General features: G+C 42.6%; 3 protein-coding genes across 6 annotated transcripts; 1 reads left to right on the top strand and 2 right to left on the bottom strand.

Annotated features, from left to right (window-relative positions):
- Window positions 1–6555: 6555 nt before the first annotated feature.
- On the bottom strand, window positions 6556–43413 carry PRELID2 (PRELI domain containing 2). The gene is made up of 7 exons (XM_028717914.2): window positions 43219–43413; window positions 31549–31606; window positions 28547–28620; window positions 27275–27435; window positions 16474–16579; window positions 10184–10249; window positions 6556–9983 (listed from the first exon to the last, which is right to left on the bottom strand). Exons 1-6 carry the CDS (start codon window positions 43291–43293, stop codon window positions 10193–10195), a joined length of 531 nt encoding a protein of 176 aa, XP_028573747.1. The 5' UTR covers window positions 43294–43413; the 3' UTR covers window positions 6556–9983; window positions 10184–10192.
- Window positions 43414–50388: 6975 nt separating this feature from the next.
- Window positions 50389–58034, bottom strand: GRXCR2 (glutaredoxin and cysteine rich domain containing 2). Its single transcript, XM_077924486.1, has 3 exons — window positions 57039–58034; window positions 53701–53972; window positions 50389–52556 (listed from the first exon to the last, which is right to left on the bottom strand). The coding sequence occupies exons 1-3, from the start codon at window positions 57378–57380 to the stop codon at window positions 52361–52363; spliced, it is 810 nt and encodes a 269-aa protein (XP_077780612.1). The 5' UTR covers window positions 57381–58034; the 3' UTR covers window positions 50389–52360.
- A 7670-nt stretch (window positions 58035–65704) lies between these two features.
- SH3RF2 (SH3 domain containing ring finger 2) lies at window positions 65705–143524 on the top strand. 4 transcript variants are annotated; one of them, XM_077924484.1, is made up of 11 exons: window positions 65712–65835; window positions 66228–66381; window positions 67004–67519; window positions 99535–99804; window positions 104225–104320; window positions 107361–107678; window positions 128162–128256; window positions 129639–129809; window positions 137071–137306; window positions 139873–140228; window positions 141221–143524. In XM_077924484.1, exons 3-11 carry the CDS (start codon window positions 67139–67141, stop codon window positions 141497–141499), a joined length of 2202 nt encoding a protein of 733 aa, XP_077780610.1. In that variant the 5' UTR covers window positions 65712–65835; window positions 66228–66381; window positions 67004–67138; the 3' UTR covers window positions 141500–143524. The 4 variants fall into 4 exon arrangements, with proteins under 4 accessions (XP_028573745.2, XP_077780610.1, XP_077780609.1 ...); XM_028717912.2 differs by lacking the exon at window positions 66228–66381 and having other exon boundaries at window positions 65705–65835; XM_077924483.1 differs by lacking the exon at window positions 65712–65835 and having other exon boundaries at window positions 65870–66381.
- The last annotated feature ends 655 nt before the right edge of the window (window positions 143525–144179 follow it).

The following is a 144179-nucleotide window of genomic DNA, read 5'->3' as shown; positions in this document are numbered from 1 at the left end:
ACTGTAAAGCACCTGGGAGTTTTAATCCATTTGTATGGTTCAGACTGCCAGTGTAAAAACAATTGCTGGATTTGGGAAGGGCAAATCTGTGTTCCATTATGTAAACAGGAAAAATGGCAATTAAATTAAATGCACTGGATAAATAGAAACAACTCCTGTGACATTTGGAGTCTGGATATATGTTATGAAATCAATTGTGCATGAAGTAAGTATTTAAAGTTGAAATCCAGGCTGGAGGGTGGCGGCACTGGATTTGGTGCTGACATCACTCTGCTCAGCCCTTCTGGCCTCCAGCGACACCAGCATTGCTCCTCCAACACAGAGCTCCCCATTCTGTTTGCTGAACAGATAGGCAGAACTTCTGCCAGCAGGGCAGGCCATGGAAAGCCCTGAAACTTGGGTGTTCCAAGGGCAGGAAGTGACATGCATTGCAGGGGGTTGGACTAAACGACCCTTGGGATCCCTTCCAACTCTATGATTTTACGACAGTGTGGAGGCCAATTCATGCTTGATTATTGCTGTATGCCTGCCATCCACCACAGCTGGTCTGTTTAACCCTATCATTCCTCAGCCGGGGTTTAGGTCACAGCCCTTATGCATTATTTTCTCTTTCTACCATTCCTAAATCTCTGCTACTGCAACTTTGTATATCTTTGGTTTGTGCTTTCTGGTTATATTTAATTTTGCCATTTCTTCTCAGAGAATTTGATGCAAGCTTTCATCATTTCAAACTGTTCTAATTGTGTTAAACTTTCATTTGAATTAGTCATATCTTACGGCACACATAACATGTCCATCTGTGGAGGCAGAGAATAGGACGTAGCTGAGAAAATGGGACAGCGAGGGCTCTGTGATGGGAAAGAAGTTACGGTAAATAGGAAGTTGGATCCTACAGGAGAAACTAGTAAAGACAAACACATTTTACCTTCATATTTTTTTCCACCCTTGTCCCAGTGTTAAATACTTACCTGTGTTTATACCACCATTTCCCTCAAGGAACATGGCTCTGTTCCTCCTTGCTTAATCCCCACAACAATTCTGTGAGGTAGGTTAGGCTGAGTGGCAGCGACTGGCACAAGACCAGCGAGTTTCATGGCTGAGGGGGGATTTGAACCCTGGTCTCCCAGGTCCTAGTCTGACACTTTAACCATTACACCAAACTGGCTGTGTGGTAAAGCCATGACAAGAGTGCTACACACGGTAATAATGTGGAGTCTATATTAATTAATTTAAGTGGTACCAAACTATCCAACCAAGGAATGTTGCTCCGGTTTCAACAGCTTCAGAAACTTAGGTTGCCATAATATACTAACAGTGCAATCATATCTACTCAAAAGTCCTGTTGAGTTCTGTGGGGCTTATTCCCAAGTTATGTAGTACAGGGCTGCAGTCTAAATAAAGAGGTGAACAGGTAGTACACTACTGGTTTGATTCACCTCCAGCTGTTCTTTTTGTTTAGCCCTACCCAGTCAATTGTTTAAACTCCAAAAATAAATAGTAACAAAAAAAATGTGCCTACAGAGAATTTTAATTCAGACAGCATGCTCAAGAATATTTCCTAATGACTGACCATGTGCTAGGAATTCTGGCAAGCCATCTTCTGGTTCTGACAAGCTTGTTCATCATCAAAAGCTTCATGGAAAGAAAAAATATGAAGATTTACTATGGCCTTGAGGATAGGCTTCGGGTGGAAGTTGAATTCTTTACAACTTGACAACTGAATGAGATCACTTTTAGCTCAGCGTCTGGAATACAGAAACTTGGTTTCATTCTTAAAAGTATACTAGTGGTGCGATCCTATGAATGTTTATTCAGAAGTAGAGTCTACCACGTTCATGTGAGTTTACTCCCAGATGTGTGCATAGTCTTGCAGTCCAAGGCACCAACCCACATATCAACCCACATTTGCTTCCAGCAAGAGGATGGGTCACTAAGCCAGTTAGAAAAATGAAGGTGTACAGCTCAATCATATGCACACATATTCTGTTGCAACCCAGGGATTTAAACAGAAGCACAATGATCACACAATGTAAACACATATTGCAATCAAATATCAGTAGGTGTAGAAAGCAAATATCAAATGTTCATGAACATTCAGTAGATATTCAAGGCTTTTTACATTATGCCTGTGCCAATGCCAGAAGTCCGCCTGGCACCATGGTGGCAGCCACAACCAAAGCTTCCCCCCCAGCAGCTGGTATGCAGTCCTTATTGTTTCTGCACTTCTAAAGCAGCTAAAGCACATTCCCAAAATGTTTACTTTACAGTGGTACCTCTGGTTAAGAACTTAATTTGTTCCGGAGGTCCGTTCCTAACCTGAAACCATTCCTAACCTGAGGTACCACTTTAGCTAATGGGGCCTCCCACTGCCACCACGCCGCCACTGCCACCCGATTTCTGTTCTCATCCTGAGGTAAAGTTCTTAACCCGAGGTACTACTTCCGGGTTAGCGGAGTCTGTAACCCAAAGTGTTTGTAACTCGAGGTACCACTGTACAGTATAGCATTTGAGGTTTGCTCTCAGTTTAGTGTGTCCCAAGAAACCCTCCCCATTACTCACCACACTTTTAACTGTGAAAAGAATACAGGCGGATGGCTTTAAAAGCAACCACTCTAAAGTTTAGAGTCTAAACAATATTGTGACAAATTTAACTTTCTCTTTCCACCAACCTCCTATCTCCTTTGTAACTTACTTCCCCTCAGGAATTCATCTGTCAGATCTCCTGTTTTCTGTTAAACTCACTTTGCAGCATCCTCAGGGACTCCTTCTGCCCTTGTTGACTAGAATTTCTTTGATTTCCATGCCATTTGCTCAAATGCAAAAAGGTACAGTTAAAACAGGAAAGCAATTTAGGTTGCTCACTGAAGGACAAAGCAATCATGCCGTTTGCCGTTGCAGGCAATTGATTTGGACCAATAAATGAAAGGCGCTTGCAGTCATATGGATCCTAAAACCTAATTTACCTCAATTTTTTGCTTGTTAAAAGTTCGGCCATGCAAAGTGTATAAGACAGACTACACTGAATCAAAGACATTTACTGAGACTGGATCCCCCCCCCCCAACTTATATTCTAGTGTTGTGCCTTTATATTTTCTCAGGATTTCTCCTTTCTACACTTTTTCATGTTGGCTGGTGCCATTTCCCTCCTCCAAGAGATCTGCAAATGAGGCCCTTCTTGTGGACCCCTTAGGAAAGGCTCATGGTGCAATGCCCCAAGATGGACACTGTTTATAGCAGCTCTCATAGAAATATAGAGATACAGAATGTTTTTCTAATCTGCAGGCTGTAATTTAAAGGCGAACATATGGAAAGGGCTCGTTGCAAACTTATTGTTCATGTTCCGTCTTCCAGTTTTACCAGTGTGGTTCAATTTGCTTGTCATATTGTTCTCCCTAAATTTTCCGCATTTTCACTCTCCTCTTGAGATGCCCATTTCAATTCCCAAATAATATACTCCTTGTCCTCTGTGAGACAGACATTTCTGACAACACACGCCACCTTTCTTTAATTCTGAAAAACCTGGCAAATCCTGTCTTCAGAATTCTTTTACATGCACCTCTTTTCTTGTTTGTCCATAAAGTGCTCAGTTACTATTTTCAATGATGGGCAGGATCCACTCATTTTCTCATTTGGCTCCATCACATGACAGGTTGTCATTTCCTTCTGTAACATTGCACACTAATTTAACTGTGTGCTACCGCCTTAACCTCTACAGCTAAAACGGATTGTACATCAAGGTCCCTGCCAAAAAGATCTGTATACTGCCTTTGAGAAACCGGCTGCATAAGAACATAGAGAGAGAAAGAATTGACTACAATCTAATGCACGTTTTCCTGGTGGTAAGCCCCACTGAACATGCTTACTTCTGAGTATACATGCTTAGGTGTGCATTTTACACCCTTGACTTGTTTTCTGCTCCAAGTGGGGGGGGGGGTGATCTGGAAATGAGTGTCTCTGAGATCCTGTTGTCATGGTCAGACCACTTGCTGGTGATATTTGGATTCATGGCAGCTATCACCTCCACAGAGATGGGGGACTGACTAAAATGGTGAACTCAAGGAAACTTACAGAAGGATCCCTTAATGCTCCATGGGGCTTCCCAATAGATAGAGGGGATATTGTCAAGAATCTCTCCTCTTGTTGTGGAATGGCAAGATGAGAAGGTATGCCGATATGATCGCTCCTTCATGCCCTTTCCAACATTGCAGTGCCCACAAAGCTCCCTGACCTGCTAAGGAGCTGCAGACAATGAAACAGACCAGACAATGGCTACAGCGCCTGCAATGCTGATGGACTGCTTTCCCTTTTCCTTTTGGTGGAGCATAGGTTGTACGGGCGATGTGTGGTTACCCAACACTATCAAACCTATAGTTAAGTAAATCCAACTAACAAATATACCCACAATGTAACTGGCTGTTTAACTATATGAATTCTTTATACATCATATAAACATAACTCTTTTCACATTATCTAATTGAGTAGAAGCAATTAAAGACCAACATATAAAACAGGAAATACAAATAGATCAGTTTTTATATACGTAATATCCAAATAGAAGCCTTTTGTGTTCCACGTATGCCTTTGCGAATACAGGTGTCAAACACAACTTTAAGGAGCAGTACTTGCAAAAGATGAACTTTTCTTTGTAATGTTCCACGTCTGCCTTTGCAAAGTATAGTTGTTGTGTGCAACTGCTGTATGCAGGTATCAGACGAAGGATACGAAAGATCTTAACATATGCCTTTTCAAAATATAGTTGCTGTATGCAGGTATCAGACAAAAGAACTTAAAACAAGGATTCCCGGAATAATACCTTGTTTCGCCCTGCCTGGGTTCATCAGCTGTGCATACTCATATTTTGTGTATCAGAGACATGTGTGGTTACCAGCATATTTCTACTATGTGCATGGAAGGAATGGGGGCAGGAAAAAGAGGGCTGGAATGAATGCTTATGAGGGTTGCAGAGAACCATCAGATTAAATTATTGCAAAAAGGTACATGGTCTAACTGTGTGATAAACAGAAGGCTTTATATTTGCTACTTCACTTAGAAAACAAAACAAGTGACAGTTTCAGAACAGGTCATTCTGCATTTCTATTCACCATTTCTAGGAAATATATGACTGTGAAAGGTACTTTATTTCAGTGGAGCAGACCATCGCTAGTTCTGACATACTGCATTGAAATGTGTTAGACATCAGTCAAATTTATGTATCTGAATAAAGAGCAACGGAATCTGGCACAAAATGTCGCTAGGTATTCTCGTCCTCAAACAGGAGTGCTCCTTTTCAAGGTGCCAAACCGCCATCCCCTCCTCCAGGGATACCATAAGCTGCAATGGTCAATCAAGCAGATCAATTCATTCTTCCTTCTGTTTTTCACACTCAACATTCTGTGGCTACTAAGCATGCCCAGACCTCACTGGGCCATTACTGGGGAAGGACTTCTTTTTAAAGATTTTTGTGTGTGTGTGTGTACTTCTGCATACAGCAGCCTGGCCAAGCATGCTGAAACATCCCTCTTGTTTGTCAGAGGCCCTATTTTGGCTCCACATCTGTTGGCACTCACCACTTGAATTCATTATTAGCAACAGTGATGTTTGTCATGCTCAACTGCAATTACTGAAGTTCTTATAAGGCAGAACCACATATACAATGCAGTGAAGCCCCACAAGAATGGCAAGCAATAAATGCTAGATGGAGTTACAGCCTCAAGTTAAAGTCCTAGAATGTGGCTAGATTCCATGTGGCCTAACTTGTTCATAGTCCCTCCCTCTACAGTCCCTTGAATTTCTACATACATGCCACAGGTAGAAAGGGGTGTCTGCCTGTCTCTAAAAGTTAAAACATGCTGCATTTCCTGGAACAATAGTCCAGAGTACTACAGTGCTAGACACCTTAACACAGAAGTAAACCCCAGTAGTTGAATGGGGCTTACTCCCAGGTATATATGCATAACTGTGTTTACTATGAAATTCACCAAGACCTGTCTTGGGGTTATATGTGTAGAATCAATCTGTTTATTACATAGCTAATCATTTCACAATGTCAAATCAGATGCTCAGATTTTGAAATCCTAACTTATCAGGGTGTCTAAGCATCAGTTGTCCTCAAAATGGTTGATTTTGGGAGATGTTTCACCAGGAAATCTTTTTTTAAAAAAGAGAAAGCTAATCCATTTTATTACTTTACCAAACCCTTGAGAACGACAGCCCCAGATGTCAGCTCGTGACTTTTCTGCTGCATATTTATCAAAGCAATTTTGTGTGCAGTATTAAGACATTGAATGAAAAACGGCGAAATTTTTGAGGAAGGCATTCTTTCCTCATTAATATATTCAACTCACAATCCTGACAAGTTAGAATAACCTTGTGGCCATTTTGCTATTCTCCACCCTTCCTGCTTTTTGCACAGGAGTCATCCTTTATGCTGTTTTGCCTATAATTTCTAAGGAACTCATTTTGAAACCTGGTTTGGTGTGTGTGTTTTCGTTATACGTTTTAGGAGAGAAACAGAGTGTATGGAATATCAATAAGAATATCTGAAGGGCAAGCATCGTGAATGATCAGAACACCTTTTTTAATGAGTTGTACAATTATTACAGAAATGGATGTGAAAAACATCATTTATAATTTCATTAACCCATTCCCTTAACAATTGATTCGCAACACATACACCGCAAAGCAAGTTCTGGGATAATGAAAGATAGCTGCTAATGTAAAAATATTGCAAATGATTATGGGCTAAGAATTAAGTTCTTAAAACATTTTTAATGTTTAACATCTGGAGGTGGGGACGAGTCTATTTCTTTCTAGATCACATTATCAAGGCACAGACGTCAAAGGCACTTCATGAAGTTGGTTGCTTTTAGACATCTAGTGTTCAGGCATTCTTACATTTCAATGCTGTTTTGTAGTTTACAAAGCTGAGGGCTATATCCAAGCATTCAGCAGCCAGTAGCAGGCCCTGTAATCTGCAAGCAAACATGCAGTTGACAAGGCACCCAACAACCTTGCCTGTGGTTAACTGAAACAATCTGTGATATTGCGTTGGCCTTGCTATTAGAGAACATACATGCCAAAAGGTTTTGTGGTGCATGCAGTGTGACTTGAGGTAGACCTATCTATACATTTACAGTCTCCACAGAGACACACAGTGGCTTGCCATGCAAGTCACACCTATTGCAAGAAGAATTCCCATGCCTTCACATTGCTGTGCCTCCATCACATCCTCCTGCAACTGTCAATAGGATGTCAGGAGTCCGTATGGTATGCTGCTCCACACTACAGCCACACAGAGGGCACTTTAAGATTATTGTACTGTTTAGACAGGGCCTTAGAAAAGCTGCTTTCTGATACATCGCCATATTTGCACCACCTGACATACAAATGTATTTGCGCCATCCGTCAACAGTACAAGATGCTCCCTTTTTAAACACTGAGATTAATCTCCACATGGGAAAAGGAGAGGCTCTGTGAACTGCTTGGAAAAAAGCAGATGAGCTCCTCCAAACTCTGTAAGACCTGATATTATATAAAAATGAAAATTTCTAGCTTCCTGGAATGCAATGAGTACATGTAAAGCAGGTGTTAGCTACAACTTAGCAAGTCAGAGACATAATGTGAGGAAGAATCTAATGAGCCTGACATACAATAGTGTTCAAGGAGGACTATTAAAAAAAATGTCAAGAAAGTAATTAACTCTCTTGCCTTATTTTTTAAAGAAAAAAAATACAAGAAGGCTGACCTTAATATAGTTGCAGAGACTACATATACACTCCCTGAAACAAGATTGCAACAGCATTATTTGGATCTCAAACCTCTCCAGCTGGAAGACTGTTACTCATTAAACCAGGGGTGGTCAACCTTTTTATACCTACCGCCCACTAATGCATCTTTCTTGATGGTAAAATGTCCTTACCGCCCACCAGTGCTCGATGGAAGGAGGATTCAGCTTGTGCCATAGAACCCCCTACCGCCCACCCAGAATCCTGAAACGCCCACTAGTGGGCTGTGGGGACCAAACTGAAAACCCTTGAATTAAATAGTGCAAGATTTCTACTGCACAAGATCCTGTCCTCTTCCAAATGGCCCGAGAGTAGTAGGGTGCTGAACAAGGGGCTCATCTGGAGCCAAGGCAATTGCACCAGTCAGCAGGTATTAGGTTAACAGGTAGTATGTTCTAGGTAGCTGGTGCAGATGAATTCTGGGGGGACTCCCAGACAAAACAGATGCTATTTCACAAGAGTGCTATGGACTCATCTGAGCACTTAAAGGGCAAACGCAGATTTGCTTAGTACCCAAGTGCTGCGCCTGCAGTACTTTATGAGGTACTGTCACTGGCAATGTTCATACCATAACCCTGCTTCCAGTTCTGTTCAAATGCACACCCAGCTTCCCTGTTTGTTGCATTCCTATTTTAACACTTAAATCACAGATCCTTAGATCCTTCCTTCTTAAGGGCTCAGTTGCTTCTCAGCACTGAGAAGGCTTGGAAACACGTGTCTGTTTTTCCTCTTCTTGCTTTCAACGTGCTTAGCGAGAGGGAGCAAGAAAGGGAGGCAGCCAGCAGGGCAGTTGGCACACTTTTCAGTCCCATTAGCCAGCTGTCAAATAGCTGTTCAAATGACTGGTTAGGCTGGCTCATTGCTAAAGGAAATGAATTAAAAATGACCTGACATAACTGCTGTGCCGGGTAAATCTAAATTTAATCCAGACTGCTCCAGCAATCTCAGCCATAAAACTGCAGGTGACAAGGTTGAAAAGGACATGGTTTTATGTCAAAACAACATAATCCTCCCTACTGCTCCAGAACATATTTTATTTAACCAAGACTTAAATATTTCTAACACTGTATGTGTACCTAAGCATCACCCAGCAGACCATATCATGTTTACAATGTCTATCCGGTGCAGAGGAGTTACCAGATTGCGGTTATTAATTGTCCTCCCAGCACTTCACCTAATGTATAACGCTGACAACATTTTGTACAAATAAAAAGGAAATTTTTTATATATGCAGACATTTAAGCACTTCTTATTAGCATTGTGGCACACATTATGCATTATTAGTAATTTGCAAATCTAGTGTTAGTTCTCCTTTATTTCAGAAAAGGGCATTCAAGTAACATTTCATATCTGAAGATAGAATGGTGTATACACACATTTTTTAAAAAAACAACATCACCAAAAATGTTCAAGAAAGAAATGAAAACCTGAGCCCTTATGTCAACTTACCACTTAATTAGATGTCAATCACCTAGTTACAAGCACTGAAAGACTAAACAAGTTTTCCATCTTTTTAAAGAGGGCTACCACTGGAATTCAGCATTAAGTTAATAAAGATTCTGAGAAGCTTTTGTAGGTTTGAAAAACTAGCAAGGTTTGGCAACAGTTCACATTTTAGAGGGATACATTGGCAAACCGGAGGTGCATTAACAGCATTTTGGAGGTTTTAAAGAATGGTATTTGCATAACACAAGAATTTTGAAACTAAAATAATCTTGCAGTTCATGTAAAGTCTTCATGAGATATAGATTCACAGTACCTGTTAATAAAATGCCTCCATTTCAGTTGCACTGCTGTGGAATAGATTCTCTGCCCTGAACAATGGACCATGTATTAAAACAAGAGTAAAATCTTGTTTCATTTGTCTGATAGTCTTTCCGTAGTGCCAATGTGTGTGGGTTTTTTTGAGGGGGTGGGTGGGAATCTTTTTGATGATTAGTCTATGGGAGATTAAAGAGCAACTACACAGTGATGCATTTTTCCAAACCATACTTTCGTTCGTCATGATCACACTGGTTCACAGATTTTAAGTTGTGCCATTCCACATATGCTGCTTAGTTTGTAGGCAATTGTCTTCCTTCAACTCAGTCTTTCCTTATTCGTTAATCTAACCCATAAAGTTAACTTCAGCAAGAAGCAGGCCTGGTAATGAGGACATATTGCTGTGGTTCTACTTTAGACACATGGAGATTTCTCCTCCTGTAAGGTACAAAAAAGTGTGTCTTAGAAGAACATTTATAACAAACCAATCAATAGCCATTTGCTCTCGTTTCTAGAACTACTTGAAGAATACATACATTGTCCTCCATGAAAAATATATGGGGGGGGGATTACTTTTATGAAAACTACTGAATTTGATTATCACATTCTTATAAAAGAAACAGTATAAACACACTCACATTTCCTCGTTACAAAAAGGGGCTCCCAAACTGTTCTTGTAGAAGTTTCTCCATTATCGTAACGCCCTGTAAAAAGAACACAGAGAGTAATTTTGAACCGTCTGAACATTTTACCAGCACACAAGAGCTTTACAAATTGAATCTCTCTTTAGAGATCATCTAAGCAGATCAAGACCAATATCACTAAGGAAATATATCAGTCTTTACTGCGATGCCAAGATTGGTGCCCACCACTCTGGGTCCATACGAAAGATTGGGGTGGGGCAACATATCCCATCCTGGAGCTTCTTCTAGGGGAAGCCTCTCAATAAGACTTTTGATTTCTGCTTCAGTGACAGGGGACCAAACAGATAACCTCTCCAGGGATAGCTTGTCCTCCATTTCATTCCCTACTGTTTCATCCTCCTTAACTCAAAGATACTGGCAACCTGATGACAGAGCAGTGTGATGGATCACTGAAGCTCACATCAATGGATCTGAAGGAAGGAAGGAGAATGCATCACATGGTTGAGGACAGCAATAGCTCAGCAGGGGAGTTCATGCCCTGCATATAGAAATGGGGATTCTAGGTTCTGGTGATCATCGGGTCACACTTTTGGACACTCCAGATTTGTGTGCCTACTCACAACTCATACATGTTATTTTAAGTACAGTGAAACTAGAGCTGGAGCATCATTTTGCCTTGTCATTTGTGGGTTGTATAGATGGGGAATCTCCTCTTTACCTGCATATCTACATAGTGCAGAATATTATTTCAGCCCTGGACTAAGTCTGCTACAACTATGAGATGTATGCTGGCAATATGCAAACCACAACTTGGCAGATTGGTTGTGGTAATTAACTACATGCTACTTGTTTTGCAGCTGTCATCACAGACCTGGGCAAGCATTGAACCATGAGTGAAAGCTCTGCAACCACAGAATGTCTCTGTTCCCTTTTAGCAAAAGGGAAGTTTCTACCCACATAGTGAAGAATGCCCCCCTCAAAAAAAGACACAGCAGGTTTCCTGTCCCATAGTGCAATATCATGACAAATGTGAATCACTTCCAAACAGCAATAACCTGAAGAGACCAACATTCAGTTTGTTTTATCATCAAGTAATGCGAAGGTTTTCAAAGTGATGCTTTCCAAATTCAAGCCAAACATTACTTTAAAAAAAAAATCAGGGAAAATGCTTTCTCTTTCTCTTTCATTTCCAGAGGACGTGAGAATGGGCTAGCACAGCCCATCTGTCCAAATTAAGTTTACCACCATTTACTAAGTAGTTAATTGACATAAGTGAAAACCCCGAGGTTTGCCTTGAGAATTTAAAAATGTTATTTATTGAATCAATTATGTTCACACTGTGACAGTTGCTTTTTCATTTCTCCTCTTAGCACAGCAGTTTTAAGGGAAATTGTTTGACTGAGGGGCTTAAGGAAGCAGAGAAGGGAGATTTATGAAATGAAGACGAAACATTAAATGACAGCTATTAGTAAGCACCACTGTTCTTTGCGATTAGACGAGGCTCAATCAAAGTCTGATCAATATATTCCTTTAAACTAAAGCTCTTGTGCTTAAATCTTGACACATGAGATCAAGCTTCAGAATGTTAACCTTACAACATGATGCACTTGAAATGTAAAGGAACCTATTCCTACCTAATAAAATGATATAAATTCTGTTCAATATTTTCTTTAAACCATCTTTTAAAATGTGGCTTAAAAGCCCTTTTCTTTACTTTTTAAACTTTTTCTTCTTTTAATTCAAAAACTCATCATATTACTAACTTCACAGCATAGTTTTGTGTTCTATTCAGACACAGTTAGTTACATAAGGTTCCCACTTATTTCAGTGCAACTGAATATCTGCTAAAGGGCAGGGCAATCCTAATGCTGCTCCAAGGTTGCTTGGAGAGGTAGAGCCAAGCACTGTATCCAAATCTCTGCTATCTCTTGCTGGTCAGGGCAGAAAACAGTGGGTAGATGGGTGTTTCTTAATTTTGCTGCACCAGCTCCAGGCAAGCACTCCACCATGGCTTTCTGCAGCAAATGGACAAGCTTAGGATCAAATATATTGTTGCCTTGCTATGCTTTGCCTCTGAAATGGCTTGTTTCAAGGACTTACACATCCTACCTCTGGGGGGAAAACAACAGGCAGTACCTCCACAGCAGTCTGCACTTTCAGTAGGTGCAGTTTGGACTTCCGTGGCAGCGGAACCCCACTACCCTCTGCCTCCTGGACATAGCCACTGAATTCATTACATATTGAATTACACACAATACATATTAAAACAGTATTTGACATAAAATGATTGGTTATCATCACAAAATCTAACAAGGGGGTCCATGTGTGGTCTTTTTTTTTTTACACTCCTTTCTCAGATATTTTTTGCACAGATATTCTTTGGTTCCCTGTTAGCTGGTACATGAAGGCCTAGCAACAACATGACTCTAAGTTAGCTTGCTTAAAAGTGGATCTCACTGAGTTAAATGGGACTCGCTGCCTAGCAAATTGGTACTGGTTGTAATCCTATGACAAATGACACATGGGAGCAGGTCCCATTAAAGAAAGTGGGATTCTTCATAAACATGCATAGGGTTACTCTCAACATGTCTCCAAAAAGTATACTCTCTTTAGCGTATGTTAAAAGACATAACAGGTCAAGTAGTTAGGCTGATCTTAAAATTCTCACTATTACATAGATGTAATGTACAATCTAGACAACATTTTAAAACGTTTCTCTAGTATACGTGTTCAAGTAAAAATTATAATAATTTATCTGAAAATATTCCCTAATTATCTAAGGATTTTTTCCTGAAATAGCTCAAGGTATTCTGTCATATAATCTTGACTTGTTGAAACTCATCGAGTCATATTTGAAAAAAAAACCTTGTAGTTTTTCAAATATAGTTCCCCCCCCCCCAAAAAAAAAACTTATTATACTTATCAGTTTGATCTTAAAGAGTAAAGCAGATCACCCTGTCATGGTCATTTAAATTCTAATATTTATATATCCCTTCTCCTAACAATCTCAAATTTTCCTTGCTGTAGATTCAATTATAGGTCATCTATTACAAAAGCCATTAGTGACATTGTAAGTCCAACTGTACTCCATTTCCATCTTACGTTTTTGACCAATTTGATAATAAAAAAACCTAATCTTTTTATACTTCTCTTGGATTTGAGCTGTTATTTATTCATGTCACTTACAAGCATAAAAGCTTTTCTGATTGACAAGTCACAGAACAAACACACACACAAGATCCACTCCCCTCAAATAGTTCCTGGCTCAGATGCCAAAGCAGAGGTGGGCAACCTGCAGCCCGAAACTTATATTACATGTGTCCCCCTCCCTGCCACCACCTCCAAGATGCCTCCTGGAGCTGTCCAATCCCCTCCTTCCACCAGAGCTCTTTCTATTGCTGTTTCTCAGCATCTCGTATTCAGTGGCACACCGCCGCTGAATGCAAAGGTCTTCTATAGCTCTCATGACTAATAACCACCGGCACACCAATCTACCATGCGTTCGACTAATCCTCTTTTAAACCCAGCTTAGTTCGTGGCCATCACATCTCGTTGCAGCACATCCCATAAATTATTTATTCATTGGTCTGTCCTAAATCTACTCCAAATCAATTTCAACTTGGGCGATCTCAAGTTCTAGCTATTATGAAATGGAGATGAGCTTCTCTCTATTACCCATGCCACACATAAATTTTATGAGCCTCTATTATGCCCCTCACTCCACAGTCTAAACAAAAAAGAGAGGCCCAAACGCTTTAGCTTTGCCTTGTGGGGAAGGTGCTCTGACCCCTCAATCATTTCAGTTGACCTTTTCAGGACTTTCTCCAGCTCTACTATATTCTTTCTGGGAATGCCCAGAATTGTACACACACTATTCCAAATGTACCAGATCCATAGATCTGGATAAGAGAACTACAACTCTGGCAGCTTTATTTTCAATGCCTTTCCTAATAATCCCTAGCAAGTATGGTCGTACTTGCCAGGGAAGGCCAAAGTAGTCAGGGGATCCTCTAAATGAGTCACATGGTAATGAATCCTAACTACGTGTTTTAGAAACAGTGGGTTTTTAGAAACAGTGGCTAAACCAGGGTTTGTTTTAACCATGGATTGTTTCAGAAAACGTGAGTTGCCTCACAGAGAAAGAAATAAGCTACAGCTTGTTTCTCCAAGGCTTGGCTTGTTTTCTAACTGCCCTTGTTTCATGCTTCTGTAGTTTGGGCAAACATCTGAGGTCAGGTAGCCAAATAAACCATGGTTAAGCAAGGCTACTGGGTTCAGACTTAGCTCCAAATCAGCTGAAACAAACTGTGGCTCATAAACCAACAAGTCATGGCTTCACAAGGTGGTTTGCCAGGAACAAAACCAAGGTTACTGGGCTGGTTTGGATTTTCAAACCGTTCACACTTTGGCAAAATAAGCCAGAGTGCTATGTGCAAATCTGGCAAATGGGTCTAAATTATGTGGCAACCCATGACAAATAAATATATACTTATAGCACCGTTTAAATGTTACAATACATGTTTTCCAACCTCTATAACAATACAGGTAATTCTCCCTATTGAGGTACATCAGGTGACTGTTTCAAAATCTAAAGCATGTCCCTCGTAAGTACAGTGCATCCATCTATTTCTTCCTAAACTGTGGGTTGCTCATGAATTCCTTGCCTTGCTTGTGCTGTGTATAGACATAATGGAAAGGTCAAAAGCAAAGCTTTCTCCCAAAGAACAGCAACAGAAAATACTTACAGCTGTAAGAAGATTTGAGCCACCTATAACTACAACAAAAACGTCAAGCATCCATTCAGACAAAATGAGTTTCCAGGTTTATCTGGCAGAATAAACAGCAGAAGTCTGAATGCCTGCAGACTAGAGGGGTTTAAAAAAATCAATGATTCTCTTTATTTAGAAAAGATATAGAAAGAAGAGCTCATGTGGCATCCATCACTTCCTCTCATGAGGTGATGCAGTTCTATCTGCACAATCTTAAAAAGTTCTGACATTTATCCGGAGAACGCCAAAAAGGTGCCAGAAATCAATTGTTTGCTTTTCTCAGAATAATTGTGCCAAGATTTTTAAATTATTCATATAACTATCTTATCAGCTACCACATGGCTGAATGAAATCTACAAGATTATGGAGAAGTAAGGTTGGGGAATACACAGAGAAAGAAAGAGGTTTTTGTTGTTTTTTCACTTTAACATATTTGCATAGTTCAGTCCCCTGCCCTGAGGACCCTCCTCTGCCCAAATGCTCCTGAATTCCATGCCCATGTAATGACACTCTAGGAATAAGAAACAGCTATAGTGCCCTTCATTCATGTCAGCTAGATTTGGGAACTATTTTCCCCAATAACATTGTTAAACTACCGGTATTTAAAACGTTCACACCACGTGGCTGATGCAGATTGCAGGTTGGATAAAGTCATGGAGATACAGCACTTATAAACCTTACTACCCTGGAGTAGACATTCTAGTACAGGGGTCAGCAAACTTTTTCAGCAGGGGGCCAGTCCACTGTCCCTTAGACCTTGTGGGGGGCCGGACTATATTTTGGGGGGGAAATGAACGAATTCCTATGCCCCACAAATGACCCAGAGATGCCTTTTAAATAAAAGCACACATTTTACTCATGTAAAACACCAGGCAGGCCCCACAAATAACCCAGAGATGCATTTTAAATAAAAGGACACATTCTATGCATGTAAAAACACATAAATCCCGGACCACCCGTGGGCCGGATTTAGAAGGCAATTGGGCCAGATCCGGCCCCCAGGCCTTAGTTTGCCTACCCATGTTCTAGTAGTATTTAGCAACACATGCAGCTGGATTTGGATGTGATTTTTCATGTCTTTGAGTAGCAGAGACTAGGGAAACTGTAAAATTTACAGCTGTGGTTGGCCCCAAAATTAGAAGCACGGCTCCATGTTGAAGTACTCTTGTGGCCCACTTGGCATGAAAAGCTGGACCATCCTCGTTTAGCTCATAAACATTCTCACTTAGTTCAGCACCTGTGTTTCACACATTTGCCACATCCCCATCTGAATGACATTACAAAGAAATGGAACACAGACAGGAGCCCAGAAGTAGATGTAGGCTATGAATCTAAATTAATACATAATGGGAGTTATTTTGCACAGGAAGCTGCCAAACACTATCAACTGAAATTACTGAGCAAGGAGTTGGGGAAAAAGTCATAATGCACATTCACTAAGGGTGACGCATAATGTATCAATAACATAGAAAAAAACTTTTTTTCCCAAAATTTAAATTAAATTAAAGAGCTTACCCTTTTCACTCCTTGATTTAAAAAGGTTCGTGCAAAAACTTCCAGGAAACAGTTCAGGAGACCTGACCCTCTTATTGATACTTTGCCATTCTGAATGAACTCTGTCCTACAAAACAGAAATGCAATTAAACATTTTCTTTCCCTCCCAGTAGGTACTGTGCTTCTTTAATAAAATTTCACCCTGTAAAAGGAATAAAGACCATATTTGAACACACACACACACTGGGTGCTTGTTTCAAAATCTCAGGGCCAGAACAGAACAAGTCTTCTTACATGTCACCACTGATTTTCCAGTATGCATGCAATTGCAGTAAATTGCTGCTACTAAATCTGATTGTGGAAAGACAAACTCGCAGCCGCCGGAGCTCATAAAGTACTGATGTTATGTTTCCTGTAACCAAACACTGGTAATCAAACTGTCTCCATCCTTGTGAAGTTTCTGAATCATTCCAGGCCAAGCTCATCTAGAGTGCAGTACAGAAGTATATAAATGAAAAGTTATCAGCACATGCAACACATTGGCCCCATTCCCCCTTGTTCCAAAAAGGGGAGTAGTTGGACTATTTTAAAGGCAGGAAGACATCCTATGGCCTATTTCATAGGAAAGAGATGCTGCACATCATGAAATAAGAATCACAGCGTTGGAAGGGACCCTGGAAGTAACCTAACCCAACCATCTGCTGAGTGCAGGGGGTGGAATCCAGCACAGCACTAAGACTCTTGTCCCATCAGCACAAGGATTTCCCCCTGCGAAATGGAACATTCTCCCCCTCTTCTCAGTTTGTGTGCCCCCTAAATCTGTTCTAAAGGTTCTCCCCAATTTGGGGAGGGAATGGGGCAAGTCAGGGAGGGGAGGAGTCCTGTTGTGCAAGCAGAAATACTTGAGCTCACAGGTGAGTTGAGTATCACCCCAATCTGCAATAGTGGAGGCAACTACAACATCCCAATAGCTTGACCCTTATTCCCTTCTGCCATCTGAAGTGGTTCAAAGACCCAGCATCCCTATAAGTGGAAGCAATAAAGATCCAAACTCACATACAGTGGTGCCTCGCAAGACGAAAATAATCCGTTCCGCGAGTCTCTTCGTCTAGCGGTTTTTTCATCTTGCGAAGCAACCCTATTAGCGGCTTAGCGGATTAGCGCTATTAGCGATTTAGCGGCTATTAAAGGCTTAGCGGCTTAGCGGCTAAAAGGCTATTAGCGGCTTAGTGGCTTAGAAAAAGGGGGGGAGCGAAAAAAAAATGCAAGACTCGCAAGACGAAAACGTTTTCGTCTTGCGAAGCAAGCCCATAGGGAAAATCGTCTTGCAAAGCAACCCAAAAACGGAAAACCCTTTCGTCTAGCGGGTTTTTCGTCTTGCGAGGCATTCGTCTTGCGGGGCACCACTGTAGTTGCATTAGAAGAAAGCTCTTTGCATACGCAATGTGCTGTAGAAATAACCAATAATATCCCATCAGTGCAAGCAACTAGTGGGTGAGGTTTTTCCTAAGAGAGGCGGCAACAAAAGGCGAATGGCATTTGGGGGGTTATTACATCTGATAAAGTAATTGTGAGAAGAAGCCCAATGTTGCTATTTCTTTTTCTTTTTTTCCACAGCCTCTGAAAGACACGAAAAGCTCACAGAAAATATTGATCTCAGATTGATCCTTGCAACGCAGAGCTGGGTGATGCGCCATCATTACAACAACACAGTGGCAGAGAGAAGTCTATTAGCGAGATCCAACTACTGAATTATTGACTAGTTAAAAGTATAGCAAATTTGGCTTAATTGTTTTTGTGATTGGAGTTTTATCCTAAAGATCCTTTAATTAAAGTCTTGATGTTTCAGTTCAGATAAGATTTCTTACCATGGACGCCTTTAAAGGAAAAGGAAAAGTTTTGAAACTTTATCAATTGAGAAGTTCTGGATAAAATATTCAGTGGGGATTCTGAACAAACCCCCCTCTCGTCTGTCACTAGCAGTCCATCTTCTTTTCATGTCATGAAACTGCTCTGTTAACTGAAGCATCTCACTGGCTTCATCTGCAGAATTGGAGTGGGGGTCAGTGGGGGGGGGGAAGGCATCTGCTCAAGCAAGTTTCCACTTTCTTTTTTTTTTTTTTTTTTTTTTTAATATTTTATTAAGGATTTTCTTGTTTTACAGAAGTGTAGTGCCTCATATATATTTTTCCCCATGTAACATTTTTACAAATCCGTTTCATTTGTTGAGGCATTAGGGGGAGAAGAAAATAAAAATAAAAATAAAAAAAGGAGAGAAAAGAGAAAGGGGGGTGGAGAGAGGGAAGATGGATAAGGGTGGGATTGGGTGGCGGTGTTTCTATTATGTTTAATGTATGTAGAGTTTGGTGTCAGCGTGCTTGTGTTGTTCACTTGTGTTCCTTTGGTGGTGAGAGAGGTTGGGGTTGGCCTAGGGTGTGATTGTTTGCTTGTGATTGGCTGTGGTGATCTTTGTTTTCGTGTGTGAGTGAGGTGGGTGGGTGTTTTGGATCAAAGTTTCCACTTTCTGTCCCACAGATTGTTTCCCCCATATTGCACTGTTCATGTGAGCACACTGTTTGACATACTGATACTCCTTCAGAGCAAGATAATTTCATAAGAAGAATCAACCCAGGAGTATGAGAACTCTAAAGAAAAAGAGATGGACAAGACTGGCATTTGGGGAAATGCTCAGCCATTAGAATCTTACAGATCTTTTCTTGCATATTATAATTTTTATGGTGGCAAATGGCATTTCAAGGTGTGCAGTGCAGGAGACTTGAAGGAAAGGTTCAGTCAGACGAACAGGATGAATAGTGGTTCCCTTCATGAAAATGTGATGAAGTAAACAGTGCAATTTTATGCACAGTCACCGGAGAAATAGGTTTCTCATCCAGCAAAGCACATCTACAGACAGAATCATGCTCACTGTATACTTGTGCTAAAAAAGAAGATGAATCCAAATTCTGCACCTGCATAAATTATGAAAGTCTGCATTGTTTCTCCTGCAAAATGTGTCCTTCAGCACACACACCCTATTTTCTATCATTTACAGTGGTACCTCGGTTTAAGAACAGCTCTGTTTATGAACTATTTGGTTTACAAACTCCGCAAAACTGGAAGTAGTGTCCCGGTTTGCGAACTTTACCTCGGTCTAAGAACGGAAGCCGAACGGTGGAAGGGCACCAGCGGTGGGAGGCCTCATTAGGGAAAGTGTGCCTTGGTTTAAGAATGGTTTCAGTTTAAGAATGGACTTCTGGAACAGATTAAGTTCACAAACCGAGGTACCACTGTATTTTGCTTCTTTTAATGATGCGAATAGGCAAGGCACTGAACCTCAGCTCCCTGGAAATCTTAGCAACTCCTACAGCAGGTGTTGCAAACCTGTAACCCTCCAGATGCTGTTAGACTCTAACTTCCATCAGCCACAGCGAACACAGGAATGATGGGAATTGGAGACCAAAACACCTGGAAGGCCACACATTCCCCACCACATTCCCCTATAGCTTTGGGGGTTTTGCCAAGAACTGCCCACAAACTAAAGCATATGTTCACAATCATAATGACTAGCAATTTTCTTTAAAAAAAGGGGGGGGCTATTAATCTTAGGACTTAGGAAGCTGGATTCTGCTTCCAATATATCACAATTTGTACATCTGTAGAACTGTAGTGCATAGTGCTGGCTATAACTGAGCATTTAACATCTGCTGAGATGGCATGCTTCACAAATTACAAAATCTGGAGATAAATCAGACTTGTCTAAATACCAGTGTCCAATACCCAGTGGCAGTGAACCAAAGTTTGGTTCTCAATAATAATAATAATAAACAACTCATTGTTATATCAGCCTAACAAATATGCCAATCTTCTATAGTCATGGATCTTCAACATTCAAATTGTTTCTCAAGTTGGCCTTTTAAAGCCAGGTTTCCCACCTGAGGTTTCTAGAAGGTCTAGAAACTCTTCTTGCCAACAAGAATCAAAGACCAAATTGTCTGATCTTCCTACCAAGCATATTTCCAGTTCCATAAACAGGTATATGGAGAGCTTTAGTAGCAGAGAGCACACCAAGTTTGACTTTCCACATTCTGTTTTTCTATGACTACTGAGAAAAACACATTCCTTTGTGCAATGCAGATTAGGGGCAAGGTTCAGTCAAATTTAATGATATAGAACAAAGCTTCAGCAAGCTGTAATTTCAAAGGGAACAAGTGCTGCTGCTGTAATTTCAAGGACTGCCTTTCATATATTCTGGCATCACTTTTGACAGAGTATTTTTTAAAAAACAGGATGAGTGAGAAGAATAGAGGGGGAGCAAAATTCACACTGTAAAAAACTCCCCCCCCCCCAATGTATAAGACATAGTGCAACATTGATTGATATACAATAAACAAAATAACCTTAGACACCAGGCAAACATGCATTAAAACAACATAACAGGAGCTGGAAATTGTCATAAATTTATTCTTTCTAAATGCATGGGTGTTTCCACCCCAGAACCCATCATCAAATCCATCACCACCAAGTAACCTAGCTGCCAGAACTGTTGATAAGATCTAAGTTTCTAAAAAGCTGTTTTTCAATTCAGTAGTAAGTATTAAGGCTACCAATATATATTATAGGCTTGTAACTTTTGCTGTACCATTGTTATTTTCTCATGTTTGTGCAAGGATACAGATAGCAGCCTCGTACCCAGCATTGCTTAGGAATTCTAAGAAATAATAAATCGGTGCAGTTTTGGAATCACTGGTTAAAATCAATGAAAGGTTCAGACTGCTATCTTGATTGAAAAAGGAGCTCAATTTTATCCCAATACAGACAAAAAACTGCTCCTTGAGCTTAGGAAAAACTATGCAATATTTGGTTACAATATTTTAAGATGCATAGCAACCAAATAAGCAACTTTCCAAAAAGATACAGTAGATTTGGTTATATCCTATCATAGATTACCTTATATTTGTAATAGTTTTTAAGGCCAAATACTGAGCCTTATTAGAGAGGTAAGTACCAAGGACAGAAGCACTTCTGTAAGGAGACGAGAATACACTGCAACATTTTCCTGCTCTGCCCCATTGATAATAATATTGCCCATTGAATATCATCAGTGAATTCATGTGCTTCACTTGTGTTTCATAGGAACACCAGATTTTGGAAGAAACTAGAAGAGCATTTGTTGTCTCCCTCCACTCACACCACATTTCAATAACGACATATACCAGATGTTTCAGGAAAGGCTGAAAAGAGAAATATACACCTGGCCATTTGTGTTCTGCAGTAACATTGAAGAGGTTTCCTCTTCAGCCCAGCTGGCCACTAGCTTACACAACCTGAAGTACCTTAATTAATAACCCTTTGATGTTTACACTGAATATATACTGTCAGTGTAGCATATGCTGAGAAATAGTGATATATTGCTGCACCTGGGCCTGGGTGCCTTATACTTTTTACAAATTAAAGGGTAAATTTGTCAGTGGTGCTTTTATTTCCACATTGCAATACAACTCGGTGGTTCATGGAATCACTTAGTGTTAGAGATGTAAAATTTTCGGAAATTTTGAAGTTATGGGGGGGGAATGTTCTCCCCCCCCCCCCCCCGTTTTTTTCCGGAAAAAATGGAAATTTTGGAAAAATTGAAAAAAAAGTTCAGTGTGGAGTAGTTTTACAAATTGTGTGAAACACAGTGTATGTATTATGCTTGCAATAAAACAGGTAACCACGCCCCTTTCCCTCAAAAACAACAAAAAAGCAAGAAACCATCAACATAAATAATAATCAGATTTGCCCCTTAGCACCAACAGCAAATAAAGTTAAGGTCCACCTCAATATTTAAGCTCCACAGAAGATCTACCCTTTGAGTAGTGCTTTTAAAAAAAAAACAAAAACAGAAGACACAACATATACATGCAGTTTATTCTAACTCATTTTCTGAACTACTGCTATCATTTTCCATTTATTCTTCCTCTTCCTGTTTGTCATTTTTCTCATGGACTTCTAAAAAACGGCTTTGGGGGGGAAATGGGGGGGGGACTGTTCTCCCCCCCCCCTCCAATTTTTTCAGTTTTTTCCCAGGCCTTCCCATCTCTACTTGAGGACAGCCAGGGCAAAGCATAAGGAAATTTTCTGCATGCCAGGCCCAGAAGGAACCAACAACCAGTTACTGAATAGTATGTTGCGCTAAGGCTCAAACTCTGTTTGAAAGGAAAAGGAGTGTGTGTTTTTTTAAAATTGAATTTGTTATTATATATTATAAACAGCATGATGGTAAGAGAGCTTCTAAACAGTTTACAAAAATATACAACAGAACATTAAAATGATTGATAAAACACAGTTAAAAGCAGGTATTTAAGAGTATTCAAAAGATGATTAAAGTCAGCAGTGGTTAAAAGGAAGTAAATCGCATGCAGCTTCAACGTGTTCAGATGGGCTGGCCCTAACGGAAATGTTTTGAGCAGTTGCCAGAAAGCGTACAGTGAAAGCACCTTCCTGGTGTCAGCCGGCAGGGTGCTGGAAAGCCTGGGGGGTGGAAAAATGGGAGGGGGGTAATACAAGTCGTCGTCCCCCCCTGTTTTTTCCCAAAGTCAATTTTTTTCAGAAAAAAATGGGGGGGGGGGAGTGTGCGGAATATTCAAACTATATCAAACTATTTTTTTCATTTTTTCTGGAAAAAAAGGCTTCAGGGCAAAACCTGGTCTCTCCCCCCCCCCCATTTTTCTGGTTTTTTTCCAGGCCTTCCCATCTCTTCTTAGGGTCCCCCCCCCCTCCAGTTATATTTTTATTACTTATTTTAATAATTTGTATGCCACTTACAGCCACCTGTAAGTTGCGTGCACGAACCCCAATACGCTAAGACTAAAAATGAATTAAAACTATAAAAACATATATAAAGTACAGTAACAGATAATCCAACATGCTCACCAAATGCTGTGTGTTAAAATCACATGGGCTGATGCAAAGTTATCAACAAGAAGGAAGTGAGCTAGATGAAAAGCACTATGAGACTCCCTATAAAGAGAAAATCTACAAGGGATTTTGAATAAAAGGAGCATGTTTTGCTTCTTCCGGTCTCCAGGGATGAGAGAGCAAAGCTTTAAGTCATGTATACCAGAGCAGTTACTGTTTGATACCAGAGTTGTTTTGTTCCAATGTGTACAAGCATTATGTTAACACTAGACTTCAGTCTGCTATATTTGTTGCCCATTGTCCCAGTGTCGCAAGATCCTTTGGATCTGTCCAGTCCATCAGATTCCATCTTCCGGATCAGATCCTAGGAGTATGCTTAGATATTCCATTTGATTGATGAGGCACAAATTCTGTTTATAAAACTCACAAAGACCACTTTCCTGACAGTACTCAGAACTTACGTCATTCTTCCTAAAAGTGAAATAAAAATTTCAGAACCATTCCTGGTACCATTTTGAAGGACTAATATTACACTACCTTATTCCTTTTCTTTTTTGCATAAAATCTGAGCTCATAAAGCGGTTACATATTTGTTGGCAGGTTAAAAAAGGAATTCTGCACTCTTTCATAACCAGATAGCTTATTGTTTATATACTTTATTAAGGAGTTGGTATAAATTTCCAGGCAAAAATAGTAGGATGTCAATGGGAAAGGGTAGCTCAGAATTCAAAACAAGTTCACCTGGGGCAAAACTCATATACTCTTCCCTGCAAGACTTACACCACTATCTAGTGAGAAGCTGCCCTAAAGGTCTCTCTAACGGCCGGAAATGGCCTTCAACAGTTCATCTCATGAGCATTGTGGGAAATGCCTTCCTGTCATATTCCAAGCACACAGGTGAAGCCAACTGCATGTCTTCCAAGCCAAATGTCACCCCAAGCAATTGGCCCCAACCCACTGGTTAGAACAGGGATGGGGAACCTCAGGCCAAGTGGTCAACTGGAGCCCCCCAGACATCTCTACCTGGCCCATGGGACTCTCCTCAGGCCACATCTCCTCTCCCCAGAACTACACCCCCTAGGTGGCCCCGCTATGCACACTCCCTGAGGGTTTTTGCATCTTTGAATCCAGATGATGCTTCCTGCTTGCATGGATGGAAGAAAGAGCATATGTGAGAGTGTTTGTGTAGAAGCTGGCCTGGAGTAGAAGGGTGAAGTTCACTTTTTGAGGGTGTGCATTGATGAAAGGGGCCCTAGTTATATGTAAACAGGAAGAAATGAGCAGAAGTGACTAAGACTTGCTTTAGATTTAAATAAGCTGTTGAAGAGATTCCTAAAATAAAACTCAGTACACATAAGAACAGCTATCCAAAATACGTCCCATATGTCTTCACACTTCCAATTGCAATATTTTTTTATTGATCCTTTTTATTAACTTGGGGAGATTGTTTAGTTTTATTTTTACTTCCCGGGTTGTTGTTGTTGTTTTATTTTTGAGGCATTATTGCAGTGAGCCAGTAGAAGAATTTGCAGTGGATTGTGTCATTCAGTATCATTTTACGCTCCATCACATATTTCTTCTTATTACAGCCCAATTATTCACAGGTGCCATTTCTACTCTTACTGAGGGTTCATTACATTTGTTGCTTTTTACCAGAACAAATTCAATAAATACAGTTCAGTTGCCCTAAAACAACCAGCCAGCATTGGCAGAACAGATCTCTACCTGAAAATTAGAGTGTGTGTGTGTGTGTGTGGGGTGTTTCCCAAAAACCAAGACACAGAAGAAAACAATGGCATGGCCCTCCTTCCTTATATCAAGGGCACTACAGATAAAATTAGCAAAATCCTCCATAAACACAATATCAAAACAGCCTTTTGCGCCAACCAAAAAATAGCCAATATCCTCAGAAACCCCAAGGATAAAATCCAGTTGGAAAACCAAGGGGTCTATGAAATACCCTGCAAAGTCTGCCCAGCCACGTACATTGGACAAACAAACAGACGAATAAATGCACGTATCGCAGAACACAAGAATGCCGTCAAAAAAGAAGAAAAAACTTCCTCTCTCTTCCAACACATGAAAGAAACAGGACACGAAATTAATTTTGCAGATTCCAAATTGCTCTCTAACATGGAACATCACCACAAGAGAATAATCATGGAAGCCATCGAGATAGAGAAACACCCTCACAACATGAACAAGCGTGACGACACATCCCGCTTGCCAGACATCTGGAAATTAGCCCTCCCCACAAAAACTGACACCAGATCCAGAGGCACACAGAACGCCATCACCAATCAACCACACCAGACCCAAACCCAGACCCTCTCCACAGATAAATTACAGACACCATCCAGTAGCCAAACCATGGTGGCACCTCCGGATGCTGCACCCCCCTGCAATCCCTACACAGATCTGGCTGGCACAGGCCACAAAACCACAGCTCGCCCCTATACACGAAGCCAAGCCAGAGCACAACTAAATGTAGTACACCCATCTTCTCAGAAAAACTCTTCACAAAGTTCAAGAGGTCAAGACACAAAGGCTTTAGCAACTAATCCACACCTAATGACCCACCTAAGTGGTACTCAGGATATCACTCAAGAAATCACTCAAGATATCCCTCAAGCAATTAAGGAACAAAAGAAGAAAAGGCACACTAGCCTGGGAACTTCCTCTCTGCCCAGAACATTGGAGGCCACACCTCCTCAACAGTATTTATAGGAACTCAAACACTGAGATCCTGCTCTGTTCCAGTAACAAGAAGCCGAAAGCACCAGCCTGAAGATGACGAGTGAGACCTCGTCGAAACGTCGCCTAGACACCCCAACTTTTACACGGGAAGATACCCGAGGACACCAAAACCTGCATATATATATATATATATATATTGAAAACTGGCACCATGAGAAAAAGCAGAGGGAAGCAAACCTGCCAGACCAATCCCTCCTCCTTAACTTCACCACTGTCATTAAGTACTTTTCATTCATTGTCTCAGCTGCCTTCACTAAACAGCCCTTTAACTTTCTGGACTTTAATTGGTCCAACCTACTCCCAATATGGGTAGAGTGATCTAGCAGGCAGGCACAGGGTGAATATAAAGGTGCAAAGGCCTGGGGGGGGGGGTGACTGGAAAAATGGGGGGGCAGTCCCCCGATTTTTCTGGGGTTTTCCTGAGCTTTCACATCTCATTGTGTAAAGTAAGGCCTCAGACCTATTTTTTTCCAAAACAAACTATGCTTTTATAGTTGGAGTTGTTACTCACAACAGAGCTAAATGCATCCAACCATGGAGAATACACTTGCTGTCCCTCAATAAGGTAAATATAATGTGCAAATTTCTGTAAGTTATACTGGAGACAGACTCACAACTACCTTGGCACAGAATATCTTTTTTTTAATAGTGAAAGTATGCACAACCAAGTTTGCAACCCTTCTGTTTCCTACCACATCAGAACTGCAGTAGGAAAGATGTAAAGACTTGACTCTAGTGACAATGGCAACCATGTACCTAACGCTTACTCATACTTTTATATTTCCCCCTATGTTTGGCCTATGCAAGTTTTGCCTGTACAACTTCTGACATAGCACAGGAGCCATGTATTTTCATGGCTCAGCTAACACACAGAAAGAGCCTGTTTTGGAAGTCTAAGGCAGGCCACCGGAAGAAGTTCAGTAAGCCTTCGGTGATGCATGCCCAGCCGCCAGCCTGCATTTGGCTTGATGGGTCACAAGTTGTGCAGACCTAATTTCGGTATCAGCTGTGAAAGTCTGGCTTGAAGGCTACTTGCTACAATGTGGCTGCCTACATTATCTAAACCGCAACCATCAGATCCTCCTGGTGTTGCCTGGTAAACAGAATAAATAGAAATTAACTAGAAGGCCATATACAACAATGTGCATATAACTAAGTTACACCTTACCAGTTTGGATTCTCTGGACTTTCCCTGAAGACTGACTCTTCCTTTAGAGTAGCATACTGTGTCCATGTGAGGCACCGAGTCTTCATAGACATAATTCTATCCTGCTTATTAAGCCAAGATTCTTCTTCTAGGTAGACCTCGGGCACTTTCAGGACACTGATCTGTTAGACATAATGATTACATGTTTAAATAATGTCAAGGTGCTTGAAGAATGAGGAATTATATTTAGCATTTGTTTCCATCCTCACACAATAAAACGATTAAGGACTGAAGCCACCCATAACATTTATCTCTTGACGCTAATACAGAAATTAAAAACTTTTAGCTGTTAGTGATGAAACCATGCAAACATTTAGGGACTTGTTCTCACGGCCCGGTGCCTAGTTAGATTTTGCCAACTGCTGCATCTTAAGCATCAGCTTAATTCATGTGACATTTTAGTTGCCTACATGTCCTGCTTAAAGTAATGGATTCTAACAGAAGACATTTGTCGACTGTTGCACTCACGACATAAACAGCCAAAACATTTGGTTCATTTTACATTCTGTTTGGTACCTGGAATTTTTATGTTTCCCCATCTGGACGAGGCATGGAAGAAAAAGGCAAACAGAAATGTGACAGAGAGAAATCATTTGAGTTTTGACAGACAGAATAAAGATTCCAAGTAAACAGTTCACAAAATGGAAGGTGATACATAGCAGAATGTAAATCCAAAGAGTTGCCAAGCTACAACTTTAGGACACAGAAAGTTTAAACGGAAGAAATCACTATCCTGTTATGTTTTTTTTCAGAGTCCTAGATTATAAGGACATTGTTTTGATTTCCTTTTCAAGCTCCCAAAATGGCAGATAAGAGTTGTTTTTGGAAAATGCTCTTTTAGGAACTAAGGGAAGGATACAGGATTTCAAACACAGTCCCATCCTCAGTAATGGCTCCTCTGGGCAGCATTGCTGTGCTTGTAAGTACAAGGATGAGGCAAATTGGTAGTAGCAAGGTCAATGGGGCTCTGAGGATTGGTGGCAGAAGCCCCACAGAAGCCTCTCTGACTTCCACCCCATCCCCATCCGAGCATAGTGCTTCTACCACTTCCCCCACACCACTCCTCGCCCCGCCCACATGAGCTACTGCTGCCTATCCTCACGTGGTCCACCCAGGATACTTAGAACCTTCCTAGTTCAAGTGAACAGTTCATTCTTTGTGGCTACAAACCTGCACCGTTTCCCCTATATCCTTAAAAACCAGCATGCATCAACCTTGACTGACATTAATTACCTGTCTTAAGAAGTGTGGAATTACATTCTGGCATGTTGCAATCCTCCTCCGGTATATGATTCCTGTAGACAAATCTGAGCATAAAAGAACAAACCAACTTACAAAAGTGCTATTTTGGAAAATAGAGATCTAGAAAACAAAACCAAAGGCTTGCACTACAGATTCAAGGAGGAAGGCGAGGAAGCCTGAATGTGGTAGAGGGATTCAATGTCCCTTCTTCTCAGCAGCCAAAGGATTGCAGCCCAGTTGCCAGATGGACCATGATGAAAACGTTTAAAGGGTTATATGCTTAGTCCAAAAACTATAGTATGTTTGCCCACCTCAACTCATACAAAAAACCCTACTGGGCAGGGGACAGATGGTGTGGTTCAAACATTTTATTGGCATCTATGCTGGCAATGACAAAGCATCACACAATTCCAAATCCGAGCTTCACAGATTTGGCTAGAACTGCAATGGAATTGCTCTACAATTCGGCTGGTAGCAGTTGGGGAGTTAATTTTCGAGGCTCTCGTGTTGCTAGCTACAAGCTTCAAATATCTTCCTGGGTCAGCACTTCAGATCAAAAATGGCTTGTTCTGCTCACTCTGCATTCTGAAATACATCCTAAGAGTACAAAATACCTCTCCACCCACCATTGTCAATGTTTGAGGCCTAAAGCAATTCTCTCAGACAATTAGAATTTATTTTTATAATGAGTTGGGCCAGTGACAAGAACAAAGCTCCCTACCGAAAAAAGAAAGAAAAGCCCCACTGCCTCTAAAACCCTTCACAAATTATAGTTATTGAGCTACAATAAGAACGTGACTGGCTTCCAAACTCACTTTGCATGTTAATATTTAATGATCCCAATCAAGTCCAGAAGCCTCAGGATGATGTTAATTGATGATCTGACTAGGCACACAGCCCGGTGGAAAAGGAGTTCTCAGGAAGAGACAAATCTCTCCCGCACAAAGTTTATCTGTGTTTTTTTCTTCCCCTGGTTTTGTTCCTGGGAGGCAGCATTTTGCAGTAGGCTTTAAATAACCACGCTGGCAGTATATTTGTCTTTCCCAATGTGACACATTTACAAGGGGTCATAAACTGGTATTTCCCAAGAGAAAGGGATGGCTAAAACTATTATTATATATAATATGCAATGGAAAATCCAGAATTTGAGCCTCTCTTTTTTTCCAGTGGTGGGGGAGAATAACTAAACTCAAAAGACTGAAGTGAATGGTGTGAAAAATGGGAAAGGGGAGATTTATGCTGAGAGCCCTGCCTGCCTCAGCTTCAGCTTCTTGCAGCAGAGATCACCTTTTATGTAGTCCTTCTGCAGCATCTGCATTGGGGAGGGGCAACAACACTAATTCCTTTCCTCCACCCAGGCTGCTCCTACTTTCTGTTCTTCTGCCATCTCAGTATGAGAGACTTGGCTGAGAAGAGGGTTCTTCTGGGAGAACACAAAAAGCAGTCTGGCTGCAATAAACTTGGTCTGCAACCGCTTCCTAATGGTGGGCAACTGGGCAATTTGTCTTCAAGAGCCAGTTGAGGCATGAGGGCAATGCACAGAAAGAACAAGAGCCAGGGAGATAGTTCGCAAATTGCTGTCTCCAAAGTGCTCTGAGCCACAGAGGCTGAATCTCAGAAACAGGGATGAATATTTATGGATTCCGACTGCAAATTTAGTAATGGGTAAGGGTTGGGTGCGGGGAAGAATTCAGGAGGTTCAATGCGAGATCACCTGATCCACAGCTCCCAAATTAAGATGCAAGCAATTCAGTAACTACTGCCAAATTGGAGTGAAGTGGTCCAAGGGCAGCTTAAAAATTAGCTCTCAGTAATCACCCACCTCTATATATCAGTGGGACGCGGGTGGCGCTGTGGGACGCGGGTGGCGCTGTGGGTAAAAGCCTCAGCACCTAGGGCTTGCCGATCGAAAGGTCGGCGGTTCGAATCCCCGTGGCGGGGTGCGCTCCCGCTGCTCGGTCCCAGCGCCTGCCAACCTAGCAGTTCGAAAGCACCCCCGGGTGCAAGTAGATAAATAGGGACCGCTTACTAGCGGGAAGGTAAATGGCGTTTCCGTGTGCTGCGTTGGCTCGCCAGATGCAGCTTGTCACGCTGGCCACGTGACCCGGAAGTGTCTGCAGACAGCGCTGGCTCCCGGCCTATAGAGTGAGATGAGCGCACAACCCTAGAGTCTGGCAAGACTGGCCCGTACGGGCAGGGGTACCTTTACCTTTACCTATATATCAGTGGATCAGCTCAACCCATGAGTGGCACAAAACCACTTCAATCTCTGGAAGTGGCATTTTTACAGCTGCCCCATAACATTTAATCTGAACTTGTTAGGAATTGGTGTTTTAGTGTGGCAGCTTTTACACTCAAACTCCCTCACCATTAGGCAGGCCTTTTCACTGTATTCTTGCTAAAATCTTTTCTATTTAGGCAAAATTACCCAGACATGTACTCCAGGCAGGCAAAGAAGATGAAGGTACTCTGGAGTAGGCAAGGGAGACCTTTCCTCCTATCTCCCTTTACCTCACAACCTTAGCAGCACAAGCATAGAGGACTAGAAGGCTGAAAGAGAACCCTACTGGTTCAGTATCACCTGCCTAAACCAGAGGCCCTGTAAGTCAAGGCATGATTTGTGCCAGCTGCCTCAAGCAATGTGTGAGGTGAGATTCTAGACAAGGAATAATTTCCATTACATTCAGAAAAGATAAAGCATCACCTCCAAGCTGCATACCTGATCCTTCGTCGAGAGTGCAACCACACAGAATAAGCTTGTGCGCCTATCCGCCAGCTGGAAGAACTCCTAGCCAAAACCACCCCTTCTAGCTAGATTTAATTTCAGTGTGCTTTCCCCCTCCATTTAGCTCCAAGGTAGAGCCAAGGGTCACAACATACTGATGACATTTCACCCCAAACCTCTGAGTGACCTTAGTTGCTGCTCTCACGTACCTGTAAATTACTGAAAACTTTCTGGAGCCTTGTAAGCAACAGTGAAGTGTCCAACTTACCTGTTTTCTCTTCTACTGTTTTTACAGCCGTGACATGCTTCTCCATGGGACTTGGATACTAAAGGAAAAGGCAAGAGAGTACACATCACAATTTATTATGTGTTAAACACTTTGGGAAATGTTTTTCCTGAAAAGTGATGTATATGTTAATTACATCAGTAAGTAGGTACACAAAAGGAAATTTCCTACTCATTGATAAAATCCTATTAGAATTTGCATGGTATTTCTCAACAGAGCTGAGTGTGGTGGCTGATTTATGCTAGGAGTTTGCTGTGATTGTTTAAACCAATTAAGAAATTTCCCCTCAGGAAAACAACAAACTTCTTTAAATGGTCAGTTAACTCTCTTCACTATTGCCACACAAAACACATCAAGCACATACAGTAGTGCCTCGCAAGATGAAATTAATTCGTTCCGCGAGTTTTTTCGTCTTGCGATTTTTTCGTCTTGCGAAGCACGGTTTCGGAAAAGTTTTGGAAAAGCTTCAAAAATCACCAAAGTCTTCAAAAACCTCAAAAAAGGCTACCACACCGCGTTCTATGAGTTGTTCCTCGAAGTCAAGTCGCAACTGTATTAACGGTTTTAAGAAAAAGGAAACAAACTTGCAAGACCTTTTCGTCTTGCGAAGCAAGCCCATAGGGAAAATCGTCTTGCGAAGCAACTCAAAAAACCAAAAACCCTTTCGTCTTGCGAGTTTTTCGTCTTGCGAGGCATTCGTCTTGCGAGGTACCACTGTATTTTAAAATTGAGAACTAGGTTACAAGGTGCCTTCAAAAGAGTAAAATGAATGAGATGGTAATTTTAAACCTGTGTGATATCATCCAAACTCCACCCACTACCCACATCAAATGAACCCAGGCTTTTCAGATGAAGGCTATGCACATCTGTGAGCCGTGATGAAAAAATGGAAACACACCAGGGTGGATTTAAGGACTTAAAACCCTTTGTGGTGTGAGGAAAACAACTGGATGAATCTACCCTAAGAGTTGCATGGGGGAATTTGAAATGCATACTCTTGCATGCTCAATCCATTTTAACAGCCTTAAAGCTCATCTTAAAAGAAGCCAACATCATTCTCTTCCCTACACAACCAAAAATCAATTTTGAAATAGAAAACCCGGCCTTTGAATTTCTGTATCAAAACTCAGAATCCACCTCTTTCCATTTTAGGATACAATTTGAATAGTAATTATACTTCAACTCCCCCCTCTGCCACCACCCTGGGCATTTCATTTTATGTGGGACGTTGGAGTAGTAGTGTGTCTATTTGACAGGGTAAAGTGTCAATATGATCACAGGGTGTGTCTTGAATCTCTCAATCTTAACACATTGGCCAGGTTAAAGTACAGCTAGAAACCATGGTTTCTTTTCACATACACAAGCTGCAGCAAACCTCGGGCTAATGCACAGAAGGGACTTGTTGCATGCCAAAAGAGGTGCCCACTTTCAATATAAACCAACAGAGTTTTCCCATGACACATGAAGCTGGGGCACAGTGATTTGTTTCCAACTGTATTCTGAGACCGCAAACTGAAACCATGATATGGCATTTAAAAAAGAAAGAAAGAAAACCCACAGCTCCCCAAATGTGTTCAAAATTGAACAATATTCCAATCTCCTTCTCTGAAAATTGAACCAGGAAGTGGGGGACAGGAAGACAGCACAAAACTGATATTAGATAAAAGATAGTAGTAGTAAATGGGTTGTACAGTGATGATAAAAGCCAGGTATCCAAGTAAATATAAATCCCAAATGAGAAAACATGGCAAAACTCAAGAAGAAGATACTAACTGAACTATGCATTTCTATGTTCACTGTAAGAAGTTTCATTAAGTGAAGTATATGGCAGTTAAATCTGATGCTTCCATGCAGCTTGCTGCTTTCAAATGGTAAGTAACAGTCTAATTACATTATCAATGAAACTTACAGTCTATAAGACCCATTCGTGTGAAACAAAAAAGCCATTTGCATAACTCTCCCACTAAATAGCAGACTCTATTACCCAAGTATTTAACTAGGAATAGACTCAATTTTGTGCACAGCTTAATATAAGGGAGATGAGTTAAAAGCTTATGAGTATGTGGACGGTTTAACTATTTAGCAGCACCACAGCTTCCCCCATGTCCATAATGCCTTGTTTATAAACAGAATGCAGAAAACCCAAGAGGAAGAAATGCATTGATTGAGCAAGCTGAATAAACTCTCTGTTGGATATATAGGTTATGTGCTCATGCTGGGATAGCTCAATCAGTAAAGCAAGAGACTCTTAATCTCAGGGTAGAGGGCAAAAAGTGGCAACCCCACATTGGGCAAAAAGATCCCCCCTGCCTTACAGTGTCTACAATTCTATGATTCTACCATTATATCAGCTACTTTCATGGATGCCAGTATCTTAAGTTGCATTCTAAATTGGTGAGTTCTGTGTGTATGACCTGTTGTGCCTCCATCACCTGACCAAGCAAAGGGAAAGCAAGAAAGAGCTCACATTTCCATTCCATACGGTTGTACCATGTAACAGTTGGAGATGATGATTACCATATAAACCCTACATGTGAAAACAATTTAGCTACATATAGCTATCAGTTACATGTAAAAAGAGAGAGAGGAGGAGGAGGAGGAGGAGATCCCAGAGATATGTAGAATGGTAGCATTCTTCACTGCTTGGTGGGCATTTGCTTTGCACAGGTGAAATATATGGATGAGTGAGCTTAGCTGAAAGTTCTGTTTTACTGGTGAGCACTGTTAACATTTCTTTCCAAAAACAAAAAAACTTCTTCAACTAGACCACAGCCTTCAAAAATGATATGATGCCATCTCGTGGTCAACTGTTCAAGTGCATCAAATATGCAAGTAGGAGACAGCAACCAGCAAGGGGTGTGTGTAATGGGAAAAACATGCACTGTGGCTGTTTATTCCTGGAATCCCTACAGATTAACTGATGCTCATCCAGTCTTCCAAAGCTTCAAAACTGACTGCTTAGCAGATTTCACAGTTGAATGAGAAAGTGGTGTCTTTATGAGGTGTCTTGTAAACCTGCTATGAATTAGGTACCAATCACAAGCATCCCAGGTTGGACCCATATTGAATACTAGTGTGTTATTATCACCAAGCTGGAAACTTTGTTTTAAAGTTAGACAGCACAACCGTCTTCCATCAGAGACCAAAGATACAAAAGGTTTTACAGTGACCCAGGAAAAGGTTAGGATCACATGTTTATCACAGAGGCATAGGAGCTACTTCTCTGTGGTATAATATCTCTTATGTCAGAACCACACAGAACCTGTCTGCAGAATAGTATATAATATATAATGAGCATACATTAGATATATTCTTCATTTTTAAGATCACCCAGAGGTCACAGCAATCTCTATGATTTATTGCAATTATGTGATTCACTTTGCTGGGTGCTCCAATATATTAATTAGGCATATTAAAAAGATTCAATTTTCCTGAAAATTTAACAGATGCCATGCTACATTAAGAAGAGGCCAACAATTCAGGAAGCTTTGCATGTGAAGAAGACTTTGGGATTACTTACTGGGACTGTAATTCTTTCTCTCCCCTTCTACCATCCTCTACAAAGCACCAGGTCACAACTGCTTTTGAAACTCCACTCCAATGACACTATAAAGAAGTTTGCTTATGATACAGCGAGAGGCTATTTTGAGAGGGAGATGAAAGCACTTCTTGGTGTGAAGATCAAGTAGTGCTCATCACTGAATTCTGACATATGATGAGCTATAATGGTGATTTTCCTGCTCTGTTGAAAAAGATGGATTACTTTGAAACACTGTGTTTGCATACTATGCAATTATTGATTAATATTGTTTTTGCTTTATGTACTGCTTTTTCTGAAAAACATTTGTTTTCCATACAAACCTTCCACAACGACAAAATAAAGTAAGTATCACAAAAGTCAGCATGAATTCACTTTTCAAATGGGGCTTCCAACAAGGTAAAGAGAAGACGCAATCCTTAGAATATAATACAAACCAAAATACAATGCAAGCCCGCTATATAACATTCACAAACACATAAATGGCTTAAATTAAATCATAGCAAGAGAACCATCTAGTCTTCTAGTTGACTGCACAGAGAATTCAGCATGGTTTAATATAATTTGTAATGATAACCAAAATCCTTCAACGCAAGAACTGAGTTGATATTTAAGTACACATGCTCAAATGCAACTAAAAAAATGGAAGCATCACAGGACTGCAAAATATATTTGAAGGATTCTCTTTTAAATCCCAGTGGGAAAGAAATCAGTTCCTACGATTTCAGGCTTCCAGGATATCACAGCAAATAAATGTATCATAAAGTAAACTCTAGTAAATGTGTGGCACAGCTAGTAAGAGAACACATATCAAACACAGTAAGGGGCTGACAAGACCAAAAAAACAAACAAACCAGTAGAAGTTAGAAACCAAGTTGCCATTTTCAAAATCTATCTAAAGTGGCTGGTATTTTATTTTACTCAAGGTGAAGCATCCACCTGCTTCAGATCTCATTCCTTCTACATTAGTAGTTATGGCACAGAGCAAAGATGAGATTCCACGGGGTCCTTGTGCATGCTTTTGAGCAATTGAAGCAGCTCCCTTTGTGTTGCTGTCCTTACAGTAGCCAAAGGAGTGAAGATATAGAATCATAGAATTATGCAACGGCTTGTCATGGGAAGAAAGACTGCTCACCCTTTTAAAAAAACAAAAAACCTTTGACAGTTGAAGAAAGGCATGTTGGGAAAGAAAGGTGCAGAACAAATGTCAACACTCAGGAGCAACTCATACATACACACACACAAACACACACACACACCTAAAGTAGGTACAAAAATTGTAGGAGCATCATTGGTGTGGGTGGTTTCCTCAATTAGTAATCTTCTTCTTCGGTGATCACTCGTAGCAGAGAAAGATTGTCTTCCATAAACACGGGTGGAGGCCAATTGTGGATCCACATGTCCTTCCACAGTGGGGACATTGGCTGCCAATGGCTGCCACACAACATGTTTACGTGGATGTGATGGACAGTGAAGAAATGTCCCCCCCCCCCACACACACACTAGCAACCAGAATTTATGGCTCAAATGCTGGGGGGGGGATGCAGTTTACTCACAAGGATTAAGTTAGCATTCCTCAGAAGATTACAATTTCCCCCCAAATTAGTTGTCTCAACCCTTCAAAAGCATTTCTCACATTCCCATGACCAAGCACAGGCACGTTTCACCTTTTCTTGGGCAGCAAAACTAAAATGCTTTCTGTTTTCAATATTATTAGTTACTTTTAAGGGACGCGGGTGGCGCTGTGGGTTAAACCACAGAGCCTAGGACTTGCCAGTCAGAAGGTTGGCGGTTTGAATCCCTGCGACGGGGTGAGCTCCCGTTGCTCAGTCCCTGCTCCTGCCAACCTAGCAGTTCAAAAGCACATCAAAGTGCAAGTAGATAAATAGGTACCACTCTGGTGGAAAGGTAAACAGCGTTTCCGTGCGCTGCTCTGGTTCACCAGAAGCAGCTTAGTCATGCTGGCCACATGACCTGGAAGCTGTACACCGGCTCCCTCGGCCAATAAAGCGAGATGAGCGCCGCAACCCCAGAGTCGTCCACGACTGGACCTAATGGTCAGGGGTCCCTTTACCTTACCTTTACCTAGTTACCTTTAAGTTTAAAACTACAGGTCTGTCTCAGCACAATCTGGTGTTCAAGATCAAGTCAAAATGTTCAGTTATGGAGTGACAGCCTTCCCACACAATCATACCTCTCAGGCTATTTACAGATACATATTGCACACAGAAGTTCAGTTTTTACTGCTGTGGAGTAAATGCTAATTTCCCTTGCATCTACTCCTCAAACACACACATACAGCCTCTGAATCAAATGCCAAGTGAACCTTCCTTTTTTGCCACCTGAAGCATGCTTCAGGTGAACCATTGTCCTTTCTCTATCATACATCTTGGATAACAGCTTAACACATTTTCTGTTTGGTCCTAATAAAGGTATTATCCAACTATGGGATTCTGGATTTTTATTTTCTTATGGATCACATGGCTACCCTTGGGGTTTTTTATGTGCTAAGATGATGCCTGTCTAGATTCATCTTCAGAGTTTGTGGTTTTTTAGAAAACGAATAATCCAAACTAATATTTTGCTGCTGTCAGAGACAGAAAATGCAAAACTATAGAATGGTCACACCACAGCTGCATCCTAGTGAAAATGAGAAGGAATTCTACTAAGTATTTAGGCAGTCAAAAAGGAAAAAGATTTGTCAGTATACTGGACTGGAGTAGTAGAGCCAACACCATCTCAGGGTTGCAAGCAACAACCCAAATGAACCAAGGAAATTGGCCATCACTAGAGAAAGAACAATTAAATGTATGCCCAACAACAACAACAGATCATGCAGAAATAAATGACCTATCTGGTGTAGATAACAGCAGCATACTGCATGAAATCAGCTGACATACATAGCATTTATAAATCCTGGACAATTCTGAATCAAGGGTGAAATCAGTCTTTTTTTAAAAAACCCAAAAACAATAACCACCTCATTTATTTTAATTGAGCAGGTTTGCAGCTTACAGTGGAAAGGCATGACCCAAACTAATAGGAATTGTTTGGCTCAATACCTCACACAAAGATTTAGATTAAATTAAAAAGCAAAATACACACATGAAGAATTGCACTGGGCAAAAATTGCACTGTTACTAGATGCAATGATGATCTGTAAAGATGGGGGTCACATTAATTACAAGAGAAATGCACATGCTGAGAAGCAAAACTAGATAAAAATGAAACTGGTAACAGAAGAGTTTGCAATAAAGCTTACATTGCTAGATATAAGGTGGAAGAACACCTCAATGGCAGTGCCTCTCCAATCTCTTACATTCAGCATCGACAGAAAGTAGGAAGAGAAAGCATGGTGCAAAAACTACAAGACTGCCAGCGAAGTCATTCCACTGAATGAAAAGTACTGGGTTGCTCAAAAAGTTGTCCTTTTGTACCCCTTGAGCAGAGGAGAGATAGTATTGAGCAGGGTCATCTGACCTTAGTATGCCGATTAAAAAACTGGCAAAGAAATAGCAATTACTTTTAAACTTCAGTTTCATTTCTCAAAAGCCACAGCTAGAGGGCAATAAAGTCGCCATATTATGAACATCTATAATTAAACAGTTTCTATACTTCTATTCAGATTAACAATAAAAGAATAGGAAAATACACATAGGAATTGAACACCAAAGCCAGACATCAAACACAGATGCATGTAACCTCTCTCTTTTTTTTCTTAAATGAAAATAGCCCTTTCTAACCAGCTGCTATCAGGTAAGACCAGCATGTAAGGGGGAGCGCTCAAAAGGAAGATGGCAACTCCCTAAGGCTCCTTTTTCATTTTAAAAGATTGGCAGGGGAGAATTAGGCATCTGTGTGTAACATCAAGCTTGCCCCCAAGAGTCAATCTAGGGTTCTTCTGTGTGCGCTTGAAGCTTCAAGAAGAGGCTGGGATCTCTACCACTTGCAACGGGGTTAAGAAGAAGTAAAAAAGACACAGAGAAAACTCCTGGTGTGTTTTACCTTCCCCAAACCTCAAGGCCAAATGAGATAGTAAGACCCAGCCTGTGATGCACTTTAGAGAAGAAACAGCAAGAGCTTCTCCTCCCTGGAGGAATTTATGTAAAGGATGTGGAGTCATCTGTCTGGGACACTGCTGTCCCACCATGCATTGAGCAGGCCACTGATCAAGCTCTCTTGCAGCTCTGTAATTCTATTATTTATTTAAAAGAAGCAAGAGATATACTTGCTACTCCCTTGAGTCCCAATGTAGAGGCAGTGCCTTATCTCTTATCTAGGAGGTTTGGGAAAGGTAAAAAATAATAGAGGTCTCTCCCTCTAGTTTTTGTCATCTAAAAACCACACACACCATAAAGACTTTGCTTCCCCCTAAAGCTCCACAACAAGCACCAAAGGCTTGGGAAAGACAAGCTTATATTACTTGCACTCAAGATAATTCCCCCAGTATGCTGATGACAGCCATTTTTCATTTATGTTACATCAGTAATGACTTGTGAACTGATGGAGCTCTAGTGAGGAGTGCATGCATGCCCTAAATTATTTGAATGCATAGCACACATACTATTTTGGCATACCTGAAACATTTTTTTGGTTAGTTTGAACATAGGCATTTTGGCGGCAGTGTTTGAAACTCTCATTGTTCTGGGTGCATTTTGCGACAGAGAATTTCATTGGCGCGAGCAGTTTCTGAGCTCTGGGTACAGTACTGCGCCTAAGGTTTCAGATTAAAACTGCAGAGGGGAAGGAAAGGAGGACCTTTCTCTGCCTCCCCACTTCCAGCCACTCTCTGAAGACTGGAGAAGAGACCCTCTCAAGAATATTAGGAGGGTGGGCAGGGGAAAGACTAGACCATGTGAAAAATGAACATAGGTGCAGTTCATTCATTTTCAGCTTTCTATTCTTGTTATAAAAAAGTGAAACTTGTTTGATATCACTTAAAATCATTTAAGGTTTAGAATTTCTTTATTTCCTTCTGAGGAAACTGATTAGTTCAGTGAAACGAGTTTTGTAGCCGGCAAGTCTCGTTAAGTCTTTGTTTAATTTTAGGTTAATTTTTCCTTAATTTTTTTAATTTTTGTTATTTAATTCAATTCTATAGTCGATTACTTCTCGATTCAGGGATTTTCACAGCAATTCTTTTGTTTTGTGTAATTTCTTGGTTCCGTGACTGTCCTTTTTTTCATAGCTTTAGCTTTTGGCTTTCATATCTCAGTTTCTAACACTGTTTGGCGGGCAATCCTGTCCTGTAATGCAGCCAGTCAGGAGTGGACATTAACCCCCAGCTGCCCCTGCACTTTCTGGCTGCCTGGGCATGGCGGCAGCACGAGGGGCTGCAACCACCACCCACCAGCCAGGACGGGGGTTTGCAGCCACTCTACCCTCAGGACTGGTTGCAGTTAAATAGGGGAATACAGATGTTTCTCGCACATCCTGCAGTCTGTTTCAGTCTTAAGATGACAGTGCAAAGAACTGTGCCTTCATAGTTACATCTTATCAATATGGTTACACAATGTATCAATAAACAGTAACATAACAGTACAATATTCATTTTATTATTTATTTATTGAATTTCTACACCACCTTAATTGCCAAGGCATCCAAGGCTGTTTACAGTTCAAAACATTAACACACAAGTGATACAAAATATTCTCAGGCCAACTTCAGAAGCGGATGGCACTAGCTCCCTGCCTCCGATTCCTCTCTTCTGCTTTTCCTTGGGGCACCTAAGTCTTAAGCATCCCCAGGAATGGTTGAGGTGAGGCTGCCCCAACTGTTCACGCAGGGCCACTTAAGGTTTCCTCTGGGAGCTGAAGGCAATGTGTTCATGGGCCTGGACTCCTTTGTACTAATGGTAGCACGTTATTAAATGGTAGCAAAACAGTTTGACAAAAGCAGCAAATTAATATGTGATCCTGTGCATTCCTTCTTAAAAATAAACTCATTAATTTCAATAGGGCTTGCTTGCTTCCAGATGTGAGCTCCAATAATCTCACTTTGGAAATACAAAAAATAAGTCATTTTCAGATCCCACCTCTGGCATTCTTGTTTTTAAGTAACCCAATATAAGGGTTTCATTTGAGCCAAGGTTTCAAACCAGAACCAGATGTGCCATGGCTAACTATGTTATCCTAACCACATCAGTATTAATTAGTAGTAGTATTGATCGCACATATTCATCACTTGCAACAACAAAAAGTCTCAAAGTGACTTACATCTGTAAAAGCATACATGAAACAAAATATAAAATACATCAAAAAGATAGAAGAATGTTAATTGACTACAATAACATAAAAGGGATAAAACCTACCCCCAATATATGAACAAGAATACAGGCTTGGGTATCATTATGCCCTATTACACAACAGCTTCTTCTGCAACCATGTTTGGCCACCTGTGGCAGGTAGATGAAGCTGGACAGGGTCTACACTCCACACAAGATGCATGGATATTATTTGCTCCCCTTTGTGAATAATTTTTTTACAGGCTAGCATTCTCTTGGACCATGGCCTGCTGCCAGATTATAGCCCAAGGCACAAGTGCATTTTATCAGCTCCATATTTTCATTGCTTTATTTATTTAGATATTTGTGGCATTTATATACCGCCTAATTAACCATGTCCCCTGGGCAGTTTGCAAATTAAAAACAATAAAACACAGATGCAATTAACAACTAAATACAATCAATATGAAAGTAGCACCAGTACAAAAGTCTGCGTAAAACCAGCATAAAACCATACAAGTTGCAGTACAGTACTAAGATTTGGACCATCATCCATGCTTTTGTAACTCCCACATTTGATTGCTGTTGATACATCACATGTGTGGCTTCCCTTTAAGGGTATTTGGATGAGCATAAAATCACACAGTTGTAGAGCTGGAAGGAACCCCAAGGGCAATCTAGTCCACCCCCCTGCAATGCAAGAATCTCAGCTAAAGCATCAGTGGCAGATGGCTATCCAACCTCTGCTTAAAAACACCCTAGGAAGGAGAGTTCGCCACCTTCCAAGGGAGTCCGTTCCACAGTTGGCTCTTACTGCCAAAAAATTCTTCCTGGTATTTAGTTGGAATCTCATGTTTAGTTTGTGGTCCACTAAGACCCCTAGATCCTTTGCACGTGTATTACCAGTAAGCCATGTGTACCCCATCTTACATTTGAGCAGCTGGTTCTTCCTGCCTAAGCGCAGAACCTTACGTTTGCTCCTATTGACATTCCTTGTTAGTCTTGGCCCAGTTCTCCAATCTGTGAAGGGCATCTTGAATGCCGATTCTGAATTCATCCTGGCTGTTCCACCAAGGAGATGAAGACATGCACTTTGGAAAGTATACCACACACCATGGGTGTAGCTGGGGGGAAGGGGCAGCTGCCCCCCTCCAAATCAATAAAAATACATAAATATACTAAGTTAACTGAAGTTCTGCCCCCCCCCCTCGAAAAAACAAAAGGCCTCCCCCCAATAAAAGTCCTGAGTACACCCTGCAAGACACAAAAAACCTTGTCTCAATTCAAAGGAGTGGGCAGGAGCGCCTTGGTATTTATAAGTTCTGGTGAAGTAACACTTTCGTGAGAACTAAGCGAGAAAAGCAGCAGCGCCCACCAGCAATCGCCAGGGCGAAAAACGTGCCGGAGAGAGAGCACGTGCGAAACCAGGCAGTGGGAAGGAGAGATCCAGAGGCGCGTTCACACCCCCATCCGATAAACACGGGGAGCCTCTGTCTCAGCCAGGAGGATGGAAGCTGGGTTACATAGCACGGACCCCACCCGCGACGCAACACGCACCCCCCAAATACTCCAAAGGTTCGGCCTCACCGCGTGTTACGAGGCCAGCAACAGAAAACTGCAAGGGGACACTGAAGTCGGGGCTCTGCTGACAACCAAAGGAGAAAATCGGAGGCTGGCAAACACTTCCAATTAGTTTTGCCAGACTGGAGAGGGCGTGCGTGGAGAGTGTTCAATATGAAGATTGGGCTGGGGCGCACCGTTGCCGCCATTTCTCCTTCTTATCCTCTCCCCCCCCCACACACACACACACTTGTGAATGAACCCCCTTGAGCCCAAGGAAACGGGGCCTGACACACAGCTTCGGGGAAGAAAAGGAGCTCCCCTTCTTTACCTTGCGGAGATAGCTGGCCACTACCTGCTCGAAGGGGTATCTGTAAACCTTACGCGCCTCCACGGTCACCCCCATGGCGGGAGCCGAGCCGCCGCCGCCGCCGCCGCCGCCCTTCGAGCGGGCCCCCTCCTGCCAGCTTGCTCCCAAACGCCGGCGGCGCTCGCTCGAGGGCCTGGCCGCTCCCTTCCCCGCGCAGGCTCCGGCAGCCCCCTCCCTCCCCCTCTCTGCACAAACACCCGCTCTCCAGCCACGTCGTTTTGCAACGGGCCGCAGCGTTGCCTTCCGAGTAACACCTCCCTAGGTCACAATGCAAACGTGCGCCGAGATGGGCTGAGCGGCTTAGGCCTCTCTGGAGGCTGTGGGCAGGGGAAAGAAAGTTCGCTACGGTTACGAAGTCATTGGACCGTTGCGCTGCTGTTTTGAACCAAACTGTGCTTTTTGTTTTTTGTTCTGGGGACTTCATAACGCGGGAACCCAACGACACGTGTTCGGCGCTGGAGTGTGGCCGCTCCCACGTTCCTTTACTTCCTTTACATTCCTGCCTCGCGGGGGAAGGTGCATTCTCTCTAGAACCTTAATGACGTTCGAAGCGGAGAGAGGCCCCCTCTGGAATCCAATTACGCAGCCCAATTCCCCCACGTGTGCCAGAAGCCACGCCCCCTTCCTCTCTCTCTCTCTCTCTCTCTCTCTCTCTCTGATTCTTGTTCAGAGGGTCAAAGTTTGCGGAACTGCTTGAGAGAAAATGTAACAATACCCCGGGCTTTCTGAAAACAGAAATATTCTCCTAAAAATAGCCATAGTACCGCATTTCCCACTAGCATGGTGGGAACTCCACGCCAAGAGGTGTGGAAACCCAACTGCATTCCTTTGCGTGTCTACTCAGAAGTTAGCCCCGTTGACTTTAGTGGGATTTAACTCTTGGGTAAGAGTGCACATTTAACTTGGAAGTACGTCACACAAAGAATAAACTTGCTTAGGACGGGGCTGCCTATGCAGATGCGTTCTGTTGCCCTTAGAGGGTGTACAAGGAAAAGGATTCTGGTGAGGCTACAGTTTTCAGAGAGTTAAGTCTTTCGCACAGAGATGCTTGTGCCACCTTAAAGGGCATTTCCTGGCAGGATTTTATTGTCAAGTCAGTCCTGGTCAGGCCCAGAAGTTTTCTGCAGTATCCACATAACATTGCTTTCATCATAATGCCAGCCCCCTTTTCACATTTAAAATGGATCTGATAAATGAAAAAATAGCCTGTTATACAGTCTGCAGCCACTGCTAGTGTGGAACACTTTTTCCCCCCATTTTTGTGGGCATGGTGACATTTCAGTGGATGAGCTCTATTTCAGCACTCCACTTCTTTGTGTTCCCATCCAAACACAGCCCCTAGCCCATGGGTAGGCAAACTAAGGCCTGGGGGCTGGATCCAGCCCAATTGCCTTCTAAATCCGGCCTGCGGACAGTCTGGGAATCAGCGTGTTTTTACATGAGTAGAATGTGTCCTTTTATTTAAAATGCATCTCTGGGTTATTTGTGGGGCATAGGAATTCGTTCATTCCCCCCCCCCAAAAAAAAAATAATAATCAGGCCCCCCATAAGGTCTGAGGGACAGTAGACCAGCCCCCTACTGAAAAAGTTTGCTGACCCCTGCCTAGCCATTTTGTTTCCAGTGGCCTCCAGTACCAAAGAAAGAAACCTATTTCCACCAATTGCCACATGCCCAGTTTGGAGGAGATATTCTCACAGTAAATGCTGGGGATTACCTGGGAGACCAATCTCAGTACATACATCAGGCTTATAAGATAACACTAATAGGAAGATCTTGTGCACTCTTGTGCAAAACCTCAGTGTTTTTTAAAAGCGGAAATGGATATTTCTAACCCCCCCCAATACAGTGGTACCCCGCAAGACGAATGCCTCGCAAGACGGAAAACCCGCAAGACGAAAGGGTTTTCTGTTTTGGAGGCGCTTCGCAAGACGAATTTCCCTATGGGCTTGCATCGCAAGACGAAAGCCCATAGGGAAATGCTGGCGGTCGGGAGCAAAGACTTTCGCCCACAGCCGGCCTTCAGAAGAGGACCTCTTCTGAAGGCCGGCGGGGGGCAAAAGTCTTTGCTCCCCCCGCCTGCCTTCCCCCCGCCTGCCCCGGGGAATCTTAAAATGCTGGCGGGCGGGAGCGAAGCGTTCGCTGCCGACCCCCAGCATTTTAAAATCTCCAAGGGACAGCAGAGAAGTCTCTGTCCCGAGGAGATTTTAAAATGCTGGGGGTCGGGAGGGAAGCGCTGCCGACCCCCAGCATTTTAAAATCTCCCCGTGTCCAGGGGAGGTTTTAAAATGCTGGGGGTCGGGAGCGAAGCGTTCGCTGCCGACCCCAGCATTTTAAAATCTCCAAGGGACAGCAGAGAAGTCTCTGTCCCGAGGAGATTTTAAAATGCTGGGGGTCGGGAGGGAAGCGCTGCCGACCCCAGCATTTTAAAATCTCCAAGGGACAGCAGAGAAGTCTCTGTCCCGAGGAGATTTTAAAATGCTGGGGGTCGGGAGGGAAGCGCTGCCGACCCCCAGCATTTTAAAATCTCCAAGGGACAGCAGAGAAGTCTCTGTCCCGAGGAGATTTTAAAATGCTGGGGGTCGGGAGGGAAGCGCTGCCGACCCCCAGCATTTTAAAATCTCCCCGTGTCCAGGGGAGGTTTTAAAATGCTGGGGGTCGGGAGCGAAGCGTTCGCTGCCGACCCCAGCATTTTAAAATCTCCAAGGGACAGCAGAGAAGTCTCTGTCCCGAGGAGATTTTAAAATGCTGGGGGTCGGGAGGGAAGCGCTGCCGACCCCCAGCATTTTAAAATCTCCCCGTGTCCCGGGAAGGTTTTAAAATGCTGGGGGTCGGGAGCGAAGCGCTGCCGACCCCCAGCATTTTTAAATCTCCCCGGGACACGGGGAGATTTTAAAATGCTGGGGTCGGCAGCGAACGCTTCGCTCCCGACCCCCAGCATTTTAAAACCTCCCCTGGACAGAGACTTCTCTGCTGTCCCTTGGAGATTTTAAAATGCTGGGGTCGGCAGCGAACGCTTCGCTCCCGACCCCCAGCATTTTAAAACCTCCCCTGGACACGGGGAGATTTTAAAATGCTGGGGGTCGGCAGCGCTTCGCTCCCGACCCCCAGCATTTTAAAACGCTGTTCCGAAGCGGGGAGGGGGGGGCGGGATCACCTGCCCCAGCCGCCCCACTTCGGAACGCTGTTCCGAAGCGGGGAGGGGGGGCGGGGACACCTGCCCCAGCCGCCCCACTTCGGAACGCTGTTCCAAAGCGGGGAGGGGGGGCGGGAAGACCTGTCCCAGCCGCCCCACTTCGGAACGCTGTTCCGAAGCGGGGAGGGGGGGCGGGAAGACCTGCCCCAGCCGCCCCACTTCGGAACGCTGTTCTGAAGCGGGGCGGGGGGCGGGAACACCTTCTGAAGGCGGGCAGGGGGCGAAAGTCTTTGTCCCCCCTGCCTGCCTTCCCAGGGGCTTTTAAATCGCCCCGGACAGCGGAGAAGTCCTCCGCTGTCGGGGCGATTTTAAAATGCCGCCCGCCAGCATTTTAAGATCGCCGGGACAGCGGAGAAGTCCTCCGCTGTCCCAGGGTTTTTTAAAATGCTGGGGGTGGGAAGAAAAGCCCTTGCCCCCCCCCCAGCCTTCAGAAGAGGTCCGGGGACAGACTGTCCCCGGACCTGGTCTGAAGGCGGTTTCCCTAGGAACGCATTAATTGATTTTCAATGCATTCCTATGGGAAACCGTGCATCGCAAGACGAAAAAACCGCAAGACGAAGAGACTTGCGGAACGAATTAATTTCGTCTTGCGAGGCACCACTGTAAATCTAGAAGTTTACCGTAGTTAAAGCACTTAGGTCGTAATATAGTCATAGCTTCAACTCTCACCCACTTTAATCCAAACGCTGTCATTTGTAACTAGCCTCAAATTTTTGGACCTCCCTAATGACTAGATAGTTGTCACACTTTGTTAATTTTATAGAGCCTGCAAAATGCCCCTTGTCATGACTGGTCATAGAGAGAGAGAGAGAGAGAGCTTCTATACTGCAGCAATGTAGGTAGATGAGGAGAGGAGAAGATAGGATGCTGCACTTTCTTGGAGAGAAGCCTAATCAGTGAGAGCCATCCAGTGACAATGGTGGGAGGCAGCTTTCACATTTGCTGCAGTCAAACCCTAAGTGCAGATCTTAGACTTGAATGGCAGCCCTTTGCGTACATGGAGAAATTAATGGGACACACTCAGGGACACCATTATGACCAGGGTTTAATTTGCTTCCTGTCCCTGGGGACCCCCTATCCTGTCCCTACCTATGTAACCCTATCTCTCTTCCCTTTCAGCCACCCTGAATTCTAATTCTTGGTCACATTAGTGTGTGAGAAAGTGCTACCACTGGCTTTTGACGTGAAAGGGTAGGGGAGAGAGAGAGAGAGAAATGGCAAGGATGGCTCACAATGTTCTGCTTTTGATCGAACAGTTAGGATGGATATCTTTTCTGACAAATACGATAAAAGATCAGAAAAGAGAAAGGCTTCTTTGTGTTGATGAGGAAACAATAGTTTGTCCCAAATTAGACCTAATATAAACGAGATTACCCAGCAAAAGTAAGCTAACTTGTCTCATTGAGTTTGTACTATAGGTACTATGCAAGAGGCTCGTTTATAATTATATTTTGGGAATGATTCATGTACTTAAGTAGCTTCATTGCTTTATACTTTCTGGATGTCGCATGTTCATATTATAAAGTAGTTGTGTTCTATGTTGTTATAAATCAAGCACTGCTAGGAGTTGTTTCTTTTGTTTCCTATTATATTTCTTATCAACAAAAAAATCAGTGTGGTGCTAGAAAACAGTTTGAGAACCACGGGGTTAAGGCTTGTGGCTGGACCTGCAGAAATGGGTCCATGTTATGTCTCTCCAGTGACATGAGTGACAAGTTGACGGGCACAAGCTACCCGCTTCCCAATCCAGGATGCCCCTGTTGCTGGACAAGTTCTTTTCCAGGGCCTGTGGGAAGTGCTCCTGCCATCTTGTGCCATCTGACATCTCTGGGAAATAATAATAACCCCACAGGAAGAAATTATGCATTTCAGTGTGCTTCAGGTACAGAGCTATGCTGTGTCTTTTGATCATGTTGCAATGTGACCAAGAGATGAAAACCAGGAACCAATCTTTTTTATATTTATGAGCCTGGTAAAATATTTCCTTTTGTGCAAATGCTAGGCTTAGTATTTCTGTCACAGGTAGCTTGGCTGTGATAGGCAAATACATGTTGAAATATTTTGTTCGTGTTTACTTATATGAATAATAATGGCACTTAGGCAGTACTTGTCTCTGTCTCAATGCTGTATTGTTTTATTGGTTTTAGGCATTTCTTACTCCACCCTGTGAAAAGTCCCCAGGGTAGTTTACTAGGTCATATGCTTGCCACAGAGAAGCATGAAAGGCTTGATATTACTATAGAACAAAAAAGAGAGCTTTAACAAGGTTCACATGAAACCTTGCAGTTTTATTATTTTTATCCAAGAGAGTAACATTCACCTTGCCAACAAAGGTTTGTATAGTTAAAGGTATGGTTTTCCCAGTAGTGATTATGGGAGTGAGAGCTGGACCATAAAGAAGGCTGATCGCCGAAGAATTGATGCTTTTGAATTATGGTGCTGGAGGAGACTCTTGAGAGTCCCATGGACTGCAAGAAGATCAAACCTATCCATTCTGAAGGAAATCAGCCCTGAGTGCTCACTGGAAGGACAGATCCTGAAGATGACCCTGATGTTGGGAAAGATGGAGAGCACAAGGAGAAGGGGACGACAGAGGACGAGATGGTTGGATAGTGTTCTCGAAGCTACCAGCATGAGTTTGACCAAACTGCGGGAGGCAGTGGAAGACAGGAGTGCCTGGTGTGCTCTGGTCCATGGGGTCACGAAGAGTCGGACATGACTAAACGACTAAACAAAAACATTCACAAAATCACTAACATGTCAATCATAAACACATTTCTTGGTGGCGTGTCCCATTTATTTTAGTGGGATGTATTTCCAAATAATACATTTGGAAATTTTCAGAAAAGCACAGTCTAAGCCATGATTAAGGAATCTGACCAATGGCAATTACATATCTGAGACCTGATTGAAAAACTCCTTAGACATACAGGATGCTGTGTGAAGATGGTATTCCCACCTGAGCATGGAGTATTTTCATGTGAGAACTTTACTGTGTATCTCCAAACTATGCGTGCAGAACTATCCCCATTGAATTGAGTGGAAAGCTGTTGTGGATGCCAGTGCTTTTACAAACCTTTTAGATCACACCCAAACAACCTGACCCAAATTTGTTTCTCTAAGGCAATCCCAGTGATACTCCTAGAATTTACTCACTACTGTATTTAGAACCTCTTAGCCGATGCCTTTGCCTTATTACTTACTAGTCATAAAGATGGTGCTGCCTTTTAGAGTGGCGTTCAAATGGCCAGAATGCAGCCAAATGTGAATTTTGCCTCTGAGGTTCTCAGCAGATGTGACAGCAATGGACCTCTGTCTTCAAAAGCAGATCTGCCCCAATGACACCTATAGGTAACAATAGAGGATGGGGGTGTGATTAAAAGCACCAGGAGTGGAACACATGGTGGGACTGAATCACTGCTGTTAGCCCTTCAGTCTATTCCCCAATATCCTTTGTTCCCCAGCTGGCATCCTTTTCAGGAAGTGAGCCTAAGTGAGGTGTGAGGAGTCCCTGGGGATGAGGGTGACTGCAAAGCAGGAAATAGCTGACTGTAAAGGGTTCTGCACTAGGCAACGGACACTTCAGTGCCTTAGATCAAATACTATATATCCCTTTATTTTAGACCCACATTTGAAGACTGAGGTCTGTTGCTCAGACATATAATTTGCATTTGAGGTGCTCAGCTGAGCTCCCACATTTTTCAGAGCATCTATTCAGAGCGGAACTGATGTGAAGTTTTCATTTCATGGCATTTGCATGGCTTGTAAGACGTATAGGCACATTGAAAGGCCTAAAGCTGAGCTGCTGCCATGCCCATTTCAGAATGTGGTAACCTGAAGATGATGCAATCCAGTGCAGCGCTCAGTCTTTTTGGAGTCCTGAAGGAAAATGATTTTTGAGTTGTTTGTTTGTTTGTTTGTTTGTTTGTTTGTTTGTTTGTTTGTTTGAGTGTTTTGAGCATCCTGGCCATTGGCTGGGAGTCAACGCTGTACACAGGACTCCTGTTTTGCTTATGGAAAGGCAAAGTTTCCATACACACAGGGTATACGTAGCTGTCCGTCCCCCTGTCCCCCCATTGTAAACGTGCTATTCTGGCTTTTCACAAGTCACAGGCCATATTTGAGGTAGGCTTCAGTCTCAGAGTCAGCAGTGAAGCGAAACTGACATGGAATGATTCAGAAATGAAATACAACAGGGGTCATAAGTTCTATGTGGATAGAAGGATAACATCTGAAGCACCCCCCATTTTGTGCACTAGCCATGCTTCCATTAAAATTCAAGGCATTTTTAGAACTGAGAAAAGCCTTAGCAGTAGTTATACATTTGCAAAGACAATCTTCAAAGCAGAATGGGATTCGTACTTTAGAATTTCAGCATTAAGAGAATTCAGTCAGGTCTTAGAAATATGATGGCATTAGTGCTACTAATACAGCTGTTTTCAGAGAAATCTTCTAACATACACATCCCAAAGTACACAGTTGACCATAAATTACACTGACTATCCTTGCGAACTCAGCAGGCAAACAATGTGAGGCATCTCTTAGCTCATCAAGAGCCTTAGATCTCATATGTAAGCAAAGCCAGCCTTGACATTAACAGAGTAACAGTAGAAAGCACTTTCATTTACTTCCTTATTTGTAGTGGTTTTGGCGCTGCAAGTGGTAGCATGCTAAGTATTCAGCAATTATAATTCATGGTTTAGAAATTACAACTGGGGACACATTTTAAACAACACAAGCTCCATTTGTTAACAAGTGAATCCTGAGAGAGGCAGAACTTCCCCCATTAACATCAGTGGCAGCATCTCTCTGAATAAGGCCATAAAATACACATTTTCTCTCTCTTTCCCCCCATTGCACTGGTGTTTCCCTCCCTCCTTCTCTATGGTAGTGTTTAGAACTGGGAGGTGCTGCCTAAATCATGCAGGAAAAGAACACAGTGTGCTCTAATAACAATAAAATTGAAATGAGCTAGATCTGCAGAAAACGGCATGCACCTCAGGAGGGATAAATGTGCAGCTATATGCAAAATGGGGTGTGGATTGAAAAAGATCACAAATGTTCAAGGCAAAAGGGCAAGTGAAATTATAAATCATATAACATGCTATGATTTATTTTATCAGTTGAGGTGTAGACGCTTCTGCTGTTGATTGAATCTAGAAGGATCCTTATTCTAGCAAGCTGCAAAAGGAGTGTTCATTTCTGTCCTACGATACCCATAACCTGAAACCAGGAAATCAGATTACAAATTACCGTACGAGGAATACCATTAGCCTAAACATATGCAAAGTTAGGGTAAACATGTGTTCAGGAGTTGTGATATAGTTATCAATAGGTGCAAAACTTCAATATCTCTTGTGGGAAAGGGGATAGGAGGAGGTGAGACGATTTCTATGAAAAATAACCCAATTTATGCAACAAGGAAATGCTTCTCTCTCATTTGGCTTCCTCATTTGAGTTCTGCTGCTGCTGCTGTTAGCATGGTACTTATTCAATGCTGCTACTTCGGGGACACAAATTAGAGTTTCTCAATTGGAACAGGAGTGTCAAATAAAAGAACCCAGGACATGATTCAGCCAAACTTAAGCCCTTTAAAAATGATTTCACTTGGAGAGTTAATCTTAAATCTCATCCACTGAAATCAATGAGACTTGGCTGGATCATGGCCCAATTTGTTAACAAGCTGATAGCAAGCCATAGCACTTTTAATGTCATGGAAGGGAATTGCTATTTTTAAATGGGTACCGCCTTATGTAACATATTAACACTGCATACAAACACTTTTATACCTGCAGGTGTAGCCTGAGTACAAAGAGGTAAATACAATAGACATAAAAACTTGAAGGATTATTTTTCTACACAAAACAAGCAAACGAGGGAAGTAAAAGGAAGCCAGAGAGAAGATACAGTCATTGAACACAGGTCCGGCAGGGTTGCCGGCCATTTTCGTTACAAGCTGGACATCGCAGAGCTCTGTAGGACTCTTTAAATCGGTTCGCCAACATTGAAAACTTGCTTCCGTGGCACACAGAGCAGGGTGCAGAGCCTGATCCCTTACACTGGGAGCAACTGATATCACCATTTGCTTCCTGAAATACAAAGGGACTGATCAAAATAAGCTTCCTTAACACCAGTTCACAGAATCCTTTACCTAAAGTAAATCCAATTGGCAGGCTAAATCCCTCTAAGATGTGGATGGCTCTTATGGTTTTTGAACATCTAGCTTTTCTGTTTGCTTGATAAATATTAGTGGGAATACTAATATCTGTTCCTCCCTGTGATTCTAGTTCCTTGCTAATGTTCCCTTGATTCTTGTACAAGTTTCGCAAAATAAATGCACACACATTTCCTCAATTCCACACAGGTCTGATTTTGGAATTTTAATGACTAGTCACACGTGACTTAACTTAGTCATGATCATTGATTTATATGGGTCTACTGCAAGCAACACATAGCTGAGCACCACCCACAACATTACGGCTCATTTATGTACCTTGTTTTGGGCCAAAGGCCCCCATCCTGAAATATCCCTTTGGTACCTTCTTGCATGTCCATTCAAGTCCCATAAGTCAGTCCATTGTTTCGAACCCTGATGCCTTGCTTTTAAATATAAATTCTTTAGAAATGTTCACTTTATCAATGAGGCAAAGACTCTTTTTATACAATTTTGAAGCTGCAAAGCAATATCTTGCCGTTGATTTAATTTAAGCGCAATGGATTCCCCAACTGGATATCCCATAAGCTTTAAAGCCGTGGCATTCTGAATTAGAGGATCAGTTTGTTTACTAATTTTATTCATTAGCATGCTATAAAGTCCCATTGCATTACTTTTCAATTACAGTGGTACCTCGGGTTACAAACACCTCAGGTAACAAACACTTTGGGTTACAGACTCCGCTAACCTGGAAGTAGTACCTTGGGTTGAGAACTTTACCTCAGGATAAGAATAGAAATCGTGTGGCGGCGGCAGGAGGCCCCCTTAGCTAAAGTGGTACCTCAGGTTAAGAACGGTTTCAGGTTAAGAATGGACCTCCGGAACGAATTAAGTTCATGACCAAAGGTACCACTGTATTTGTAACAGAGGGCTACATTCAGCCACTGGACCTGAGGTTCCCCACCTCTGCCATAAGTCCTGGAACTGACAGATTTTGTATCACAACATTTGGAGGATGTCATCGTTTCCCTTTTTCTTTTAATGCACAAGCATATACTTTTACATCTCTAGAGCAGGGAGACGCCACTACCTTACGTCTTAATGCCTGCATCTGCTCCCAAATGTACCATGCATGTTACCTGCATATGCTCGTTGTGAACAAGCTCACATTCAGTCTCCTTTATGTTCTCATCACTTGGGTTACTGCAAGTTTCTCCTCTTCCTTCGTGGTATGTGAAGGACCAGTCTTCGAGTCCTTCATCCTGTATTATTTTTCTCACCAGCTCCTTCTTAGTCAGTGGTGATCGGATGATTTTCAGATTGCTAGTGTAGATGATAATCTTCCCAATATCTAGAACAGGGGGATTCTGAAATGAAGCAGGGAACACGTAAATTGAAAGTCCAACAGCTCTCTTAGGTCCCCATCTGCTGTACAGTACACATTTGAAGCAACGTCATACCACTTAAAACAGTCTTGTCTTCTCCCCACAGATTCCCAGGAACTGTAGTTTGTTAAGGGTGCTGAGAGTTGTTAGGAGATCCCTACTTCCCTCACAGAGCTATAATTTCCAGAGTTCCCTGGGAAGAGGGATTGATTGTTACAGTCATACCTCGAGTTGAATGCGCTTCACGTTGAGCGTGTTCGAGTTGCGCTCCACGGCAACCCGGAAGTAACGGAGCACATTACTTCTGGGTTTCGCCACTCACGCATGCGCAGACGCTGAAAATGCTGTCACGCGCATGTGCAGAAGCGGCAAAACGCGAGCCACGCATGCGCAGACACGCCGTCACGTTTGTGTTCCGTTCGGGATGCGAACGGGGCTCCGGAATGGATCCCGTTCGCATCCTGAGGTACCACTGTATACCACACTGGAAATTTTTAACTCTGTGAGGGGAATAGGGGTCTCCTAACATTTCTCAGCTTCCCCATCCTTGCCTGGAAACTTTGATGACTCCCACAACCAGCAACAGTGACTGGTACTTCCTATAGTGAGTGGCTCCTGGATATGGGAAGCAGAAATGGTGAAGTGGGAATGGTCCAAATAAGTCTGCTTACCCCTTCATGGGCGCAGCGGCCTTGTGGGCTGGGTAACACCTCCTTCCCTGAACACAACGGGAGTCATTAGTGCCGGAGGACTTCCCCAGCCGTCATGTGAGCTCTGGCTCACATCCTCCTGGCATGGAAGCCGGCTCCGTGCCAGTCTGCTGAACTGGCCAATGGCTAGCCAGCTCAGAGGGCTGGATCCGCCCCCAGGGGCGAGCATGATGGAACATTTAGGCTTCTCTTAGGTCCACTCTGGGGGGATTTAAGCCAGCCTGCACCAGCCCTTGATACTCGGCTCACCTCGTTGCATCAATACACTCACACACTCCTTCAACAATGCATTTCACAGCTGCTTTGGCCTTGCTGTGGCCATGATGGTTGCCATATTGAGAGCCGGGTAGGAATTTGCCTGTCAGGCGAATTAGCTTTGTCCTGAGGGTTTGGCCTACCTCATAGCAATCATCACAAATTTGGCAGTTTAGGCACTGGGTAACCTTAGTCTTGGATGGAGGGGAGGTTGTACCTTCAGCTCCCCCTCCAGAAGTAGGGTATCTCTGAAGGAATTGCTTCTGTCCATATGCCCAGACAGGGGCCTGGGCCTCAGCACTCCTCAAGGCAGTAATCCCTGCAGGGATCCCCCTATTTGACGTAAGTAATATGAATCCCCACTGTCGGGTTGACCCTTGATGTCATTTCCGGCAGGCAGGCCAGAAGTAAATGGTTACCCATTGCCTATGCCAAACCTCTTCATCTGTAGTCAATAAAGTTGTGGCCAGATTCGATCCCATTCTGATGGTGTGGTGTCCTTCATTTCTAGCCCGGTTGGTGAGGTGGGGAGAGTGCGGGTCCTGGGCCTGCAAGGAGACATTCATTCTTTCATCTTTTACCATTATTTCTGTCTTGCAGGGTGCAATTCTTCCTAAGGCAACTTAAAAGTAACATTAAAACACAGTTTTAAAAACCACTGTAGACAATATCCACCTATAACGAGAGTCCCACAGGACCATTAATAGTGGATTGCCCTGCGTGCCTTGGGATGGGGAGTGCAGCTGGAGCGAGCTCTCAGGTATCTGTATCACCTGTATCCACCTGTCCCTTGGAATTTCTACAATGGGTCAATATCCATTGGGTCAATATCCTTGGTGTGCTTCAAAGCATTCATTTTTGTAGGTTTTACTTATGGATACATCTACCGGTATTTATTTTATTATTTTATTTTATTTTAATTTCTTATAAGAACATTTCTAGCCCACCCTTCATTAGACGATTTCAGGGCAGGTGCTAATACAAGAATAAAAGGAAGATTACAATAAAACCAATTCATCATAACTTATTACAGCAGCAAAAACACAGCCGATCCTTAAGAAGCCCAAGGAACCACAACCTGGGCTCCTCATTCACAGCAGTGACAAAACTACTAATAACCTCCCAAAGTCCAGGAAAACAGATGAAAAAAAGAGTTTGCCTGAAACAGCAAAAGCAGGCTGGGGGGGGGGGGGAGATTCCATAGGCCAGGCTGTCACCGCAGAAAAAGCCCTGTCCCATACCACCATATAATGTACTGTTCCTGGTGGTGGGACAATGAGAAAAAACTGCCCACCAGATCTAAGAAAACAGGCTGCCTGATACAGGGCAGGGTGAGGTACTTCTTCAGGTATTTGGATCAGGTAATATTTTGATGGTCAACACCATTGTCTTTAATTCTGCAGTGGTTCTGAGTACCTGGTGGCTCAGAGTCAGCGAGAATCAAAAGCCATTTGAAATTTCCAGCATTAGGTCTGTTGCGCCTTCGTTCCCATGTATGTAAATGGACATTGAAACACACCTGTGTTGTAGGAAGGAGAAGGCAAAAAGGTAGTTGCGCTGTTTCCTTCATCATTCGTGCTTTACAAAATGCTTTCTCTCACTGAAGAAAAAGTGCTGCAGAACTTAAGAGCATTGTCTGTGTCCTATTGGATTTCACTTTTCACAATAAGGAATGAAACTGAATAAAGTGCTTCATAAATCCTGCCATTTTCTTCGGTGATATTGATTTTAAAGCTCTCGATGGTTTTCTGGCTGATGTTTGTTTGTTTGTTTGTTTCCTATGTATTCTGTAGCCTTTCCCAGCTATTTTACGCAGGTTGTACTTCATACTGCACATCCCATTGTTGCTAGGGCTGCTCAACGACTTTAGCAGAAAAGAAAAGAAAAGCTCAACAGCTTTTCTGTCCACATTTTCACTTTTTGAAGTATGGCAACTCGACATTGTCGCACACCCGGGTCTAAACACCAAGGCTTAGGAAGAGTTGCTTGGCCAACATGAGAACTAGGTTCTGCTTCTGACTACCGCATTTGCCATTTTACAATCATTTCCATAATGGGTCATTATTAAACAAACATTACTTACCATATGGCTCCCCTCTGCCTGGTGGTCATTTAAGAGGGAAGGGCTCCCCGTGAGGGTGTATTTGTTCCCTTCTCTGAATACACTGATCCTCTGCGCATTCATTTTAGCTGATGGACAAAACCCGGATCCTGGGGTTTCACCAAGCCCAAAGAAGTCGTCTTTGGGTTCAAAGCTGCAGTGCCGAAAACTATGAGGATATTCCTCCTGCGGGATTTCAAGTTCCTGTCCATCTTCGTATACCTGCTTTAAAACTCGACCACTGTAGGCAGAGGAGATTTTGAATCTGACTTTTCGGGATCTTGCATCATGCCTGGGGCTCAGTTTCATCTGAAGCTCATCCATAGATAGGGGTTTTTCACGGTGCTTCCCAGAAATTAGTTCAGCAAGGGATAGCTTTGGACTTACAAAAAAAGGCTGCTTACATTCAGCTAGGCGATGTATAATTCAACAGTTCTAGTTGGCTCTCTCACATTACAGTTTAAGAGGACACCTTGATATGAAACATTGATAGCGCCTCATGAGAAGCAACAATTGCTGCGATGAAATGTAACGGGAAAGTTGCTCAAGTAAAATGGTGACGGGGTGGGTTTGTAAGACATAAAATTGTGTTGTCTTTGAAGGACAACGTTAAAGTGGATTTATCATCAGAGGCAAAGGAAATAGGCATATAGATGTGTGCACATTTCATAGTGACAGGAATCCTTTCAAATGCACAGAACCTGCACTGGGTTTTGTCATTATTTGGCAGCTGAGTTGAGCCATTTCGCCTTAATGAATCACAGAAATAAGTGGCAGAGTATCAAGACGAAAGGTTCACCTCCAGATTAAAGAAAATCTTGATTTTACCACCAACAGAAAGAGCAATGTTGTGTACATTTAAAACACGACATTGTAAGCATATTCAAAGCACATTGCTTCCCGCAAAGAACTGTGGGAGCTGTAGTTCACCCCTCACAGAAATCCAGTTCCCAGCACCTTTAACAAAGGACTGCAGGTAACTGCATAATTATACTTAGTCGGAAGAGAGGGAGTCCTGCCAATGGGACAGCACTTGAAATGTTTGTGTAGTTCACCCCTCACAGAAATCCAGTTCCCAGCACCTTTAACAAAGGACTGCAGGTAACTGCATAATTATACTCAGTCGGAAGAGAGGGAGTCCTGCCAATGGGACAGCACTTGAAATGTTCGTGGGGCAGACTGAAAGGCTAGCTGAAGACAAACCTATTTCCTTAGGCCTTTTCAGTGAAGCAATGTAACTGAGACTGAATTCCGTTAATCAATTGTTTATCTGCTCTGAAATTCAATATGTATGCTTTCAAATGCGAACAAGTTTGTTTAAGGTGCAGAATGACTTTATTGTTTGTTTTGTTTTATATTGTAATGCACCCTGGGATCAATAAATTGATGAAGGGCGGCCTAAACATTGAAATAACAAATAAATATATGTATAATGCTCCTGCATTATATCAGCTATGCTGGCTTCCAGTGCGCATCGAAGCTGAATTTAAAGTGTTGGTTTTATCCTTTAAAGCCATACATGGTTTCAGTCCAAACTGTCTGATATACATACCATCCTTCTCACATGCTGAGATCTCAATCTGCCTCCTAGATCTAAGAGGAACATGGCCATAAGAGAGGAGACCTTTTCTGTGGTGGCCCCACACCTTCAGAACTTCCTCCCTTTGGTGCCTCACCAAATATGGGGTGCACCACTGGCATGATAATGTTTGATCATATATATATATATATATATATATATATATATATATATATATAGTTGAAAGTTTATGGGGAGGGTAGAGAGGGACAAATTTTACTGTCATGGCCGCCTTTTTTATTAAAAAAAATCTGAATTAAGAATTGTAAGTTACAGGAGGTGCTAAGAAGCTCCCCACACTCCAAAACTACAACAACCAAATACGATTTCCAATGTATGTCCGATGGCCCTTTCACGGGCTACACAGCAATAAATATAGATTAGGAGTACACATAAGCAAGGAGCCCCAGACAATCCTGGCTGTCTCATTAGTGTAGCTGGATAACACACACATTTTCAAAAACACCAGATTGCGACATTCATGCATTGTATTCTCAGGTACGCCCTTAGATTTCCAAATATTACACCTAAAATTTGGTGTGTGAAGAGCCTTTGATGCTTAGTGGGGTTCAAGAAGAGCCGAGCTTTGACATCAACACAGCTTGTGCTCCCAGGCTCTAGCAAGTTTGACAAGTGCCCAGCCTTCCTTCCAACTCTGAAGCCTCAGAGTTGGACAGGGATGATCCTGACCATTGCATGGCAACAAGCACCACCCAGGGTGGTACTTCCTTAGTGCGCTCTTAATTTTTATTGATTGATTTGGTTGATTTCTGTGCCCCCGTGATAGTTGATGCACATGAAAATTTATACCTTGAGTTTGTCAACTAATTAACTGTTTGAAATTAGTATAGACAGTAGCCATTTTAGGCACACGTGCATCATGCCAAACCCAGAGGTGACCCAAAAACATCACCAAAAGGGATGGGATGGAGCAGGGGTGGAAAGGGGTGTTTGCAGGCTTTCTCCATGGTGTTTCAAATATACGCAATTTCACTTAAATGTGCAGTGTCTTGGAATGTAACCCCTGCATCATCATTCAGCCACAAAGCAGACACTTTGTGGATACAACCCACCTTGCAAGTTTGTTGTGTGGGCAAAGGAAAGAAAAGACATATCCACTGCTCTGAGTTCCTTTGGGAAGCAGTGAGATAAAAAGACTAATTTTTTTTTTGAGATACCAGAATCTCTTGACTAATTCGCACTGACAGTCACTTTTCTGGAAAAGCATTTGAAGAAAACACCTTCCCTGGCTTAAATGTTACAAGCATTTTGTTTACATCCATGCTATCAGCAATGAACGTCCTTTTACAGATGACAGCTCTGATGAAAATTTACATTTTCATTTCTGGTCTATTATTAACTAGCTAATGCAGTCATCTACCAATTTATCCAAGTCTGCTGCCAGACACATTAAAATGGGTGCTTCCTGTACATAATGTATAATTTGAACCTCCTGCTGTTGCAGTCCGCTACTGTAATTTGCTTTGTTGTTTTGGTTTTGGTTTTGTTTTGTTGACGATGATTAACACCAGCATTACGTAAAGTGCTAGGAGCCTAAAACTGGTGACTCTAGCAGGGTCCAACTGTGCAACTAAATGGCACATACAAAATGATTTATGCTAGCACAGTGGAACTTCCCCTCCCTTTCTTCCTCTCACATACGCTCTCCCCCAAATCCTCTCTGGGTTTTCCTCATCCCTCTGGAACAGATTTGGTGGTGCAGGAGGTGGGGAAGAAAGAGAGAGATTAAGTCCATCCACACGCATAATGATTCCATTTGCTACAGCCCTGTATATTTATTTACCTAAGAGTAGTTTTACATACTAGTAGAAGTAGCCAAGAATAAGCCACCTACAAATGTGGAACTCAGTTGCCAAAACTGTTTTTTTGATATATGTGCAGGAACTATGTAGGAGGAATTGTGGCAAGGTGTCTGGGTTTCACAACATAACCACCACAATTTTGAAACTGGGACATGACCACTATGCTTTTTGTAGTTCAGTAATTTGCATGCTCTGCCCAATTTTGAAAGTGGCAATATTGTTCTCACCAGCAGGCCTTACTCTGGCCAGCTCTCTGCTGCTTGGGTATCTCTTCCAGAAGGTAATTCAGTAAGGGACTCAGGTACTGGTGTTCAAGGTCAGGTTATGCTAAACTTTTAAACTGTTGCCCACATAAGAGATTGAAACTGGAACAGGGTCAGTTTAATAGAACAAAAAACACCTTGGTGGGTATCACCAACTGAAGCTTCGTTACTCAAACCACTTGGTAAAAAGGGGAAGTGGCCTACATAAAGAGATTTACTGAGAGACCAAGAAGGAAAATGGAAATTAAAAGATTATGAGGAAATCAAAGACTATGCTCAAAGTTGGCTGCATTACAGACAATTATATGAGATGTACAAGGAAGGTAACAAAAAAGGGTTTGGCTATACAATTTCTAGATTTCAAAAGGAGGTTATAGAAGAAGAAGTGAAGCTGCTGAAGAAAGCATATAGTATATAGCATATAGAAAGCATATAGAAAGCATATAGAAAGCATATAGTGCTAGAATCGGGGGGAAAGATGAGGAGGTAAAATCAGTTACGATCAAATGGGCACAAGATATTGGACATAATATACAATTTGAGGACTGGGAAAAGTTGCGGAAGGTAGATTTGAAATTGACAGACTGCTCTCTTTTGAAAGAAAACTATATGAAAATGATGTATAGATGGTATATTACACAAGTAAAAATGGCAAAAATGTATAAAACTGGGTCAAATGTAAAAATGTATTAAAATGTTGCAAATGTAAAGAAATACTTTGTATCACATGTGATGGGAATGTAGAGAAGTTTAAAAATTTTGGGAGATGATATATAACGAATTGAAAAAAATGTTTAAAATGACATTTGTAAAAAAAACAGAAGCATTTTTGTTAGGGATTTTAGGACAAGACCTGCCAAGAAAAATAAAGAACTTATTTATGTATGCTACAACAGCTGCAAGAGTCTTGTTAGCACAAGGATTGAAGAATGAGGAAATCCCAACGAAAGAACAATGGCAAGAAAAATTGATAAGCTATGCGGAGTTAGCAAAGTTAACTTATAAATTACGGGAGAATGACAATTGTGACTTCAAGGAAGAATGGGAACTTTTTACAAACGATTTAAAAAGACAACAAATGGATTTGGACTCCTTGGCAGGTTTTGAATAAACATCCACAAATTTATTAGTAGAATATATGATAGACAAGGCAATGATATGTACAATTTCACAACATGCAGAGAATAACAGGTATAAACAAATCAGAGAGGGAAGCTGAAGGAAGTCTCTGGTGGGTGGGAGAGGGGGGGAAAGGGGGGAAATGTAATTGGTTATATTGATTTATAATTTGATTTGTTAAATTTGTTCAATAAAATATATGTAAGAAAAAGAAAAGAAACTGGAACAGGGTCAGGTTGCATTCTCCAAAATGCCTATACAGTGGTACCTCGGGTTACATACACTTCAGGTTACATACGCTTCAGGTTACAGACTCCACTAACCCAGAAAGAGTACCTCGGGTTAAGAACTTTTCTTCAGGATGAGAACAGAAATTGTGCTCTGGTGGCGCAGAGGCAGCAAGAGGCCCCATTAGCTAAAGTGGTGCTTCAGGTTAAGAACAGTTTCAGGTTAAGAACGGACCTCCGGAACAAATTAAGTACTTAACCCGAGGTACCACTGTATATCATATGCTGCTATCAACAGCAAGCCATGCCATGTCTTTTGAGGAAGGGCTTGTGATTCAGTAGTAAATCCCATGCTAACCTTTTCTGGAAAACTCCAACTGCTGAGATAATCGCATTTCAGAACAGAAACATGGCTGTTTCTTTACACTGCATTTAGATGTATTTATTTTCAATGAAAATTCCCCAGCATCCCAATTCATAGAACCTTGTGGTTGATTGACCACAGAAATGGCGTGGCGGCAATGGGAGGCCCCATTAGCTAAAGTGGTACCTCAGGTTAAGAACAGTTTCAGGTTAAGAACGGACCTCCGGAACAAATTAAGTTCTTAACCTGAGGTACCACTGTAATATCAATCTGAAAGTAAAAACAGGGGTCAATTTAATACCAGTTAAAGCATTCTCATACCATTTTAACAGCTGTAGCTTCCCCCCAAAGAATTATGGGAAGTGTAGTTTGTTACAGGTGCCAAGAGTGATTAGGAAATACTTCACACATAGCAACTCTTCCTTATATTTCGGTGGAAGTACCTTTCCGGGAGCATTTATTCATGAGTACATCTACTCACTAATAAGTGTTCTAGCTTGCTGGCTGCTACAGAGGATACTTGTTGCCATTTCAGATCACAAGCTTGTATAGTACCCCTCATTTGGTCTGTCCTGTTATTTCCTTAGACATACCAGGGGTGGAACAGCAGATGCAGATGCTACGTAAAACACTGCCTTATTACTGGATTATAACTTCAAGCAGGAAAAAACAACCCCCAAATTATTAGTTTCTGGAACTTTGGAACAATTGTTCACGCAAGCCAATATGATGTAGTTCCTCTCCTCCCAGGCATTAGTTTGAAAGTCTGAAAACACAGGTAAGTACATCTTTTGTTTCTGCCAGCCTTCAAAGGGAGCAACAATACAGGACTTGTGTGGAGTATTTATGGGTGGGAGGACAAGCAGTTAGCTTTAGATCTATAATTTGTAGCATCTAGTAACTAGCAACCAATACACCCTATCCTTGGGGATATTTAAAAAAAGGAACTTGTCTGCTGAGATCCCCATGAAATCTGGGACTATTTTATAACAGAAGCCTTTGAAAGTATCAGTTCCAAAGAGAAATGCTGTGCGATAACCTCCCTCCTGCCTGTTCTTCCCATTCTTCCATTGCTCACTCCATGATCTCCAGTTCATTGCCATTTACATTATGATTAATTCATTTCATCATGGGTATCTAGATCACATAAGGTCAGACTCAGTCAACCTCTGACTTGGTGCATACCTATGGGGAGAGGGATCAAGGTCATATCTGTGACTGCGGCATGCTCAAGGTGACATTTGCACAGATGCCTATACATCTGAACATGCATGATCATCCCATCCATTCTAAGGTGTAAGAGCACAGGCTTTCTTTGAAAATGACATCTTGAACACAGAAAGAGCTGGATTGGAGCCAGTGGGCACAAATGCAGCCACACTCTTCCCCCATGCCATTTTGAATTGCTCCCAGAACTTCTCTTTGCACCTCACCATATCAATTCAGATGGAGAAATGGAAAAGAAATACCCATTAAAATTTATCAACATTTTAATGCAAATTTCTCCTAATAAATGTATGTGGGTACTGTATGCTGTTTTGGCTAACGAACACATTGAGCTCCTGTTGTACGGTCCCAGCTCCTGCCAACCTAACAGTTTGAAAGCACGTCAAAGTGAAAGTAGATAAATTGGTACCGCTCCGGTGGGAAGATAAACAGCGTTGCGCTGTTCTGGTTTCGCCAGAAGCGGCTTAGTCATGCTGGCCACATGACCCAGAAAAACTGTCTGCGGACAAACATCGGCTCCCTCAGCCAGTAAAACGAGATGGGCACCACAACCCCAGAGTTGTTCGTGACTGGACTTAACTGTCAGGGGTCCTTTACCTTTACCTTTTTATGAGGTTTTGAATGTATTACTCAACCGGAGAACTGCATTGTGAAATTCAGGAAAGTGCAAATGTGTGTGGAAGGGGCAGAGCAGAGGCGACTCAGAATCTGGCTGGCCCCACTGCTGTCACATGACAGCATCTGGCCCAATCCAGACTGGCACAACCATCTGGCTGCCCCTGCCCCCGCCTTGTACCCTGTCCATTGTGTGTGGCAGGGCAGTAGATACAGCAGTGGCCCCCCCACTCCCTAAAGCCTTGCCATGCTATGGGCGGTAGCGTGGATTTAGGATTACTTTCTAAATATTCCAGTGGTGGAAATATTACAAAATAGAGACAACAACCTCTGGAAACTCTTCTGTGTTACTGGTAGCTACCACTGTCCTCGAAAAGGATAGACAGCTGGGCAAAGGATCAGTTCAGATAGCTCAGTATGAGACTCTTGATCTCAGGATTCAAGGTTCAAGCCCGACGTTCGGTGAAAGATTCCTGAATTGCAAGAGGCTGGACTAGATGACTCTCACGGTCTCTTCCAACTTCTATGTCTCTTGCTTTATTTAATACTTTATTTCATCCTTGGTGTCACAAGTTGCCCTAGATCAGCTTGTCCTTATCCAAGAAAAAAACCTCTGCATGTAGTTCAAGCTCAGCTATGCATTAGAACAAGAACAAAAAAACAAAACAAAAACCAACCAACTTAATTGAGATTTCAAATGCTGTCAAGGTTTTCCTAAAGCAGTTCTTATTATGGAGAACAAACATCCCACAGGAGAACATCCAAAATTAACTGTCCTACAGAGATCACACGAGGCTGGAACAAAGGCTGGCATTTCAGAAGCCGCGTACAGTATCTGTTTCTTTCTCCAGAGCTAAACTAATCACCTGGAGGCTTTTATTTTAGATTTCTCCTATCTTGTTTTGTTGAAAAAGTAATAATGTTGCAGAGAGTGATGTTTTTAATGCAAAGTAGCTTAATTCTGCACAATCATACTCTTTTCAGCTGATCCCAATTACAGCTCCAGCTTCAGTTCACCCTCTTAATCCCCTAAAAATGCATTTATCATGCTAGTTGGTGTTTTCTAGTCCTTTGTGCAGAGGCTTGTTTTGTGTTTTTTTTTTATTCTCTGTCATCCTTTTACACTCCTCCTCCTCTGTTCCTAAAACAGGATAAGCTTCATAAAATGCTTTTTAAAAAAATGTTAATAAAATAGCTGAGCCCAGTTACTGATCTGTGTTACAGTGATACAGAGCCAGAATAGCTCACATCAAGCCTATACACACACACACACACACACACACACACACACACACACACACACACACACACTCAACAGCCCCACTCCTGGTTCAGAATCAGACTTAGCCATCCCCCCTTGCCTGAAATATATGTAGGAGGATCAGTTTGGCAACCTACGAGTTAACAAGGCAGCACGTGTTAAGTTGAGCTAAGTGAGTAATGCACCTAGTTAAAGTTTTCAACGCGGCTGCAATTTGGGGAGTGAAAGAAAGGGAAAGAGCCAGATCAGAAGCTGTTATTTCACAAGCTGAGCTCATTTTAAAGAGGGTCATGAACACAAGGTCAGTAGCACTCGCAGAAATTAGTAGCTTGCTCCAGTTTCTTTCTTTTTTTCTTTTTCCACAGCTTCCTTCTTCAGAGAGGAGAAGCATTCTGGAAGAAGGTTTTAACTCCCAAAGCTTATGACCCTTCTTCATCAGGGTGAAACTTGTTCAGTGGATAATGATTTGAACTGTCTAACGCTGAGTTGTGGGGAGGGGGTATTTCTTTCTAAGGAAGGGGGTGGAGAGAGTACTTAGCCACATTAGATCTGTCTTTATTCAGCCACACACACACACACACACACACACACACACACCTACTCCTCTGTGTGATATGGGTCGGTGCTGGTTTTTGCAGGCCAGGACTTGAATCTGGAATTTACCTATCTGCTTCACTTCTGCTCCGTGTACAGTTGTGAAAGGTGCCAAACAGGTTGAGTCACTTTTTCTGCTGTGGGAGGAATACTGATTTCTCAGGCTGGCTTTGGATGATTAAGTCAGCTAAGAAGAGGCAAGAGACAAAAACTGCCAGTCTCCTCAAGTCAAGCGAGGCTCTTTTACTCCCAGGTATGCCAAAGTAATGATTGCCGTCAAAGTGACTTGCAGATGAGAAAATCTAGAGAATGAAGAGAGATGCCTTTTTGAGAGAGTGTGAAGCACTGTGGGTGGGCCAACAGAGCGATGCCTGTTCAATGTTGGCCTGTTTAGAAAAGGGGAGTGGAGGCAGGAATGTGTTCAGCCATGTGTTTTACCAGAACACCTTCTGGCTTTTCTGTGGAGTGATCATTTTTACTGCTTCCACAGTTATTCTTTGCATGCCATTTTTAAGATGGGCTGATCCCTCGGCAATACATCTGAAGAGGAACATGATGCCCTGGTGTCAACATCTCACTTTGAGTGGAATTTATGGGGTCCTCTAATTTTTATTTTTATAATCACCTGTGCCAGTGTGTGAGATGCAGCTGCCTCCTTACTGCCACACAGCAGCCAATGGATATGATTCTGCTTACTGGTACTTATATTCACAAATGACTAATGCCAAACTTACTTTGTTTTGGGGGGTTGGGACACACCATACAAATCAGCTCATGAGGCTTTGCTTCGACTTGTAGGTGGCATACATTTCATAATACCAAACTAGTCAGGTGCTGCAATTGGTCTCTCCCTCTCTGTTGTTTTCTCCTTACAGGATGGCGATTTTCGGGTTCTAACAATTGCAAGCGTCCTTCCTGAGCAACGTATTTGGTCACGGCAAACATCATGTGGAGTTTTCTGGCTCTGCTTTGAAATTGGATTTCTTCGTTGAAAAGGGGGGAGAAAGAGTATGGATGATTCGGCCTTCTTTGACATGCTGGAATGCCCAGTGTGCCTGGAGAAGCTGGACGTCTCGGCCAAAGTACTCCCCTGCCAGCACACCTTCTGCAAGCCTTGCCTCCAGAGGATCTTGAAGTCACACAAGGAGCTTCGGTGCCCGGAATGCCGAGCCCTGGTCCTCTGCAGCATTGAGGAGCTTCCAGCCAACCTGCTTTTGATCCGCTTGTTGGATGGAATCAGATTTGGACCCAACAGGATGAAGTTTGGCTCACTGCAAAGATCTGGGGTCCTCTCCTCTCCTGCCTCCATCAGGCGATTCCAGGAAGAGCCAAGAGCTGTGCAACTCAATCAATACAGGCTGACTGCCAGTCCCAGGATCCCTATGGAAGGGGTAAGGAGGGTCCATTTATTTTACCGCTAACCTTATCAAGCAGGACACACTTTTGTAGGCCACATTTCATTTCAAAGGGTCGAATGTATTCAGATTGTGTATAGAGTTGGGTGCTTTCTTCCCCAACAACCCAGCTATCTCAACTGGATTTATGTTGCAACTCCCTTTTAAGTTTAAACTTATTCCGGCTGGAACCATTTCATGTGACAAATCCGGCTACTAGGCTTTTAGGGGATTGCCATCTCCAGCAGAGCTCAAAATTGTGCTGAGACTTTTCAGGTGACATTGCCGTACTTCTATTTCCAATCCAAGATTAAACCAGGGAACGGACGATTTATACATTTGGCAGAGCCAAACTACTTTCACACCTGTCGAGGACTGAGAAAGGGTTGATTTTCACTGACCTTTTTAAAAAAAACCGCGAAGGAATGCTTTGTCCTGTGCCAGTACAACCTGAGTAGGAAAAATATATATCTGTAATAAGACTAAGAATCGAGTTACTAGAACTTTTAACTAGATGTGTGACTGGGTCTGAGTATGGGTAAAAAGTAGGTCAGCTATGCCCTAGTTTCTAGTTTCTTCTTCCTCCTGCCTGTCGCACCAGTTCTTCTATCCTCAAGTGCCTTTCACGAAAAGCTCATTGTGTGATTCCTCCCCTCCCCCCCATGTTTGAATTCACAATTATGTGAAGGCACAAAGTGTTTGGATTTGGGTGCTTGGCAGACTGTGAGAATCACGTACGTATGGCTGTGAATGCTTCTTCAACAGTTTTGCTTGGAGATCACTTTTTCAGGGAGTTTCTGCAGCTGGTTATCCCTTATGTAACTATACTCCTTGGGAGTAATATGTATCTCGAACAGCCCTACTATAGTTCCCCTTTACCAGCGGTCATTTAAAGTAACATGCGAAGGAACTCTCAATGGGTTGTTGCTGGTTTTGCTACATTTCTATCATTTCGTTCTTCCACAGAGCCCAAAGCAATGCCTATGGGTCTCCCCGCTCCATTTTATCCCCACACCAACCCTGTGAGGTAGGACAGGCTGAGGTTGCATATGCACCAAACTTTTAAAGCACCCCCCCCCAAAATACTGGGAACTATAGTTTACCTCTCACAGAGCTACAATTACCCACCCTTATCAACCTGCAGTTCCCAGGATTCTTGGGGTAGGGGAATGTGCTCTAAATGTTTTTTAAATGCATGGTGGATACACAGATAGAGAGATAATTGCTGCTTGAAGGTCACCCAGTGAGCTTCATGTGGCTGAATCCTGGTCTCCCTGGTTCTAGTCTAACATTCTTATCACTATGCCACACTGGTGGGGGTTTTGTTGTTGTAACCCAGAAAAAAGAATTACGTTCAGCTATCTTATTATCTTTTAATTCTGGGTGGCATCATTTTAATTCATTAGGGCAGTAGTCCAGATAAGCAATCAGAACAAGTCGAAATGGGTGAGCGCCATACCTGTCAAACTTGGTATTATCTGTAACCTAGATCAATCATCGCTTGCTAGATAGTTACCAGGCCAGCTTCACCCTTCTTGTCACATTCACATTGCAAAGGCACCTGCAAAATTCATTGTGTAATTCTACTTTCTTCATCAAGGGTGGAATTGCCCACATGGTGCTCCTGCACAAGCCCGTTGTGATAAATATGACAGTGTTTGGAAGGCTGGACTCTTAACAAAGGTGAGGGAAATGCCGTTCAGCAAGCCTGGCCACCTACATCGTGGTTTCATTTTAACGTACAAATATTTAGAACAGTTCAAGAATGTCAGCATCTAATTTCTAGTGTCCAGTGTCTGGATGCTGACATGCTTTAGCTGTTCTTAATCTGGATGATGAAATCTTCAAAACAGCTTTCAGGTTACTAGATTCAAGTCAGGATGCAGCAGCCTTGCAAACATTTGCCAGCAGTGCATGGATCAATAGACCCGCCATGACCTCCAAGACTTAATGGCCATGTAGCGTCTGAGCAACAAGAAATGTCTGTATATACAAATGGTACAGAGAACCAAGACTGAATGAAGGTTGCAGGATATTAAACATGTGCACACATACAGTACAAGGGATACAGTGGTACCTCGGGTTAAGTACTTAATTCATTCCGGAGGTCCGTTCGTAACCTGAAACTGTTCTTAACCTGAAGCACCACTTTCACTCATGGGGCCTCCTGTTGCCGCCACGCCGCCGGAACAAGATTTCTGTTCTCATCCTGAAACAAAGTTCTTAACCTGAAGCACTATTTCTGGGTTAGCGGAGTCTGTAACCTGAAGCGTATGTAACCCGAGGTACCACTGTATTTCAATCCCAGTCTCCAAAGGCTGACTTTAATGTGGTGATCTAAAGAAAAAGCTCTGAGAACTAGTCTTGTGAGTTAGAGAGATGCACAGCAGTTGCTTCAAATAGTGGAAGGGGAAAAGAGACAACACAACCATTGAAAAGCATGTTGCGAAATTATTTCTTTTGCTAAATGGCACTGTGGATAGCTTCATGCCTGGGATAGAAACCATTAGAAATTGCAAGGTAGGGAGCATGAGCCAGCAGACTGCAGTGTAATGTTTGGTGTAGTTGACAGGTCTGTTCGTGTAATTGCTTCCAGCAAGTAGATGCACAAGGCAGAAAGAGGAGGAGGGAGGAGGAGGAGATTGTGGTACTGATTTGCTTTACAGCTATAGCCATTGGTTCCCTTTATGGTGTTCTGTGGCCTATGGAAGGATGGAGGAACATGTCAGAATAAGAGTAGTAGTTCTGAGCAGCATTTCTTCCTGGTTTGCAAGACCCCAGGCAAGGGCCAACGGGCATAAGCAGGAGCAGCATTCCTATAGGTAACTGAGTGGAAGGTTCTAGGGTTTTAACATCAGAGCGGAGGAAAATCCAGACTGACTTCACTGCCTGCAGATCAGCTATTAGGAGTGGGTGCCCAGGGATTTGCCTCACCCTCTGGTGTTCGCTCAGGACCAGGGCTTATCGCCAGTCACGTTGCCATATGGCTGCCACTAATCCAAAAATTATAGTTATCTAATCCACAATGTGTCCTCTCCCATAATAACTCTGTGTGAACAACTTCCAAATGTTTGGATTATCTGATGAGGCATTTGGATGATGAAGAGTGCTCTCCGTATATTAAGACATTTCAAAATACCCTTTCAAGTCAGCCAGACCTTTTCAGTTGATTTTAAATGACATCAAAAATAATTACAGCCATCAATGTTGTTCTCTATAGCATCAAAAGGAGCCTTGCAAGGTGTCTGCCAGTGCTCCCTAGGGTGATTTTAGTTCCTTATGCTTGTCAGAACCTCTGCAATAATTTCCCTCCCAATCTCACAGGGCTTTGAAAAATGACCTTGTCTTGAAATGACTAGATAACAAAGGGATTATCATTTTTTTTTCAAAAGGGGAAAGTTCCTATAATAAGAAAGTAATAACATGAAGTGTATTGATTTCTCATTCCATGTCTGCATTCTAAGTATATGTTACAATGGTCCCATGCTAATGTTTCTCTACAAGAAGTTGTATTATTATTATTATTTATTTAATTATTGAATTTATATACTGCCCGGAAGTCTCAGGGCTGTTCACAGAAAAGATCACAATATATAAAAATCAAAAGAACAACTATAACCCAATAACACCCCCCAAAAAGAGCCACATTTTAAAAAAGGTTATAGGGTATAGTTGTAAGAGCTCATGAAAAAACATGACCTCCTCCCAAGAAGATCTCACTCTCCTACATATGTTGAGTATTTCCTCTTGGTGCATATTTGCATATGTGGCTTCTAAAGAACTCTTAAAGCACCCTCTGTTAAACTTTGCCCCCTTGTTTTTTCATCCTTGCCTGGCTCTAAACCTGCAAGAAGGCAGCCCCACCCATGCCAAGCACAGCTTCTGCCATTCCAAGTGATATTTCTTACAGCCATCGTTTGGCGTTGTATACAGACTCAACACATTCCTGTGCACAGTAAAATATTATGCTTCCTGGATCTCAGCACGCCGTTCACTTACAGGCCATATCTGTGAGAAACAGTTTTGCACAGAGTCACACCAGGGAAATTGACCTCTTCACAGGTTTGGCAATAGGGTGAAAGTGAACGAGACAATGTTGGCAGACATTCAATTCACACCTTCCTGATTCTCAGAAGGCAGCTCCCTGGAGACAGTTAAAGTCAATCTTGTTTTATTTTGATTGAACATACTGTTCAAATCGGAACACTTTCAAAAGCCTCAAGGAACCACTAAGGCTGCAGAAGCATCTGATTCTTCACTATGGGACATAAAGTATTCTCTGTACCATACCACCACTTATGCCCACTTAGGCTTACTGAAATAAAATGAAACGAAAGCAGTTTAAGTACTAGTATATGCATGTTAAGTAGTTTGCACCCTGCCCAGTAGAGAATGCTCTCCATTCTGCAAAGATCTATTTTGCAAGGATCGGGAAGAGTGAAAAGTTGGGTCTGTGAAACCTAAAAATAAGAGTGCTGCACCAAATACTATTTTTACTTTTTGATCAGCAGTAGCGACTTCCATGCAGTATTTTCTTTCTGGCTACAGCAAAGATTCATCATCTTTCCCCCTAACTGCTGTTTCTTTCTCTTTCCTGAATTAGCCACATAGATCATCCCAGCCAATGACAGATCATATAATAAATGAGATGATGTCATAATAGGAGGTAGTCAATCATATATCGTTACATGACATGAGGCAAGTGAATGCAGTTGAGAATGAGAGCAATTGAAAGCAGTATAAATGAATGGAAAGCCCCCCCCCCCTTTCTTCTTTTTACCAAAAAAAAAAAAAAACGCTAAAAAAAACTTTCAAGCAGAAAATAAATTTTTGGCACTCCTGAAATGGTTCACACAAAGAAATCTGAGAATCATATTGGTTTAGCCTTAAAGGAGGGTGGTGAAGGAAGATGTTCTTGCATACTACAGATACATAAGAAGATTTAATTGTGGGCTATATCAAATATTAATTCATCTTTATTTTTGTGCAGTTTCCGTGACCTGACTTTTTCTTGAAAGTTTAGGTTAACAAAAATATTTGGACCCTGTCAAAAATCTTTGAGACTTCCTTCCCAGAATGTGATTCTCAAATGCTTGTCAGAAGTCACATTATGTATTTTCTCAGTATTTGGGGGGCCATTTATCTCACTATTCTGCCTTGTCATGTTGGACCACTGCTGTTCCTGTTGCCTCCATTTCTACTGTTTCATTTTAAATGTCTCTTCAGTAAACAAAAATTAAAGTTGACTTCATGTGCTGACTTCATCCCATAGCAGGGGAAAACACACTATGGAAACTTTCCAAAAGCCTGCTGAAAATTTGACACTAATTTGAGAAACTGCTTTAAAACAGTAAAAATACTGACATGTCAGATGCTGTTTTGTTAATTAATACAATTAATTAATTAATTAATTAATTAATTAATGCAATGATTAAAGGTGGGATAGGGGTTCTTAGACACCAGAAGAAATGTAAATTGTCCAGTATTTACAGTAGTGGTGACTTTTGAAGTTCAGGAACTTATCAGTTCAGGGACGTTCAGGGACGCGGGTGGCGCTGTGGGTAAAAGCCTCAGTGCCTAGGACTTGCTGATCGAAAGGTCGGCGGTTCGAATCCCCGCGGCGGGGTGCGCTCCCGTTGCTCGGTCCCAGCGCCTGCCAACCTAGCAGTTCGAAAGCACCCCTGGGTGCAAGTAGATATATAGGGACCGCTTACTGGCGGGAAGGTAAACGGCGTTTCCGTGTGTGGCTCTGGCTCGCCAGATGCAGCTTTGTCACGCTGGCCACGTGACCCGGAAGTGTCTCCGGACAGCGCTGGCCCCCGGCCTCTTAAGTGAGATGGGTGCACAACCCTAGAGTCGGACACGACTGGCCCGTACGGGCAGGGGTACCTTTACCTTAACTTATCATCACATCATCCCCAACTGCCATGTTTAGAAAAACATAAACAGTACTTAAAATGAACCCCATGGTTATGACTTCCTCAGCATTGCTATGCTTGATTAGCAGCTAAGCTCCCAGGAAATATTAGTTTCTTCAATTCTCTTAAAGTCATTCAAGTTTTAGTTTATTTTTGTAAGCAAAACAGCATGCTAGGCTCTCATAAAGACCTGTGCTCAAACCGAAACACATGTGATGCATACAGATTTACACACAGAGACACAACTGAGATCCACACATATATATTCGCACACTCATAAACACATGCACACCAAAGAGCAGCGCTATATTGCGCAATACCTAATTTATTAGGATCAGCATGGCTGCAATCCTATGCATAGTTGGTGAACCCGGGAGCAAGCCCCTTCGAACTCAGTGGTTGCTTCCTTCTGACTGCATCGATTTCAACTTGTAGAACACATTGAGATTCAACAGACGATTTTAAGCCACCAGTAATGCAGCCTTTAGCTTTTAATAAGAAAGCAGAAGTGTTGCTGCTTAAACTGCTTGACTGAAGCAGGAACCCCATTAAAGAAAAGTAAAGAAGTATCCATTCTCTGCTTGATCATTTTTCTCATCCTCTGACTGCTTCTGTGCTAATCTGTCACAAGCTGGAAAGTCTCCTTCTCACCTAATTCACATCCTAGAGAAAGGATGGTCCTTCCATCAGCAGCAGCAGATTAAATCATCGCTCCTGACCTGGAAAAAGTCCCCAAGCTACCCTCTCTTTATTTCCCCTTCCACTACACCACTAATACTTGCCTAGACTTGACAGAATATAATGCCATGCAGTTCCAAGACACTCCTCATTCTATAGGCAAAACTTTATCTTAATGACCATAACAATGATGCTAGGTATCAAAAACAGAAAACACACTTTCAGAAAGGCTATAGGGTCACACTGCCAGCTTTGGGATGTTAACAGCAACAGAGGATGGATAATAATGCAGTCATGCCCTCTAAGGCCACTCAGTCATTTCTGAGAAATATATTGGAGCTAGTACAGAGGTTAAGAGCATGAGCCACAAAGTGTGTGGTTCAAATCTCACCTACGTTATGGTCTCAATAAAACTGCAGTCCTATGCCCATTTACTAACCCTGGGACTATGCCCCACTGAATCCAATGGGACTTACTTCAGAGTAGATATGTATTGTAAGTGGCATATTGAAAGCTACTGTTTCTCAGACCCAGCTGCTGCCATGTATCTGCACTGCAGTACAGCAGTGACAATATTGACCTGCCTTATTCAGCTGATGTAAAATTATTGAGATCATGTATGCGAGGTGCTATGGACACAGAGAACTGTATAACATAAATGATTGTGATGGAAAGGGAGAAAAGAACTGGGAATTTCCCTTCCACAGACAATAACATTGCAACTTTTTCATTCGGATATGCAGTGGCACCTGAAAAATATTCAGACTTTTCTGAAAGTTCTCTGTTTTGATGCGCTGCTTTGATCAGTCCCATCCTGGATGTTCAGCCATCTCTAAATGGGAGACAGAGACTCTTTAATAATGTACAGTGGGCTGCTCAATCATGAGAGCAGGAGGAATCCTAGCATACACAAAAATTGGGGCAATCATCCACTGTTACCAAAAAGAATCGAAAAGTTTCTTTAGATCTTTAATGCCTAGGCAGAGAAACAAGACTTTGCTTTTTAAAAGTCTTCTAAAAAAGAAAGCCTTTCCTCCTAAACACAAGTAAATTGCAGGGAACTCACTTTATCTAGCCAAGATGAACAAAGGGTTTGGAAAGAGCAGAACACAAGGGAGCTTAAATAATTTAAAAGATGGTGCTTTAGACCCATTAAATCCATTCTCTCCATGTGAAATATATACACTAACGTACGAAGGAAGAACCAGCCTTGAATCAAAGGAAAGGAGAAAGAGGAAATCCAGCACTGATACGAAGCTAATGACACAAAGAGAGAGAGAGATGCTACTGGATGAGGCTTCCTGCACAAGAACTGCCTCCGTGGATATAGCAGGGTTCACTCCCTTTGTTTTCCTTCCACAGCCAAGGATCTTGCCCATTCATTACAAAGAGCTGTTGGGGTTGTTATTAATGTGATCTAGGTCAATTAACATTGGATCAAACTGGGCCAGTCCAAAAGATAAATCCCATTGCTGTCTCAATGAGATGCCAATGGTTCACCTAGATAGAAAAGCGTTTCTTTGGAAGTCTTCTGCTGCGAGGGCCTTCCTTGCATGCAACCTTCCCTGTGTGAGCAAGAGAATAATACCCTTCCCGTGCTACTGATGAGACACATAAATCATCTGCTGAGATAAAAATACACTCAACTCCAACGTTGCCACCTTCTCACAAACCCCTGAATATATACGCTGCAATATTTTCTTATCTTTCAAAGACATCCTTTTTTCCCTCTTTTGAAGGCACAAATGGGATTTGCCTAACTTGTTCTTCCAAAATTAGCCCCCAAAACTGGCCTTCACAGATCACTTGTCTTGGAATGTAGCTCAGTACACCACTGATGTTTGCAGGCTAGAAAGGACAACCTGCTATTATTGAAGTGAGAGAGACTGCTCAACATACAGCTCCCAAGCTATGCATGGTATGCCTGTTATGCATGCATTGTAGCCTCCCAGATGCTCGGTCAACTTTCAGTCCCCATGGCCTTTCTTACTGCAGCCATAAAAACAAGGGGACGTTTCAAGTACCTGATGTGCCGCATACAGTCTGAGAGCCACACTACAATTTTCATACACCCCAGCCAGCACAATCATGTTGACTGAGGCTGGTGGGAAGATTAATCCAAGACATCTGGATGGCACCAGGTTGGCAAAAGTTAATTTAGACTTTTGATAGCGCTGTGCTTGTTAGATTCCTATGCACCTTAGAGGTGGCTTACCAAAATAGATTTAAGATGCCATTTTAAGGTGCCATGTGTTTCTTTGTTGTTTTTATAGTAGTAGACAGTGGTGTATAGTAGGAGGAGCACATAGTCAAGATGGAGAACCTGTGGCCCTCTAGATGTTGTTGGACTCCAACTCCCAGAAGCCCCAGCCAGCATGGGCAATAATCTAGGATGATGGAAGTTGTAGTCTGGTTACACCCAAAGGGCACCAGCATCTCCAATCCTGATTCAGACTATCTAATCTCTAAGCATGAAGGAATGAGTTATTTTCCACTCTTTGGGCCTTCAATTCACCCCCTGATTATAGAAACCAGGGATGTCACAATAAACCATAGTTATCACTAACATGGGGAAGTCTGAGGTGGAAGGAGGAAGAGAAGGCATGTGTTTGTGATTAGGGTTGCTTGATTCTAGTCACCCAGCCATCGTTTGGTGATTGAGCCTTTTCCCACCTGAACATGCCACAGAGGAAAGAGGTATATGGAGTATTCTAGCAGCAGGATGCTTTGAGAAGCTGGGCTTTGCAGAGCCCAACCCATCATGAAAGGGACCTTCCAGTAAAACTAATTGCTAGCTAGCAATATAGATATCAATCATCCAAGAAATTAATTGTGCTACTCTGAGAGCGGGGCAGAGGCTATCTAGATAAGGCTACAAAGGCAACATCTGTCCAGAACCCTCACTCTGGCCTTGTGAAACTTGCCAGATAACTGCTCACTTCCTTCTCTAAACCTGCTACTTAATGCCACTGCTGATGTCTCCCCACCCACAGCAATCCTGATTGTATTAAAGTTTCTGCCACAGCGCCTTGGCTGCACTAAACCTCCAATATTCAGTTTCTGCTGTGGTCAAATAATAATATTATCATCATGCCTGAGGACGATGCGGTGCCGTCTGAAGGATAAAATGCAGGAATAAACTAGTCTCTTATCTACTACTTTTGAATGATCTATTTGAGGCAACATGCAGAGAATAGAAGCAGTGGGGAAGGGAGGGTTACTTCCCCCTCCCCTCCATATCACTTTGCTCAGGAGAGTAAGTTATTTCTCCTCCCCTTCCTTAGTCTGTTTGATTATAAGACTAATAGCTCTGTTTGTGCAACATTGGAGGGTACAGAGAATGTGTGTTGAGAGGACAGCAAGATCGGATCCCAGACCTCTGCATTTTGAGCAGAACATCTGAATAGTGCCTGCATAGGTGCAAGTTGTACACGTGTAGGATTTCTGTGCAAAAGGCCGCATTCATGATTGCACTTATGTAATCTACCCCTATACAGTTGTACATGTGTTGGATCCATTCAGACCTTCCACTGGAAATGCAGAGTCTGGAGTGGGGCCAATAGGTGTGAATCCAGCTCCCCAACCCTTTCCTGCATTCGCTGCACATTCAGTGTAACATGGGCAAGACTAGAGCCAGGAATCCATAGCATGTTCCTCATGGTTGCTTTGGACATGGTTAGACAGGTTGTCAAGATAAGAGCCATTTTGACCATTATGAACTTCCCGGCATTGCAAAAGACTGGTGGGAAAGGACACCCCCACACACACACACTTTTTTGTTTTTCTTTTGCCAGGAAGTATCAGTGAAAAGAACGGCACATAACTTGCCAAGTGTTTTTTTCCTCAGCTTCAGAATCAACACTGTGTGATTTGCATCGTGTCAAAGTGCATCCTACTTTCCATTCCCTCTGCAACCCGTTTTAGCATGTCGCTGCTGTGTACTATAATTAGGAAGCAATTTACTGAAATGTGAAAAGCTTGACAACCTGAGGACTGAAAAAGTAGTATGCAGAGGCAAACCATTTGGAAGGCATCATCTGATGCTAAGTTTTAGCTCAGGTGGATCCATACGGTGGATTTACTATAGGATAAACTGCTCATCCAACAACTGCTGTTCATTCACAAACATTTTTCATACCATTTACATGAAATCATCTTCAAAATGCCAGCCTATGTTTCTTCTTCTCCATCTCCACCTCCATTATCTCCTTCTTCCATTTAATCTGGACTTCCTCTTCCAATTTTTAATGTCTAATGTTTTACAAATTTTATGTGTGGGGATATAAATAAGAACATTATTATTATTATTATTATTATTATTATTATTATTATTATTATTATTTACATCCACAGTCACTGCTAATAAAGCAGCTCTTTGGGGCATATTTTTGGCGGGTGGTTTGTCATATGTTTTGGTGGGTAGCCCCTAACACTACACCCCTACTTCCAGGAGCATACCTTAACATTTGTGTCAGACAACCTACAAACAAAGTAAGTGTGCTTCTTCCACATAAGAAATACAATTGGCTGGCTGCGCAGCAGCAGCATCTAACACTCACATGGGAATGCACCACACTGAGAGCACCCCAGGCGTCCTTTTAATTATGCATTCATGCTTATTTCTACTCCTGATGGTATCTGGGCAGCTAGATACAATACTGCTTCCAATACTGTTTGCACCTGGAAAAGTTTCAGGGTGGTCCTATTGCTTTGTATCCAGACAGTGCATGTTCTATAACTTCCTGCTGAAATCCTGTAATTCATTATACCACAACTGTTCTGGTTTATTTTATTTTTGTCCTGCTTTTGTTGTGCTGTAGTTGAAGATGCAATAATATCAAGGAAGCACCACAGAATAATTAATAAAGCAGAATTACACGTTGATGGTCCAATATAAATCCACCACTATTGCACTATTATTATGTCAATGACATGCTTCAGGGCACGCCCACAAAACAGCACCAGACTGAAGGGGCCCTCAATTGATTGTGTGAGTTGACACTTACTTACCCTCCAACATTTCTCCAATGACAATAGGGACGTCCTATTCCTCCATCATCATCATCATCATCATCATCATCATCATCATCATCACTTTATTATTTATATCCGGCCTATCTGATTGGGTTGCCCCAGCTATTCTGTGCGGCTTCCAACATACAGTGGTACCTCTGGATGCGAACGGGATCCATTTCGGAGCCCCGTTCGCATCTTGAAGCGAATGTAAGACGTGACTGCGCATCAGCGTGTGCGTGGGTCACGTTTCACTGCTTCTGCGCATGCGCGTGACATCATTTTGAGCACATGCGTGAGTGGTGAAACCCAGAAGTAACGTGCTCCGTTACTTCTGGGTCGCCGCAGAGCACAACCTGAAAATGCTTATCCTGAAGCGTATTCACCCCAAGGTATGACTGTATTAAAGATCATTAAACATTAAACATTTAAAAACTTCCCTATGCAGGGCTGCCTTCAGATATCTTTTAAAGGTTGTATACAGTTACTTATCTTTTTGGCTCTGGGGTCGCATAACTCCATACCCTCCAACGTATCTCTGATGAGCATCTGAAGGAAAAGTGGGACATTCTGGGATCAAATCAGAAACCAGGAGGGCTTCTGTAAATCTGGGACTGTCCCTGGAAAATAGGGACAGGGAAACTTAGGAAAACAGGAAAAAGAGGCCAGAGCAAGCTGCAGAAGTGCAGAGAGAGAGAGAGAGAAATGTTTTTATTTAATTTGTAACCAAGGAAATGACTCAAACAGAAAGAAAGGGGAGAAGATTAGCAGGTGTGTATATGCAGGGGGTGGGTATTGTTTTTGTTTGTTACTATGTTATGCATTTTTATATTGTGAAGCGCCCTGTGATCTTCAAATAAAGGGTGGTATAGAAGTTTAATCAATCATAATCATATTCATGATTGACCAATGACACTGCTGGCTGTGGCTGCCATGAGGCAAACATTTTCCTGTTTTCTAGATTCTTTGTCTTATATTTGAAAACTCACACCTGGTAGATAGCAGGTAACTGCACAACTAAAATGAAGCTATTCTCCAGATCTGTTGTCTACTGCAAGATAGAGGGACCAAGGAATTTTTTAGCTTGACGGCCAGTGTTGAAGAAGAAATGGAAAGCAATAAAACTACCTCCCACCAAGAAGAGTGAATGCTTTGTTTGTTAAATTTGCATGGCACCTTTCCACCAAATGGTGGCTAACAGCAACAGGGTATGTGTGATAAAATGTAATGACGTGCCATAAAACAGCAAAAAACAAACATAAAAACAAGGGAAGTAAAGCAGCCAATTCAAAAAGATTACAGAATATCTACAGTACGTTGCTTCCACGCTCAACTCTTCTTGCTGCATATCATCTTTTCCTGAATGGTTCTTTTCAACAAGCTATGGAGCTCGCCACTCATAAGCTGTTTTGCCAAAGGCAAGGCTGTGTGTGTTGCAGTTCATTGGGAGCGCAGAATAAGCACTGCATGTGGAAGTGGCTGAAGAATCCACACCTAGAGAATCTCCCCTTTTTCTGTTGCTTTTTCCTCATACCTTAGTGCTACCTTGTAAATTGCACCAATATAATAGTCTGCTCCAAAGAGGGGTGTTACACACAACACTGTTGAGAAAAATGAGTCCCACATCAGTACACCTCTTAGAGAGCCACAGTCAGTCAGGTGCTCCCTGCGGTGTGTACTCATACGAAGCCCATGCTTCAAAGTGCCTGATTTTAAATACAGTACTGTCCACACTCTGCAACACACTGAAGAAAGTAGTAGACGGAAATGGGCCGAGTAATCACTCTGAAGGATGTGTACATCACTTCAAAAGAGCTGAGGTGAATATTGCTCATCCACAGAATGTAGAAAGCGAGAGGAGCTAAAATGTCCTTCTTTAATTAAAGGAATTTAACTTTTTTTTCAGCCACACTCTAATGGTGGTAAACCCGCAAAAATCTACCCTGTTCTACCCTGGCAGGGAAGCTTGAGGGGATGCAGTAAATTAGGCAAAACTCCAGTTTTGGTGAAGGGGTAGAAAGTAAATGACCCACACAAAACAGATCTAGCTAGTGGAAGAGTCAGCTTCAATTGTTTTGTTTTAAGGGGAAACTTAGCCTTTAAAAACAAGCTCAGTGTACTTCAGTTTTCCTAGATTAAAATGGTTAGGTGGTTTGGTAGGTGAAAAAAGCACTCAGCTAAAAGTTTCAGCTTTCAGTTTGGTTTGAACCACCTGAAAACCACTCCAGTTTATGCAACCTAGAGTTACAACTAATTGTGCTTTTAAAAATATGTTCTGTTCAGTAAGAAAATCAGGTAAAAGCTAGTTAGCTTCTTCTTCTTTTTTAAGTAAACTTTCTCAGGAAACAAGGAATAAATCTTCCCTGAGGAGTGAATCCCCAATTAATTCATTGCCTTGTATACATTCAGTGTCCTGATACAACAAACGCAAATCCCCCTCCAGCCATCAAATTAATAATATGATGAGTAGAGAGGGGGTGATGACACAGAGGTACACAGCCTGCCTTCTTGGCTGTGTGTGAAGTGTGTGAAGTGTGCAAGTGTGAAGTGACCCCTAGATGATTGGGACAGGTGAACGTGGTCCTGGGCCAAAAAAGGTTAGCCATTTAGACTATGTTTATATAGCCACGGTATCAAGGAGCTGTCAAGGTGCCAAATCAACCACAGGGCAGGCACACACATGGAAGGCATGGAATACAATTAGCTCTTTATTAACAGAAAATTACAACACAGCAGAGTCCTCTGGTTTGCTTTAATCCAGCTAAGGCATTGCTGAAACTGACCACTAGCTCCACCCTTCCCCCTCTAGCCTTTCACTCTGGATCCTTCCCAAGCACACAAAGGCTGTGTTGAGGGGATGAGCTCCTCCTCTGGGCCTGTTTGGTTCATTGCTCAGCAACATGCAGGACTCTCCTCAATCGGGGTGTCAGAGGGGGAGGTGAGCCAGCAGGACTAGGACTGTCCTGCTGCCAAGGAGCAGGGCCAACCTCTGCCTCTAACCCTGTCCTGGAAGACCCTTCTCCTCCTGACCCGTCTTGATCACCCAAACCCCCTGCTTTTAGCACCTCCCACCTCATCCCTTCTACATCCCTTCAGTGTCCCACCACCAGGATCTGGGATCTAAATCATCATCTTCTGTGCCCTCCCTGGGGGGCTCTTGGGCAGGCAGCTCCCACTACAAAAGGAGGCACCTACCTTAAGAGGACTATGTGAGATATCTGAATGTGCAAATGCAAAAATGTTAGGGCTTACCCATGTGTACCTTTCCTCTGCACTTTCCAGGCATGGTCCATGCTTTCAAGCTCTTCTTCTTCTTCTTCCTCTTCCTCTTCTTCTTGCTCTAGAGCTTTCCCCATGAAAACCCACTCTGAATGGGAGCAAATGGCAATCCACTTCAAAACCCAAATTTCCATTTGTTGTGCTTCAGCTTTAAAGAGCATGTTTTCTGAAGGAAAAAATAGTAAGTGCCATCAGACACAAACCAGGAAAGCACAGAACTGTGCTTGGAAACAGCAGGGCAAAGGGTAAATATGGATAAGCCCTTAGTTAGAGTCTCCGACTTCGTAGGCCTCCATAGAATGACTGTAAACCTAGACTGATTGAAAAAAGCTCAGTAAAAGGGATCTGCTTGACTACTTTGTGCCTCTTCTTAGCCTTCTCATCAATATGAACTTTAAATTTAAAATCAACCAAAGGAATACCAAAAATAATTGATGCACTGCATGAAGACACCTGCAAAAGGACCATTTGCTTGTGGGAAGCTCTGCAGTTTTTCTAAGAGGAGAAAGGAAAGTTAAGAAACTCCAACTGTCTTGAATTCCCAGAAAATAATTATAGGAAAAGATTGAAATGACAAGTTCACTTTTTGACAGTATTGTTCTAGGTGACAAGACTGAAGTTATCTCAATTGCTTAAAAAGCAGAAAAACAGAACTGAAATTATAATGAAGTTACCATAAAATGGCACCATTCCTCCACAATAGACATGTGGGCGTTTTGCAAGCTGATCACACAAACTGTGTAAATAACAACCTCTCCTTTCATCCTGGAAGTGCAATCTATGGCTTCCAAAGAACTGTTAATGGCTGCCACGTATGATTGCAGAGACTGGTAATTTTTTATTATTTCCTTGTCAATTGTCTTTCTGTGAAATGTACCTTGCCTTTCAAGGCAATGCACATACCTGTCCAATGAGATTAACCACCAACAAGAGCAAGAGCTGGACTTGCAGGTGATTGACCACATGACTCCAAGTTTCAGGCGAAGCGAAACAGCCTTGTTCCCAGCACAAGCAGATGATGCACCAGACTCCTCTGGCTTATACTTGGGGAAGAGAGGGACTGAAGCCCAGAAGTAGGGCACATGTTTTGAATACCAAAGGCATGGCATCCCCAGCTAAAATGATAAGGTAGCAGGTGGTAGCTTTTGATGCTCCCTATCTCTCAACCTAGCAGTTCAAAAGCACTTCAAAGTGCAAGTAGATAAATAGGTACTGCTCCAGTGGGAAGGTAAACGGTGTTTCCGTGCACTGCTCTGGTTTTGCCAGAAGTGGCTTAGTCATGCTGGCCACATGACCCAGAAAAACTGTCTGAGGACCAATGCGGGCTCCCTCGGCCAGTAAAGCAAGATGAGCGCCACAACCCCAGAGTCATTCGTGACTGGACTTAACTGTCAGGGGCCCTTTACCTTTTTATCTCTCATTATAGGGAAGTGGGTGATGCTGTGGTCTAAACCACTGAGCCTCTTGGGCTTGCTGATCAGAAGGTTGGAGGTTCGAATCCTCACAATGGGGTGAGCTCCCATTCCTTGGTCCCAGCTCCTGCCAACCTAGCAGTTCGAAAGCATGCCAAAAAGTGCAAGTAGATAAATAGGTACGGCTCCAGCAGGAAGGTAAATGGCGTTTCCGTGCACTGCCCTGCTTTCGGTGTTCCGTTGCACCAGAAGTGGCTTATTCATTCTGGCCATATGACCCGGAAAAACTGCCTGCAGACAAACGCCAGCTCCCTCGGCCTGTAAAGCAAGATGAGCGTCACAAGCCCAGAGTTGTCTGCAACTGGACTTATCTCTCATTATAACAAAACATCCCAAATTAAACCATTTTATTCACAGAGTACCTTGGAAGAAGGTGGCTTTTTTTCTTCTTCTGTCCCTTGGGAAAATTGATTTTTAAAGTTCCCAGTCCACACAGGACAACTCCTCCCATAGGACTGCAATCAGAATTTTTCTATATCAAGGGGGATTTTGTTATCTGAGGGAACATTTAAAAATATGCTGCCCTTGCAATCTCAAGTGGCCCAGATCAGAATTCTCTTACCTCAATCTGTGCCAATACATCAAAGAGTTAAACATTATAGGTTGGATAAGCAAGGAAATGGTGGCATTTCCCCCACTCACCATTGTCTATTTGGCTTGGGTTCTTTATTCCCTTCCTTCAGATTGCTGAGTATCACAAGAAGGGCCATTGCAAGCAGCAACCACCTGTAGGGTTTGTTCCTTTCATAAATGGTTTTACATTAAATCGTTCTTATGCAGCCTCTTCTTGATGCATTTCAGTGACTCAAGGCTTTGTGGGTGAACTGTTGGATGATCTAGCCAATGAGATGTCTTTATGTATCAGAACCAGAAGAATCTTTATTTGCATCAGCCACTAGTCACAGCAATAACATAAAATGTACTGAAGATAGAGGTAAAAACTTAACTATAGAAAATACATTTTGGGGGTTTACATCAATAATCAAATAGTAGATCTTATTCTAATTGCCCCCGCTAAAAAAAAACCCCTTGCAGTTGTTGCTGTCCCCTGATCATCTTGATATGCTAAAAGAAAGGACACAATAGCAATGGTAGAGCGATCCAGCATGGACAACCTCACTCCTCAAATCTTTATAAAGAGTGCAAGCCAGAAGCACATGAGCCACTGACTCAATACTGCCATCTCCACAGGGATATAACCATTTTTCCAGTGGATTTTTTTTTTAATTGACCCTCAAGTACAGCCAAAGGCAGTATATTCAATCTTGCAAAAGTAAAAGCGTATTTTGGAATTGTATAATTTTGCAAATAGGGTGTTCCGTGATATCTCTTTCTTAATTTAGTGACCCTCCCCCCTCTTTTTTATATAAATCTAATAATATGAGCTGGGAATCTTATAATAAATACAATGTCAACAAAAGCTGCAACTAGCTCATTAAGCAAAATCACAGTGCACATTTCTTCGAGCTCTGAAGAGAAGCTTTGAACAACTTTCTTCACACAATATGTATTCCGCCCCCTCCTCACCCTCTATTTTATGCAATGGGTAAATCTAGCATATTAGATCATCATCGTTGTTCAACTGAGGCCAGAAATCTATTTTTGTTTTCCTTGGAAAGCCTAAAACCACCAGCGATAGAGCTGACAGTTGAGCTGAAATGAATTTGTCTCCACTGTTCCTTTCAAAAATTCTCTTCTGCAATTTTTTATTCAGATATTCACTTGACTAAATCTTCGCTGGTTTAGTAAAACATTTGAGCACAGTATTTAACATACCGTGATATTTGATTTCAATATTAGACTTGGATTTGATATGTAACATCACCTGATATTTGACAAGAAACAACATTTAATTGACTTTGACAGTTAGTATGCACAGGTCCATGGACATGAAACAGTATTTCATATTTGGCTGTATTTGATAGAAGTCATCCATTGTCATTTAGCATTGAGGAGTTGACAGCTTAAGATAGATCATGTCTGCAAAAAATTAAAATAATCAAGACATACTAACAAGACAAACAGTGTGATCCAGTACATGCAGTCTCAGAAGTAAATCCCATTGAGTCTAATGGGATTTGCTTCCAGATAAATGCGTATAGGATTACAACCTAAAGCATTCAAATTTTAAACTTTGGTTTAAGATTTAAATTTGAAATTGTGGCAAATTTTGAATGCTTGTGAAATTGTTTTCAGCTGTTACCAAAAGTCAAAGACCCCTTGGTGCAGAGAACACTTGGCATGAAATGTTTTTCTGAAATTACTGAGAGGCTAATGTAATGGTTTTACTAAATCATGTGGGAGTCAATTCAGTGGTTGAACTATGCACAGAAGTACCTTCTTTTGTCTGTGTTCCATCTATGAACATTCAACTTCATTGGGTCGTCTTTGGTTCTAGTATTCTAGGGGCAGGATGAGACAGAAACTCCCCCCTATGCACTTTCTCCACATCACTCATAATTTTATATACTTCTGTTTTGTTCCCCCTTACAACAATACCAGGAGTGCCTGGCAGGAAGGGGTGACAGGGTGTTATGTACTGAGTTGAATAGGATCCAAAATGCAGCCGTCTGATTGGCCCTAGAACAATAGGATTCAGATGGCAGCAGTCTGATTGGCCCTAGAACAATAGGATTCAGATGGCAGCAGTCTGATTGGCCCTAGAACAATAGGATTCAGATGGCAGCAGTCTGAGTGGTCCACAGGAGCCACCCAATCCAGCTCCAGGTGGAAGTGAATACGCAACCTGATTGGCCTATAGGTGAATCCCGGAATTAGCCAATCACGTGGGTCCCATTGTGTAAATAATGTATATAAAGCAGACATCCTGGGGGAACTTCCATTCCTCCTCACCACTATGAGCTGAATAAAGAGCATGAAATCCACTCTCGACTCCGAGTATATTTCACAGGGCTTTGTCTCCTGGCACCAGAATCACTGTAGCTTCCCTGTAGGGAGATGCAGATGAGTGAGGCAGTGGGGAGCTTGGCACAGAGCAAATGTAACAGTGTGAGCAATGGATTGGCTCCAGCAGGGTGCCCGCACCACGCCAACCTGCCTGCCATCTTGCTCCTTCCCTCTTCCCCCTGGTAAGCTGCAGTAATGTTGGTACCAAGAGGCCAGGTAAGTGTCTCCATCCCTCCACACTGGCCATCCCTGAACTGAACCCTTGTGGGCAACAATTTTTGGTACACAGGATCTGCTCCAAGCTACTGGGATGTGATGCACTGCTTGGGACTGAAAAAGAAAGTTTGTGGATTCTGAACTTGGCTTCAAGAAAAGACATAAGGGCTGTGTGTCTTTGGCTTGGGCTCTAAAGGTTATAGCATTCTCTCATCCCAAAACAAACTGGGGGGGGGGGGATCCTGCACTGCTACTTCTCATTGCTCAGGAAACTGCTGAGTGCTCATCCCAACTAGTTCCCCCTCTCCCATCAACTTGCTTTAAAAACAGACCCATGCAATTAGTTCTGGATTGGCCCTCAGTGGAGCCCAAGCAAGCATTATAGAGATTTCCTTCTCAGATAGAGATGGCTGAACTCCCCTCAGCTCCATTCAGAATTGGGTCGGCAATTCTGAGTGTCATTGGAGAACACTAAAGGGGGAAATCAACTATGCTCAAGAGTTCTCTCAAGAATCGTAATTCTTTATATAAGCCAAACCACCACAAAGATTGAAAACCTTTCTGGAAGCTTCCCTCTAGTGGAGCTTAAGCTGAATGGGCTTTAGTAGAATGAGATGTTCACTAAAAAGGTTGCTTGTTCTGTTGGTCAGCTGCAGCGGCGTAAACAAGTTTCAAGTCCAAAGTCACATGTACCGGTACAATTTGCTTGGGCATGGTGGCAGCAGCATGAACATCATTTTTTTAAAAAACTATAAAATTATTTGTTGGATGTTCATTAAGCAGTGTGTGTGTTCAGTTAACAGTCAAATGTGTATGACCAAATTGGTTGCTCAAAGAAAAGCTTCTGTACATCACATTCCCATTAAATAAATGCAAAGTAGGTCAATGTGAGCAATTAACCAAAGTTTCATTGAAAGTAATGAGGAAAAGTAAGAAACTTCTGCACATACAGCAACAGCTTCTGGTGACTGTAACTACCTTGTCTCATTAATGCAGACTATGCAGGTGAAAATATTTAATGGGATTATTTATCTAAAATAATCCCAATTTACATTTTGTGCAAGAGGAAGAATTTCAGGGCAAAGGAGGTCTCCTCAGAATCAATGTAGACCTTAAATCAGTGATGGCCAAACTTGGCCCTCCAGCTGTTTTGGGACTACAGTTCCCATCATCCCTGACCACTGGTCCTGTTAGCTAGGGATGATGGGAGTTGTAGTCCCAAAACAGCTGGAGGGCCAAGTTTGGCCATCACTGCCTTGAAAGATGGATAAACTTTTATTCTAAGGCCATTTGGCTTAATAATTTGTGGCATAAAAGACAACGACAGCCTCCACTTAAAGACTGACAGCATGTTTTAAGAATAGGGGCAATATAAGAATAGGTTGCCCACTCCCACTGTGAGGGGGTGGGGCTCTGGGGCATTCAAAGACCCGCTGTGGCCAACTGGTTACACACTTTGTGGATAAAGTCACATGATTTCGGAATGATCTTGATTTTGCACATTGCAGCTCCAGTTGAAGTACCCAATGCCACTATCAAGGATGTGTTGTGAGTTTGGTTTCAGCTTATGCAATCAGCTGGTGTGAACAAGGTCTGGTGGCTATAGGTCCAGCCACATGCCCTATTGACCCCTGTCTTTCTTGGACCTGGCTGTCTGGGTCCAGAGCATGGGAGCCAACTCCTAGGGGCCAGCCCCCCCCCCCAGTTGATGGACATTGCCATTCAAATGGTGTGCATGCACCCTGTCATGTGATCGATTATGCAGGGTGGGGCTTACTTGGGCCCTCCCTAATATTTTTTTCAAGTTCCCCCCCCCCCCGGTCCAGAGTGTGGTTAAAACTTCACTGCATATGGGGATGGTCTCTGCTGCTTTGAAAGAGAGCCAGCCTGTTTGTTTGCCTGCAATAAGAAGTAAACGTTTCTTTCTTCTGCCGTCATTATGAGAGTAGAGCAGGATTTGATGCTTGTTGCTAAAGGGTGAAATATAAAGAGGTAACTTAAAGTGATCTGAAAAAAATTCTGCCCTAAGTTACCCTCTACTCTTTTAAAACACTCGCTATATTCGCAGTCATAGTGGCTATTTTTTCTTTTTCTTGAATACTTGATGGCAAAGGATTAAAACAGCCCTAGAGGAATAGAAACATTGCTGTGCACATTACAGTTAGCTGGCTGGCTGGTGACTTAGGCTGTGACCTAATTCCTGATTTTCCCACTGTGTGCTGCTCAGCACGGGGCCTTTTCAGGGTTTCTGGGCAGCAAAATCAACCCAGCGACTAGTAAAAAACAAATAAGGTGGAATTATGTGTAGATGGTCCAGTATAAATCCGCCACTAATACGCTATACACTAGGCATAGGCAAACTCGGCCCTCCAGATGTTTTGGGACTACAACTCCCATCATCCCTGACCACTGGTCCTGTTAGCTAGGGATCATGGGTCTTGTAGTCCCAAAACATCTGGATGGTCGAGTTTGCCTATGCCTGCTATACACTAATATAATGACATCTGCAACCTTCACCTACTGGTGAAGGGTGGGTAATAAATATGATGCTGATGATGCTGATAGCAAAATGTCACCAGTTTGGAGGGGCCCAAGTGCCCTCATCTGAAAGGTAGGATAGGATACAAACTTCCTTTTGTTGATGTCTGTGTATATGAGCAGGGAAATAAAATGATCTGCAGATACAGCTCAGTTCTAGCTATGCTTACTCAGAAATTCCATTGTTTTACTTACTTTAAGTAGAATTAAGATTATAGCAGCCCCAGATTTGTCGATGTTTCACCATGAGAGCAGATTTAACTACTGACTTTGATCTAGTCTACAGTATCAAAGGTGTGTTCTTCAAGAAAAGTTTCTGCATCTGGGACATCCTAGAGGGAGTATTGTTGTTGTTTGTTGTTGTTTAGTTGTTTAGTCGTGTCCGACTCTTCGTGACCCCATGGACCAGAGCAGGCCAGGCACCTCTGTCCTCCACTACCTCCCGCAGTTTGGTCAAACTCATGCTGGTAACCTCGAAAACACTATCCAACCATCTCGTCCTCTGTCGCCCCCTTCTCCTTGTGCCCTCCATCTTTCCCAGCATCAGTGTCTTCTCCAGGGAGTCTTCTCTTCTCATGAGGTGGCCAAAGTACTGGAGCCTCAGCTTCACGATCTGTCCTTCCAGTGAGCACTCAGGGCTGATTTCCTTAAGAATGGATGTGTTTGATCTTCTTGCAGTCCATGGGACTCTCAAGAGTCTTCTCCAGCACCATAATTCAAAAGCATCAATTCTTCGGCAATCAGCCTTCTTTATGGTCCAGCTCTCACTTCCATACATCACTACTGGGAAAACCAGTAGGGAGTATTGTAGTGAGTGGATATTTTTTTGTCCCTGGGTGACATGAAATCAGCAGAGCAAAGAGCTTCTTCACATGTGAACATTTAACTCTGAATGCAACATCTGGGGCGCCAGGATTGGTTGCAGCTCCCTTTTTCCACCAGTGTAGACACAAATCTGTGTTTGCCCTGTATAAAGGCAGTCCTTAAAGACTGGGCAAGCAGTTAATCTAAAACTCCTTACACAGGGGAAGATCATACATCATAGAACTGTAGAGATGGAAGGGACCACAAGGGTCATCTCGTCCAACCCCCTGCAATGCAGGAATCTTAGTACTCAATTCTTAGTACTCAAGGCCACTCAAGTGATTTTTTTTTTAAACCAGATTTTTGCACCTCCCCTTCTCTGATAGTAAAAATATGATACTAATAAGTTAACAATGCAATGTTATAAATATCCACTCAGCAGTAAGTTGCTTAGGTGTTCAATGGATCTTATTCCCGGATAAGCATACCTAGGACAGCAGCCTCAGTAACTAGTAATTGGCTACTCATTCACAAAACTTCAATCAGCTTCCTGAATCAACTGCCTCACTCTGCCTAATGGTAGGAATGGCTGCATTTCAGGACAACCTCTGGGGCTGAGTCCAAACATTCCCCAAGGATTTTCCTCACTTCTCATTTGATGGAGGTGTAGCAGAAACTGGCTTGCTTCTGTGGAACATCTCTGAGGTAACAGGCAGGACATAAACCATGGATGGGCAGCCTCAGCCCCCTCCCCCCGGGCTACCTCAGGCCAATAAATCCTCAGGTCACATACCCTCTGCCCAAGACACATATTTTACCAGCTCCTTGAATTTTTTGCATGGGTGGAATGTGGGACTTGACATGCTTCTTGCTTAGCTGTATAGATGATCAAGAGGGATGTGTGAGTGTGTGTGAAGCCTAGCCCACTGCAGAAAGCTAAAATGGACATTCATGTCTCCACCCACTTTCACTGGCATGGGGCTTCCCAAAGGGAACATGGCCCTTGGGCTGACATTGGTTTCTCACCCTTTATGTGACCATTTCAACAAAGAAGACAAAAGCAGTGATGCCTTGCTGTGGGTCCTTTCCATGTTCATGCTTGGCTATTTACTTGCAAAGGCTGTTTGTTGACTCCTACAAGGATGCCAGCATTGAGGTGGAGAGGAGAGAAGAAGAACAATCTTGAGGAGAGCATGTCGCAGCATAAAAATGCGCAGCTGTGAGAGGGGTAATGTACCTGACTGCTTCTCCGCTCCAGATTGCCCGCGCCCAGAGGCATTCTGTTAAGGAAGAAACGTATGCGACAGTTTTGTTACACACAAGGCGGCAATGAATCGCAGGATTCTAATCAGCCTCAGGGAGGTTGGGGTGTCATTGGGCTGGCAAAGGAAATTGAATTCTGGCTTCCTGGGAAGTTCCAAGAAGCGATCGCTTTGCTTTCCCTCCAGCAGTTCCATTTCTCAGATTCTGCCACATAATTCTTGTATAACTTTGTGTACAGTACAAGAATTATATACAGCGGAATCTGAGACCCAGAACTACGCTGTTCCATTGAAAGCAGCATAAAGCAGTGGTAGTAATTTACTTGAAGCACCAGTGTAGGACCAGAGGATTGTTTAAAACATCTAAAAGTTTAAAAAAAAAAAAAAACAACAACAACTCAGGGAAACAGTTTAGCGTGCTATCCCTTCTTTTAAAATACTTTGAGGTACAAAAAAACCCGGTTTGGATTGGGCCCAGCAGAAACAGGGCTTCTACCTCCATGTTAGCCATGCAGTGCCTTGTTATCCCAGGAATCCTTTAAGAAGAAGTGAAAGGTTTTGATTTTTAAAACCTCCAAGGCAGTATACATATAAGCTATTGAAAACTCCTTGCCTTTGCAGCTGTATAGTAACACAGAAGCTTTTTCACATACCACAATGAACACAATGTAAAAGCTATTCTTGTTTCAGCGATACTCTTACAAATAGTTGTTGTGGGTATTTTTTTTAATATCCAGATTTGAATGAAAAATTAATGGATTACAGGATGTGTTGGAATGTTTTTTTAAGCTCCACTGATATTTGTACACCTCAGAAGCTTAAATGTCTGGCTGTTCCACCATTACATATAAGCTCAAATGTTACCAACATTGCTTAAGTCTAAGGCAGGTTAAAAGATGAATTGGAAATTGAACCAAAGAGGTACCAAGTTTATAGTCCACACTGTTAGTCTCTACACCAGGGGTGGGGAACCTCAAGCCCAGATGTGGCCCCTCCATATTATTATTATATTAAATTTGTATACAGACCTCTGTATCTGGCCTTTGGATCCTCCACAGACCACACCCCCTCCCCAGCCACACCCTCTCTCCTAAGGTAACTGATCTTTCTCCACATCTTCCTTGAGTGTTTTTTGTTTGGATGGGAATGTGCCCTTCAACTCTGACAATGATAGTTACTTGCCTGGGTGGAGGGTGGAGATGGGTGTGCAAATGTGTATAAAAAACATGCTTACAGTACAAAGGTAAGCATCAGTGGCGTAGCGTGGGGGGTGCAGGGGGGGCCGGCCGCACCAGGCGCAACATCTGGGGGTTAGGGTTAGGGGGCGCAAATCCATGGGTTAGGGGGCGCAAATCCACGGGTTAGGGGGCACAAATTACTTGCCTGGCCCGGGTGCTGACAACCCACGCTACGCCACTGGTAAGCATTACATGAAATACTTCACCCAGTTTTGTCTCGTGCTCCTTAAACTTCAAGAGCGCTTCTGGGATATGGTTCCTAAGCAGGCTTGCACTCCAGCAACTGTTTCTTTAGGAATTAACCAGTCAGGAATTGTGCAGCATAAGATGATCTGGTGTAAAAGCTACCGGCCTAATGCAGAGGCTGGTGCTACACTTGCACCCTGCAATGTATTGGCTGTGGGCAGATTTTGTTGGTGATTTTTGTGTTGGCATGTATTTAATGGCCAACCAGGCTGTGGATTTAAGCCAGCGCAAACAAAGCTAAAATCAGTTTCAGATCAACTGTCATGGATCACTTGCATTCTCCCAGGCAGTTAGGTAGTAAATAAAGACAACGCAAGACATGCCAAGCTTTACAATTCATTTAACTGATTGTGTGAACTAAGCCTTGGCTATTATTTCCATGCTGCCTGACAAAAAACCAGGTACCACTTCGGAGCTTGCATGGTTTTGCCAAGATAAATATGTGCAATGAGAAACAGAAGGTACCAAGTCCTTTCATGCTTGGAGCAGAGAGGAAAGGGCTATACATTTGGAGGAAAGTCATAGCTCAGTGGCAGAGCACATGCTTTGCAGGGTCCAGTGCTGAGTCCCTGGCATCTCTGGTTGAGAATTTGAAAGAACCCTGCCTTAAGTTCTGCAGAGCCAATGCTAGTCAGTGCAGAGGTGTAGATGATTCTGAACTAGACGGAGACATGGCCTGAGTTATTATAAGGCCACTTCCTACATGCCTTGCGGTTTGCAGCACTCACAGTTAGTTAGTATGGCTAAGCAAAATTCATTACTTTGCAACTTTCTTTATTTAGGCAATTTATAATCTTCCTTTCAATGCAGCGATTCCCAAGGCAGGGAACAACAATTACAAAATGTGATCCAAAAGCATCCATCAAATCCGCAGGTGACATGGATGAAGAAAACTATGCAGTTAATAGCACTGGCAGACTTACAAAATCCATCAAATTCAAAGTTTGCTGGGCACATTTGATTTGGTTCTGTACAATACGGCATTTTTCAAGAAATGGTATTTTTAAAAACTGTTCTCTCAGCTTCAGTTTTGACAGGCTGTGCTGGTACTGGATGGTGGGAGGGCAATTTGGAAACAGTGAATCATTGTGTGAGCAGTTAGTAATATTTAAAAGGAAGAACAGTCAGATTTATTTATTTTTTAATCACTTTGATTAATCTTCATCCATCTGCAACAATGAATATTGAATACATATCTTTAGGCACAAGCAAAAACATTCCTATTCTCCCAGGCCTTTGGCTAATGAAACCATCTATGACCTTTGAAACTGTGGGAGACTGTATTGTTTTTATTTGTTACTATGTTATGTATTTTTGTGTTTTTATATTGTAAATCACCCTGTGATCCTTGGATGAAGAGCAGTATAGAAATAGAAATAATAATGATGATGATGGTGATGATGATGATGATGATGATAATAATAATAATAATAATAATAATAATAATAATAATAATAATAATATCCATCACCCCCACCTGTTCCAGTAGTGATACTAGCGATAACTATGAGATCACCCAAACTACAGTTTCCAGTGGTGCTGGCAAACTATTGAGAAGCACAACCAGGAGCTCAGGGACTGGAAGCCGCTAAGGTATTACCGGTAAATCAAAACATTGCATTTGCTACAGGAAATGCTAGGTGGAAATTAATAGGGCCTTCTCGGTAGTGTCCCCCTCCCTGTAGAATTCCCTCCCTTCAGATTTCAAGGAGATAAAGAACTACACAACTTTTAGAAGACCTTTGAAGGAAGCCCTGTATTTGGAAGCTTTTAATGCTTGATTTTTTACTATGTTTTTATATGTGCTGTAAGTCTCCCAGAGTGGCTGGGGAAACCCAGCCAGATGGCGGGGTAATAATAATAATAATAATAATAATAATAATAATAATAATAAGTGAGAACTGCCATAAGGCTGCAATCCTTTGCATACTTTCCTAGGAGTGTGGCTTGTTGACCTCAGTAGGGTATGAGTGTGAACCTTCAGAAGTTGTTGGACTCCAAATGTTTAAGGAATGCCAGAGACTTCATTACAGTAACAGGAACTCTTTTCTTGCCTAAAAATGACAATGCAACAGTCTCTCCAAACTCATTCATGCAGTCCCTGCCTATGAGCATTCGATTTCTCCTTGTGTGGGGAGCCCTTTATTGTAGAGCACTCTGTTTCCTTTCCATACTTTGGGGGTTCTCTGCTGATGGCAGCAGTATAGTTTTGAAACCTACGGAAGGCACAATGAGCATAACCGTACCATATTGTAATACTTGGCTTTAGCTTCCCTGCCAACTAATATATACCCAAAATAGGATTTCTCCTCTCAAGTTGCAAAATGTGAGAAAGGTGAGGGTTAAGCTTAAGGGCTTTGGAAATTAACGTTGAGCTATAAAAAGCATAAGCCATTTGCATCTGCTGTCTTTGGCATGAACAGTTAATATCAATCTGTTCTCTAAAACATGGGAGGTGGGAAGTTTGGCATTTGTAGAGCTATGCCACTTGGGCTCAAAATGCCTGTTAAAGGCATTGTGTGTGTCTTGTATTTTAATACAGACCTGGAATTCACTGGTAGGGATTGTCTTTAGACTAGAAATGAACAGGTTAAGCTGGGGCAGTTGCTGACCTTTGGCTCTTCAGGGTTTTCTGTTTGTAAAGAAAGAAAGGATGTGTGCTTGGATACTGCAGCTCATTTAGGATGCTTTGATCATCCTGGGAGTGATTCATTTGAACTCAGAGGCTTTCAGTCAGGATCTTTTCCAACCTAGTGCCCTCCAGATGTTCTGGATTCCACCTCTCTTCAATCCCAGCCATCATGGGGTGATGGGAGCCAGAGGACCAAACACAAACATGACTGCTTCCAACACATTGTCTCCCTCCTTTCTTCATTCCCTTTTCACAGGAAATCCAGACAACATCATTATCAACTTCTTACTTTCCAGTCATTTCTTCATTGCTTTGCTGTCTTTGGCTTCATGCACATTAAACCTTCAAATCTGAAGCACGTTCTTTCCCTCAAAGAATTATGGGTGCTGTACAGTGGTACCTCAGGTACAGATGATTCAGGTTACAGACTCTGCTAACCCAGAAACAGTACCTCAGGTTAAGAACTTTTCTTCAGGATGAGAACAGAAATCACATGGCGGCGACAGTGGAAGGCCCCATTAGCTAAAGTGGTGCCTCAGTTTCAGGTTAAGAATGGACCTCCAGAATGAATTAAATTATTAACCTGAGGTACCACTGTAGTTTGTTAAGGGTTGCTGGGAATTGTAACTCTGTGAGGGGTAGACTATAGTGCCCATAGTTCTTTGGGAGGAAAGAATGTGCTTTGAATGTGCTTTAAAGGCATAGTGTATATACAGCCCAAGGCCTGATCTGAGGCTATTTAAAGAAAACCAAAAAGAAAACTTTCCAGCAGCAGCCAGCCCAGATGTCTCTGGGAAGATGACAAATTGGGTGGCAAGGACCCTTTTCCAGATGATTTTCCCTAGAATTTGGTAAATGAAAGTAGGGATACTTGATGGCTTTATTTTCTTCACATTTTTAAGTGACTTTACCTAATTCGTGCTTCCCAGACTATTCTTGCTCATAGATTGGAACACAGCTAGCCTTCAGTTTTCACACTTCTCCAGATTTTGCAATACAGCTCTCAGTTCCAAAAGCATGCCAAAATACATATAAAAATGTTTTAGGATTAAATGTGTGCAAAAGAATCATAGAATATTTTAAGGCAGAATGCATAAAAAAATACATATTGTGAAAAATACATGGAAAGTCAGTGTCAACCAATTAAGGTCATTGGAGGATTTTAAGCAGAGGTTGGGTGGCCATCTGTCAGGGATGCTTTAGCTGAGATTCCTGCACTGCAGGGGGCTGGACTAGATGACCCCTGGGATGCCTTCCAACTCTACAGTTCTATGATTCCATGATTATATATATATATATATATATATATATATATATATATATATATAATACAACAACAGCAGTGCAGAACAATATGAAAAATGGGAAGGAATATAATTTTGAAATGAGTAGAAATGAAATTGGCATAGGCTGCTAAACAGCTAAGCAGCCGCCAACAGATACAGCTTCCACCTCAAGTTTGAACTTATCATAAAGTCCAGATAGAGAAGGACCAATTTTTTTAAATTATTTTTTTTGCCTAATTATCCTACATTCTAATAGCAATCTCAATTCTCCAGGTGCCTGACATTGCATAGACAGAACTCATGCACTGGTAGAAGGCATCATTAGACTCTGGGGAACACTGAGGTTTCCAGAAGTATTGAAAAAAGGAAAAAACTATCAGGGTGCACACACACACCAAAAAATAACCCATTCCAGTAAAGATGTTCAATGGCCATGGCTAGCTGACTGATGAAGGGGGATTGAAAACTGAGGGAGGAGAGGAAATGAACTGGAGTAACTGGAATAGCAAACAGGAATCACTCTACACTGTATCATTTTCTGCTGGTCCCCACTCGTCCTCTTTATCGCCGGAAAGCAGTGCATTGTGGGTATCCTCTCCATGCAGCTGTTCTGACTTTGTAACTATTTTACATTTTCACCATCAATTTCAGGATAGATTTGGAATACACTGTGTATGAGGTGTGTAAAGGAAGCTACAGCATGTCCATTTACTTTCATGAGGTCTCTTATGCTGCCTGGTGTTTCCATCCAACTGTATCGTTCAATCACTTCCTGGCACTGGGAGCAGAGCAACCTCATTTTTCGAGTGGATGCAGATACCTGTGCTCCCTGCCTGATGGGCCCAGGGAGGTCTACACTTGAAGCCGTTGTGTAGTGATCGGCACCCTTCTCCTTATCTCTGCTATGCTTCTTTGGGAGGGGGCGGTGGCGCAGGAGTAGGTTGCGCAGCTGCTCTCAGATCATACCTGCAACAGGGACAATGAATCCAGTGAAGCTCACTGGGTTTGCTCCAGCAGACTAAATTATCCAGTCTATTGTATAGTAAATTGAAAGTTTCAGAGTGGATAAAATAGGATTCAGATCAGTAAATTAGATATTGCAACCCAACAGCCATTTTTACTTTGGAAGCTGGCAAAAAAAAGTTGGGGGTTTTTTTAAAAAGAAAAGAGGCAAACGCCTTAACTCTTCTGATTTCAGCAAATTCTTACCATTTGATTTTATAGGGAATAACAACAGTAACACCCTTATGAATTATAAAACATATTGCAGTCTGATACACTGAAAATCAATGAGATCTAAACGGCTTTAACTTTCCGTGCTTTAACTGCTTTAATGTTCTGTGTCCTAGCATTTGTGTGTTTGTTTTGCCCCAAACTCCCCCCCCCCAAAAAAAAACTCTTCAAAGCTGAATTGTAGCTACAATTTGGGTTTCCCACAGATTGGCGTTTGCTCCGATTGAGCTTTAAAGAGCGTGTTTTCGTGGGGAAAGCTCCAGAGCAAAAAGAAATAAATAAAGTGTTGTAAGTGTTGTAAGGGACGCGGGTGGCGCTGTGGGTAAAACCTCAGTGCCTAGGGCTTGCCGATCGCATGGTCGGCGGTTCGAATCCCCGCGGCGGGGTGAGCTCCCGTCTTTCGGTCCCAGCTCCTGCCCACCTAGCAGTTCGAAAGCACCCCTAAGTGCAAGTAGATAAATAGGTACCGCTTTATAGCAGGAAGGTAAACGGCGTTTCCGTGTGCTGTGCTGGTGCTGGCTCGCCAGAGCAGCTTCGTCACGCTGGCCACGTGACCCGGAAGTGTCTCCGGACAGCGCTGGCCCCCAGCCTCTTAAGTGAGATGGGCGCACAACCCTAGAGTTGGACACGACTGGCCCGTATGGGCAGGGGTACCTTTACCTTTAAGTGCTCATACATGGAGGTTTAAATCATTGGCAATGTCTGGAAAGAGCAAGGAGGGGTAAGTGTGGATAAGCTCTTAGACTGGGTTGTGTGTCATATAAAGACAGGCACTGTCTTTTTATTAATGTACTTGATTGTGCAACAAGAAAGTTTGAATTTTGTTCTCAGAATACCTTTTGTTGCACAGTCAACCTTGCTTATGCTGTCATCACACTGATCTGTGAGGATGAAATCCGTGATTTTCATAAAGCATTATCAGAAAACATCTGATTCTAATTTTTATTAAAAAAACAGAGTAAGGAAAACAAAATAGGGGGATGCAAACAAAGCTGTTTTGTTAAACCCCAAATTATGATCAGAAGAAGTGTTGAAGTTCACAAGACAAATTTCAACTCCTTGAAATCACTTGAGAAGGATAGACATTACTCATTGGTAGAAGTCATATTGGACACTGATATGAATTGAGAATTGCTGCTTTTTAGGTCCTGTCATTTTAAAGACATGGAGAAATGGTTTTTGTTTCCATGACACTGGTCATGATCTTGAAGTCAACATAAACTGCCCCAAATCACTCATGGTTCAAGATTGTTGCAAGCTATGTCACTTCTCTGTTTCTTTTATTTGAAGGTTCCCCAGGCGAAAGCCTTGTACAGCTACAGAGGGCACAACCCCGGAGAACTGAGGTTCAACAAAGGTGACACCATTATATTGCACCGTCAGCTGGATGAAAACTGGTACCTAGGAGAGATCAATGGGGTCAGTGGCGTTTTCCCAACAAACTCAGTGCAAGTTATCAAACAGCTGCCACAGCCACTCCCCCTGTGCAGAGCACTTTATAACTTTGATCTGAAGTCCAGGAACAGAAATGAAAAAACAGACTGTCTGCCATTTCATAAGGTAAGTCTGGTGTTCACTCGCCCATGACAGAGATCTCATTTAAGCATCCCCAGTTCAGATGATGACCAATGATTTATTGTGCCTCTTATCTAGTCTTTATTAGGGAAGTATACCTAGTGGTCCTGTGTAAGGGTACAATATAACAGGCATGCTCACTCAGTTACTACTATTAATGCCAACAACCGTCTAGATGACTAAGGTATAAGTCAGTGATCATCAGCCTTTTTAGCAAGTGTAGACAAGTTTGATCCCGTTTGAAATAGTGCCATTTTAATACACTCTGTTGGGTATATGCAACCTTGCCTGATGCCTTAAGATAGTGTCTCTAGTCTGCTGAACTGGAGAACAGGTATCAGTGCAGCATGAGACAATATCTGGAGAGACTATTGCTCCTCAGTTAGTGCCCCACACATCTCAGGTACCTTTGACACTTGCTGCATCTGTGTTACAGGTTTGCTACCCATGGTTTAAGTAAATCTTCCATTTTTTTAAAATAATAAATAATACACCCTGTGAACATTCTGGGGCTCCCCAGATGTTTTGGACTACAACTCCCATCATTTCTAACTGCTGCCTGGGACCGCTGATGCAGTTCAAAACATCTAGAGAGCACTAGGGTTTCCAGGTTAATTAACAAATAAGGGTTTAATTAATTGATCCCTGGCTTGTTTATACACCCCACAGTGTAGAAAGATATGCTTCTTACAACTGACAGCCTAAGAACATAAACAGAGTCTATTCTGATAAGGTATGCTGGTCAGTCTGCCGTTTAGAACTTCAGATGGAAGTACATTTAATCTGGCTTTGGCAAACAGTCAGCAATAATTGGGTACTGACAGATTCGTAAGATACAAGAGTAATTGAAAATCATGCCCATATTGAATTCCAGACACAAACGGTTCACAAGTTGCATGGATTGAGAGCAAAGATGCAATATCCCATAACCTCTGCCTCAAGGATTTAGGGCAATATCATAACCCAGATGATGTAAAAAGGATGATGAAACTCCAATTGAGGAGACTTTTTGGGCCATAGTTTTCAACCATGAGCTGATAGACTCCTCCCTGGTTAAATGTAAAAGTAATCCCTTCCCCAGGCCAAATTCAGAAATCTTTAACCAGTATTTCAGAGCCGCCCACCATGCTTTGGTGGAAAGCAGAAAGTATGATTAGTAGGACTGCCATTAGTTTTTCCTAAGCATATGCCCCTCAGCACCTAGAAGATAAGAAGAGGAACACTTTGTAGTATGTAAAGGAGCAACTGGCTCACAGAATAACACAGAGCAAGCTTCATGTTTCGAGTCTATGGCCATGCTGTGGGAAATTGAATGATGAGGCCGAGTTACACTTTAAGGATCTTTCCCACACAGCCCTGAGATTAGGGGTAGCTTGAAGGGGAGCTGCAGGAGGATGGCTCAGATATCGAACAGCCAGTTGTTATCACAGCCTGGGATGAGGAGGAACCAGCTGTGAGCGCCAGTTTTCACTGCAGCATCTGCTGCTGCTCATTTCGACAGTATCAACACTTTTAAAAGTGGCTTTCCACATCACTGACAACAACACAGGGGACACAGAAAAGGGACAATTTCTTTTGCTAGCTGCAGACATTGTCTCCATTTCATGCCATCTGGATGTGCTGTGATTTGTTCCTCTTGCTATTTTTTCTTCTTCCTTTATTTGTCTTTTGTTTCGGTGGTTACTCATTCTGTTTATTTGCTGCTGGAGACAGAGCTCATCTCCACCTCTGTGGCATGGTTAGAATGCTGGGATTTACTGTTTCACATTTCAGCAAGGGGAGAAGAATTTATTAACAGACCCGTGGCTGGCAACGTGAGACCAACTTTGCAACTTACAAGTAGGGGGTGTTCAACTCTTGCTTCTCCATTTTGAAAACTTCCGGCACAAAAAAGGCTGTGCCCTTATTATCTCTTGCCATGCTTAAGCAAGCCGAGTGAATTGTAGCAAGGTGCAATTCATACTTTCAAGTTTTCAAGTGCTGTACTTAAGACTGGCCTTCCTACAAGGGGTCCAAGAAATATAAGGTTCTGTGAAGTTACATGAGTCAGGGTTACTTATTGGCTGTGGTTGTGCTTAACCCGGCTTCCAAGCACCCTTTCAAAACAGCAGTAGAGACAGATGTTCTTTCCTCACTCAAGCATATATAGAGTCCACAAAATCCATTTAATGTGTTTGCCATCAGCATCCTGTTGCCATCATTTGAGCATCAAATGTGCTCATCCTGGGCAGAATTGTATTCTGATTTAAAGACCATTTAGGCTTCTTTATGGTCCTTGAATTCATTGTGAACCCAGCTTTCATCCTGTCACCTTGGCCTGCGCTTAATGGATTTCTGAGAGCCCCCGCCCTGTATGATTATTTTTTTTAAGTAATGGGAGTTTCACAGTCTATGACATGACATAATATTCAAAGGAGGAGGGTTTTTTTAAAAAAAAAATCCACTAGGTAGATCAGGCATAGGCAAACTCGGCCCTCCAGATGTTTTGGGACTACAATTCCCATTATCCCTGACCACTGGTCCTGTTAGCTAGGGATGATGGGAGTTGTAGTCCCCAAACAGCTGGAGGGCCGAGTTTACCTATGCCTGAGGTAGATTTTACACATTCTAATTTCATCCCAGAAGTCCTGCTGCGAATGTCTCATCCTTATCTAAAGTGTGGCAATAAGATACAGAGCCTTTTGGGTTGTGATACCCAATATATGCAACTCTATACATAGAGAAGCCCACCTTACAGGTTCTCTCTTCATCCATCAAAGATGGATGAAACAAATATTTACCAGAGGGCGGGTACTCTTTCAGAGTCAATGAGAGATTGGATGGGATGTTTGTTGTTATTATTTAAATGATTTAGTTGCATGTTACCTGAAAAGTCCCCAAGTGACTTACATTTAAAAGCATAAACATAAATACATTATACCAAAATTTAAATTCATATAAAACATTAACATTTTTATACAACATACCAAAAGCAACACACACCCAGAACAGCCATGGGAAGCAAGGGCAGCACACTAACAATAGAACAGAATCAGCTTTGTCAATCAAAGGGGATGAGGGCGCAGATTTGCCCCCCACATTGCAGGGACGCATCACATGGTGTGTCACATGACATGACATGACACGTCATGTGATGGGTCTTGCCCCCACCTAGCATGCGAGCGCTCATGAACCAGGTGGGGAATGGGGGCACAGATCTGAGCTCCGTGCTCGGCCTCCTCCTCCCCGTGTGACATTGGTGGGGAGGAGGAGGCAGAGCAGGGCCACAGGATTTGGGGGGAGCCCAGCCCCCTCCTTGGAAAATGGGGGGGGGCAAAGACCCCTCAGCCCCCACCATTTGCTGTGCCTGAAAGGAGGAAAGGTAACTCTTTCCCTGATGCTGGTCAGATGTCTGTGAGGGTGTTGGGTGCACTTCACTGGGGAGAGCATTCCACAGATGAGGAGCAGCAACTGAAACGGCCCTCTCCCTTGTCATCACCATCAGAACTTCCCTCAGAGGAGGGACCTGGAGAAGGGTCTCCAATGAAGTTCTAAGGGTCTGGGTAGGTGCAAATCAGGAGTTCCTGAGCTGTAAAGAGCTTTAAAGGTCAAAACCATCACTTTGAATTGGAATCATATGAGTAACCATGTGGGGGGGCGTTACTCATCTTGTTTTTAAAACTACTGTTCTATACATTGTTATTGTGAGCTGCTTCAAGCAGTAGTCTAGAAGGCATTCCAGGGCAATCTAGGGCAAGGGTTGACATTGTTGGTGACCTGTCAGGACTCACATACCAGAGCCAGCCCACTGCAATCTCCAGCTAACTGCTCCTCCTAGGATAATATTGGTCTACAAACTGGAGGGACAAAATAATAAATAATAGTTATGCTTTTATTTGCTGCCTTATTATTGATATATATTTTTTAACATAAAAAGGGTTGTATACCACCTTGAAAAACAAATACAGTGGTACCTCGGGTTAAGTACTTAATTTGTTCCAGAGGTCCATTCTTAACCTGAAACTGTTCTTAACCTGAAGCACCACTTTAGCTAATGGGACCTCCTGCTGCTGCCGCGCCGCCGGAGCCCGATTTCTGTTCTTATCCTGAAGCAAAGTTCTTAACCTGAAGCACTATTTCTGGGTTAGTGGAGTGTGTAACCTGAAGCGTATGTAACCTGAGGTACCACTGTAGGTGAGATTTAATAAGCCACACTGGGGAGTGCCTTCTTGACTTTGCAATGATCATTAAATGATGCATTATTTCATATTTTAATGATATAAAGGCCAAGGCTAGCATGATTCATCTCTCATTGTGGTACAAGAGACAAACCCATTCGTTATCTATCAAGCACGGAGAAGTATGTTGACAACTGTCTGTTGTTGTTATTATTATTAATACTGGTGCTATTACTATTGCCTTTCAGGGTGATATAATTACTGTCATCAGCCGGGTGGATGAAAATTGGGCAGAGGGCAAGTTAGGCGACAGAACTGGAATTTTCCCCATCTTGTTTGTGGAGGTAAGAACAATGTTCTGAAGCTACTCGGGGAAATAGCTGTCAATGCCTGTACATGTACTACATGTTCTCAGAGATTATCTTTATGAGATCTAACAGACAATGGGTTTGCAGGGCCAGCACAGGGAGGAGAGAGGCTTCTAGTAAAAGCAAGCCAGGCTTCTTGAGGCAGTTCTGACACATCCATCCATTGGAAGAGGGAAGGGAATAAACAGGGGACAGGGCTGACGGAGGCTCAACTGACTGGAGAGTTAGGACTAGTCGGAGGGAGCAACCTTAAATAAATAAAAAAAAGCATCTGTCCTGTGCTCTCAAGGCAGCTGAGGGATGGTGGCAGTGAACTACGTGGACTATTTCCCAATTTTGTATAGAATTAGTAAGGAATGCTGCCACTTCTTTGAGTTCAGTCACATCTTTTCTCCAATAACACAACACATGTGCATATTGATAAATACTGCGGGGCGGGGAGGGTGGAAGGTAGTAGAGAGACCAATACTGATGAGCCCAGGCATATGGTTGTATCAAGATTCTCTGTGTAGTGTGTGACCAATGCGTACGGGCTGTTTACATATTGGGGGTCATAATATAGCAAATATTTGATCTTAATGAGATCAGTGGCATCAATATTATTTTCACGGGTTGGGCTGTGGAGTCCATACACACACCAGTCAAACAAACAAGCAAACAAACAAACACACCAAATATTGATGGAGTCATATGTAAATATCTTTCCTTCCTTCCTTCCTTCCTTCCTTCCTTCCTTCCTTCCTTCCTTCCTTCCTCCCTCCCCTCCTCCTCCTCCTTTTTGCTGTGGCTTACCAATACCCACATATGCATCAGTAGCTGGGGTGGGGAAAGACTCAAAATAGGAAGTGAAAGCTGCAGCAAACTGTAAGTGCTGCAAACTGGAATTCAGAGGAGTGAACCCCTCGAACCAACTGAGAATTACACTACTGCATCTGATTAAGTGGGTCCTAGTCTATGAACGCTTATGGCACAATAGGTATTGAAAGTGCCACAAGACTCTGCATCATTTCACCGTAAAGACAGTAACAAATACCATTGTGTTTTCTAACAGTATCATCTTCCTACCCCATCCCTACACACACACACACACACACACACACACACCCCTGCCAGTTTTGTTTTACATTATGCCCAAAGAAGATTTCTGTGTGGGGTTGATGGGAGTTGTGGTCCAAACACATGGAGGGCACCAGGTTGGAGACCACAGAAGAAGAAGAAGAAGAAGAAGAAGAAGAAGAAGAAGAAGAAGAAGAAGAAGAAGAAGAAGAAGAGGAGGAGGAGGAGGAGGAGGAGGAGGAGGAGGAGGAGGAGGAGAACAATAAAGAAACGGGAATGTCCACTTATACTAGCAGGGAAGGAGATACTATATATCAAGGGTAGTCAACCTAAGGCCCGGGGGCCGGAGGCGGCCCAATCGCCTTCTCAATCCGGCCTGCGGATGGTCCAGGAATCAGCATATTTTTACATGAGTAGAATGTGTGCTTTTATTTAAAATGCATCTCTGGGTTATTTGTGGGGCATAGGAATTCGTTCATTCCCCCCCCCAAAAAAAAAAATAGTCCGGCCCACCACATGATCTGAGGGACGGTGGACCGGCCCATGGCTGAAAAAGGTTACTGACCTCTGCTCTATATTACCTTGGTATTGGCATTGTGTTCATCATTTAAACCTTTAATAAAATGTTGTTGTTTTCTTAATGTGGACATGTGGCAAAACAAACCTAAGGTTGGAAAAATGAAAAACTGAGAGAAACCAAAATTGACAGAGCTAACCATCCATAATCCATAAGTAACATTTACCTACCTTTTTAGCATAGACTGCATACAAAGTTCTTGCCTGAAGTGTTCCAGCTCTGCCACATGCCAAACAGGAAACTTCCTATGTAAACACACTCCAGAATGTCAAATAAGATTGCAGAATGAAATGCATTCCTGCTACAGGATAGTTGGTAGATAATATTAGATCTCAAGACTACAAGTCTGTGTCAAATGCCAACTGGATGAATATCTCAGTGCTTATCGTTATAATGGTACACAGCAGGCGGCTAAGCGAGTTGGATGTAAAGATTAACTACTATGATAGAAATAGAGGACTGTTTTCAAATGAGGCCTGAGTCTAGCTGTTGTCAAGGGCAACTGGTCCCATGTAACAGCTGTTTTCTTCAGCTTGGGGTGCACCGTCCTATTTACATCCAAACCCCCCCCCCCCCGGTTCGTTTATTTATTTTATTTATTTTCCACCCTTCCTCCCAAAGGAGTCCAGGGTAGCAAAAATCATGTGATAAAAAAAAGAAGAACTTTAAAACAATTCCAGTGAAATATCACAACTTAAACGGATTGCTGGTAGAGGAAGTGGGTGCCGAAAAGACAACACAGATTGTATTTTAAGGGGAGGAAATTCCAAGAGGCAAGTGCCACAACACTAAAGACCCAATTCCAATATTGTGTGGATTGGACCTATTCATAATATGGTATCCACCTGCAGAGCATAGTGATTGACAAGGTATATATGGGGTGAGATGAACTTTCAGGTATCCAGATACCTGTTAAAGCCTAATAACTGCTTCTCAGTGTTATTTTTACCTAAGCCATAAAAATACGTAGAAATCAGGCCCAACTCTAGACTAAACTGAGGCTGAGTTCATTTGTATATGCATTAGTTCTGTGAGGAAATTCCCACAGCCTGGCTTTTCAGGGATTTTGGCAAGATATTGTGAATGCTCAGCCCTGTGTCCAGAGTTCACTGCATCCTGCAAAGTATTTGAAAAAATAGGTTGGAGTAGAACATGGCACATCACAATCACAATGCAATCACAATCACAGAGCATTTCCAAGTCCACTTTGCGAGGTCAAACCCTACACACACACACACACACACACACACACACATGTCCTTCACATGTCATTAGCATGTAGACAAAGACTCCAAAGCAAGCATTTCCTGGAGTTGTTGGCTTTGAATTCTTGGGCTCCTACAACAGCAAAATCTCATCTCCCTATTTTCCCCCTTCTTGTAGCCAAATACGACAGCACGGCAACTTCTTCAGACAAGCAAAAGTCACCAATCCTCCCAGCTGAAATATGGTTCACCTTTGCGCAAATCCTTGCCCAGAACAAAGGGCACAGAGTCACCCACTTTCTCCGAATCTAGACGGAAAAGCGTGAAGCAGTTCTCTATCACAACAGCCTTAAATACGCTCAACAGGATGGTCCATTCACCCATGGGACGGCAGGCTCTAGACATCAGCTCTCCTGTGCTCATCAGCTCCAGCAACCCCTCAGTGACGACCCAGAACCATGAGAAAATAGAATTCCCATACAGCACACCTGTTCAGGTAAATCCACATTCATTCTTTTTTAGTGTTGCTTGTAAGGAAGGTGCTGGGAGCACTAAGAAAACAATATGCATACGATTAGACACTGAAATCTTCAGAGAGGACTGTTTGTCTTTGGGAGTTCCTCTTCCACACCATTTCGTTTACTCATCTTTGGGAGTGCTCATTGTGGTGTGGGACACTATGCCCCCACTACCCTCATCTGATCTCTTCATGTCCGTCGAGGGTGGATAGCAGATTTCCCACCCCCGTGAGTGAGCACTTCCAAAGACAACGTGGGGGAGGAAAAGTGATAGAGGAAGATAGAAGATAGGTGTTGCACATACATTGTCTGTCTTCTGGATTGCCACCTCCACTGAGAACAATCTCCCCTTCTCCACCCATCAAGTTTTCTGATTGTACTTCATGTGGCATGCAAGTATCTCTGGAATTTGGAAGCCAGCTAGGATTGAGGAGGTGGGGCCCAGGAGAAGGTGATAGACTGCCTGGCTGGGCAGGAAGGCTTGCTTGGCCTGGTCTAGACCAGTGGCCACCAGTTCTCACCTCCTGTGTGAAGGGATATGTGCATGGGCTTAATCGGGCGCAGAGCTCCATGATGAATTGGGCAACTGGATTTAATTTTCAGGGACAAAGCTGAACTAAAGGTTGAGTACCGCCCAGCTGTAAGAGCTGTTCAGCAATGACATAAGCTTGTTAAGTATCCTGTCTTGGAAGTTTTTAAACAAAAAGCTGGGTGGAATTCATGATCTCAGGACTTATTGTATTAGATTACACTAGACAATCCATTTGGGCCTCTTCCAACTCTGTGAGTCTTTCATGGAAATAAAGGTGTATGTAGATGACCTGTTTATTGAGCATTCAGCCTGAGATGTTTGCAGGGAGATTAGAAAATGTTTGCTATTTAATGAGCATTTATTCTGATTTGTTTGCATGGAGGTTAGATGATGTTTCATCGAAGCAAGCATTTTCCCATACTTCCCAATCCATTTTCCCATCGATTTCCTTATTGTAAAATGTTCAGTATTTGGAGGAAGTTGGTTTGTTACACAATACCTCCCAACCAGCTATTATTGTGCAATGTGAATTTGCTGGTAGTATACGATTGAATGCCACCTGAAAATAGTGACTGTCTGTAAGCGTCCTAAGTTGCACTGGAATCAAGGGGACTTACTATCAAGCAATAGGATATATTTTGCAGTGTGCTGAAAGTCCCTTAACTCCTGTAGAACCAGCTTATCCTGCTACATACCTTCATATACCTCAGCATAAAGGTTAGCTGACTAAGAGCAGGGCAACATAAGAACTACTCATTCTTCTAGATCAGTGCTGATTTTAAATTCTGAAAACCACTAGAGCAAGAATAATAAAGATTAAAGACTCAATTTAAGACATGTGTGTGTCAGACAAAGAAGGGGAGGGGGAGGGAGATAAATCACCAGCATTAACAATGCCCACAAGACAATGTGCCATCCAACAAGTAAGACACTTTCCCCCCTCTCTCTCATTGAAATTGAAAGTTCTGCCTTATGAGTCACTCATGCCGCCAATGATTCATAAAGGAGGAGCTGGAATAAAAGGCTAATACTCTTCATTCATTTGTGCTCTTATTTGTTATTTGACAAGACTGGAAAAATGAGGATGGAGAGAGAGAGAGTGAAGATTACGTTTGGAAATGAGATAGTCCATTATGGTGTGAAATAACTATTTGGTTCACATTCCCTACATCCCCAAACAGTAGGAAGTTCCAGAGCAGCTTTAGTAGGACCACTGGACTAAACCGAGCTGAAGAGTTCAGACTTAACACCCTAAAAGGCTGAGGAGGAATTTCTGGTTCTGAGGTATTTAATGTGCACCTCAATTTCTTGATATTGCTTACAAAAAGAAAATGTGAAAACAGAGTGATTGCTGTATTTTTCACTCTATAAGATGCACTTTTTCCCTCCTAAAAAGTAAGGGGAAATGTGTGTGTGTCTTATGGAGCGAATGCAGGCTGCGCAGCTATCACTGAAGCCAGAACAGCAAGAGGGATTGCTGTGCAGCAATCCCTCTTGCTGTTCTGGCTTCAGCAAAAGCAACGCAAAGCATCTTCAACAACATTTGATTCAGAATATTTTTTTTATTGTTTTCCTCCTCTAAAAGCTAGGTGCGTCTTATGGTCAGGTGCGTCTTATGGAGCGAAAAATATGGTGTTTCATTAATCAGTCATTGGTGTTGAGTTTCTTCCACCTGTTAAAAAACTGATAACTTGGTTTTTTAAAACAAAAAATAATAATAATCCAGAACAAAACACAATATGCTGATGGAAGTTCTCCCACATAAACAAAACCCTGCATATAATACATATGTGCCTCAGTTTCTCCAAACAGGATGAATGTTATAATTCTTAATTTGAAATTTCCCCTTTCAGGACAGATAAAGCCTATCAAAGTCTTTAGCCACATACATGCATTTTCCTTGCTGCTTTGGAAAACAATAAGTAATGTTATTGTGAAATAGGACTTTGGGTGTGTCCCGTAATGCTTTCAACAGTTCTCTTTAGGCCTTTTTAGACGTTGAGCCTGATGACACAAGGACAGTCCAGCTAAAATTAATCCTCTGAAATGGATAGTCCTGGGACCAGGGAACCCCGGTTTCAACCCAGAGGTTCCTCCACCCCATTGCCTCTAAAACTGCTGCTGAATGAGGGGAAGGGGCAACCAGGCCTTCTTCTGCCTTCATTGTCCTGTCAACTATGACATGTTACCAGTGAGGCATCCCTCTCATTACTGCAGGGGGGAAAGGAATGACAGGACTATGGGTAGAATAGACAGCAGAAGCTTCAGCTCCCAATTCTCTCAATTCAGCAGCCGTTTTAAATGTATAGGGTTGTTTTTTTATTCCATGTTGCAACCTGGCAACTGTTCCTGGAAGCCAGAGATACAATGACTAAAAATGACTGTTTTCCTTGAAAACAGCCCAGATAAGTGGATGCCTTTCGTTCGCTAGAATGATGCCAGTGACAAGGCTCCAAAGTCTGAGGAAATTCACATCCTATCTTTTTCCGCCCTGAAAAAGCCCAGGTGTCATCAGTGAACAAAGGATTAAGTATAACGCAACTGGCTCCCAAAGAGACACGTGGATTGCAACGATCCAGAATCTAGTTTGCAATTTATTAATCTGTCTGAGAGCAAATTGTATGCATTGCTCATAGACGTAATGCCAGTGATCAGATTCCGGGGCGGGGCGTAAGGAGCCCTAAATGAAATCCATAAGCCAACTCCCAACTAGTCCCCTACGCCTTTTGCTTTAGCAAAATCACCCATCCATCGCCTCAGAGCCGTAGCTATTGGGGGGGGGGGCTAGCCAGTACCGGTACTTTTGTCCCAGGTGAAGCCTCCAGGGGGCTCCATTGGGGCTCCTAGCCTGTCAGCCATTTTACTGTTTGGGCTACAGGTGGAGCAACTCTCCCTGCTCTGTTGCTATTCACACTGCTCTCAAGAGCCCTTAAGATATTTGACTGCTACCTAAGGTGAGTTCACTGCCTCTGGGTGGACTGCTGCCCTCTCGTAAGCCAAGTCGCAGCTTCATCTCCCACACAGCTTCTGACTCCCTAGTCGGTTGTGGGTGAAGGTCCCACAGTTTTCTGCAGACTCGCTCCAATCCACTCCTCCAACCGCCGAACAGCTGGCTGATGCTGCAATTTCCCAAGTGCCTTGGCCCTAATCCTACACAATTGCACTCCTTTCCCATCTGTGTGGCTGGGCAGGAGTAATAAGTCCTCGTTTATGTTCTGTTACCATTTTTAATATCCTAAAAATATAAAATAGGCCTGCTGCGTCAGTCCTATCTAATCCAGCATCCTAGTCTCTGAATGACTAGCCAAATGCTAATGGCTACAAGCAGGACCTGAATGCAGCAGCAGAGGAAAAATGCTTCCAACGGTTGTGGGAGAACATAGCCATTGTGGCTAGTAGCCATCAGTAACCTGCCATGAATTTATCTAATCCTTTTATAGCTCAGTCAGGAGAGCATAAGACTCTTGAAGGTCTTGAAATGTTGGGTGAAAAATTCCTGCATTGAAGGGGGTTGGACTAGTTGACATTGATGGAAAGATCAGACATCCTTAACTGGGTAGTCTTATGCTGCAATTATAAGCATTTTTATTCAGAAGTAAGTCCCACTGAGTTCAATATGACTTACATTCTGATACAGTGGTACCTCAGGTTATATACGCTTCAGGTTACATACCCTTCAGGTTACAGACTCCGCTAACCCAGAAATAGTGCTTCAGGTTAAGAACTTTGCTTCAGGATGAGAACAGAAATCGTGCTCCGGCGGCGTGGCGGCAGCAGGAGGCCCCATTAGCTAAAGTGGTGCTTCAGGTTAAGAACAGCTTCAGGTTAAGAACGGACCTCCAGAACGAATTAAGTACTTAACCTGAGGTACCACTGTATGTGCCAGATCATTCTCAGTTTCCATTCTTATTATTATATTTATATCTTAGCACCGAGGAGAGCCTTTCCTGTGGGAAGGGCTTGACATGTGGAGCACGGAGCTGTGGGGAGAAGTGGGGGGCTGCCTTTCCTTAGCAATATGAAAAGGGGGGGAAACATGCAGACACACATGAAACTGCCTGATTCTGTGTCAGGCCACTTGGTCTCTCCAGCTCAACCATGCTCCAAAAAAATGTGCTCTTTGAGTAAAAAGCTCAGAGGAACTAGGCAAGTTGGCATGGTCTTTACTGCTTTTCTGGGTGGCGGGGGTGGATGGTTGGCTTGGTACATATTAACATGCTTGCCTGCCTGCCTGCCTGCCTAAGAGGAAGGGGGCTGGAAGAAAATGCAAGGGATCAAATAAAAAAAAAAGTATTAGAAAGTACAACTTTGTATTCAGATACTATATTGCCTATTTTTTGTGCCCTTTAAAAACAATTGTGTTCGTGTGTGTGTGCATGTGGATGTGGGGAGAGGCGAACTGAATATTTGTGAAAGGAAGTCTAGTTTCGCCTCTGCGTAGTCTTCTAAAACAGTGGTTTCTGTTAGGGGCTAGTACAAATGATACACAAGCCAGGACCCCTTTGCTCCCTCTCTCTGTAATATGAACACCCTGAAATACTTTTGCCTAGGTAGGCAAGCGTGCTGGTCATTGAAAAACAGTAGCTATCAGCTTTCAGTCACATCAGTGCTCTTCTAAAGCAGAATTAATGACATTAGATTAGAACAGGCTGCAATGAACTATTTTGCCACTCATTAATCCAGGATGGAGATTCACAACTGAGCTGTACATATAATGAAAAAGGGATGGGGAAAGAGCTGCTAAAAAGATAACACAGAGGAAAAAGCCAGCTTGTTGATGGCATATGCGAGATGATGATGCATTTCACAAGACTCTAATTATATAGCAAGAGACACATACTTCCCTGAGCTTTACTCAAGCTTCGGCTAACCATATTTATTAATTTGCATGCCTTAACTTAATTACAAATATTTGCTTCTTGCTGTCATTTTAGAATAAAGCAGAAGGATGGTAAAAGAGGAAGATGTTTGTTTTATTGCAGTCGTTTCTCGACTTGCAGATAGAAAATGAAATTATAACAATACTGGCTTTTGGGGGGGGGGCAGAGAGAGAGAATATATATATAGTGGCTCTGTGCCAAGGGTCAGGCTGCTGCAGTTTATAGCAGATCAACTTGAGTAGTGCTCCTAAAGGGAACAAAATGAATGAATGCAGGTTTGGCTCTTTCCCAGTTGGAAACTATTGCACTTCAAAGTCCTTGTTGTTTCCTTCCATGCCAGCCTTTCCTTGCTCACTCTCCAGCAGCCGCTGTGAGTTATCCAAGGGAGGAGACTGGCAGCAGCAGCCATGAGAGGCAACCACATGCTGCCTTGCCACCAGTGCTGAATTTACATATAAGCTAAACAAGCTATAGCTTAGGGCCCCACTCTCTTGGGGGGCCCCAAAAAAATTAAAGAAAAAAAACCTGGATGTACATTTCCAAAATATAAGCTAAAAAACAAATAAAATAAAACCTACATACAGCAACAATGTTTTGTGTTGTGTAGGCTACTATGATGTAAGTACAGTGGTACCTCTAGATACGAACGGGATCTGTTCCGGAGCCCTGTTCGCATCTAGAGGTAAATGTAACTAGCAATGGCACATCTGCGCACGCACACATCGCTTTTCACCGCTTCTGTGCATGCACATGATGTCATTTTGAGCGCATGCGCAAGCTGCGAAACCCGGAAGTAACGTGCTCCGTTACTTCCGGGTTGCCGAGGAGCGCAACTCAAATGCGCTCAGCTCGAAGCGTCTTTAACCTGAGGTATGACTGTAATGGGCCCTGCCTGCTTGCCTGCTCCCTAAAATATCACTAGTTTGCTTATTTCTATATATAGAGTACCTACATTCTGCACATGCAAATGGCTTTAGATACCTATTAGGTCCATAAAGTACCATATAGCATATATTCAACACATAAAACAATGACAATTTGTTGTTGACAAAGGACAGCTGAACATATAAAGCGCCCCATTACCATCAGTAGCTCAGGGCCTCATCAAACCTAAATCTGACCCTGCTTGCCACTGATGCTTGGGACCAGCGCCAGCTCACTCTCCTCCCTGAGCTTGGCAGCGGCAGCACTGGCAGAAGAAATAGGGACATTCCAAAATCAAACCAGAAGCCGGGGTGGCTTCTGGAAAATTAGGACACATGGAGGGTATGAAACTAGTAAAACGTACAGGAGTTCTGCTGGGGATTGAATGGAGGGGCTGGAGGGAGACAGTCACTTTTTTGGCAGAATGAGCTATGAAATTCACCCAGGAGATGCTTCTAAATGCCTGCTCAGAATCCTAACTACCTCAGAAATTAATGAGGAAGCTGAGTTCCTGAAGGCACCCAGGAGGTGTTTGGCCTTCAATGCATTCCTGAGCTTTGGGTGTGGACCTGGTAAATTGCTTTTTGTGCTCTGGTGAGTTGTGAGGCTCTCAGTTTCCCCAGCATCGTAGCTCAAGACTGACCACATTGATGCCAGCTTTATGGAATGAGTCCTTTTGGCTCTTTTGAGAGGTTAGTTTTTCCTTTATAATAATACAATCCTTTATTTTTAAATGCAAATGTTTTCTTTTAAAAAGCAGGGAGGTATGATTACACAGTTTTCTGCACTGATAGAAAAAATGGAACAAGGAACTGTTACGATTATTTGAACTGAAAAGAGAATACAGCGGTACCTCGGGTTAAGTACTTAATTCGTTCCAGAGGTCTGTTCTTAACCTCAAACTGTTCTTAACCTGAAGCACCACTTTAGCTAATGGGGCTTCCCGCTGTGGCCACGCCACCGGAGCACGATTTCTTTTCTCATCCTGAAGCAAAGTTCTTAACCCGAGGTACTATTTCTGGGTTAGCGGAGTCTGTAACCTGAAGCGTTTGTAACCTGAAGCGTATGTAACCCGAGGTACCACTGTACATTTCTTTGCCTAGTCCCTGAAGTGTAAGGCTGGTCAGAATTTGTCTTGACTGTTGACTTATGTTACTTTCCGGAGGAAATTCTGTGCTTGGGAACATTTAGGCTGTAATCCTGTGTACACTTATCCAGGAGTCTGTCCCACTGAATTCAATGACATTTTCTTCTGAGTAGACTGGAATAGGATTGTATGGCATGCTGAATTTAAAATGCAGTCACTGGTTCATAGAGAACAGGCTCCACTGCAAAGAGCTCATGTGTATTTCATGTGTATTTGATTTATCATCTTATGGTAGATTTTTTACTTTATTTAGATCAGTGCAAAAAAGGGGTTAACTCATTTCCACAGTATGCCATGGGTTAAGACTCATCCAGGAGATTATATTAAATATAAATATAAATGAGATGAACTCAGAGAGCCAGTGTGGTGTAGTGGTTAAGAGCGGTAGTCTCATAATCTGGGGAACCAGGTTCGCGTCTCCGCTCCTCCACATGCAGCTGCTGGGTGACCTTGGGCTAGTCACACTTCTCTGAAGTCTCTCAGCCCCACTCACCTCACAGAATGTGGGGGAAGGAGGGAAAGGAGGATGTTAGCCGCTTTGAGACTCCTTAGGGTAGTGATAAAGCGGGATATCAAATCCAAACTCTTCTTCTTCTTCTTCTTCTTCTTCTTCAATAAATATCATTATATAGCCAATGTTTATCATAATCACTGTTACTAGGAATCAAAAAATTAAAAAAGAAAGAAAGATAAAGGAATGCTGTTGTATTGCGCAATCATGTTATTAAATACAGAAATACCACATTGGCAAGGGAGATGGACTCTGTACATGCCCATTTCCTTTATTGCAGAGGCTCATAGTTCCTAATTAAAATTTTGCACTATACCTTGTGAAGTTCTTTTCTACTCTTAGGCCGTTTTGAACCCCTTTTGGACCCTCAGGTCTATAGTGGATCAGAATGAAAGTTGGTTTTGCAGGGGTAAGAAGACATAGAAATAGAATGATCAGGGAGGGGGAAGAGGGTAGAAGAGGTGCAGCTTATCATGCAAAATTCCCTCTTCTATACAACCATTTAAAGAATGATGCAGCACCCTTGTCTCCTAGCCACCTTAAATTATAGTGACTTGCCAGCTATCAAATTGGTGCCACATAGTCTAGCTTCTGTCCTAGTCCTCAACCTGTTTACTTAGAAGTAGTGAAGTCAATCGAACTTCCTTTCAAATAAATATATGTAGGACTGGAATGGGGAACATAATCTAGCATAAATTCCGCACAGAGGGGGTTTGACAATAGCATACTTAGCTGTACTTACCCTGTTGAAATGTCACCGCTAAATTCCAGCTTTCATTCAAAACAGAAGCTTCGCTTGCGTGATTGCATGCATGAATAAGGGTCTAGAATGAAAATGAAAAAGGGTGGGGAGGGGACATTCAACATGCATATTAAATCTCATTATTACAATCCAAAACTCATACTTTTCAAGAGGAAGGGGAGTTAACTCATCATTTCTTAATCTTTGGCCTCGGCAGTCCTTTTGTTTAATTAACACCAGATGCGACTCCATTATTTCTGCCTTTGGCTCAACAATCCCAAGGGTGGCCTCTTGCAAACAACCATTTGTTTTCTGATTGGAATTCTCCATGCAGTTTGGCCAGCTGTCACATCTCTTCCCGCAGCTGTGGCGGGCAAAGGAGGCAGATGAAGATGCTGCGAAACTGTCGCCTGACACCCAGTTGCAAACTACAAGCTGTCTCAGAGGGACTTTCAACTGTTCTCCCATCTCGTTGGCAAGGGCCAATTAGCCCTTTATAACAAAGTCACCTGCCTATAACCAAGACCTTCCACTGTAATTTGTCCCAAACTGCCGTCTTTGTCACGTTATCGCTTGGAAAGCTCTGATAATACTGGTCCGACCCTTGATGTATGGGATGCCTGCCTCCTGCTCACATGCCAATAAGGTTGCAGCACCATTCAAAAACTTGCATACTCAGTTCAATAGGACACTTTCATTTAAATGCTCATAGGATGAACTTCCAGGAGCTGAGCATGCTCAATTCTCTGTGTGTTTACTCAGAAGTGAAATCTACTAAATTCGGCAGGGCTTGATCCCCAGGTAAATTGCCCAAGAATGCAGCCTTAAAGGGTTTTTTGCACCTCTTTGAAATGCAAATAAGCAACCTACATTGGCCAGATGTTCATTTGCATTACAAATGCCTCTCTTCCTCTCTCTCTCTCTATTCTGTATGAACAGTAATCACATATTCACATAAATAGTACAGGAGAAATTAAACCTCTGGTGTGTGAAAGCCACCTCAACTTGTTTGTGGCATGAGTGCTTGGAGGCAAGAAGCAACTGCATCAGATGTACCATGAAGTGTGTTCTTGTCTACAAAGGCTCATGTAGGATTATGTTAGTTAACCTGCAGTCCTAATGGGACTGACTTCTGAGTCACCAGTCATAGGGTTTCCCTGTTAGACTTGAGATGCCACCAGACTTTCTCTTCTCTGCTGCAACAGACCAAGGACCACTTTGAGACATACCTATGACAAGTACAAAACACACTGAGAGATGAGGATTATAAAGACATACATGTATCAGTTATTGAGCGTTTTTCTTTAGATCAGCATTCCTGTGTGTGCTGCATATGGAGTAAGCTCTACTGAACTCAAGAGGACTTTCTCCTGAGCTAAAATACTAAGTATTTTGACACACAATCCACATAAACTGGAGCCCAGGCTTTCCCCAGTTATATATTTATCCATGTGTTGTTTTTTTAAAAGTATCTGATTAATATACATGCTTTTTTATAGCTGATGAGATACATTTGCATTTCCTGCTCTTGTACCTGAGTGCAAAACATCCAAGATGCTAAGTATTTACACTCTTCTGCAATACACAAACAAACCTTTAATAAAACTGAGGATGTACGATGCACCCTTTAATTATAATGAAAGGTGGTAGGATGTAATGAGATGTAAATGGGCTAAAAAAACAGTTGCGCTCATGGTATCTTCTTTTGAGTTTTCTGTTCATTCTCTAGAGGGCTGCCAAAAGGTCCTACGTTTTTCTGTGGATAAATAAAGCAGAAAATAAGCTCAGAACAAAAGGTGTGGGTGACAGTGTTACAGTCATCCTGCACACTGTGTAATAATACCCTGAGTAACCTGTGTGGGGGATATGTCCAAAACAGCTATACTCTCTCTGTGGGACTGGAAGTAAGGAGGGAGGAAAAAAATCCTCTCTCAAGATAGGTGAGGCTGTCATTTAAAGCCCTAGAAGTCAACATGTGCTCTCTGCCGCAGGGTGCCACTCCTCAAAAGATGAAGCTTTGCTCCTATAAATGATAGAAACTGCCCGAGTCAGCAACGCCCACAAGTCTTTGGCTTTGTCTGTCTTTCTCTGTGGCAGCTGCTCACCTCTGCACTGAAACCAATTGCTTTTGAAAATACTGTAGTGTGGGTTTTTCTTTTCCCTTCCCTCTTTTGCAGCACTGTTTCATTGTTCTGTACACGAGGAAGAGGAGAAGAGACCAAATTAATTTGGCTTACTGAAAGAAACAAAAGGGTTGGCTTGAGTTAATTTGGGTTTGCGTCCAGGGGAAAGACATAAAAGTCAAATAGGGATAGGCATAAGAAATGATTGTAGTTATTATTGATTGACAGTTATTATTTGCCAACAGGAGGGATATACTGTTATTATTGGACTGCACTGGGACTTAGCTTAAAATGTGCCTTCCATTAGGGTCCTTTGCACCCCTGGCAAGAAGCTGCATCAGCACACACACACCTGAAAAAACATTGCTTTACCACAACAGCCACATTAGAAATTTCTACATTTGATGTGACCCAAGTACTTGAAGCACCTAGAATCAGGGTGAGGCGAAGCACAGCATTTCTGTTGCTGTGCAAGAAGGATGGGAAGCTTCTCACACATGATGTTGATGTTGCCAGGATAGCGGTGGCACATTGCCACACACATATACATCATACACCCCTTGGTCTGATAGGTGTTTTAATTTTGCATCCCCCACCCAGGCCTGCACCCCCAGTAGGGATTGGTTTCGCCAACCCCTAGGTATGCCTCTGTATTTCACAGACAAAAATGGGGGCATCCCTGAGCATGAATGGGTGGGGCTATGAGTGGTGCCTAGGAGTCCAACAGCATGACCTGATGGACAGTGGTGGGACCAATACAATGCAAACTCAAATGCACCACATGGAGGAAGCCTCTTGTATGGTCTGTGAATAATAATAATAATAATAATAATAATAATAATAATAATAATAATAATAATTTATTATTATTTATACCCCGCCCATCTGGCTGCGTTTCCCCAACCACTCTGGGCGGCTTCCAACAGAACACTAAAATACAATAACCTATTAAACATTAAAAGCTTCCCTAAACAGGTCTGCCTTCAGATGTCTTCTAAAAGTCTGGTAGTTGTTTTTCTCTTTGATATCTGATGGGAGGGCATTCCACAGGGCGGGTGCCACTACCGAGACGGCCCTCTGCCTGGTTTCCTGTAACTTGGCTTCTCGCAGTGAGGGAACCGCCAGAAGGCCCTTGGCACTGAACCTCAGTGTCCGGGCAGAACGATGGGGGTGGAGACGCTCCTTCAGGTATACTGGGCCGAAACTGTTTAGGGCTTTAAAGGTCAGCACCAAGACTTTGAATTGTGCTCGGAAATGTACTGGGAACCAGTTTAGGTCTTTCAAGACCGGTGTTATATGGTCTCAGCAGCCGCTCCCAGTCACCAGTCTAGCTGCTGCATTCTGGATTAGTTGTAGTTTCCAGGTCACCTAACACAATAAATGCTTTTCTGTTGACACAGAGGAAGCAGGAACTGAAATTCCAAGAATAAGTTGCTTCCTGAATATTGGCAGATAAATATTTCCCTGGAACATACCTCTGTGGCTATCCTGGCTGAGTTAGGACAGTTGTTGGAGAGTACCCCCCCCCCCAAAAAGCCTCTAAATTATCATACTTTGTGGTTAGTGTTTATTAATGCTCAGTGCCTAAGGTAGCTCCACTTATTGTTTTCAGGTGGTAACTGCCAACAGAAATGGAGTCAAAATGGCGCCACTGTTAAACAAGGGGTAGGCATTAGCATACTCAGGGTAACTCCTAGGTTTGCAGAATATTTATAAAAACTAAAGAGGCAAAAGGCCTCTCCAACCCTCACTCCTGCAAAAAAGTACAACAGTCCAATGAGGAATGCTGAATATCAGTAGGAAATAGAAAACAGGGGGGAACAGCTTTGTGCTTGAGCTCTTTACAGCTTATAGAACCTTGGAAAAGGTGATGGCTAACCATCTGAAATAGGAGTGCTTCTGTTAGGAGGTGAGGTGCACTGCAATTTGCTTGTCTCAGGTTCCACTCGTTAATTCTACAGCTGATTTTTCCCTTATAAATGATCCTCACTGTCACTCTGAAGAACTAAGGAGGAAGAACAGAAGCTGAGATACTTCCCCCCAAATGTTCTGACTCTTCTCATCACTGGCCATTGTATTTTTTATTTCATTTTTAACCTTAATATTTTTTGGTGTTTCGTTTCTATGTAAAGAAAACAAACATTTCACTGTCGGACCATTCAAACAAAGGAATGTTCATCCCTTTTATTTTTAAGTGATGGACACCACAAAGCTTATCTGCTCTTCTTCAATAGTGTCCTGCCATTTTATGTAAAGGCTTGCTATTGGAGAGAACAGAAAGCAGAAATCCAACTGCATGTGTGGCTGAAGCATTCTGCATAATCCTCTAATAATTCAAACCCCACTGAAGCCACTGTAGCAATTGCAGGATGGTTACAAGAAGTGCCTTCAATTATCTTGGATGCAGAATGTAGTGCAGGTTGGCTAATCTTGCCTTGCTCCAAGTTCAAGAGCAATGCAAGGGGAGATTCACAGTTTCCCTATTTTGTTACTGCCAGTAGAGAAAGTGGTAGGATTTGTGATTGAACAATAAGCACTTCCTTCAAATGCCAGTGAGGAATAAATGCACCAGCCTGATAATTAAGCCACATATTTTTGAAGCGATGAGAGGCAAAGGTCCAAACTTCCAACTACCTTGGCATTAGAAAGGGAGGCAGAGAAGAGAGAATGTGTGCAATATATTAACTCTGGCTCCGTGGATAAATTCCACTATAATTGCTTTTTCTCCCCTTTTCTTTTTTTTTGCTGATCTGAAATTCTTAAGTATTTTCCATTACTGGCGATCTCTCTTCACTCCCTTTTCTGAAAGCAATTCAGAAAAGTGTGTCTCCTGAATTTCTCCCTACTGCAGCAATAGGCAGTGCTGGTAGGATGTAAACGTCAGATAAGAGCAAAGGGCCAGATCGGGTAATTAGTAAATTTGTGGGCACAGGAAAGGAATTAGGGTGGAGGAAGAGTGCATTGGGAGGAACAAGGAGGAGACAACACACAACAGTATCACCCTTTATGAAACATGCCTGCCTTAAGCATTGTAATCTTTAATCCTGGGAGTGTGTCTACAAGTGTCTCTGAGGATAATATATTTTTTATGATCCACTGTGTCAGGTACTTGTAGAAGTCATTCTTCCGACATTACAGTTCCTGTCCTGGAAACTAAACTTTTTATCAGGATTCCAATAACTTCCATATAACCTACTCGTTGAACTTGATCTTGATTTCTTGGCACAAAGTTTGTGGGGAGGTTAGATGTTGTTGGCTATTTATTGATATCCCCAAATGTGGGGTTCTTGGATGTTTCTCCATCTGTTTTCCCCTTCACTCTCTCACATGCTGTCCCCTGAATACACATTCATTCATTCGTTCGTTCATTCATTCATTCATTCATTCGCAATGCTCACAAAGGCTCATACAGACCCTATTCATGCATGCCATTCACATACCACTCTCTGGCTACTCATGCAACAGCCACAAGCAAACAGGCTACCTACCCATTGACCAACCCTTGGACAGTTTCTGCCTCCTCCCTCCCCTGCTGAACCTCTCCTACCAACAGCACTGTCACCTCATTTGATCCTAGACCTTGTGTACTAAGGACAAAAATTCACATAACAAAGCCTTGGCTTCTTTAAAATTAAAAATGGTTAAACCCCTGAAAAGCAGCTGTAGGGGATTTTGAGCTGAAAAATAGCGGGTTGGAGATAAGAATAAGCACTCCCTGTCCTCTGCCACTCCTCAAAATTGCAGCTTCCACAGACTGCTTTTCAGTAAAGAAAGTTGGGGCTTTGTTACAGGCGGTTGTGTGCAACATGTAATTTAGTCCTGAGCCTATAGTAAGGAGGATTAATTTAAGGCAGCTAAAGCCAAAGAACGTACACCCAACAGTGATGGATATTTTACTTTTTTGTTGAGTCTATGTCATTTGGATGGTAAAATGGCAAAATCACATTTTGGGGCAGATCTGTGGCACTCTTGTGTGAAAGAGGACATGGCTGTAGTGGCAGGCATTGCCCTAAGCACCCAGGCTTTCAGCTGGAGAGCCTGATAAGCAGTCGGCTGCAAGCTCTCTTACATTCAACTGGGTGACCTACAAAAGATCCTTCTTCCCTGCACCCTACATGCTTACTAAATGTGTGAAGAGACCTTGTGTGCTGTGTTCTTTAATTTGCTACTTAATTAGTTTACAACCCTGCAAAGATTGTTCAAAGCAGGCTTTGGGCAAGAAGACACATAGAAAATAATGCATTAGATTGGATCAATATGTGTTATGTACAATCCTTATGGAAAATATCATGTTCCAGTGGAATCTCCCTCCATCACCACCCACCTCCATAACAACACTGTACTGGGTAGTAAGGGCTGCACTGGACATGTGCTTAATATAAAGGTAAAGGGACCCCTGACCATTAGGTCCAGTCGTGGCCGACTCTGGGGTTGCGGCGCTCATCTCGCTTTATTGGCCGAGGGAGCCGCTGTACAGCTTAATATACAGCATGATTAATATACAGCATGTGCTTAATATACAGCAGAGTTAAAAGGTAAAGGGATCCCTGACCATTAGGTCCAGTCCCCTGACCATTAGGTCCAGTCGTGACCAATTCTGGGGTTGCGACGCTCATCTCGCTTTATTGGCCAAGGGAGCTGGCGTACAGCTTCCGGGTCATGTGGCCAGCATGACTAAGCTGCTTCTGGCGAACCAGAGCAGTGCATGGAAACGCCGTTTACCTTCCCGCCAGAGCGGTACCTATTTATCTACTTGCACTTTGATGTGCTTTCGAACTGCTAGGTTGGCAGGAGCAGGGACTGAGCAACGGGAGCTCACCCCGTCGCAGGGATTCGACCCTCCAACCTTCTGATCGGCAAGCCCTAGGCTCTGTGGTTTAACCCACAGCGCCACCCACATCCCTCCACAACAGAAGTGGGGGAGGCCAATTCTCACTAGGCCTGCTGTCTCGTTTGCGTGAAAGAATGTATACTTGTTGATTTGTACAACTCAGCTATTGCATACTCTGGTACACAAACTGTTCACTTGCTGTACATTATTTGTGAGTAACTGTATGAGTGTACAGTTCAACTATGTGTGTGCACAGGTACACAGAATATATACTCATGGAATGTAACATGTGAACACCACTGTGAGAGTGGCAAGGGAGAAAGGGAAGGAGCCTTATCTCTCCAATCCCCAATAACAACCAGAATGGATATTTCACATGCAGACACACACACACACACGCGCCTTGCGTAAAAAGTCCCTGTTGATCCAATTGGGACTTTCCCCCTATGACTCCTCTTTCTAGTGGGACGGACCTCCACTCCAATTACAGTGGCGGAAATGAAGAGATAAGCTTCTGCTTTCTAAGGGCTGCCATTGCAGTAAAAATTGCATTGGTTAAAGCATGGGTAGGCAAGCTAAGGCCCAGGGGCTGGATCCAGCCCAATCGCCTTCTAAATCCAGCCTGCGGACAGTTCGGGAATCAGCATGTTTTTACATGAGTAGAATGTGTCCTTTTATTTAAAATGCATCTCTGGGTTATTTGTGGGGTGTAGGAATTCATTCTTTTTTTTCTTCCAAAATATGGTCCGGCCCCCCACAAAGTCTGAGGGACAGTGGACCAGCCCCCTGCTGAAAAGGTTTGCTGACCCCTGGGTTAAAGAAAAACAAGATACATAGCTGTCTTCTATGTTTTCAGCACATGGTGGCGAAGGAGTTTCTCCTCATTACAGTGGTACCTTGGGTTACAGACGCTTCAGGTTACAGACGCTTCAGGTTACAGACTCCACTAACCCAGAAATAGTACCTCGGGTTAAGAACTTTGCTTCAGGATGAGAACAGAAATCACACGGCAGTGGCACGGCAGCAGCGGGAGGCCCCATTAGCTAAAGTGGTCCTTCAGGTTAAGAACAGTTTCAGGTTAAGAACAGACCTCAGGAACGAATTAAGTACGTAACCAGAGGTACCACTGTACATGGGAATGGTACCAGAGTACCACATTAACCAGGTTCTGGCTGCAGAAAGCTGGTGTGCATTTTAATAGCCAACTACATTTCTTGTGTTCTAAATTACATCATTCTTTAGTCAGAATTCATTGTAACAGGCAGTCTTTGTACTGAGTGGGTGTTGTTTTGCTTTGCCATTTATACAGCTTAAGCTTTCCTAAAGCTTAAGTTCACAAAACAAACAGCAGCAGTTCATGAGGTGAGTAATTGCTGAGGCCCTCTAGTTATCTGCTAAATGTTTGTGGTAGCCCTGATGGTTCTATACGACCTGCATTTCCAACGGGCATTTTCTAGGAAATTTTTATTTGATTTAGCTTCTTCTCAGAGACCCACGCCTGCCTGTGTCTTCTCTGATAAGTTAACTGTGCTGTTCAGTGACCATTCGTCTCTCAAGGCAGGCAGGCAACATCAGTTATCTGCTAAAAGCTTAAAAAAAAAATACAAGCTGGTTTTGCAGACAGCTCTAACACTGGGATAAATACAGATAAAAAAATGAGTGACATGAACTCTTGGGCTGATTACCCTTCTCTGCTGGTTCCATGCAAATAAAAAGTGGATTAAAGGCTGGACCACAGGGGGTATTTCCATCTCTTCCTCTTTTTCTCAAGAGACATAAGAGAAAAGGGAATATCCCTGTGAGGAATAAGTAGTTTAGTGGCTTCAGCAGAGACAGGCAATTGCATACACCAGCACTGCCTTCACCCATGAGATGGGCAGTGGAATTCAAGGTGGGATCTCCAAGCTCACGATTCTCAATTATGACTTCTGCAATGTCATAAGGGTAACTTACAGTGCCTTGGAGTACCATGTCCAGTTCTGGGTGCCACAATTTAAGGAGGATACCATCAAGCTAGAACATGTGCAGAGGAGGGTGACCTAAATGATCAAGGGCCTGGAAACCAAGCCATATGAGGAACAGTTGAGAGAGTTGAGTATGTTTAGCCTGGATAGGAGACTGAGAAGAGATGATATGACATGATAGCCATCTTCAAATATCTGAAGGGCTGTTGCATGGAAGATGGAACACGCTTGTTTTCTCCTGCTCTGCAGAGTGGGACTCAAACCAATGGCTTCAAGTTACAAGAAAGGAGACTCCAGCTAAACATTAGAAAGAACTTTCTGACAGCAAGAGCTGTTCAACAATGGAATGGACTCCCTCAGATGATGGTGGACACACTCCTTCCTTGGAGGTTTTTAAGCAGAGTTTGGGTGGCCATCTGCCATGCATCAGAGGCTATAGACTCTCTCCAGCATAAGAGTTTGGTGCTTTGGTACTGTGCTTGCCATCAGTCTTGATCAGGGATAGGCATTTGAACTACTCGCAATAGGCACAGGAAGTGGCCCAATTCCTGCGTTGGTAGTATAAAGAACAGCCAGTAATGCACTTGAAGAAAATGACTGAGAATAACCTGTGGCAATGATAACCTGGTCTCACTCTAAAATGCTGAGTCATTTTCTTCACCAGTGAAAACCATTCTGTATTTCCAGCACTCAGGCAGAAACCCATCTTGATAATCCAACATAAAACAGTCTCTGCTTATTTGCCATCACTGTCTAAGCTCTTTCCATGCTTATTTCACAATGGATGATCTTCACTAGGAAGCTATTGAGGAATGTGGGATGAGAAAGGGCTGCCTTAGCAGCTATGCAGCTGAATAAGCACTAAAGGCCTGAAGAATTCAATATAATGGATGTGTGGGAATTTTGCTGCCTTAACCCTTGTCAATTACAAAATGCTTTACAGAACAGGAAAATGCTCAACTCCTCTAAGTATTTTAGGTTTGCTTACTCAATCCTACAGTGCTTCTTAAGGCATTAGAACACTGCAATTGACATAAGGGTGGGATGGGAATGTGAAAATCCATTAGGAAAGGAGATGGGGAGGGCAACCAAAGTTGCTTTTCTACACCCTCGGTTGCAATAACCTTTTACTGGAGAAAATCATCTGTTAATGCACTCTTTAATTTCAAGATAGAAGGGAGAAAGAAAGAAAAGAGGAAAAACAAGGCATCTACCTCAAGTGGAAAAGGCATTTATGTTGGCTGAGAACATATAGCCTGCAATATAAATGAACTTTTCTTGGAGATTCCTGCTGAAATTTAATGAACATGTTTCTTTGTTCACTCCTCCAAACAATCATGTTCCTTGCTCTTATCGTTCCATATATCCCAAAGGCTTATAATTCATAATTTATTTATTTATTTAAAAAAATAATCCTAAATGGTGTTGGGAAATTCCTGGTTTGCAGATCAACATCATAATGATTTTGAACCCAGCCCATGTTTTCTGGATGATAGCATCAGGACTCCCGGTCATGGCAGAAGTCAGATGGAGAGAAGGGATGCAGTCCAGTTTTCATCATGTTTTGTTTTGTAAAGTCACTTTCTCAGTCGTGATATATTTTTCACTGGCCTCAGCATTTGAGCAACATCCTTAAACCTAATCATGGAAGAGCCAAACAGGGCAATGCAAATGCTTCATTTTTCTCTTTCCTAGCATAGAAGCAAAGGCAGTAGCTAATGAAATATAGGCAGTAAGCTGCTTGGGCAAGGGCCTGTCTTTCTTGGGCTTATGTTACTCTGAAGAGTGCAATGAACACTGGTAGTGTTACCGTATATAAATAAAAACTATAATTTCATATAAGGAACAACTAGTAGGAGCAGTAGACCCTGAAGAAATACAATGAAGCACCCATACAGTGGGGAGGAAACCCACTATCTGTCTTAATGCAAAGAAATCACTTGGACAAAACTACTTTCTGAAGTGTATCCTTATTGTATTTGTAAGAAAAAGTGAGTTGTTGTTGTTGTTGTTGTTGAAACATAAAGAAAGTATCCTTATTGATAAGCACTACATCTTGGAGACTTGGTTTGAAGAGTAAAATTCCATTAGTTTGGGAACTGAAGGACTATATCAGCACACACAGCTCTCTGATTTTTAGCTAAAACCCCACTTTTAGCAAGTGGTCTCTCATTTCATTTTCAGCCCAAATGCTGCTCAGGGACAAACTACGGTACACATGACAATGTGTAGGAATAGATGGATATAATTTTCACTCTTTTGCAACTTTTACAAATAGCAGCCAGGGCATCTAATAAAGACTGGGACTATGGTATGGGGTTTTTTTAGACTCCCTCACTGTTTTCCCAATAAATAAACACACACACACACACACACACACACACACACACACACACACACACACACTGTTGCTTGTGGGCATATGTGGCACAATCTTGTGCTTAATTGCGGCTTCTCCAGTGGATGCATATACATTGATCAGCATAGGTGACAGACTGGAACCTTGAGGGAAGCCACATTTCAAGTCTCTCAGGGATGACCGCCTAATCCTCATCATCCCAGACATGAGAAAACAAGCCAACCAGTCGAACGTGTTCGTTGCTCCATCAGTGACTAAAAATTTAAAAGCCCCATTAAGACATTTGACCGCAGAGACAGCAGAGTGAATCAGGATTCTTCCATTTAACAGGATGCACTGCTTTGCCTCAAGGCCTGTGGCTTGTGGGTTCTTGGCGTTCAGGCACACTTCCTTTGAAGGGAGAATATAATAAAGGCGCTCATTTGGATTCTTTTATTCTTGTTTACAGGTCAGCACTTCCTATTACTCGGCCCCTGGGCCCCTGGGGCAGCCGACAGCCATTGTCACCCTGCCTCATTTACAGCAACACCTGCCGGTGAATATGTACGTAAAACTCAGTCCTTATTCATTAGGTGGGTAGGGCCTTTGGCTAGGGCCGGAGATGTTGTTGCCTAGCAACCATGCCACATGCTGCCAGTCCCCCACCCCCACCCGCCCACAGGAGTAAACGAATACAGAAAAGAGGATGAAGAAGAAGCCCTTGCGGGGTTACTGTCCCACAAGCACCAGCTAAAATTGAGACAACTCTTTTTACAGAGATACTTCATTCAACTTAATCTGAAATTTAAACTGGCTTCTGAAATTTAAACATGGGCATACAAAACACTTAGCATGGGCAAGAAGATCGGTTTAAAATTCAGCTCCCAGAATTATGAGACCCATTAGTAAATGTGATCGCTTTTGAGTTGCAGAACCTGAAGAATCATAGAACTGTGGGGTTGAAAAGGGACCTCGAGGGTCATCTAGTCCAACCCCCTGCAATGAAGGAATTTTTTGCACGACATGGGGCTTGAACACACGACCCTGAGATTAAGAGTCTCATGCTCTACTGAATGTCCATGACATATCTGGGGTGGGGGTGAGTTTTGGGTGGTTAGCTACTGAAATGTCATGTGACAGGAAGGAGGTACCCAGGCAACAGACCTGAGGACCAAAAAACAGGTGCTGAATCATTAGGTGTAACCTTCCTGCTGCAGCCTTCCCAGTATGTGCCATTTGGGGCTGATGGAAGTTGAAGTCCAGAACATCTGGAGGATTCCAGGTGTGCGAAGGCTGTCCTACTGCTAAAGGTTTTGAAAGGAATTCTGTTCTTGCCAACTAATTACATAGCTGTTTTATACCCAGCTACATATCTTTCCTTTGATCACATCCACGCCATTTCCCCCCAAAGAATCCTGGAATCTGTAGTTTACCCATGACAGAGTGAGACTTCCTAGCACTCTTGACCAACTAGAATTCTCAGGATTTCTTGAGGGAAGTTGTGTGTCTTAAATGTGTGGTGTGGGCATGACTTTTGTGTTGTTCACCACACCTCTTGTTTGGGCTGGTATTCGTCTCTTCCTCCACTCATGCATCTCAGTGCATTTCTGAATCCTGACTTTATTGCTTTGGTACGGAGCACATTAACCCAGCCCATTTGGGAGTGCCCTGCCCTGTACATTTTTTACCCATCCATTCAGCATTCTTGATGAGTTGCCTTCCCTCAGTCTTATTCAGGAGCTATTGGGACATTCTTGCATTGTGTAGCAGAGGCATTGTTTGAAGAGGGCTCAGACACGGAGCTTTTGTTTTGGCAGAAGTCACAGCCACAGATCCCAGCGTGGTTTTGGAGCAGGTAGTTGTGTCATAGCCTCGTCGCATTGCATAAATGGAACTGCCTCTTCCGAGTACGTAGCGTCACTCTTTAATTCCTTCTGTTTCACCAGGTGCGTTGCTCTGCACTCCTACACAGCTCACAGTCCAGACGAACTAGAGTTGCAAAAAGGAGAAGGTATCCGTGTTTTGGGAAAATACCATGAAGGCTGGCTAAAAGGAATGTCGCTGGTTACAGGAAAGGTTGGAATCTTCCCCAGCAATTACGTCGCTCCACTTTTCAGGTTTGGCTTATGCTTTTTATATATGGACAATGGGGGTAGAGGGAGATATGTGAGTACAGTGGTACCTCGGGTTACAGACGCTTCAGGTTACAGACGCTTCAGGTTACAGACTCCGCTAACAAAGAAATAGTACCTCGGGTTAAGAACTTTGCTTCAGGATGAGAACAGAAATCGTGCTCCGGAGGCGCGGAGGCAGTGGGAGCCCCATTAGCTAAAGTGGTGCTTCAGGTTAAGAACAGTTTCAGATTAAGAATGGACCTCCGGAACGAATTAAGTTCTTAACCCGAGGTACCACTGTAACACCAAAAAAAGTGTCAATGTGGACTTCTGCAGCCCAAATTGAACTTTATTTGGCTCAACATGACTGGATAATGACAGGAATGGGGCTGTAGGTCTGCCCACACGCATTTTAGAAACTCTAAAGTACAAAAATTCTAAGCAAAATTCTAAATTTATTGTAACAATTAGTTAATCGACCTAGCACAAAACAGCTTTGTAGTGGCTCAGCAATGAATCAAAGCTAGGGCTAATTTTGTTTCTGGTAAGATAACACATCTAAAGCCCAGAGAACAGAATGAGATGTTCATCCAAGAGTTGGTATGACTCATCAGTGACACTTTATGGCACAATACCCCTTATTTCATCTGTTTTGCAAGTAATCATATGAACTGTATGGGAGTTTTACCTATGTCTGAAAGATGAAATCATGGTTATTCCTAGCATTACTGCCAGCATCCACTGAATCTGTAAGAGCTGCCATATTGGCTATACAAACTGACCCACAGGGCAGACTTCTTCCTTTACATTTGAAGTTGACCTTTTTACAATGCAGCGTATTCATTGGTCCATCCAGGCAGGGGCACCAACTATAGGGGGCTCTGAGTGCCACCGGAAGTCAGGTTCTGAGGCTGGGGGGCACACATGGCATCATGACATCACAAGCACTGGGGCCCAAGTCGGCTTCCCTGCATCCAGGGGATATTTCAGATGAGTCATCAGGAAGCTAAAAATATATACCATTGTGTTTATGCTAATGAGAACTCACTTTTATATTCAATATGAAAGAAGGGTCTTGTGTATCTTCTCCAACACTTAGCACGGAAGGAAGCCGAAAAGGAAAATGGTTAAAGCCATAAAATCAACCACCAAGTAATGAGGAATGGGATGAGCAGCTGGCAGTCACCATGCCTCTTTCTAGAACATCTCCTGGAGGCCATGGTCGCTTCATGAAACTGACCAACCGCTTCATGAAACTGAGGGGTTTTTTTATATTTTAAAAAATTGGGCTCACGAAACTTTTTAGCTCAGTCAACTAATGTAACAAAATGCGTTTGGCACTGGGCGCCACACTGCGAGGGCCGGCATTTACTGCAGGGCCTGCAGCGTGCCTGAGCCACACGTCTCTCCTGGGAGTGACGTGGTGGCTTGGGCACCTGCAGGCTCGACGCTGCCTGAACCGGCAGCGTGGGGCTTGCATCTGCCCACTGCCTCTCCCTCAGCGGCCCTACAGCTGAGGGGGAGGTAGCAGAGAGGCTCCACACAGTGCGCCCCACCCCCATGAGCAGCTTGCCCCACCCCCGGCTGCAGGACCCAAATGGCTAGCTACGCCGCTTCCAACTGGAGGTTCAGGTTAGACAAAAGCAAGGATGTTTCACATGCCATGTGTCAATGAACACTAATGCACATAAGCTTTAAAATAGTGTTGGATAAAAAATTGTGGAAGATGGAAGTCATATCCCTATAGTTGTAGTCCCTTTCCAGTCTGTCCTTCAGATGCTGATCCATAGAGGCTCGCAGAAGAAAAAATGAGAGGAAGGGGCAAGTGGAGATAATAAAAAATAGAGGGGGAAAGAGGAAGGAGTCAGAAACTGTGAAAAAGCAAAGGCTGAATTAAGAAGCAGCTTGTTTGTGTCCTCCTGCATCCTCCTTACCAACAATAAGATACACAGCTATTAATCATGATACCTATCCAAACAGAGCCTCCATTTTCTGAGGAAGTTTATATTTGGATAGTGAAGCTACCTTTGAAGTTCATTACCATTACTGCTTAATTACCACTGACGGAAGCACGCGTCTTCTTGTCACCAGAAACAAATTAGCAAAACATTTATCTAGACAATGTTGATTGAGTCAGATAGAATAAGAAATGATGATAGAGATACCATGACTTAGACCAGCCTTCTCCAGCTTGGTGCCCACCAGAAGTTTAGGACTACCACTGGCTGTGGCTGATAGGGGTTGGAGTACCAAACCTCTGGAGTGTACCAGGCTGAGTTAGACTATAGAAATGCCGGCCGTAAGAAATAACTTTGTTGCTTAAAGAGGGCAGACAATTCCATGATGTAATTATTTAGGAATGGCTCCTCTTCAGCAGGTTGGACTTCTGACAAATTAATTGTGGATTGTTCTAGCTTCCAGCAGCACCTATAACAAATAGACACTGATAGATAGATGACAGTGCAGGCAGAATATGTGCAAAGATGAACAACTCCCCAGATCAACTAACTCCATTTTCATATGTAATCATAACAAACCAGCATGGATCTCTCTCACGCACACCAAACTGTTATGGTAGGAATCAGCTAAGTTTTACTCAGAGGAGCTCCAATGAAATGAATGAATATGATTCAGCCAGATCATTATGCTCAATAGGCCTACACTGAGTACCTCCCTTACTCTGAAGTGAGAATAGGCCTACACTGAGTACCTCCCTTACTCTGAAGTGAGAGAGTAGAAGAGGCCAATGCCATCATAAAAGTGAGTTGTTGAAGTTACTCCAAGGAAGTAGATGACATGTAGAAATCTAGTCAAATGCAGGCTGTGAATCAAGTTAGAAAAGTGGAATTTTAATGGAGAATATTGATGTGTGTGTGTTTTTTAAAAGTATTCTGAGGGGGGGGGGGTTATATACTGAGTTAAAATCCACAGAGGACTTTAGCCTGCTTCTGCTGTGATTCACCTTACAAGTCTCATCCAGTCTTTGAAAGATTTCCTCTTCATAATAAAGGCAGTTCTGTCTGAAATCACTAGAAACTGCTAAATGCAGTACAAGTTGCCTACCTGTTTGAGGGCCAGTCAAGTATGATGAGGGGAGTTGTCATTTCATTATATTTTGTTGTTTTATTATGGAGTTCTTCATTGTTTAAATGTTATTTGTTGGACTTGTATTTATAGAGCCTGTAATTTTTGCATAATGTTTTCATTATCCTGTATATTATTAGTAGTAGTATTTTATGTCATTATTGCCCTGCTCCAAGACTGAAATATAAAAAGCAGGTGACAAAACAAAGCAAAACAACAACAACATTTATTTTTTCCATGCATATTTAAAAAACAAACAATAATTTCTATTGCTACAAGTCAGGTTTTGTTGTTCAGGTTTTCAAGAGCCTAGTTAGGAGAATGCAGGAATCTTTGGGTATGTTCCCCACTCCCTGCCTCTCATCTCATCCCCCTAGAAACTGATGCTTACCTGTAGCCTGTAAGGCATATTCTGCAACTGATCTTCCCAGCACTTTAGCTGAAGTTTGGAATCCCTTCTCTCTTTGTGGACTCACAGTGGTGACATAGGTTACTTGCATCTTTATGGTGAATAGACTTCAGAGCAAGCCTGTTGGTTATCTTGTCAGTTAGAGGAGGTTCGGTTCAGTTGATTGAGGTTGCACCTATATGGGTGTTTTGCTTGTTAATGAAATACCTGTTCCGAATAATTACACTGAATCTGGAACTTCATACTGCTGTTGCTGCTGCTGCTGCTGCTACTACTACTAATAATAATAATAATAATGAAGCCACAGCTCTACAATGCAATAGGTAATGCAATGTGAAAGGAACGTTATTCTCCAGGACAGAAGCACTAGGTGGAAAGGGTGCTTGGTAGTTGCAAGACAACGAGGTCACCATGGTGGTGGTCTGCGTGCAAGGAGGGAGGGTTGCACAAAAGGAGAGGCAAGGAGACATGGGGCTGAAGGTGAAAACAAGAATGCAAAGTGTAGGTGCAGAATTGAAGCGGCTTCAGAAATGGGGTTGGGAAGGTGAAAAGGGAGCTTTGTCACTGCATGAGATGGGAAGGGAATGCTCTAGGGGGTTAATGTAGAGGAACAGCAGGAAGGGTGGGTGAGAAGAGCAAGTAAACATAAATGCAGGGTTTCACAATGGTGAAAAACGTATGATAGGGCTGCCATACGTCCAGAATTCCCAGGACATAGCCTGGATTCGTCTGTCCAAAATGGCATCTAGGCAGAATTTTCAAAATTGGTTAAAATGTCTGGGAGGGGGTGGGAAGCTTAACAGCTTTTGTGTCTGGATTTTCACTTTTTGAAATATGGCAAACCTACATAAGGAGATCTGTAGCTTCACAGAACAAAATAAAACAAAAGCTTTATGGACCTACTTGGGGCCTTGTCATATTTTGTGCCTGACAAAATGGGCAATAGAAACAAAGGAAAGGAAAGGAAGGACAAGCCGAGTCATTTGGTCAGTGCATCTCAGGCCATAATCCTATATTCACTTGCCTAGGAGTAAATCCCTTTGAACTCAATGGAAATTACGGCTGAGTAGACATGTGTAGGATTGCACTGTCAACCACGATGCTGAATACAGAGTTAGTTCAGATGGGTCTCAACTCTTTCCACATCTTGCTTTAAGTTCAAGAAAACTATTTGTCTTTCTTAGGCACAGTGTAGCTTAAGTTGATTGTGATCATCTCAACCGCAAACGTAATATCTGAACAACCCAATATGAAGTACAGGAAAACTGAATGAAAAATGCCAAGTTTTAGTCTTTTGTCAGAAATATGGAATGCCCTAGTAGAAACCTAACTATCCATGTTATTGCTTTTACTGAGGACACGCTTTTACTCATTTCTTCCCCTGCTTATATTTCACCACATGAAATTGCACTGTTTAAATTGTAAACACCACAGCTACTTTGGGCCTAGAATTATCCCTTCTGCTATCCACTAAACTCCTTCACATTGAAATGAGCCGGTGAGTATTCTTCATCTCTCTGGCTCATTTCTCCAGGATATGGCCTCTGAAAACACCATGGCCATGCTTCACCAATAAAACCAAACAAACAATCAAAAGATGAGCCCAGAGACTTCGGAAGCAGCTTCATAAAGTGCCTCCATCGTGAACACCAATTTAAAGGCCTGCTATTGTGTGTCTTCCTTTGGAAATCACCTCATAATAAATGGATGCCTGGGTTATTTTGATGAATCGCTGCCCCATTATTAAATCATAAATCATTTTTTTCCAGAGCACAGAACGACGACGGGAAGGTAACAAAGGAGTGACAGAAGTTGCTGCCTTTCCCCCAGCCAGCCCCTCTCTCAGAAGAGTTGGCACAAATACTTCTCCATGGCTCAGTTTCTCCTGAGCAAATTAGGAGCACTTAGGAAGCTTATTTAAGCACCCTGCTCAAGGTGGAAGATTGATGGCCTTCTCAGCAATTTAACAGATTTAGGTGAAAGTGCTATGTGGCCTCGTCAGGGAAAGCAGATGCAGAAAGAAATAATCAGAAGTGACAGCAACACACTTTGGGGAAGTGTGGGGGGGGGGGGACATTGCTTGGGAAATGGAACCACAAGTTGCAAAGAGCACAAAGACTCCCTCAGATATTTCCTTCAGGATCGCTGCCCTCCTTGGCGCTCCATCAATCGGTCCATCTGAATTTAACTCAGGCAGTTAAGGAGAATTGGGAGAGCACAGCCCGTCATTTTTGCCTATTAAGCAGCACAGGTTGTTGTTGTTTTTCACCACCGTAAACTGTGAACAGCAAAACAGAAAAGCAGCAGTTTATAAAATGAAGCAAGATTATTTCACCATGGCTAATTTGATCTTTAGTGGTGCGCTGGTCTCTTCCCTGAGAAAAAGATTAGAGTAGCTTGAATCCACCAAGAGCTCACATTTTATATCTGCTTCCCTGCTGTCTTAAGTTTTGATAGACAAAATGAATCCTGCAGCTGCTCTCCTGCTCAGCCCTCTATGCACACTAGAAAAGATGAAATTAACTCTTGATACGTTTGCACATACTTATTACCTTCACTGCTTTCTCCCAACTCCTCATTTTTTTACTTCAAAGTTATTTACTTTGCTCTCTGAAACATTAGTGCACAAAAATGTCCATTATTTGGTCACCCTGCCACCCACCCATTTTTTACTGTTGGCTAAATACCTGCCAACATCAGAAACAGCAATGGGGGAGACTGCCACCTCCACCTGTTGTGCCACCATCGCCCCATACCTGCAATCCAGTAACCTTTTTTTACATGTACAATTACGAAAAAGGGCACTGTACACAACTGCAGATTGTAAACATTTGTGCACATTACAGCCGTCTCAAGGGCAAAAAACATTTGGGTGTGGGCTCCTCCAAACTACCTGTTCATTGAGCGTTCATCCTTGCACAAAGCTTTTATGGAGGTTAGGGCATGTCTGGTCTCTTTCGAGCATTTGTTCTGATTTGTTTTGGGGAGGCTATACGACAGTGAGCATTCATCCTGATTTGCTTGTGTCTTCCCGTTAATCATTTGTCCGTTCCACACTTTTCAGTGCATTTCCCCATCACTTTCCTAACCACTAAAAGTCAATTTTTTAAAGGACTTTGCACTAGGGCAACAAAGCACATTAATCTGCTCCAACTGCCATAACTTAAATTTTCAGAGTGTGTGTTTGAATCCCTCTCTCAAAATACTAACAGGCTAGAGGCAACCTCAGGCAGTATGTTATCAGCTAACAATGAAAGATCACCCTTTTCTGAGGATTTATTCTTAGCACTAGCATGCAAGCACCAGGAGGTTTCTTGTACACATTCAAATTTTCTCACACCACAGAAACATTTGTGCTGCAGATTTGAACCAGAGTAATAAGTAATTGTGAGGTATATTCTTTAACATGCTGAAATGTAATGCAAATGCCCATTAGTTATGTGCCATATTGCATGGCCTATGTCATTAAAAGATGGTGTAGTGATGATGATTATTTTGCTGTTGTTATTTTGTCGGAACATAGCCTCTGTCATTAATATAATTATTAATGCACAGCGGGGGGGGGGAGAGAGAATTCTGGAGAAAGATTAAAGTGGAAGGATATTTCAGAATGTACAAATGCTTGCTGGTTGGATTTCCCACTTTGTCCTTCTTTTTCTAACTAGTTAACAAAACTCCTGGATTTGAATTGTGCAGCTGCATTTGCTCCCTAATTATCTGTTTCTTTCTCTCTCCCTCCCTCCCTCCCATTTGACTCTCCTAAACAACCAGGAAGTCCTCAAGCTTCCCTGATTCAAGGATGCCTTCCCTCTATGCGACTTGGACATTATCCACTTCCTCACTTTCCTCCCAGGGAAGCATCTCAGAGAACGGCCCAAGGCAAAGCAGACCTATGAAATCTGCCTTCATGCCCGCATCTTTGGCCTCACCTGTGAGGAATGTCTCTGTGCCAAGCACCTCAGGGCACACAACTCCGCAGAGGAGAGGACGTGGCAGCAGTAGGAAGAGTAAGTCCTGGTGAGAGAGAGCCATATGAACCTGTTCCCAAGTGGCTGAGAGATGACTAGAAGCCTTTAATTAGCACATTGAAACTTGGGGCTGATGCAATAAACAGAAATGTTAGGCTAAGCCTCCTGAAGAGCTGGTTGCATGCATACAGCTGGGCTGAAAACTTGCCTTGCCAAAGGCATGGATATACTAGCCAGAGGTAGAGACAAATCCCAAAATGTGTGGTAGAATTAATCATTCAGACACTACCCAGAGATAGCCAAATCTGTTTCACTATTGTCTAAGCAGAGAAATGCAAGCTTATTATTATTATTATTATTATTATTATTATTATTATTATTAATTTATACCCTGCCCATCTGGCTTGGTTTCCACAGCCACTCTGGGCGGCTTACAACACACAAAAAATTGTAAAACAACAGACATTAAAAATTTCCTGATACACAACTAAATCTCTGTGTATCTCATTGGATATTTGGGGTCTTTGTTTACTTTTTCCCATTAAGAAAAACTGAGATTGCTGAGGTAAAGTAGAAGTGTTGGCAGCAAATTTACAAATATGTATTTGTATTTGTTCGGAATTCGGGACTCCCATTTGTATTCATACCTAGTTGTATGAATACTCAGTGGGATGTGTGGCCAGGTCTTGCGTGTATGTCTCCAGCAGTGTCAGCAGTGCTAGCAGCTGCTTTGTTATTTACCCACAATGTCCTGGGTGTCATGAATGAGGGCATTTGAGAGGAGTAGTGGCCACGATTGTGGGGAATCTTTCTGTATGTGTTTCCTTAACAGGGCGCTGCAGAACACTACAAGGTGTGGTGCATTGTGAATCAATAAAGTGGCAGCTGACGAGAACAGCCACTGAAAACAGATCTCCTGCCTAAAACCAATTTTTAAAAATAAAGGAAATAATGTCACCGTGAAACAAGGGCAGTGAAGCCAATGTGAAATCTACAAGTGGATTTCTATGAATTGATTATGAAATAAATGGCGTCTTTAATAATGAAAACAAATTGAAAAAATGGGGTGGGGAAGATGACAAAGAGTTCACGTTCATTCCTACAGATTGACATAGGTTAAAAGCCATGTCCATGGGGGGAAAACATGAGGAGGGGTGAATGTGAGCAAATATATAAGACACATATTTGGGCTTATATTTCAACCAGAGTCTGAAGGAAGGGTTTAAATCCAAGGCTTCACCAAAATGCACAGGAGGTGCATTTTGAGGCAGTAATGGAAGAAAGTGATGGGTGCTCTAGGAAGCTGCTCCAGGAAGATAGGACAGAAAAGGAGGCAAATGTGTGAACTCTTTTAAAGGAGCAGATTTTGGGGTGACGAATGTTTATAAGAGTTGGAGGCCATATTCAGGATTATAATGCGAAAAAGGTTGGGAAATGGGTTAGGATCACAGTCATGGAGATCTCTGAAAGCAAAGACAAGGAATTTGTATCAAATGTACATGGTGGAGACCAAATAGGTGGCCCTGTTTCTGTTACTTTAGCTGCATAAGGAAAGTAAGAAATTTAGTAGATGAAGATTTTTCTGTCAGAGGGATTAAAGTGGTTGTGGGAAACTTCACACTCTACCCTCTGGCGAAGGACCAGAAAATAAAGGTAGCAAGCTTCCAAAGAAGGTAGAAGGAAAGAGAGCAGGTTTACAGAGGAAGCATTTTTAACTACAGAAACTGGTTGAGCAATTGCAAGTATTACCAAAAAAAAAGCTGTGGGACACCAAATACAACCAGCTTTTTTAGTAAATTTCAACCAGCAGTTGAATAATTTAGAAGTCCCATTAATAAGTTAGTGAAGACCAAATAGATGGCACCACTTCATACCAAGTCAAGTCCTTGGCCCATCTCTGGGGTCCCCAGCATGGCATCTTTGTACCCCATGGGCCCTTGGACATCCCCCTTCCCAGCACCCACCAAGGCCCTATACCCCTCTCGGGTTTTGTTTTTGTTTTTAATTTTGGGGTTTGGGAACAAAGGGGTTAGGAATTGCCTGCTTTTGGTGCAGTGTTCTGCATTTTTGAGAGGAAGTTCTAAGCACCGTTCATTTTTCTTCTGTGAGAAGAAGTGGGAATTTTCATAGAGTCTCAGAATTGTATAATTGGAAGGGACCACAAGGGTCATCTTGTAGTGCCCGTGGCAGTTTCCAAGATTTCCAAGTGTCCCTCCAGGCTGGAGACCACCTGGTCTATCTGGTTCAGCATTATCCAGTCTAAGTGGCAGGCAGGTGCTCTCCACATTCTCAGGAAGGAGACTTTCCGCACCCTAGTACCTGAGGTTCTTTTAACTGGTGATATGAAGGAACACGCCTAAAACTTCCTGCATACAGATCATGTGCTTTCCCAGTGTATTATAGCTCTCTTGCAATTTTCTGTCTACCCTTAAAACTCTAAAAGTATTTGGAGTGACTTCCAACAAGCCTGAGGACAAAAATTCAGCTAAGTACTGCAATTCAGCAATTTTGGCCCACCCTTTTTATATAAAATTTCAAAAATGAGCTGCAAAGGGGTTATTATCATCTTTTAATCCTCATCTCTTCTTGAATTCTGCCTCCCCAGATGGATCTTTACAGAAACCTTTGCAACCAGGAGCTCTTATTCCATTTGTCAACTCCCTCAGGCGAGCTCCTGCCACCCAAACACGAGTGCAGCAATCTCCAACTTATCAACATATCTCCTCTCTGCCCCGAGGGATTAGCACGGCTGACACGGGAGCCAGGCCGAATTCCTCCCATGATTCTTCATTCATATTAGTGCCCCGAAGTGGGAATAGCCGAGCTCCTTCTGTGTGTAGCTCAGTAATATTGGACACCAAGGAATTGCCTACAAAAAATGAATCATCTCTAAAGCCACCTGCATCTGCTCCACCCTCCATTCTGGTGAAGCCAGACACATCCAGGAACACCACTGAGAAGGTAACAGTGGGTCTTATTCACCACAGGGGTAGTTTTATATTGCAGGTGTGATTATGAAAAGCTTTGGGGTGCAGGTGGGGATATGGAATATTAGAATTGTAGGACAGGACAAATCCTAGTCAACGTACCATTACCTGGTAGGGTAGGTGGAGAAGGTCTTCACCGAAGAACTCAACATTACAATGTAATGATTACATTGACTTTTTTTGTTGACAGAACAGGACTAAGATTCTATATCATGATCCTGTATATGTCATTCATGATTTCTCAAGGAGCATGTCCCTATTGTGAGAGCATACTCCCCATTATGTTAGTTTCTCATTAGACCCTCATCACCATAAATTCAATGCTCACTCGCTCTCTCGCTCTCAACCTGCCAAGATATTCATTCACTTCCCTCTGCAGTCTGCTGGCAAAGATCATCCATGTCATGGTGGGTTTGTGGATTGAAATGAAAAGATGGAAACTGTGGACATGATTTATCATTGCCACAGGAAGTCTAATTGCTGAATATGTGGTAAAGTTCTTCTATTTCCTGAAGGTTGGTTTTTGGGATACATCTAAATGCCTTTTGGAGTGGAGTGGACCAGAAAGCAAGTAGTTGAGGAAACTTTTGCATCTCTCAAAACTCTAAGCTTATATGTTACTCGGTTTTACACCAAATGACACTCTAAAATCCACTCGGCTGTAAAATGGGTAGGTGATCTATTGGGATTCCGAGGAAGGCAAAGGTGACTGGAAACAGTGCTGACTATATTAGCTGACACATATAATGTACTTTTCAGAAATATGTCCTCCTCTATTTATTGTTGTTTAGTCGTCTTAGTCGTGTTCGACTCTCCAACTTCCTAATGTTTAGCTGAAGAAAGTGTAAAACTGGTTGTAAAAGAAAATGTAAACGTTGTTTGTTTGTCATGTCCCCAGACAGCAAAGACAATGCTGGTGGCAACCTTGTTGGAATGAAATAACTCCTGATTTCTCTTCCCTTTCAGCAAGTGAAAACTGTGAGATTTCAGAACTCCAGCCCACCACCATCCAAGAGGCACAGCTCCCTACCTTTACCGACCCTCTCCAATGAGCAAGGAGGGGTCACAGAAGCACCCAAGAGCCCTGAGATATCAGCTCTCTACTCCCACCATATTATCATCGCTAGTCCAGTTTCTCAGAGGAGGATGCTGCATCCCAAGACCTCATCCCTGGACCTTTCTGGCCAAGCAGGCCACCTGACCTTTCCGACAAAAAAACATTATAATAGTATCTCTGAAAATTGAGACGGGTAAACGTAGTTTAGATTGCTTACAGAGGAGAATGACAACAAACGTCCAAAGTGAAGCTAACAGCCACCACATATGCCATAGATCTCAGATCCAATCTGTCAACACAAATGTAAGTCTCGTAGAAGAGCTGGGCTTCTTTCAGGCATCTACACCACTGCTGGCTATGTAGTGGATTGGATACCATTTTCCCCCCATATTGGACAGAAGCGTCTTTTTTGAGTGGCTTTGATCTACAACTCAAGCTGCAAGCGTGCATCAGGCATGTGTCGTTCCCCATATGCAAAGACTACCACAAAATTAATTCCATTGCCACAAGTAGATAAAAATATGACGGAGAGGGGAATAGATTGTGAGTATGGCAGGCTATTCAAAAGACAAACTGCTCTAAGAAAGGTTCAGCACTGTACAATGCAATCGGAAAAGCAAACCTGTCAGAAAAAGACTTCTTCTCTATACCTTCCTTTACCTTCTCTGTACTTTGGTTTTCTTAATTTTATAGTGGATGAAACCACTTCCTATCTCCATCCACCCCAGCTCTGGCTCAGTTATCAAATTCTCCTTATATTTTGTTTAGCTTCGCAGTATGCATTTAAAGTACGTGGAGATAATTTATATGAGGTTTTGAAGCAGATTTTCTTTTCTTTTTTTAGAAATATAAAATGTTTCCCAGCCTCATCAGTAGTAAATCAAGGGAGATCATGAAACACAATCCATTAGCCACATATTCCCAACAACCAATTTTGGATCCTGCTTCCATGGGATTGGCTGACGTATTATAGTGTGAATTGCACCAAGCAAACCTAATAACCCTATGATTCCAAACCAAAACTAATTCCAAGTTATCAAAAACAAACAAACAAACAAATAAAAAACAAATTCACAAATATGCTTTAAGATATGAGAAACTCATCCTGAAAACCTAGGGAGGAAGGTGCATGGTTTAAGACTGAAATCCTACCCACAGTTACTTGGGACAAAGCCTCATTAGAAGCAATGGGATTTACATTTGAGTAAACTAGCATAAGAGCAGGTTTCACATGTGAGCATCCCGTCTTGTCACATGTAAGCATTCCAGTTGACCTGGAAGTGGACTAGGGGTGGAGGACAACTTCATTTGGTTCACATTTAAAACGAAACCTAATTTGCACCTACCAGACTAACACAGAGATCAGAACATATTCTTAGGATTCTCAACTCAAAAATATATATACAGAAAAGATTTTTTTAAATGTACGGTTTATTAGAAATTCATACATAGAAAGAAATTAAGTATTCAAGTATGTATACGTATTTCCAGTGCTTTTTTTCTTTAAAAAATGTTTAGGGGTACTCTCATTTTGACTCAAGAAAGTCACCATTTTGTAGTTCAAATCAGGAAAAATAAATATAATAAATGGACAAAAGTACAAAGATCCACAAAATGTTTAGGGGTGTGCGTACCCCTGCATGCCCCCAGAAAAAGCACTGTGTATTTCAATACATACTTAAATATTTATTTAAATACAAGTTCTTGTACAATCTTTAAAAAAAAATCAGGTTGTTGCAAAATGGAACAGAAGGGACTTATGAATGAACACATTTGAAGTTGACATGGATTGATCCATCCACCCCATTGTCCATCCAGCTTCCACCTAGGTCCTCCTGGTCTGTAGCCACTCCTCTGCCTGCCTCCATCTTTATCCACAGGCAGCAGCATGATGTTACTGGAAGACCAGCCAGTTCCACCCCGCAGGCCCACCCGCTTACCTTATCAGCAGGTCTCACCCACACAGTGCTTGCTTGCTCCCAGCCTCTCTTGATCTCTCTGGCTAGCTAGCCTCAGCAATAAGGCAGAATGAGAAACGCCATGTCATTTTAACCCAGCTACGACTGATGTTTAGAATAGTGCTCTGTGATAGAACGTTGTTTATTTTCTTCCCACTGCTAGTTCAAAAGCCACGCATTCCGGCCCAAAGCAAGGGAGCATGAGATTTTGTGATGGAACCTGCTGTGTCATTTCAATAAAAGGTTGGGAACTTACGCTCTTGGATGATTGCACAGAACGAACGAAAGTCACACAATAGATGTTTGCCGCTCACGCCAGGTTGGACAACACTTGAGGGGAAGAGTTTTCATTTGGAATCAGAACGAGGGGTTGCTAGGAGTACCCATTGGTTTAACATCAACCACATTTTCATCTTCATTTGTAGCAAAATGCCACATTGACCCCTATTTCGGAGGCAACCTACCTTCGGAGCCAAAATGCATCCCCATATTGCTTGCAGAACCAATTTTCTGACCTTTGTAGAATTGTGCTCTTTTATTTACCCATGTTCGTTTTGTGAAGTCAAGTATGCTTTAATCTTCCCGGTGCATACAGAGTGCAGAGGAGAAGTTCACAAACTACTGAATGCTTAAGGAATAGAGCAAAATGATAAGGTAAGGTAAAGGTAAGGGACCCCTGGATGGTTAAGTCCAGCCAAAGGTGACTATGGGGTGCGGTGCTCATCTCGCTTTCAGGCCGAGGGAGCCAGCATTTGTCCACAGACAGCTTTCTGGGTCATGTGGCCAGCATGACTAAACCACTTCTGGCGCAACGGAACATCGTGATGGAAATCAGAGCACACAGAACGCCGTTAACCTTCCTGCTGCAGCGGTACCTATTTATCTACTTGCACTGGTGTGCTTTCAAACT

Source organism: Podarcis muralis, chromosome 2, assembly GCF_964188315.1.
Source record: "Podarcis muralis chromosome 2, rPodMur119.hap1.1, whole genome shotgun sequence".
Lineage (NCBI taxonomy): Eukaryota > Metazoa > Chordata > Lepidosauria > Squamata > Lacertidae > Podarcis > Podarcis muralis.
The sequence above is the reverse complement of the archived record's forward strand: the minus strand, read 5'-3'. Positions and strand labels throughout refer to the sequence as shown.

What these genes read in the sequence shown, in the direction of transcription:
- PRELID2 (XM_028717914.2), bottom strand. Translation starts at nt 43,293, where the DNA reads ATGGGGGTGACCGTGGAGGCGCGTAAGGTTTACAGATACCCCTTCGAG. An exon ending in AACAGTAGAAGAGAAAACAG is followed by an intron (nt 28,621 to 31,548) that starts GTAAGTTGGACA and finishes TTTTATGCTCAG; the next exon opens with ATTTGTCTACAGGAATCATA. An exon ending in TTCCACACTTCTTAAGACAG is followed by an intron (nt 27,436 to 28,546) that starts GTAATTAATGTC and finishes TATGTCTAACAG; the next exon opens with ATCAGTGTCCTGAAAGTGCC.
- SH3RF2 (XM_028717912.2), top strand. Translation starts at nt 67,139, where the DNA reads ATGGATGATTCGGCCTTCTTTGACATGCTGGAATGCCCAGTGTGCCTG. An exon ending in ACTGTCTGCCATTTCATAAG is followed by an intron (nt 99,805 to 104,224) that starts GTAAGTCTGGTG and finishes ATTGCCTTTCAG; the next exon opens with GGTGATATAATTACTGTCAT. An exon ending in CATACAGCACACCTGTTCAG is followed by an intron (nt 107,679 to 128,161) that starts GTAAATCCACAT and finishes TCTTGTTTACAG; the next exon opens with GTCAGCACTTCCTATTACTC.
- GRXCR2 (XM_077924486.1), bottom strand. Translation starts at nt 57,380, where the DNA reads ATGGATGAGCTTCAGATGAAACTGAGCCCCAGGCATGATGCAAGATCC. An exon ending in AGGCAGAGGGGAGCCATATG is followed by an intron (nt 53,973 to 57,038) that starts GTAAGTAATGTT and finishes GCTTCATTTCAG; the next exon opens with AATCCCCCTGTTCTAGATAT. An exon ending in GCAGATGCAGGCATTAAGAC is followed by an intron (nt 52,557 to 53,700) that starts GTAAGGTAGTGG and finishes TATTTTGATCAG; the next exon opens with TCCCTTTGTATTTCAGGAAG.